Here is a 109,129-nt window from a genome sequence, read left to right as displayed (position 1 = left end):
ATTCCCCCCGAGGCAAGTAGGGTGAAGTGCCTTGCCCAAGGACACAACGTCATTTGGCACAGCGGGGAATCGATCCAGCAACCTTCTGATTACTAGCCCGACTCCCTCACCGCTCAGCCATCTGACTCCCGTGCAGCGCTTATGTCTCTATGTGCGATTAAAGGAATTTAAGCATGCTTGTTTGTCTGAATCAAATTCAGGATCTGGATTTACATCTGAATCAAAGAGATAGTAAGGAGGCGTGTGTGTGTGTGTGTGTGTGTGTGTGTGGAGGGGTTCAAGGTTCAGAGATGTGACCCTTCATGAAGGGTTGTGCCCCGTGGTGGTCTGACTTCACAAGATTATCCTGGGCCATATGGGGGGCCAGCACAAACACTGGAGTACATTTGTATTTATTTGTATTTTTGCATTCATAAAGTTCTTTGTAATACCATGTCTCGGAGCATTGTGTGGGACCAAAAGGCATCAATGATATCTGCAGATTCCATCAATCTAAATAAAAGCTGTATAAAATATACAGATACACTCACACACAACCTGCCATTCTGAAATAGTTGTGATCAGATTTGATTGTTTATTGTTCCATCTTTATGGGTTGTACCTTTATTGTTTTACAACTCACTTTTGTACCCTAACAGAAGAACATGTTGTTTTGTCCAGTTGCTGTTTACTCAGAGAAGAGCATTGTTCCTGTGCCTGCGTCAGGCCTGGACTGGGGATCTGGCAGCCTGACTCACTTGGGGCCGATATGATATTTAATATATTTACCTAAATATGTATGTAATTTAAATATTTTTTAATAAACTTAAAATTGGCCAACGACCGGTTCATAAAGCAGGGACAGTGGCCCATTGGTTCATTTTCCATACTGACACTGGGCTAGCCCAATCACATCTCTTAACCCGGTGGTTCCCACCCCTGGTCCTCAGGGCACGCCTGTCCTGCATGTTTTAGATGTTTCCCTACTTGATTCAAATGAATGGTCATAAGCAGGCTTCTGTAGAGCTAGATAACGACCCATTCTTTTGAATCAGGTGTGTTAGAGCAGGGAAACATCTAAAACATGCAGGACAGGGGTGCCCTGAGGACCAGGGTTGGAAACCACTGTCTTAACCGACTGATTGTGCTGGGCCGGTCTGAGCAAAGATGCCAGGGCTATCTTTCTGTCGCACTCCAGCCCTGGCCTGTGTGATCAAAAACAGAAGGATTGAGAAAGTTGGGATTCTGAGGAAGCACATTTATGGGGATCCCACGCAGTGTCTGCTTCTGGGGGAAAGGTGAGGAGGATGGAAGGATTCCCATAAATACGCTTTTTCAGAATCCCAACTTTCTCAAAAAGTTTGATCACGCAGGAAAGAAGCTCCGTTCATTACAAAGTTCAACTAAAAATCCAGTCACCTTGTCAGATACAAACCCCTTTGTCAAAGTTTAATTGTTTATCCAATCTGCTACATTTACATGTATTCATTTAGCAGACACTTTTATCCAAAGCGACTTCCAAGAGAGAGCTTTACAAAATGCATAGGTGTTATTGTTTATACAGTTCATCGTATTCCTGTTTTACCAGGGTTTTAGCTTCGACTGTGCAGATGTGTCATGTGTATCAAACTGGATCAATGAAGGTAGTAAAAAAGGTTCCAGAAAGGCATTCTGAATGAGGACCCATCCCATTGTCTCTCTACCAATCCACAGCTCAGCTCCAAACAGTCTCTCGCTACAGGAGCCCTATAAGCACATGCTTACCCCACTAACGAAGCTTGGGCTTGTTATGGTCCAGCCTCGCTGATGATGGTGATTAGGAGAGACAAGAGAGGTTCTTCTCAGAAGACCAGCTGGACTAACCTGTGGCCGTACAGTCAAGACCAGCAGGGAGCCTTAGAACAGGACAGGAGAAGAGGGGCCGTCTCCTGGTTTCCCCCCACTTAGTTGAAGTCACTGACTGTGAGAATTACTCTGGACAAGCTAACAGACCATTTCATAAGCACGGAATGTGTGTGCAATTAATGAGAGCTTTCTTGTCAGCGGCCAACCACTGAACTACGTGGAAGGGCTGTTCTGCCTGCCCAGCACGGCAACACTGGTGTATGTTGGGGGGGAAATTTGTTACGAGTAAGACAAGACTACTTGTGGTAAAATATTCATTATGGGCCTACAGGTCCGTCCAACACAAGCTCGATCTTGAACAGGGGTGTCAACAACAAGGCAATTCAAAGTGCTTCACATAAAACCAAAGTGCTTCACATAAAACCATTAAAAGCATCAAAACATAATGCAAAAGAAAACAAGATTTTAAAAAATTAAGAACATTCAATAAGGGTTAATAAGTTGACAGCCAGCGTTGTAGCAGCATTGTGTGTCAGCCGGAGACTAACCCTGTCAGGTCACATAACCTGCTTTCTGGATTACCCCCCTGGTGAGATCGAGAAGAATAACTGAGTTTGTGTCATACCATTGAGATGAACACTTGGGTTGGAATGTGATGTTCGCCAGGGATATATAGTATTTGTGTGTCTGCCCAAAATGTCACAAGGACTAGTAACAAGCCAGGTTTTTCCACTTCTGAAGTGCAGACTTGACTTTGGCCAAATATGGCCATGGATATCTATCTGAGTGGATATCTATCTGAATGGATATCTATCTGAGTGGATATCTATCTGAATGGATATCTTGCTTCCTTACTATTCCTAGTGACATTTTGGGCAGAAAAATGCTACACCCAAGTAGCTATAAATATTTGCCTGTATCCCTGCAAAACATCACATGCCAACCCAGGTGTTCATATCAACGGTATGACACAAACTCAGTCAATGGGTTGTGAATCTCACTAGATTTCCCAGGCAGCTGTTGACTGTACAGGCTGTAACAATGGCACAGTGTAAAGTCAGTTACAAGTACATTTGAATACTGAAGATCTGAAGGAAGAATGAAGTCAACGGTCATAGAATTCTGTTTTCTTTTTTTAAATATATATTTGTGTATAATGTAGATGACCCAATTCACATATTGATATAATCCACATATTTAGCAACAACTTTACAATTTATTTAAGGGTTACCCTTCAGTAGCAAGATAGCAATCCTCTGCAACTCCACTCCAAGGCTTCTGCCATTTGCAAACCTTGAGGTTGAGCGAAGGCAGACTTGACTCCTTGACTAGACTAGCAACACATTTTGTGAGTGAAAAAAAAAAAAAAATGCCCTCACCCCAAAAGAACCTGCAAAGCAGAGAGGGCCAGAACACGTCTTCCAATAAAAGGCCTCTGGATTCTTAAGACTCACGACCTTCAAACAAATGCCCTGAACTGGGCCGCTACGGACCCCTGTGGTGGGAAAATGTTCTGAATGGGGAGCTGGGTCTGTGAGGAAGGGATCCGGTGGGGGAGAGAAAGACTATTTTCCGGGGACTGAATTAAAGATGTGTTTGGGAGCAGGGGCTTCACTAAGCAGGAGTGATGTTTTAATTATAAGCAGTCACTGCAGACGGCTTATAGAACCTCCTCAACTGGAGGGATCCTGAAACTCACAAAGTGTGTGTGTGTGTGTGATGTGTGTATGTGTGTGTGTGTGTAAGTGTGTATGTGTTTTTGTGTATGCATGTGTGTGTTTCCTGTAAAGGGATCTATAGGGATCAACACAATATTGACTGGAGCAGCCTCTCTCTCACTCACATGGCTTATATAGACAGAGACCCTGGGAGAATGTTGGTGTCCAAAGGTTACGCAATCACCCCACCACACTGCGATGGTACAGACCTCCAGTGTGCTGCAGGGATTGTGTGTGTGCGCGTGTGTGCGCGCGTGTGTGTGTGTGTGTGTGCGTGTGTGTGTGTTTGTTGGGGTGTCTGAATGGGAGTGAGAAGGTGGGGGCTGGTTCTGTGGAGGGTGCTGTGATATGCAAGGCAGCCAGAGTCTCTACAGGCTGAGTGTTGAGTTTCCCCAGATCCCCCGCCCCTCTATGCACGCTATATAGTGAAACCTGAACACCAAGAGGCCAATAGCTGGTTAAACACCCTAACCTGAGGGCTGTCTCTCTCTTCATCACCATGAAAGGTGAGTACCTTTGGGGGGGTTGGACGGCTTGCTCTGCCAGGAATGGAAACTATCAGTCAGTCCACTACTGCTGTTGATTATTGTAATTGAAAGTTTGATTTGACTGATATTTCATGGCAATGACGTGGACTGTGATTCCTGTTTGGTCTCTGTGAAGGGTTGTTTTGAAGGCAGACATGGGAGTTTGTTAACCCAGTTTCTGTGTTTGATGTGTTTTTGTGAAGATGAATCCCTCTAGCATTGTCATGCTGTGCACCATAACGTGTGGAAATGTGGTTTAGGACTTAAGTCTCGGGGCAAACTATCACCAGTCTTTGTCACCAGTCACCAGCCTGACTTTTGCATTGGAGTATTAAAACCAGTCTGTTAATGCTGTGCTGTCAGACTCTGTTGAGATTAGATAAGGAGATAAAGATTCATCTTTAATAGAGAGGAATGTCTTTCAGAGATGGATTGACATCCTTTGTAATGCTTCTTGGGCTTGGTTAACGTACGGATGAACATCTTTCAGAGATGGATGTTTGGGGTGTTGTAATGGGCTCCTGCACATCATACCAGCAAATGATATTGAAGACATCATTAAATTCGTTTTTTTCAATTGTTTCCACGCAATTTTGAAAACCTGGTTAATTTTTTCAAAATATAATCACAATTATCCAAATACCACACTCAATTTGCATAATTCCTAGATTGTTTGCAAAATGAAATACTTCAGTCCAAACAAATAGACATATTGGTGAAAATGCTATTAGTTCTCATTCTTTAACCAACACAGTCCTCAATGATCAGACACTAATTGCCCGTTTCACACTGCTGTGAAATAAACACATTTGTAAAAAAAAAACTAATTTTAGGAAATAGCATGTGCTAGATTTTTGACCAGACATTGACCGGGTTTCCCAGATTCGTTAAGAAGCTCAGAGCTTCATAACGAATCTGGGAAACCCGGCCATTGTTATTTAAGGTATCATTTAGATGGAGAAAAAAAAAGTGACAGAAAAAAGTGACAAACCCATACCATTCTTCATGATTAGTTTGAGATATAGGGAGAATGTACACAAATAGGCCAACTATAAACTTACCAATCACTGCACAACACTGATGCTGCAGACTGAATATTTCAATTATGTATTTCAATACTTACAGTATTTCTTACAATAATCAGTTACAGTAATCAACCAACAATGAAATCAATGAAACAAATACAATCTGTAGACAATAAAAATCACTGCATGAAGTACATACACTTTGACGCGAAAGAAAAACTACAGTAAAAGCACCAAGAATACTGTAACTACTCATCATCTCTCTGGCTGGCTGGATCAGGCCAGAACACTTCATCCACATCACAGGCTATGTCTTCATTGGCAAGGCACCGTTGGATGAATCGCCTTGTGTGACAAATCCACCCCTGCCCAGAAGCTGCTTGGATATGATCACAGGCCTGCTCCATGGCCTGAATGAGGGGCAAACGGTCATAGGGCCGCAGGTCGTATACCCTCCACCGCCATGCTGAAAACAACTCTTCTATTGGATTCAGGAAGGGGGAGTATGGGGGAAGGTATAAGACTTCAAATTCAGGGTGCTCATGGAACCAATTCCGGACCAGAGCAGCCTGATGGAATGAGACATTGTCCCAAACGACAATGTACCGCATCTGGTCCACTTGGTTTCATGCTGTGACAATCTTGTGAAATCTGTCAAGTGATGAAAGTATCAGATTTGCATTATAGGGTCCCAGATTTGCATGGGGGTGGAGGACCCCATTTAGTGTAATAGCAGCGCAAAGGGTGATGTTACCCCCTCGCTGTCCTGGCACATTGGTGATTGCCCTTTGTCCAATGACATTTCTCCATCGTCCTCTTGTTTTCGCAAGGTTAAATCCAGCCTCATCCACTTGTATAAATTAATGTAGAATTTCTGCAGCATCCATTTGCAAGACTCTCTGAAACACAGTAAAATACAATAGGATGCTATTCAACATCTATTGCACAGTATTTTTTGTTCCAGAACATTATGAGCAGTGCACAATACCACACCATAGTAAGATGAACAATACATACCTCCACATACTCATTGCGCAGATGTTTCACTCTCTCTGAATTTCTGTCAAATGGTACCCAATACAGTTGCTTCATGTATATTTGATTTCTCTTGAGGATTCAACCTCATGTTGACAGAGAGACTCGTTGGATGTCATTGAAAATGTGGTCATTGATGATATTGGCTTGGATTTCACGCAGCCTGATACAATTATTGGTCGAAACCATGTTCACAATTGCGGACTCTAGCACGAGTGAACACACAGCCCCTTCCACTTTGGTGTCCTCGACCCTCAATCCTATGCAGCCTACTGTCAAATGTCACAGTAGCAAGCAGAAGTGAAGTAGTGAAGCACACATTGTGTGTAATTGTTGTGCAAATCTGTGGAGGTGTTTTGCTCATTGGAGTAGAATTTTGCAAATTGTGTGAAAAGGTTTATTTTAGTGTGTAAACAATTGAAACTGTAACTGGTTGGACCTGGACTCTGATTGTTTTTATTCTGAACCTTAAAGCAGAGCTTCTTCTGAGTTTCTGAGGAGAGGACGCAATGACAAACAGGACCAGATCTTTGACTTTGTCAAAGGAAATACAAAGAAATCTGATTGTGGAATTATTTCTTGACACGTTTTCACTTGCAGCCACCATGTGCCTGTGCCATGTGCGTATCTGAAGGACTTAAAGGAGATTTTCAACCCAAATCAATACGTTTGACTGTCACCAGTTCTGCGAAATGTTGACTTATCTTATCTCAAATTGAGTCCATGTGAGATAATGTACATAATCTAATCATCAATGTACAATATCATGCCAAAGCAGTTTAAAGTATTTTATAATGACACAGTCTTGGCATAAGTGATTTGTGATTTAATAATAACTCTAATAACTCGTGTTTCTTGATTTCTTGCTATTGACGCTTCATCAGCCTGTTTTGACATGTCAAATGCTTGAATCTTTTTCTTAGAAATGATTTGGCACTTGTACAATCCTAGAAAACTGCATAAACATGCATGGGCCAACCTTAGAGAGGCTGGTGAGGAGGACTGCTTCATGGTGGATCAGTACAACACATAAAACAGATAAAACAGTAGATTTAGCAATTTTAACGTGGAGTGTGTCAATTAGTGTTAAAAGTGTGACAGCAATGTTTGACAGGATGTAATAGCTGAGTTAAACATTAAACTGCACTTTGACCCTGGATCTATAGTCTGTCTGTCGCCAGGGACTGTTGTCAGAGTTATGGAAAACTCCTCTGTCTGTCAGGTGGAGCTGGTCTGCAGTCAGGGGTCTATGTGATGGAGCTGGTCTGCAGTCAGGGGTCTGTCAGGTGGAGCTGGTCTGCAGTCAGGGGTCTGTCAGGTGGAGCTGGTCTGCAGTCAGGGGTCTGTCAGGTGGAGCTGGTCTGCAGTCAGGGGTCTGTCAGGTGGAGCTGGTCTGTCGATTCTGTAACACCGATTGTGACTGGCTGCTAGTCAGGATGACTCAGTCATGTCCTGCCCCCACCCCCCACCCCCCACCCCCCACCCCCCACCCCCACACTCCCACCTTAGTCTCAATACCAACACCTATCTGTGAAACAGCTATTTCGGTTTCGGGGCTGTTACTATAAATTTGTCTGATGGTCTCTGCTTGGAAGCGTCTCTGTTTGAAGAGCAGTCTGTTCCCCTGGCCCAGGTGGGTCAAGCTGCCCCTGCCCCAGAGGATGTGCAACCACAGGTGGGCCGCAATCAGGCCCCCTGGAACGAGGCCCTTGGTGGGCCAAAGGTGCCGTGCCAACCAACAGCTCTGTGTGCTTTTGGATGCCTGGGCCTGCTTTCTCACAGGTACCTTCACAAACATGGGGATCTCTGGCCACTGTGTGGACATGACTCAGGAGATCTGAAGAGTGAACAGTCATCCAGGCTCACACACACATGCTCACGCACACACACAAGTTTGTTTTACTATCCTAGCGAGGACCCACAATTCACTCCCATTCAAAATGGTGTTATGTACGACACACATATATATATACCCACACAGACATGCATGAACACAGTGGGAGCACATTCCAAAGGCTTCTGTCTCAGCAGGAAGGCCATCTCGCTGTGGGCTCAGACCTGAACTCAATCAGGGAAACAGACATATTTTGGTCCCTAAAGACCAGCTAGGAATGTACTTGGTTCAGTGTGTGTGTGAGTCAGTGTATGTGTGTGCATGAATGTTAGTACTAGTGTGTGCATATGCTTGTCCCTGTGTGTATGCCTGTGCGTGTGTGTGATTGTGTGTTTTGGATCAGGCCTCTACTGCAGGTCATTAATTGGTTGGGATGGGTCTGTGGCCCGGCCAGTGTGAAGCAGGCCAATGGAGAGAGGGAGAGAGAGAGAGCGAGAGAGAGAGAGAGAGAGAGAGAGAGAGAGAGAGAGGGTGAGAGAGAGAGAGGGAGAGAGAGAGAGAGAGAGAGAGAGAGAGGGTGAGAGAGAGAGAGGGAGAGAGAGAGAGAGAGAGAGAGAGAGAGAGAGAGAGAGAGAGAGAGAGAGAGAGAGAGAGAGAGAGAAAGAGAGAGGGTGAGAGAGAGAGAGAGAGAGAGTGAGAGAGAGAGAGGAAGATGGAGAGAGGGAGAGAGGAAGATGGTGAGAGGGAGATGGAGAGAGGATGAGAGAGACAGAGAGACACAGAGAGATAGAGAGACAGAGACAGAGAGAGAGAGAGAGATGGAGAGAGAGAGAGAGAGAGAGAGAGAGAGAGGGAGATGAAGAAAGAGAGAAAAGGTGAAAGAAAGAGGGGGTGGCAGGGAGCCCATGTTAATGCAAGCTGACAGGAGTGAGCACAGTCAGTGAGCTGTCTGTTTCCTGAACACAGAGGGAGTCTCTGTTAGGCTGGCCCTAAACACGGCAGCGACTTGGCCAGGAGCTCCACCGATCCTCGCTGTGGTCACGTAACACCCAACTACGAGCAGGCCTCTCTCGACAGATCTCAGCTCTCAGATCCACACGTCCACGCCAACAGGCATGTTTGATGGCCGTCATGCGCCAGGCAAAGCCTGCCTGAGAACTGGCCGTGGTCCTGGAATTCCTCCTGGCTTCTCACCTGACGTTCAGCCAGGTTGTACCTGCGGCACATGGTGGTGGAGGTTTGCCCCACCACAGAGTCACTTTGTCTTCCGTCGCTAACTTGCCATGTTCACATGTTTCCAAAGATTTTTCAAAAGCATTCAGCGTGAATCCACCCTGGATTGCTCAAGAGTGGTATGGTGATTGTCTCCGGTGAGAAGGGGAGGGGGGAGGGGGGTCCAAGGTCAAGTTTGTTTACCGCACTGTAAAGTAGCTATTTGATAAACCATTGATGTGAGCCAGGAGATAATAAAACCGAGCAAAGACTAGGACCAAGAGAGACCACTCCTCTCTTCGCTATCTCTACCGCACACAGCTGTTGTTAATCAGAGAGGAGGAACACTGTGCTCTCCCCAACACTGTGCTGTCTCTGAGCTGTGGGCGTTAATCAGAGAGGAGGAACACTGTGCTCTCCCCAACACTGTGCTCTCCCTAACACTGTGCTCTCCCCAACACTGTGCTCTCCCCAACACTGTGCTGTCTCTGAGCAGTGGGCACAGATGGTCTCTCTGTGTCTGGTCCTTCAGGACGAGAAGGCGAGACAGAGAGCCCGCCCAAGATGGACCCTGGCTCCAACGGACACAGCCGGCCCCTGGACATCGTGCCCAGCGCCGACAGCAAGATCCAGGAGAGGGGCCAGTGGGGGAACAAGGTGGAGTTCGTTCTGTCCGTGGCGGGAGAGATCATCGGCCTGGGCAACGTGTGGCGCTTCCCGTACCTGTGCTACAAGAACGGAGGAGGTGGGTCTAGCCTGCAGTCAGGTGGAGCTCTAAAAACAAACATATGTATAACACGAGATGTGTTTTGGGCTATTTTTCCTGGTTTATTGAGTGAGGTGTGACAGGGGAGGGAGGGAGGGAGGGAGGGAGAGAGGGAGAGAGGGGAAGGGGGAGAGGGGGAGAGGGGGAGAGGGGGAGAGGGAGAGAGGGAGAGAGGGAGAGAGGGAGAGAGGGAGAGGGGGAGAGAGGGAGAGAGGGAGAGGGGGTGGGGGGAGAGGGGGAGAGGGGGAGGGAGGCGGTGGGGGGACATGCCGCAGGGACACGCAGGACCGCAGCTGGAGAGCGTCAGCCGACGCGACACGCTCTCATTCTGACTGGATGCTGACGTCTTAGTCGCGGTGGAAACACAATTTCTTTCTTGTAGGCACACAAACACACAATTGTGCTTCGAATTCAACAAGTCAACATTCACTTTGTGTCGACACCTCACCCTTTTTAAAGTGTACTCTTACACGTCTGCCAGAGTTGCCTGGGGTTTTCACACCAAAGTCTGTTTTACTGAACAGCACTGGAGCCTTTGAGTGTATTGGATTCCATGGCCATTAACATTTACAACGTTTTATTGGAATGTGAAATTCCTAAAAAGTGCAAATGTTGTGGCATAAGATTAATTGTATGGCGATAAATAACTCTAATAAAGTTTGAAGTATGTTCTCTCCAGGTAGATGCCAAGACTAGACTCGTAAAATACATACCATTTCAACCACAACCATGGCATTCAAATATTTGCAGTTGGTTTGGCTTGATAGTATAGGAAAAAATACTTTTTTTTCTATAAAACACTCTTTTGTGGAATAATGTAAGTCCCTCCCCTTTAATGAGGCATCCATAAGGTGAATCAATCTAAACAAACAGTGGGGGTGGGGTTATTCCTTGGTCAAGAGGTGAAAGGTCAAAGTATTGTTTACAGTTCGAATTAGCTGTCAGGAATCAAGCTAGAATGTAGAACGTCAAAGCTTTCGGCTGACTGGATCATGCCGTTGAAAAGAAAAATGTGTTCCAATTCAGTCAGAAAACAAACCTCTGTCCCAGCGACACTTCCTGAGCGCGTAAAGATGAAACGAAACGTGTCCTGCTGTGTGTCTCCTTCCCTCCCCAGGGGCGTTCTTCATCCCCTACCTGATCTTCCTGTTTGCCTGTGGGATCCCTGTGTTCTTCCTGGAGACGGCGCTGGGCCAGTTCACCAGCGAGGGAGGCATCACCTGTTGGAGGAAGATCAGCCCTCTGTTTGAAGGTGACGCGCATCATCCACGCAACAGAACCATGTTGTCCTAGCGTTCTCCTCCAGCACCCTCTCGTAGCTTGATAAATCGGCACCACAAGATCATCATCGGTTTTGTGAGTCGCTTTGTCTGGAGTTATGTCACGGTTGCAAAGGCAGAGTTTGTTCATTGTTCGCTAACATGGATGCCTACATGGGCTAATGATCCGATGTCTGCAAAGAATCCGAATAGAATCAAAGGATCTTTTAGCAAATCTGCCTGCTATGTCTGTATGTGAGTGAGTACATCCGTGCGTTCATGCTAGTGTGGAGTGGGGGGAGGTTGGTGTGGATGGAATGGCTGGCACGCCACCAAGACTGGCTTCCTTCCTAATATTCCTTCGCTTTCATCATTTAGCTGGGCCCCAGTTAACACCAAATGACTGCAGTCATTCATACATAAATCATGGAGAGAATTGAATGGGGAACAGCATGCAAATACCTTGGCTGGTTACGCAACATAGTTTTCAGTGCAGTATCGGTACAAGGCTTCACCTCAAGTCTTTACAAGTCTTGCCTGTCGCTTAAGCAGCTGCAATTCGCCAAGCATTTCATTTGACCTTTTACGGATTTGTTGTGACATGTTGGACTTAACATAAACACGTTATCCTTTCAGCCAGTGGCGGTCCTAGCACATTTGGCGCCCCGGGCAAGGTTTACACCCCCCCCCCCCTTACTGGACAACAACCTGGGCCCCCCCCTACGCCCACCACAACACAGAGATATGATGTGTCGCGGTTGGCACCGTCTGCTGGTAGTGCGTTTGAAACTCAAGGATAGCTGGAGGGTTTATTTAGTTTGATTCACTTGGGATATTGCCGCCCCCCTCTTCATGCCGCCCCGAGCGGCTGCCTGGTACTCCCTTGGTCAAAACCACGACTGCTTTCAGCCAGGTCTGGACTGGGACTGAAAAACGGCCCAGGACTTTGACACACAGACAGGCCCACGACCGTGTATTATTGTCTGAATTATTAATCTATCAAGCATTGCACAGTCAGTCGGTGAACAAGTTTAAGAACGTTTATTGCTTGCGGCCAGCCTACAAGGAGACAAAAACATCACACGCCATTGTGCTACAAAGTTTGTCTGCCAGCATTCATTGGCTCCTTGCATAGACCTGGCGTGCGTGTGTGCGTGCGTGTTTGAGTGTGTGTGCCTTTTGACCCCTGTAAGCTTGACCACATGATTCACCCAACACAGATAAGGCCAGACATCTTCTCCAGTAAGAGCGAGTTGGCAGCCCAGTTCTTATTGTTTACATATGCCTAGTGTTACCCAAAGTTCAGATTTGGGGGTAGGCCTCTCTCTACACACAAGGAATGCTGAACTGCAGAATTATTCTTATACAGGATAAATGTGTTACATCTTCAATTTTCCCAACAATTATATATATATATATATATATATATATATATATATGTGTTTGTTTTTTTTTTTCATTATGCCGCAACCGTTTTCATGTTGTTCGGGAAATCTCCCGACTGCTATTCTTTCAAAATGTCATTTATTTAGTGTCAGTTGTTCTCCGATGTTACAGGAGTGGGCTATGCTACCCAGGTGATCGTGGCACTGTTGAACTTCTATTACATCGTCGTGTTGGCCTGGGCCATCTTCTACCTGTCCCACTCCTTCACCTGGGATCTGCCCTGGGCCTCCTGCAACAACACCTGGAACACAGGTGAGAGGGACGCGTCCGGGAGGGGGGGGGGGCAGTGCCCCTGTGACAACCAGCTTGGACCCCCTTGTACCCCCCCTAAATGTAGAGTCTGAATAATTATAAACATGGTCTATCGTCTGTGATGTTTAATGTTTACCGGGGTCACGCATGGTGTGAGATACTCTGCGATGTGGTTTGCGATCTGTACACCATCCTTGGCCTCCATTTTGTTTTGCATTTGTTAAACTGACTAGAAAGTTCCTCCATCTCTCTCCCTAACTGTGGACTTGTTTACGCAGGAACCCACCAAAGCCCTCCCTCTAGTCTCAATATTATGCCATACAACTTTTTTTAGTTGTTGAAAGGCTCGGACATTGTTTGGGGAACCATGAAGCCTTTCAACAAAGCCTTCCACAGTCAGATCCGCACAGTTCTTAGACGAGTCTGTGGAAGAATGGTGCCCAAGCTGGTGCAGATTCCTTTACCTCAGTCACATTTCAGCTTCCATCAAAGTTGACGGAAGCGTTGTAATTCTCGTTCGTGTTTCCCCTGGAAACCTCCACAAAGCCTTGGACTTCTTGTTCAATGTCCTTTTTTTTCCTTTTTCTTCCTTTTCAAGAATCTTGTGTGGAGTTTCAGAGGAGGAATGATTCCATCAATCAGGACCAGTATGTGAACGGCACCTCTCCTGTCATCGAGTTCTGGGAGTAAGTGTTGGAAGGCCGGTCCTCCAGCCCTGGAGGGGCTGGGCGGGCAGCCCACGCCTCCTCAGACTCACTTCTTGTTTTCTTGTCAAAGGATTTGATTTCTTTATGTGCGGAAATGAAGAGATCTAGACTAGCATTTGGGGGGGGAGGGGGGGGGGGTTTACATTTGAATTTGGGGGCGATCCATTCAGGCGTTAAATGCGTAGAGACTGTGTGTTGTTTTATGGGAAAGGTAGTCATTTCAGTACATGTACCGCAGGTGTGCGTTATAAGATGTGCGTGTGTGTGTGTGTGCAGACGCAGGGTTCTCCGTATCTCGTCAGGCATCGATGAGATCGGCTCTCTGAACTGGGACCTGGTTCTGTGCCTAGCCATTGCCTGGGTCATCTGCTACTTCTGCATCTGGAAGGGAGTCAAGTCCACTGGGAAGGTGCAGCTTCAACAACCTCACAGTCTCTCTTTCTGTGTCGCTCTCACTCGTTCTCTCTCTCTCTTTGTCTTGTTCTCTCTATGCCTCTTTCTTCTCTCCCTCTCTCTTTCTCTTTCTATGCTTCTGTTTTCTCTCTCCCTCCCCCTCTCCCTCCCCCTCCCCCTCTCTCTCCCTCCCCCTCTCTCTCCCTCTCCCTCTCTCTCCCTCCCCCTCTCTCTCCCTCCCTCTCTCGGAATCTCTCTGTCCTGTGTTCTCAGTCAACACCAGCAGTACAAGGCAGTTTTACACCACTTCCACACAGTTCCATTTCAAAAACTCTAACCACTCAAACCACTCTAATCCTTAAATGAAATCCGTTATGAGGCCTGTCTGACAGAAGACTTGAAAAGCCAGTTCAGAGGCTGATGTGTTGATGGGACAGAATGACAGTGAAGGACGTCCTTGAGAAAATGTTTGCACGCGCTCCAAGGGCCTTTAATGAATGCCTAGTGTTTATTTGATGTTGCCTTTAAAAAATATATAGTTTTTTTATATATAAAAGTTGTTTATGCCTTTTTATAAATATAAGTATGTCAGGAATGGCAGGGAGAGAGAGAGAGACAGAGAGAGAGAGAAAGAGAGAGAGACAGAGAGAGAGAGAGAGAGAGAGAGAGAGAGAGACAGAGAGAGAGAGAGAGAGAGAGAGAGAGAGAGAGAGAGACAGAGAGAGAGAGAGAGAGAGAGAGAGAGAGAGAGACAGAGAGAGAGAAAGAGAGAGAGACAGAGAGAGAGAGAGAGAGAGAGAGAGAGAGAGACAGAGAGAGAGAAAGAGAGAGAGAGAGAGAGAGAGAGAGAGAGAGAGAGAGAGAGAGAGAGAGAGACAAGGGAAGACATGCAACAAATGGCCCAGGCCAGATTTGAACCCAGGCCACCCAAGGCAACTGGGGTAAGCCCTCAACCAGACAGTTTGAATAAACAATCCAAACAGTGTTTTGATTGCTTCCCCAGGTGGTGTACTTCACGGCGACGTTCCCATACGCCATGCTGGTGATCCTCCTGATCAGAGGCGTGACTCTGCCAGGGGCGTCCAGGGGGATCGAGTTCTACCTGTACCCTGACCTCAGCAGACTGAAGGACCCACAGGTATGTTCAGTGTTCACTTTACGTGCGCTCGTTCTGTACACGTCTGTCACATACAATGCTCCGAAACGAACAGCTGAACTTTTCCATCAGGTGAACTTACATTCTCCTACTGCGGTGCTTAGCCTGTCCAGCACCAAGCTCACCAGAGTCACAAACGCACGTCCGCAAAACTGGGAGTGTTCACTCTGACGGCGCTGCCTGTATGGAGTTACGAAACCCTGCCGTGCAAACGATCCTCATGCCTCCACACACTCCTCTTGGCGTATCTAGCCCTATTTTGGCTGGAAAGTTTCATTAGCTCCCCCAAATATTTATTTTTATTTTTATTTATTTGTATCTACATTTGTTAATTTATCTTCCTTGAACTCACTAGAGGACACTTTAAAAGGATATTTTCACAAATATCTTCTGGGGGAACTTGCCCTCAGACCCCCCTAGTTTTGCTGGGTCACAGGAAAAATTATAGGTTTTATCTAGGGGCTTAGCCCCTCCAAAAGTGGGAACCTAGATTGGCCCCTGAGAAGGAGGAATGCAGTCAGCACAGCTCCCAGACTCCCCCACTCCACTGCTGATGAAACAGAGAGAATGCTATTTCGCAACCACTTCTCCATTTTGGCACCCGTCGTTCAGTAACACCCGAAAACCAAAAAAAGGAGTGCCCCTCTTTAAAGCCTTGGAGGTCTGACCGGGATGAATACAAGCCTCTATGTCTGTGTGTGTGTGTGTGCGTGTGTGTGTGAGTGCTTGTGTGTAAGTGTGTGTGCAGGCAAAGACAAGTTTGCTCCGAGTTGCTTTCTTGAGAACATCTGCCTTTGTGGCTGAGACCAGTGCTTCTGTAGCTCGGCCGGCTTAATCAGAGGCTCTGATTGGCCGCCAGGAATCTGAAACGTGCCCCCGTCGCTCCTGGGCCTACTTTCACCCAATTGGGAGAACAAAGAGTGCCCTCATTGGGATTGGAACTGTGCTCTGGTGTTCGCAGGCTCGTGGAAAAGTACCACACTTGGTGAGGAAGCCCATAGAGATAGAAAAGCAGAGTGCCAGGCTGACATTGTCAGGAGGAGGGGGTGAGAGCCTGGGGGTGAGGAGGAGGAGGAGGGGGTGAGAGCCTGGGGGTGAGGAGGAGGAGGGGGTGAGAGCCTGGGGGTGAGGAGGAGGAGGAGGGGGTGAGAGCCTGGGGGTGAGGAGGAGGAGGGGGTGAGAGCCTGGGGGTGAGGAGGAGGAGGAGGGGGTGAAAGCCTGGGGGTGAGGAGGAGGAGGAGGAGGGGGTGAGAGCCTGGGGGTGAGGAGGAGGAGGGGGTGAGAGCCTGGGGGTGAGGAGGAGGAGGAGGGGGTGAGAGCCTGGGGGTGAGGAGGAGGAGGAGGGGGTGAGAGCCTGGGGGTGAGGAGGAGGAGGAGGGTGTGAGAGCCTGGGGGTGAGGAGGAGGAGGAGGGGGTGAGAGCCTGGGGGTGAGGAGGAGGAGGAGGAGGAGGGGGTGAGAGCCTGGGGGTGAGGAGGACGAGGAGGGGGTGAGAGCCTGGGGGTGAGGAGGACGAGGAGGGGGTGAGAGCCTGGGGGTGAGGAGGAGGAGGTGGGGGTGAGAGCCTGGGGGTGAGGAGGAGGAAGAGGAGGGGGTGAGAGCCTGGGGGTGAGGAGGAGGAGGTGGGGGTGAGAGCCTGGGGGTGAGGAGGAGGAGGAGGGGGTGAGAGCCTGGGGGTGAGGAGGAGGAGGAGGGGGTGAGAGCCTGGGGGTGAGGAGGAGGAGGAGGGGGTGAGAGCCTGGGGGTGAGGAGGAGGAGGAGGGGGTGAGAGCCTGGGGGTGAGGAGGAGGAGGAGGGGGTGAGAGCCTGGGGGTGAGGAGGAGGAGGAGGGGGTGAGAGCCTGGGGGTGGAGGAGGAGGAGGAGGTGAGAGCCTGGGGGTGAGGAGGAGGAGGAGGTGAGAGCCTGGGGGTGAGGAGGAGGAGGAGGAGGGGGTGAGAGCCTGGGGGTGAGGAGGAGGAGGAGGAGGGGGTGAGAGCCTGGGGGTGAGGAGGAGGAGGAGGGGGTGAGAGCCTGGGGGTGAGGAGGAGGAGGAGGAGGGGGTGAGAGCCTGGGGGTGAGGAGGAGGAGGAGGGGTTGAGAGCCTGGGGGTGAGGAGGAGGAGGAGGGGGTGAGAGCCTGGGGTGAGGAGGAGGAGGAGGGGGTGAGAGCCTGGGGGTGAGGAGGAGGAGGAGGGGGTGAGAGCCTGGGGGTGAGGAGGAGGAGGAGGTGAGAGCCTGGGGGTGAGGAGGAGGAAGAGGGGGTGAGGGCCTGGGTTTAGGACTTAAGTTGGGGGGAGGAGAGTGTTTGGACTGGCTGGGAGGTGAAGATTGGCACCGAGCAGAAATGGGGTGATGAGAGGCCAACAATGCCATGTGTGGCAGCGAGAGGAGGGCTTGACGACGGTGGGAACAGGCGCAGGCTAAAATGGCATCTTGAAAAGGGCCACAAAGGTTCAGGACTTCCCTGCACAAAGGTCAACATGGGTTCAAGACAAAGTGACCCTGGCTGGTTCCACAGCGACACCCCCTGGGGTGTGATTGTTTGAACAGTCCTTGTGAACCTTACCGGGCAAAACTAGAGAATAATGTCTACTAGCTTCATAGGTCTCACTGTAACTACCTCAGAACTGGAGGAAATACTGAAACTGTTTTTACATTGAAATCCTGATGCCGACACATTATACTTTCTCGTTTCGTGAAGGTCAACCGTTAGAAGACGTAATATCATCCAACTAAATCTAGACATGTGGGGGACCAGACCTTGGGAAGCTACTCCAGGGACTTGTGTGTTTAGTGGTGTGTGATGTGCAGTTCTGTCTCCTGTTCCCTGACGTGTCTGTGTGTGATCCTTGTCTCTGGCCAGGTGTGGATGGATGCAGGGACTCAGATCTTCTTCTCCTACGCCATCTGTCTGGGCTGCCTCACTGCACTGGGTAGCTACAACAAGTACAACAACAACTGCTACAGGTCAGAGACGAACCCCAACGGTGGTGTGTTGGAAATAAAAGATCGACCTTGGCAGCTTTTGATAACAATATGCACAGCATTTCTGATAGGATTCAGCCAAAGGAATCTTTTTGAAAGACTTCATACCGTGATAAGCATGTTGGGAGGGCGGGTTTCCATGTCGAGGGATCGACCTTGTATTTTGTCGGTCCTTACTGCTTATACATGACAATGATTAATAAATTAAGCTTGAAACTTTACATGGATCTGTCCATCTAAGGACAATACTAGCCCATGTTAGTTTACTAGTCATAGTAGCCGGTAAATTGGAGTAGGCACAATACAAATAAATTAAAATGAATAAAAAAATAAACAAAAAACAGGTAGCCTATGTAACGGAGTTAGAACCGTGAAACTCGCTCCTCAGTCCTCAGGTATGTAACAGGCCATCCGCGTTAACGAAGAGTTAGCTTTTCTTTGGCGTAGCTGGTAGTGGTCACGCTTGGCAAGTCGGAGGTTGTGCGTTCGAGCCCAGTGAGTGGCAAGCGAGCCTTGTCGAGACGGAGCGTGGCTACAGCTGTGACATGCCCGTCACCCCTATTCCAAACTCCTGGTCTTGTGTGCCTCTCCTGTGTTTCCAGGGACTTAAAGGCAGGCTAGGCAAGTTGCGTGAAGCTAGCAGTCAGGGTACCCCTTATTGATCGGTCCTGTTTAATACAGTATTGCGACACCCACAGATGTCGGAATGATTTCATATTACCGTCAAACCTTTAGATATATTGGTTGCTATCAAGACGTGACGTTACTTTTGGCAAATATGCCAAAAAGTGGTTCTCAACAACATTTCCTACCCTGCCTTTAAATGTGTCTCTCCTTTGGTTCCAGGGACTGCATCGCGCTGTGCTTCCTGAACAGCGGGACCAGTTTCGTGGCAGGCTTTGCCATCTTCTCCATCCTAGGCTTCATGTCGTTTGAGCAGAACGTTCCCATCTCAGAGGTGGCCGAGTCTGGTCAGTGATGCTTCCTTGTCTCGATACACGCTCAGCACTTCCTGTCCAGCACTTCCTGTCCAGCACTTCCTGTCTAGCACTTCCTGTCTAGCACTTCCTGTCCAGCACTTCCTGTCTAGCACTTCCTGTCCAGCACTTCCTGTCTAGCACTTCCTGTCTAGCACTTTCTGTCTAGCACTTTCTGTCCAGCACTTCCTGTCCAGCACTTCCTGTCTAGCACTTCCTGTCTAGCACTTCCTGTCCAGCACTTCCTGTCTAGCACTTTCTGTCCAGTATCACTCATGCATGCACACAAACAGGAGAACCCCCTGTACATGTCCAGCACTCCAGCACCACTAACCCACTCATCTATACCATACTGGGCCATTATCTGTTCTAGAGTGTCTGCTAATCTTTGCCAGTCCAGACGTCTAGAGTCTAAGTTGTGTGTTGTTGTAAGTCAGAGTTTTAACACTATTGGACAATTCTCTGTGATTCACAGGACCTGGTTTGGCCTTCATAGCCTACCCCCGTGCAGTGTCCATGATGCCCTTCTCCCCACTATGGGCCTGCTTCTTCTTCATCATGATCGTCCTGCTCGGCCTCGATAGCCAGGTCAGCCCGGCACGTCCCTTCCCCTGCTCACGCACACTTCCTGTGTCTGCCAATTCACGTAGCACCTCTCTTCTCTCCGTGGCCCTAGTTTGTGTGTGTGGAGAGCCTGGTGACAGCCATGGTAGACATGTATCCTTCCACCTTCCGCCGTAAGAACCGCCGGGAACTCTTCATCCTGGGTGTGGCCATCGTATCCTTCCTCATGGGCCTCATCATGTTGACTGAGGTACGCCACAGTGCCACCTAGGGGCACTCCGCAGGTCCTACACATGCATCAGGACGGTCGGAATACCTGCAGTTATGCGTGTCTTTTCTAAGTCAAATCATATTTATTTGTATAGCCATTTTTACAAGCAATGTCACATTCACAGGGCTTCACACACACCCACAGAAACCAACCAACATACTGGTTGGTAAGCTCACTTTAAGAATACACACAAGTCCTGGGAGAGATTTGTACCTGTTGCATTTACTCTAGAAGAGCCATGTGCTTGATGTCCATGGGGGACCAAGTATTAAACACGTACCTACAGCATGAATATTACGGGCTTCTTATTAACACTGTGTGGGAGATGAGCCTTCTGGGGGGAAACTGGAATCCAGTTTGTGACCTGCACAGTTTGCCTCACAGCTTGCTTGTTAACATGTGTTTCCTATGTTTATTGTGCTTTTCTCCTCAGGGTGGCATGTATGTCTTCCAGCTCTTTGACTACTACGCTGCCAGTGGAATGTGCCTGCTCTTTGTGGCTGTCTTTGAGACTGTTTGCATTGCTTGGGTTTACGGTGAGTATTTAAGTCCCAGTTGTGCAGGAACTGGTTTAGGGGGTGTCAAAATGAAACAATGGGCCTCTTTTTCTCAGATAACATTCAGGACAGTCATCCCACCACTAGCTTCCAGCAGTGGGTCGCTCCATGGAAACTTTCCAGCCTCTTGTTTTTATCCTTGATAACTAAGACATTTATTCTGTTTTGTTGTTGTTTAGTAAAATCATAAAAAAAAGTTATTGAGGGACATCATTGATGTTGTTTCATGTCCTTGAAGTGAGTCATGTGCAGAAGGTTTAAGGGTTTTCATGCAGACTACTTCCAGCTCAGTCCGTATTTGCCTAAACTGCTGTTTGCATCTTTGCTATACAGAGGTTAGGACTTACCTTGTCTCTCTATCATTTCCTGCACAAAGGCGCAGACCGATTTTATGACAATATCGAAGACATGATAGGTTACCGTCCGAGTCCTGTCATCAAATACTGCTGGATGTTTTTCACCCCGGCCACTTGCTTTGTAAGTAACATTAATTTGACATTTTCAAAGATGTAAATGCTGTTCCCAACAGCTCAACTGTTCCTGTGAGGAAACAGCGTCTCCCAGTGGTTGCTCTGAAACCCCATTAAAAAGCGATGAAATACCAGCCTACACTCACGTAAAGATTATACAACTGCTTGAGGGTTTTGCTGCTTTTAAACCCAAACAATAGCAGAGGTTCAATGCAAAAGTAAATGCAGGGCTGTACGTTTCACAAAAAAATGTTTTGAAAAACTTTTTCATGAAAGTTATTTTTAACTGCTACATCATCGGTTACTTCAACAAAAAAAAAAATGGCTGTCCTCCTACCCCCATTTGAAAACAAACCTCCGCCCCAGATTAAATGTATATGCTTTTGCAGGGAACTTTTGCCTTCTCCCTGATCAAGTACACCCCTCTGAAGTACAATAACGAGTATGAGTATCCTGGATGGGGTTACGGGCTGGGCTGGGTTCTGGCCCTGTCCTCCATGCTGTGCATCCCGCTATGGATGATCCACAAACTGTGGACTACTGAGGGCACTTTGAAAGAGGTGAGTTCCACATGGACAAGACACGTTGTGCTCCAAGCTAAAGTCTACACAGTACACACGTGCAGCACATTCACTTGCTCCTTATTTTACTACTGAGTATCAGAGACCAGCAATGCACCTAGCACGCCTAGCATCTTAACAATCATGACCACATAGTTGTCATTCTTTGATATTCAATGCAAAAATGTGAAGAAAATGAACAACGTGCTCTAGGGTTAGGGTTTCGGTAACCCTAACCCCTACACTCTAACCCCTAACCTCAAAGCCATGCCAAGGTTCTCCAAACACTGATACTGACTTCCTCTGCTGCAGCGTCTTCAAGTCCTCACCACGCCCTCTGACGACTTACCCAAAACCAAGCGGGAACAGAAGAAGCTGCTGGCCATGTTCGCTGCCGATGGAGATGGCCCCCGGCAGAGAGGAGCCCCAACCAAGGACGGCTACTTCCCCGTCAGCGAGAAGGAGTCACACTGCTAGAGGAGGCCTCTGGACGAGGCTCGATCCAGCACGCCTCGTGTGTCTGTCCCTCGACGTGGCCCAGGCCCTATCTTAGTTTGTCTCTTTAATACCTCACACAGGACCTCTCAGCTCCGGTGCTGTGGCATCTCCGCTCTCCTGGTCCTCTCGGCACAGACTACTGTATTTCTGGAACTTTCCGTTTGCTGCTTCGTGTTACACACTCGCATGAAGCTGCCGTCCTGTGACTTAGCCAGTTCCACCTTCATGCAGAAGTCAATCGCACTTCTGCACCCTTTGGGGTCTGTGAACTAGAAAAGATACATGTTTTTATTTGTTGCTAGTTGGTCCACCCATGGCAGTTGAGCCGACCTTGTCATGACTCACCCTGGGGCTGAGGCTGTTTCCTGATCACATCTGCTTTCTAAGGAAGCATTCTAGTTGTTGTTGTTTTCTTACATATCTCTGATATGAAGTTAGGCATATGGCGTAATAAGTCGCAAAAGGCTAACTGGCGTGGAGGAAAGTGTTGATGCATTTATGCACAATCCTTAAAGTTCACTTGAATTCATTCCGATTCATGAACAGAGTTGGAACTGCTTTGATATGGCCGTTTCAGCTCCTTGTTTGCCTGTAAAATATGCTTATTGTTCTTTTAGTATCTTTAGGTGTTCTGTTTATTTTAGAATGTATTGTAATTGAGCAGCATCATCTAGTGTGTTGCGGCCACATCAGTTTAGTTTAGCATAGAGGAAGATCCGAATATGGCATTAAATATATAACTGAAAACACGGGGTCACATGAATATAGGATTCACATTTCAATATATTTTTTTGTGAAGATACATTTTAAACGTGCACACTCCACTGAATTCGTATTTTTTTAACGTTTTTTTTCTTCTCTTATGTGGTTAAGATAGAACTTAATATGTAAAAGATCTACACAATCAGGAAAAAAACTTGTTCATGCCAACAAACACTATTCTCTTTTCATGTTTGTTTAATTTTATGCCTCTTTTTGTTGTACGTAAAATACATATAAATGACAACTTGTGCATCATAGACTTTTTCATCATGAAGTTGATTGTCTTTATTCAACCAGAGGATATTTGAATAAGCTGTACTACCCTGGGGTTATTATGGCTGGATTCAAATGTACTGCTTTTGATGCAAAAACTTACTTGGACTGTTATGTAATCATCGGGTTTGAGCATTTTTCTAAGTACTGTGGAATTATTACTTTCTCAAATAATGAAAAAATATTGAAGTCTTGCCCACATTGTGTGTTGTTTTGATTCAAAAGTTTAATTGTGTATATTTACAAAAAGGCCAACATTGATAAATCAAACGATGAATGTAGTTAGAACAAAGTTGTCGGAAATATTGCATTTGTGGACAAACTGTTTTTGCTGGGTGTATTGTATTGAGCCACACTGGTAACAGAGGGCGGCACGAGGCTCATATTTTAAAATGTGTAGATGTTGGACATTCATCTCAACAACGTGGTCTGGGTTGCTAGTGAACTGGGTGCGTTTTCTTGCATGTTCGCAGAGTTTGGATTCATGATTTACATTGTAGTGTAGTTTGTGGTAAGATATAACAATGTATTAAATGCATAGCCTACTATAAACATTTGCACTAACAGGGTTCATAAAACAGGGCCAAGTGGCATGTCTCAGAGATGCAAAGCTGAGTACAGTACAAATGTATTACAACTGACATTGTAAAATAAGAACATTTATATTAAAAGTTTTGAAGAAAATAAGAGTCACTTGTATGTTTAAATATTCTATGTCACTGATCATCGTCAATGTACAGTCCTACTGACGTAAATGTGTCAGACGCTTGAGAAAATGTAGAATTTTCTCATAATTTTCTTCCTCAGATGGTGTTAATTCTTACTTTACAACTTCAACTTCTCGATAATGTTGTCTGAAAAACCCTGTCAAACTTTTCAAAAGAATAGTTGCGTGCGTGGCGGAACACGCACTGGCTAAAAGTGAAAGAGAAATGTAAGATATCAAACATAACATTTATTTAAATTGAACTGAATTGCAAAATGTGAATGTGTGTGTGCGTGTTTTCTGGCGCTTTAACCCAAAGCAATATTCAAATAGTGCATAAAGTAGGCTACCTCAGAAAATCAAAGACATAATCTCTACAGTATTGCCTTGACGATAACCACTGATTTCTGCTGTGCTTTCTACATGCACTATTTGTACGTAGCTTTGGGTAAAAGCGTCAGTTCAATTAATACAATTTAGACGCGTAAGTGTTCGTGTCTGTGAATGTAATGTATTCCACTAGAGGTCACTGTAACCGTGCTGACGAAATCGTCACTGTTTACGGAAGTCGAAATGACGTGTCAAAGTCTACCAGTGCATTGTGGGATTGAAGCGAAGCTGGCAATGGTGACAGTAGCCGTGGAACCTAGCTACATCTGAAAAGAACACATTTAGACGCTGTTAAACCGCACCGCGATCTATATAGAGATAATTATGATAATTCATGAAAATAACTTATAAACCCTTTATTAAGGAGAAACATATGCCCTTGTCATTGCTTCAATTCTCCATACAGACGGGCAGGGCGAAGCAGAAAAGTGGAATATTGTGTCAATGGACGCTTGTGAGGAGGTCCACGGCGTTTTTCTTTTTTTAAAGGTGGCGAATAAGTAGGCCGGACATATTTTGGGATTGCAACTGCACTCCTTATTATTTTGATATTTTTTTTTACATTTTGGTTGAAGTCATCGTCAAAATGTCGACCAGTAGTCCCGAGGCGATAAAGAAATTGCTTGAGAACATGCAGACGGATCTGCGGTCTCTATCCATGGAATGCAAAAAGAAATTCCCTCCGGTGAAAGAGGTAGCTATCTGCCTTGCCGACTATATAACAATATTAGCTCTAGATCAGTCAATCATATACGACAATAACTAATGTGATCTATTATCCACCTCGCCACTAGTTTATATAAGCATACGAATGCTGCTGCCACATAAAGATGCGGGGCTTGGGATGTGAATTGGGAGCGTGTCGATCTTTCAGGACAGTTGTGCCTGCTGCATGACTGCAGTGCCGCTGTATGACATGGGTTCTATTGTCAAATTGGATTGTATACTAATAAGAGAGGGAAAGGATGACTCGTAATAATGACGTGTAACGTTAGTCCCATAATTGGAGCTGAACGATGCTGCATCGCAAAGACTAAGACAGCGTGACATCCAAATATCTCACCATGTGTGAGCAGCGTGGAAGAGTAGTGTTTACGTATTGTGTATAGGCTGAGTACTGTCAAAAATTGCATGACGTCTTGTATAACGGTACAGGGCAGGGTCAAATTAATATTTAATTACCAGATATTTCTTTATAAGATAGACAGTTATGCTATTCAGAAACCTTGGAAGAGTATTTGGCCTACGTTAAGTGGATGTGCATCGGGACTGTGAATTAACAGCGTTGTTGTTGTGTGTTGAGTATCGGCATTGTCTCATACATAGCTTTTGATGCATCTCATCTTTGTGACATCACAACTTGATCTGAGAACAGGAGTTTATAGGCCAAGTAATGTGACGTAGTTCTTGTCCTTAAACCCACAACAGACAAACATAACATAGCTACCAGCGTTGAACTGGGCTATTCATTGAGCACGTCACATTGGAAACTCCTTAGCTACATGACCTCACTTTGACAAAACAAAGCAAACCTGTACTTCTACCAGAACTAGGCTGTGGACTAGTCGAGTAGATGCAACAGTTTGTCGTCCACTGATCAAATAGACATTTAAATAGAACAGTCAGATTTGCCTTGATTCAATTACAGGCCCATGACAGAAACCATTACAGACTACAGTCTGTTTGAGGGTCTTAGCCAAATAAATCAGAGAATATCATAATGATCTAGATGTGGATCAGGTTGATGAAAGGGTTAGGCTATAGAGCTGAATGCCTGTCACTTCCCTTTACCTATATTTATAGTTTCCGGAGAAGAGATGGTTCTCTGTAGTCCACAGGAATGAAACGGTCTTGTCTGGGTTGCCTGTGGGCCCCAGATCAGAGTATTAGTGGGCCAGTCGTGCTGGCCAGCAGGCAATACTCTGAGGTGGTTTGTTTACCTCCAGACCAGCTCCCACAGAGACGCTCAGCTAAGATGTTGAAAGGAAATCCTCTTCTGCCCAGGGAGATTAGAGAACTCAAGTGAGCCTCCGTGCCACTGAAACGCAGATTACACCGGCACATCGGTGCCTTCCAATAAATACGAATGATTGCTGGACGTTGTAGCTTCCACACCCCGACTGTTTTATCAGGGTCTGGGGGAACGCCATGATGAAGCCCGCTAGCATCTCTTTGTCAAGCGCACTTTCAATCAGGAGGTAATTTGTCTGTGACCTAAGGCAGAGCTGGATAAGAAACACATTGAGGCCTCGGGGCATGTTCATGGTGTCGCCTGCCGTCGTTACTCTGAGATAAACCTGTCATGGTGACCGACATACGAGACGGCGTCTGATCCTGTGGGTCCATGTCTGACGGCAACACTTCCGTCAGGGTCGTCTGGGTTACGAGAGAGCAGCAGAGAGGCAGGAAACGCACTGATTTGAACGACAGCCCAGAGCCTCACCGCCCAGACCTCTCTGGTGAGCGACATGCAGCTGGTCCGTGTGTGGCCCTGGGATGGTCTGGCCCTGATTGCTTTGGTCTGGCCCTGATTGCTTTGGTCTGGGAAACAGAGAGATGCTCAGGGGCAGCCTCCTCTCAGTCTGGATGCGTGAGCGCGCTGGCGGAGGCCGGCTGTAGCTCTCGGTGCAGCTAGGGAGGAACGCTGCTTTATGAGCCCAGGAAGCTGCCTGTATGGTGAGACACACATCCACTCTGCACACGAGTCATGTAGGCCTCGTGTCGGCAGACATAACAAGCCGATCAAGAACTTTTCAAAGGCCTGACGGAACCGTATACCAAGGGGTAGGAGGGAATAAGCTCCTTGAAATTATGCGCGGCCCCATTCCAAAACCTGCAGGGTGGAATTTTCCCAGCATGTGTCTTCAGAAAGTCAGCACAACCGGGCTCATGCTGGTTGGTTGCTTAGACGAATGGGTCAGCGTTCAAACTGAACTTTATTTAAACTCAGAAGGTTACAGACTTGTTGGGACCTGATCTGACCTTGTGCTCGGCAAGGGGAACGCGTGCGACCTGTGATGAGCCTGTCTGCTGAGCTGTCAGATTCTCTCTGATGAAAGGCCTCCTACATTCTCCTACTGCCAGCAGAAGATCGTCGGGCTCCGTCCTAACCTTTTTTGGGGATAGGAAAGAGTTTTAGGGGGTGTGAGTGGGCATGAGATGGAAACACTACTGAGCTAGCAACCATGTCTCCATATCCGGGTTGGGTTTTAGGAACACATGGTTTCACTCAAGGCTGAAAATCCTGAAATGAAATCCTGCCTGCCTGCTTCTCATTAGCCGCTGTGTGTTGCGGCCCTTCGACGTGGCCGGCCGGACTGGCCTCATCTGGGATGTGACGGGGCTGACGTAGGCTTGTCTCTGACCCAGCTGGAGCTCCACCGTCATCCAAGACAGGACCGGATCGACTCACGCAAAATCTCTGTCCTGGCCATCATTTGTCACAGTCACCAACCCTGTCCTATTTTCATTTATTTACAGAGTCGTGTTTCGCTCTTAAGAATAGCCCATCTCTGACGGCATCTGTCTGTTTCTCATCTTCCTCGTCACGCGATCCATCTTTTGTCGTCTCAACCTTCTGATGTGCCAGAACACCGCGCCCTTCGCCGCTGTACAGAGAGCAGCATTCAGATATTCACGTTAGCCTGATCCTAGCTGGGGGGACAATGGCTAGTGTGTGAAAAAGGATTCAGCGGAGGACCCTAACAGGCTATTTATAACGTGGCAGTCTTACTTTTAGCTTTCTCGTCTTTGTGGTGACACTGCTGCTGGCGCTGTTGTGGGGACGGAATTATGGACAAAAGATTCCCAGTTGTGCCGCGCACACAGCCTGCATAGTGTTGCAGAGGCGGGCCAGAGAGAAACTGACAACGTAGATCAGACTTCAAGGCCTCTCAGCGTTCAGAAGTTCTGTAGTTTGAGAGGTGAATGTAGGGAGGAGGCCGAGGTGTTAAAACCAGAACTGAGAGCTTGTGGTGTCAGTAAAACCTGCTCTTCCTCCAAACCCCTCCTCATGACACAACTCCCCCCGGCTCCACCACCTCACGTGAGAGCCTGCTTAGACAAGGACACGCGTCACAATCTGCCTGTTGCCAAACTTGTTTGTGAAGACCCACTTCTGGGCTCCTGCCACTCTGGGATTCCAGGCGATGGGTCGATGGGCCCATCAAAGGGTCTCCTCACATGCTCCTGAGAGGCGGGATCTGGAGTTCATCAAACAGGCGCGGCGAGAGGTGGGTGAGGGCCTCCAGCCTCGTTCTGCTCCTGCTCTGTGGGTGAGGGCCTCCAGCCTCGTTCTGCTCCTGCTCTGTGGGTGAGGGCCTCCAGCCTCGTTCTGCTCCTGCTCTGTGGGTGAGGGCCTCCAGCCTCGTTCTGCTCCTGCTCTGTGGGTGAGGGCCTCCAGCCTCGTTCTGCTCCTGCTCTGTGGGTGAGGGCCTCCAGCCTCGTTCTGCTCCTGCTCTGTGGGTGAGGGCCTCCAGCCTCGTTCTGCTCCTGCTCTGTGGGTGAGGGCCTCCAGCCTCGTTCTGCTCCTGCTCTGTGGGTGAGGGCCTCCAGCCTCGTTCTGCTCCTGCTCTGTGGGTGAGGGCCTCCAGCCTCTAGGCTCCGCTCGGAGAGACACAGCAGCAAAGGGGACTTTAACATTTTTTGAAGATTAACTTAAGACGGCGTCCGGCCTGCCGTCTCCTCGCCGACCGCCGCCGGTAATGCCTCGTTGCCTGGTAACCGGGAGTTCAAAAGGTGCCGTATTGTGGCGTCCCCCCTCTCTCCCGCCCTGGCAGCAAGTCCTGGGGGATACGAGGGTGACATGGTGGCAGAGCCAGCAGAACCAGCTGGCTTAACAAGACAAGCAAGAGCTCCTGTCCGGAGATTCGGTTTGAACTCCAAACGTGCTCAGAAAATAGGCTTACCAATCAGTTTTTATTTATTTGTGTTTTGGAAAGCCATGAGGAAGTAACGTGGCTGTGATAGGCTGAACTGAGGGCTCTGTGTGCTTTCACGGACTAGAAGAATACAGTCACTTGTTTAAAAAGTAGGTCCAGCACAGAGATTCGCCTCCAATTGGAGCCGTTGCCTGGAATGACTACATTTCAATTTGTTACGATCACTTTTCAAACAGTAATTCAAGGGTAAATTGCTAGTTTGTGAGGTGTAAAAAGACAGCTTAAGCTCTGTTAACGTTTTCCATGGCACTCTCCCTCATAGCTGTGACTCATGTGGATACTTATGGAGCTCAATAAAGCTCTGCTGGTTTCGTGTTGCCAAATGACATGCTGTTTTCAAAGTGGTCACGAGCGGCCAGCTGTTGCCGCTGATGTTGAAATGATTGCAGAACTGGAATCAGGAAGAGAGGAGGAGTCAGGAGGAGAGGAGGAGTCAGGAGGAGAGGAGGAGTCAGGAAGAGAGGAGGAGTCAGGGAGAGAGGAGGAGTCAGGGAGAGAGGAGGAGTCAGGAAGAGAGGAGGAGTCAGGAAGAGAGGAGGAGTCAGGGAGAGAGGAGGTGTCAGGAAGAGAGGAGGAGTCAGGGAGAGAGGAGGAGTCAGGGAGAGAGGAGGAGTCAGGGAGAGAGGAGGAGTCAGGGAGAGAGGAGGAGTCAGGAAGAGAGGAGGAGTCAGGAAGAGAGGAGGAGTCAGGAAGAGAGGAGGAGTCAGGAAGAGAGGAGGAGTCAGGGAGAGAGGAGAGAGAGGGAGGAGAAACGACGTGAAAGATGAGGCCAGGAGAGGGAGAGAGAGTACGACAGGATTGGGCAGGGAAGGGGTGAGCTGTGGGAGAGAGAGGGGGGAGAGAGTGGGAGAGAAAGAGAGAGGGGGGGGAGAAGAGAGAGGGGGGGGGGAGAAAGAGAGGTGGAGAGAGAGGGGGAGAAAGAGAGAGGGGGAGGAAGAAAGAGAGCTGGAGAGAGAGGGGGAGAGAGAGAGACGGAGAGGGGGAGAGAGAAAGATGAAGAGAGGGGGGGGGGAGAGAGGTGGATAGGGAGTACGACAGGACCGGGCAGGGAGGGAGGGGGTGAGAAGTGAGAGAGAGAGGATGCCTTGACAGTCTTGCGTCTGCTGGAGAGAGAGAGAAATAAAGAAGCCTCTGTTGAACTACTCTGAACAAAGCATGGTTGTCGTCCCCCCCTCCCCCCGCTATTTCTATATTTCTTCTATTTAGTCTCTTTCTTCCTCAGCGGTCTCTCCTTCCTCACTCTCCTTCCTCTCTCCATCCCTCCCGAACCTCTCTGCGGTGCCCTGATCCTCTTTCTCTCAACAGACATGTCGGCAAGCCTTCTTTGTTAAAGTTTCAATTTCCTATTGGACTGATCACAGTGATCTCCTCTATTGGACTGATCACAGTGATCCCTCTATTGGACTGATCACAGTGATCCCTCTATTGGACTGATCACAGTGATCCCTCTATTGGACTGATCACAGTGATCCCTCTATTGGACTGATCACAGTGATCCCTCTATTGGACTGATCACAGTGGTCCCTCTATTGGACTGATCACAGTGATCTCCTCTATTGGACTGATCACATTGATCCCTCTATTGGACTGATCACAGTGATCCCTCTATTGGACTGATCACAGTGATCCCTCTATTGGACTGATCACAGTGATCCCTCTATTGGACTGATCACAGTGGTCCCTCTATTGGACTGATCACAGTGATCTCCTCTATTGGACTGATCACAGTGATCTCCTCTATTGGACTGATCACAGTGATCCCTCTATTGGACTGATCACAGTGATCCCTCTATTGGACTGATCACAGTGGTCCCTCTATTGGACTGATCACAGTGATCTCCTCTATTGGACTGATCACAGTGATCCCTCTATTGGACTGATCACAGTGATCCCTCTATTGGACTGATCACAGTGATCCTTCTATTGGACTGATCACAGTGATCCCTCTATTGGACTGATCACAGTGGTCCCTCTATTGGACTGATCACAGTGATCCCTCTATTGGACTGATCACAGTGATCCCTCTATTGGACTGATCACAGTGATCCCTCTATTGGACTGATCACAGTGATCCCTCTATTGGACTGATCACAGTGATCCCTCTATTGGACTGATCACAGTGATCCCTCTATTGGACTGATCACAGTGGTCCCTCTATTGGACTGATCACAGTGGTCCCTCTATTGGACTGATCACAGTGGTCCCTCTATTGGACTGATCACAGTGATCCCTCTATTGGACTGATCACAGTGATCTCCTCTATTGGACTGATCACAGTGATCCCTCTATTGGACTGATCACAGTGATCCCTCTATTGGACTGATCACAGTGATCCCTCTATTGGACTGATCACAGTGATCCCTCTATTGGACTGATCACAGTGATCCCTCTATTGGACTGATCACAGTGATCCCTCTATTGGACTGATCACAGTGATCCCTCTATTGGACTGATCACAGTGATCCCCTCTATTCCTCCCTCGCTCCCTCTCAGGAATGATAAGGGGGTGAAGTCTCTCTTACCGGAGGTGTTAAAACATGTTGAGAGCAGCTATCCTATGATGTTATTCTACTGAGCAGAAATGGCTCAACACAACCCAGCTCTACTGGCCTTCTGTAGTTTTCCATCAAGTGTACCTGACTACCTGGTACTTTTTGGGTCATTTCAGATTGTGTGCTCCATCGAAGCTCCAAGCGAGCTGGGACTACACCAAAAGGTGACGTGAAAACACAACAGACTACTGACTGGTCTGAGAGAATCCTGCACAAACCCGCCATTTTTAAATAGCCATGGTAGAATACCGGCCTGTCATTTAATTCACTAGACTAGACTTCTCGATTAAATATCAACCCACAAAACCAGGTGGTTGTCAGTTGAGCAGGTGCAGACGTTTGTCTGTTTCGGGAATGAAACGACCCAGCGAGAGGGTGTTGATGACGAGTCGACAACATGCTGAGGAAACAAGCGTCTGCGGTTAACGCCCAGTCGGCAGTTTGGCCGTGAGGAACAATGAGGAACGATGAATAACGGTCTCTCTCTGTCTTTGCTTCGGTTCCAGGCGGCAGAGTCGGGCATTGTGAAGATCAAGACCATCGCAGCGAGGAATACGGAAATACTTGCAGGTGAGCGGGCGAAGGGGGGGGGGGGGTGGGAGGGGGGGGGGGATCCAGGAGACTGGAGCAGGAGTGATACCTATGAGTGCATATGGTCACCTGCATCACTGATCACAGTTGTAGTTTTTGACCCTGTGTGGTTCATCTGTGGTCGGTTTGGAAGGGTTAGGGTTAGGGGATGCCTTATTTGGTGACTTTTGACTTCAGAGAGCTGTTCTTGTTCTGTGATTGAAGAGAGAACCCCTTCAGTAGGTTGGAATTATTCAGTGAGCAAACCAGCGGCCCACTCATAATTATGTTCCAGGGTTTTGATCCATGGTAATGCTGCAGCTAGGTGTGCATCAGCAGCCTGATGGATAGATCTCTGCTGGTCCTGGAAGGCCTGCTTGTTGAATGACATGAGATGATCAAATATAATGATCTGTCACTCTGAGCTCTGAGTTTGGTTCAGTATTGCATTGTGTTTCAGTATTGCATTGTGGTTCAGCATTGCATTGTGGTTCAGTATTGCATTGTGGTTCAGTATTGCATTGTGGTTCAGTATTGCATTGTGTTTCAGTATTGCATTGTGGTTCAGTATTGCATTGTGCTTCAGTATTGCATTGTGGTTCAGTATTGCATTGTGATTCAGTATTGCATTGTGGTTCAGTATTGCATTGTGATTCAGTATTGCATTGTGGTTCAGTATTGCAATGTGAATTAGCTGCCAACATTTGAGGCTTGTGTATTTCAGCATCATAACTTACTAGAGCCAATTAGTGTGTGTGTGTGTGTGTGTGTGTGTGTGCGCTTTCCGAAAGAAATGTTTTTGTGTACCAATGTTGATGCTTTAATGGTTTACTGTAACGGTGTGTGTGTCTTGTGTCTGGTGGTTGTCTTGTATCTGGTGTGTGTGTGTGTGGTGTGTGTGTGTGTGTGTGTGGACAGCTCTGAAGGAGAACAGCTCTGAGGTGGTCCAGCCCTTCCTGATGGGCTGTGGCACCAAGGAGCCCAAGATCACCCAGCTGTGTCTGGCTGCTATCCAGAGACTCATGTCCCATGAGGTGGTGTCGGAGGTGAGACTCACACACACACACACACACACACACCATACACACACCATACAGACACCATACAGACACACACTCACACACACACACACCATACACACACCATACACACACACACTCACATATCAGTCAGCCACGCACGCAGACTAAATAAACAAAGGTACAGGCAAACAAACTCGGATCACAAAGACACACACACACACATCATCCAGCGCAAACACAGTCACACACACAAACTCCCTGAAATCAATACCAGTTACTTGTCTTGAAAGTGAAGTGGTCAGACCCTCCAGCAGGTCTCTCTTCCTGGTTCCCTCCAGGACCAGGCTGCGTTGCTCATGGCTGCAGCAGGCTGCATCAAGCTGTCTGGACCATGTGGGTCTAACAGAGGCTTCACATGGGAACACTAGGAGCTGGACTGGAGCGTGTTGTCAGAACAGTTATACAGACATATGCACGCAGCTCTCTCTCCAGAATCTCATCTCTCTGTCTGCTATCAGCTACAGCTCTGAGCACTCTTCCAGACTAGAAAGAGACTGTCTCTTCCTCCTCCTGCTCCTGCTCTTCTGAATGACAGACGTAATCTCCACAGCCGACGCCAGCCTGGACGTCTGCTGAGACCTCCAGGCTGGTGTTGGCTGCAGTCTGGGTCAGAGTGAGACGTGTCTCCGAGCAGATAGCCTGCTGCTTAACACAGCCAGGAGGAGAAACCTGTGAGCTTGTGGCCCTGTTGGGTTCAGTGTCCCCAGATGATGTGTGTGTGAGTGACTGCTACACTGCCCCCTGGGTGTACAAGTCTGAAGTGTGTGTGTGTGTGTGCAGGCTGCGGCAGGAAACATCATCAACATGTTGTGGCAGTTGATGGAGAACGGTCTGGAGGAACTCAAGCTGCTGCAGACCGTCCTGGTCCTGCTCACCACCAACACTGTGGTCCACGACGAGGTCCTGTCTAAGGTACACACACAGACACCTGCTCAGCACCAACACTTGAGGGTTGACCGATATGCGTTTTTCAGGACCGATGCTGATACCGATTATTATAGATCAAGTAGACCGATAACCGATTTTTTGAACCGATATATATGTCGAGTGTAAAAATGAAAAATAATGTCAAAATTAAGAATAAGAAGACCTCTGACAAAGACTCTCTTTAAATTATTGTAACCATATCTTTAATTCTGAGAACTGTTAATAACAACATTAATATTCATAATAATAATAACATACAAAGTGCAGGGAGCATCCAGAAGCATTCTGTCAACATTTTGAAAAACGTGAAAGTACATTTTAACCACAACAAGCAACAAATGAACACATTATGAAAATAAATATATATATTGCATCGGCAAATCGGTTTTGAAAATCACCGATACCAATAACCATAAAAATGCTTAATAACAACGCCGATAATTGGCCACGCCGATAATCGTTTGACCCCTACAACACTGTGGTCCACGACGCGGTCCTGTCTAAGGTGCACACACACACCTACCTCTCCCCCCTCCCCCCAGGCCATTGTGCTGTGTTTCCGGCTCCACTTCACCAAGGACAACATCACCAACAACACAGCAGCAGCCACAGTACGGCAGGTGGTTACCGTGGTGTTTGAGAGGATGGTCGCCGAGGACGACCGCTTCAAAGGTCAGCTGACCCGCACGCCGGCCAATCAGACGCCTCGCGGCGCTCCGCATGGCCCCCTCTATCTCTCTCTTTCTTCTCTCACATATATCTTACTCCTCCCCCTCCCACCCCTCCTGCCCCTCCTCCTCCTCCAGGTGTGGCTGAGCTCCCCCCTCCCACCCAGGGTAACACCAACCGCAGGTCTGTCAGCACGCTACGGCCCAGTGCCAAGGACGCCTACATGCTGTTCCAGGTCAGTCCACCAGGGGGAGACAGACCTCTCCCTCCACCCGGTCACAGGGCTCCGGAACTACCATTATATACATCCTCCCCGTCTACCATCTCGTAGACCCAGAACGTTCCGCCAACTTCTCAGTTCCTCACTAACTAGGCACCATTCTCACTTCTTCAGAAATCAGAATTTCTGAGACCCAGATAGTGAAGAACTAACAGGATGAATCAACTAAAAAGGAAAATAGCCTTTGACAAGTCTGGCGAACCAGGACTAGTTTGCGGCTTGAACCCATAAAATCCTCAGCCCGTCCCTCGTGTTCCCTCCAGGACCTGTGCCAGCTGGTGAACGCAGACGCCCCCTACTGGCTGGTGGGGATGACGGAGATGACGCGCACCTTCGGGCTGGAGCTGCTGGAGTCGGTCCTGAACGACTTCCCCGGGGTGTTCCTGGAGGTAGAGACAGCCCACCAGACACCACCTCACTGCTGGCCTCCCAGCCTCACTGCTGGGGTGGTGTCGCCCTCACCCACACTTTACTGATGGAGAAAAAGAGACTGGGAGTTCCGGAGGAAGCGAGCGACACTCGATGCCAGATATAAATCTGTGCAGTAAACATTCCCAGCTTCTAAAATATCAGACTTTGATTTTGATCGGATTTTGATTCCACTGCTCCAGCTGAATACTGATACTAGAGATGCATCCCTTCCTCCTCTCTCTCTCCTCCTCTCTTCCCCCTCCTCTTCTCCTCCTCTCCTCTCTCTCCTCCTTTCCTCTCCTCCTCTTTCTCCTCTCCCCCTCTCCTCTCCTCCTCCTTTCCTCTCTCTCCTCCTTTCCTCTCCTCCTCTCTCTCTTCTCCTCCCCTCCTCCTCTCCTTTCCTCCTTTCCTCTCCTCCTCTCTCTCCTCCTCTCCTCCCCCTCCCCCTCCTCCTCTCCCCCCCTCTCCTCTCCTCTCCTCCTCCTATCCCCCTCCACCTCCCCCCCCTCCTCTCCTCCTCTCCTCCCCCTCCCCCTCCTCTCCCCCCCTCTCCTCTCCTCCCCCTCCACCTCTCCCCCCCTCTCCTCCCCTCCTCCTCTCTCTCCTCCTCTCTCTCCTCCTCTCCTCTCCCCCCCCCTCTCCTCTCCTCCTCCTCCACCTCTCCCCCCCTCTCCTCCTCCTCTCCTCTCCCCCCCCCCTCTCCTCCTCTCTCTCCTCCTCTCCTCTCCCCCCTCTCCTCTCCTCCTCCTCTCCTCCCCTCCTCCTCCCCCCAGCACCAGGAGTTCAGCTTCCTGCTGAAGGAGCGCGTGTGTCCCCTGGTCATCAAGCTGTTCTCCCCCAACATCAAGTTCCGTCAGGGGGCCAGCGGCCCGTCCCCGGCCCTGGTGGAGAAGCCCTACTTCCCCATCTGCATGCGGCTGCTCAGGGTGGTGTCTGTGCTCATCAAGCACTTCTACAGCCTGCTGGTGAGGGGCTGTGCTACACACACACACACACTGACATATACACACACACAGTCAGATACACACATATACATACAGGCACAGTCTCAGTAGGCTTCATGCTAATTGTGTGTATGGTCTGTGTGTGTGCGTGTGTGTATGGTCTGTGCGTGTGTGTGTATGGTCTGTGTGTGTGTGTGTGTGGCAGGTGACAGAGTGTGAGATCTTCTTGTCTCTGCTGGTGAAGTTCCTGGATGGAGAGAAGCCTCACTGGCTGAGAGCTGTGGCTGTGGAGTCAGTCCACCGGCTGTGTGTGCAGCCTCACCTGCTGCGGTGAGCACACACACACCCTGATACACACACACACACACCACATCTGATCCCTCTGTCCGCTTCACATAACCCCTGTCCCAGTGCTGCCCCCCAGTGCTTCCTGCTGTGACCGTCAGTCTCTCCCCCCAGGTCGTTCTGCCAGTCGTACGACATGAAGCAACACTCCACCAAGGTGTTCCGAGACATCGTCAACGCCCTGGGCTCCTTCATCCAGTCCCTCTTCATCACCCTCAACACAGGCAACCCTGCTGCCACCGCCAACACACCTGGTGAGGGGGGAGGAGGGACAGGAGATAGGGTGGGAGGAAAGCAAGGATCCATTGAGTTGAGAAGGAGGGATGATAGATGATTTTGTTGACCGAATCTTCTCGCTGGTAAAATGAGGATGATTTCTTTTTAGTTTTCTTGAAGCCTGTCAGACTAATGATGACCTTGAACTTCCTTCCTTCCTCTCCTTCCTTCTTCCTTCTCCACTTCTCTCCTCTGCCCCCCCCCCCCCAGGGGTGTCGGGCCCTGGGGCCCAGGGCTCGTCCCAGGGGGGGCAGGGTGCAGGGGGGGTGAGCTCCAGTCTGAGCCCCCAGGCTGCCTTTGAGTACCGGGGCATCTGGATCCCTCTGGTGACCGTCAGCGTGCAGGGCAGCGCCAAGGCTACCTAGTGAGGACACGCCTCACACACCACACGTGTCACACACACACACACCACACACACACACACACACACACACCACACACACAGATACACACACACCACCCCACACACACACACACACAGACACACCACACAGACACACACCACACACAGACACAGCACACACACACCGCACACACACACAGACACACACCACACATAGACACAGCACACACAGACACACACAGACGCACACCACACACAGACACACACAGACATACACCACACACACACACAGACACACACACCACACACACACACACACACACGACACACACAGACACACACCACACACAGACACACACCACACACACAGACACACACACACCCCACACAAACATGCACAGCGTGCAAATAGCACTGTAATGATGACAAACGGCTTGGTCATGCAGGAGCTGTTATTGGACAGATAAACCCCATGCTCCCCTCCTCCCTCCCCCCTCCCAGCCTGGAGATGCTGGACAAGGTGGAGCCCCCCTCCATCCCCGAGGGCTATGCCATGTCGGTGGCGTTCGGCGCGCTGCTGGACCTGGTGAGAGGCATCACCTCCATGATCGAGAGGGAGCTGGCCAAGGAGGAGGCAGAGCTGGCAGAGCGCAGGGAGAACCAGCCAGACCTGGAGGCCCAGCCTGCACCTGGTGAGGGGGGGGAGGCCCAGCCTGCACCTGGTGAGGGGGGGGGGGGGGAGGCCCAGCCTACACCTGGTGAGGGGGGGGGGGGAGGCCCAGCCTACACCTGGTGAGGGGGGGGGGGGAGGGCCAGCCTGCACCTGGTGAGGGGGGGGGGGGGAGGCCCAGCCTACACCTGGTGAGGGGGGGGGGGGGAGGCCCAGCCTACACCTGGTGAGGGGGGGGGGGGGAGGCCCAGCCTACACCTGGTGAGGGGGGGGGGAGGGCCAGCCTGCACCTGGTGAGGGGGGGGGGGGGGAGGCCCAGCCTGCACCTGGTGAGGGGGGGGAGGCCCAGCCTGCACCTGGTGAGGGGGGGGGGAGGGCCAGCCTGCACCTGGTGAGGGGGGGGGGGGAGGCCCAGCCTGCACCTGGTGAGGGGGGGGGAGGGGAGGCCCAGCCTGCACCTGGTGAGGGGGGGGGGGGGGGCCCAGCCTACACCTGGTGAGGGGGGGGAGGCCCAGCCTGCACCTGGTGAGGGGGGGGGGGGGAGGCCCAGCCTGCACCTGGTGAGGGGGGGGGGGGGGGGGAGGCCCAGCCTACACCTGGTGAGGGGGGGGGGGGGGAGGCCCAGCCTGCACCTGGTGAGGGGGGGGAGGAGGCCCAGCCTGTTGAGGGGGAGGGGGGGAGTGGAGAGAACAGAGGGAGGGTAGGCTGAACAGGCTGTCTGTGCTCTACTGACCCCTAGTGGTCATGCTGGGAGTCTTGAATCCAGATGTTGTATTGTGAGTGCGAGTGTTCCTTACGAGGTGTGTTTGTCTCTGTGCTCCTCCCAGGAGCTCACCTGGTGTGGGAGGAGATGGTGGGAGCGTGCTGGTGTGGTCTGCTGGCAGCCCTCTCTCTCCTGCTGGACGCCAGGTAGGGCTCCCTCATCCACACCTGCCACAGAACCACAGGAGGTGTTCAACACCTGTCACAGAACCACAGGAGGTGTTCAACACCTGTCACAGAACCACAGGAGGTGTTCGACACTTGTCACAGAACTAGAAGTGTTTAACATCTATCAGATAAAAAGTATAATGTAAAAATAATTTATATAGTATAATAATTAATACAGTAATATAGTAATAATAACAATACAACTGTAATAATAACATAGTACTACTACTATTTAGTATTAGTAATGCTAACCCTAGCCTGTGCTGCTGTTGTGTGTTAGTAATGCTAACCCTAGCCTGTGCTGCTGTTGTGTGTTAGTAATGCTAACCCTAACGCGTGCTGCTGTTGTGTGTTAGTAATGCTAACCCTAACACGTGCTGGTGTTGTGTGTTAGTAATGCTAACCCTAACGCGTGCTGCTGTTGTGTGTTAGTAATGCTAACCCTAACGCATGCTGCTGTTGTGTGTTAGTAATGCTAACCCTAACGCATGCTGCTGTTGTGTGTTAGTAATGCTAACCCTAACACGTGCTGGTGTTGTGTGTTAGTAATGCTAACCGTAACGCGTGCTGCTGTTGTGTGTTAGTAATGCTAACCCTAGCCTGTGCTGCTGTTGTGTGTTAGTAATGCTAACCCTAGCCTGTGCTGCTGTTGTGTGTTAGTAATGCTAACCCTAGCCTGTGCTGCTGTTGTGTGTTAGTAATGCTAACCCTAACGCGTGCTGCTGTTGTGTGTTAGTAATGCTAACCCTAACGCGTGCTGCTGTTGTGTGTTAGTAATGCTAACCCTAACGCGTGCTGCTGTTGTGTGTTAGTAATGCTAACCCTAACGCATGCTGCTGTTGTGTGTTAGTAATGTTAACCCTAACACGTGCTGGTGTTGTGTGTTAGTAATGCTAACCGTAACGCGTGCTGCTGTTGTGTGTTAGTAATGCTAACCCTAGCCTGTGCTGCTGTTGTGTGTTAGTAATGCTAACCCTAGCCTGTGCTGCTGTTGTGTGTTAGTAATGCTAACCCTAGCCTGTGCTGCTGTTGTGTGTTAGTAATGCTAACCCTAACGCGTGCTGCTGTTGTGTGTTAGTAATGCTAACCCTAACGCGTGCTGGTGTTGTGTGTCAGCACGGACGAGGCGGCGACAGAGAGCATCCTGAAGGCGGAGCTGAGTCTGGCGTGGCTGTGCGGCCGCCTGGGCCTGGTGACGCCCCGCGACGCCTTCATCACAGCCGTGTGCAAGGCCTCCCTGCCGCCACACTACGCCCTCACCGTTCTCTGCTGCAGCGCCGGGAACCTCTCCAACAAGGGTGGGGCTGGGGGGCAGGGGGCTGGGGGGCAGGGGGGCTGCACACACACACACACGCTCTCAGTCTCAACTTGTCAGTTTCTGAATCTCTAACTCAAGCTTTGTGTGTGTGTGTGTGTGTCTGTGTCCCTGTGTGTGTGTCTGTGTCCCTGTGTGTGTGTGTGTGTGTGTCCCTGTGTGTGTGTGTGTGTGTGTGTCCCTGTGTGTGTGTGTGTGTGTGTCCCTGTGTGTGTGTGTGTGTGTCCCTGTGTGTGTGTGTGTGTGTGTGTGTCTGTGTGTGTGTGTGTCTGTGTCCCTGTGTGTGTGTGTGTCCCTGTGTGTGTGTGTGTGTGTCCCTGTGTGTGTGTGTGTGTGTCTGTGTCCCTGTGTGTGTGTGTCCCTGTGCGTGTGTGTGTGTGTCCCTGTGCGTGTGTGTGTGTCCCTGTGTGTGTGTGTGTGTGTGTGTGTGTCCCTGTGTGTGTGTGTGTGTCCCTGTGTGTGTGTGTGTGTGTGTGTGTGTGTGTGTCTGTGTCCCTGTGTGTGTGTGTGTGTGTGTCTGTGTCCCTGTGTGTGTGTGTGTCCCTGTGCGTGTGTGTGTGTGTCCACAGCCTACTCCATCCAGGGTCACAGTGTGCAGATCATCAGCCCCTCCAGTGAGTCCCACCAGCAAGTGGTGGCAGTAGGACAGCCTCTCACTGTCCAGCCTCAGGGAACTGTGGTGGTGAGCACACACACACACACACACACACCGCTGAAATACCCACCTTTTTCACAGACGCTGTCAAAAATGTCACACATGCAGCAAGTTGATACATCACAGTATGCTTTCTCTCCCCGTGTGTGTGTGTGTGTCCCAGCTGACGGCTAAGAACATCCAGTGCATGCGCACACTGCTGAACCTGGCCCACTGCCACGGAGCTGTGCTGGGGTCGTCATGGCAGCTGGTCCTGGCCACGCTACAGGTGCACACACACTCCCCCCCCCCCTCCTCCTTCCACGTCTCGTATCAAGTCAGAATCCCGTTTGATCTGTACTGCCCCTTTTACAAGCAACGTCACACAGGGCTTCACATTCACCCATAGAACTGCCCCTCAGCCATCCTAAGAGCCTCCAGGGCTGTCGTCCTTTCCCTGCTCCTGGCCCTGTTCCTGGCCCTGTTCCTGGCCCTGCTCCTGGCCCTGCTCCTGGCCCTGCTCCTGTCCCTGTTCCTGGCCCTGTTCCTGGCCCTGCTCCTGTCCCTGTTCCTGGCCCTGTTCCTGGCCCTGTTCCTGGCCCTGCTCCTGGCCCTGCTCCTGGCCCTGTTCCTGTCCCTGTTCCTGTCCCTGTTCCTGGCCCTGTCCCTGGCCCTGTTCCTGGCCCTGTTCCTGGCCCTGCTCCTGGCCCTGTTCCTGTCCCTGTTCCTGTCCCTGTTCCTGTCCCTGTTCCTGTCCCTGTTCCTGTCCCTGTTCCTGGCCCTGGCCCTGGCCCTGGCCCTGGCCCTGTTCCTGTCCCTGCTCCTGTCCCTGTTCCTGGCCCTGTTCCTGGCCCTGTTCCTGGCCCTGTTCCTGTCCCTGCTCCTGTCCCTGGCCCTGTTCCTGGCCCTGCTCCTGTCCCTGTCCCTGGCCCTGTTCCTGGCCCTGCTCCTGTCCCTGTTCCTGTCCCTGTTCCTGGCCCTGTTCCTGGCCCTGTTCCTGTCCCTGTTCCTGGCCCTGCTCCTGGCCCTGTTCCTGGCCCTGTTCCTGGCCCTGGCCCTGTTCCTGGCCCTGTCCCTGTTCCTGGCCCTGTTCCTGGCCCTGTTCCTGTCCCTGTTCCTGTCCCTGTTCCTGGCCCTGTCCCTGGCCCTGTTCCTGGCCCTGTTCCTGGCCCTGCTTCTGGCCCTGTTCCTGGCCCTGTTCCTGGCCCTGCTTCTGGCCCTGTTCCTGTCCCTGTTCCTGTCCCTGTTCCTGTCCCTGTTCCTGTCCCTGTTCCTGGCCCTGGCCCTGTTCCTGTCCCTGCTCCTGTCCCTGTTCCTGGCCCTGTTCCTGGCCCTGTTCCTGTCCCTGCTCCTGTCCCTGTCCCTGGCCCTGTTCCTGGCCCTGCTCCTGTCCCTGTCCCTGGCCCTGTTCCTGGCCCTGCTCCTGTCCCTGTTCCTGTCCCTGTTCCTGGCCCTGTTCCTGGCCCTGTTCCTGTCCCTGTTCCTGGCCCTGTTCCTGGCCCTGTTCCTGGCCCTGTCCCTGTCCCTGTTCCTGGCCCTGCTCCTGTCCCTGCTCCTGGCCCTGTTCCTGTCCCTGTCCCTGTCCCTGTCCCTGCTCCTGGCCCTGTCCCTGTCCCTGGCCCTGTTCCTGTCCCTGTCCCTGTCCCTGTCCCTGTCCCTGTTCCTGTTCCTGTCCCTGTTCCTGGCCCTGTTCCTGTCCCTGCTCCTGTCCCTGTTCCTGGCCCTGTTCCTGTCCCTGCTCCTGGCCCTGTTCCTGTCCCTGTCCCTGTCCCTGCTCCTGGCCCTGTCCCTGTCCCTGGCCCTGTTCCTGTCCCTGTCCCTGTCCCTGTCCCTGTCCCTGCTCCTGCTCCTGGCCCTGTTCCTGTCCCTGTTCCTGTCCCTGTGTTAGCGTCAGTGTGTGACAGCTGTGTGTGCCTCCTCCCCCTGCAGCACCTGGTGTGGATCCTGGGGCTCAAACCAGGGGCCGGCGGGGCCCTGAGGCCGGGCAGGGCTGTGGAGGGGCCCAGCACGGTGAGACCTGCTCCACACACACACAGCAGGGACACACAGCACGTCACACACACCACACACACACACCACACACACAGCACGTCACACACACCTCCACCCAGCGCTGCAGACCCACACCCTTGTACTGACCCGTGTGTGTGTGTGTGTGTGTGTGTGTGTGTGTCTCTGCAGGTGCTGACCACTGCTGTGATGACAGATCTGCCTGTCATATCCAACATCTTATCCAGGCTGTTTGAGAGCTCACAGTGAGGATCCTTAGTCACACCTCCACTTCCCCTTCTTATGACTATCTATTGGTGTGTGTTACATGGTGTGTGTGTGTGTGTGTGTAGGTACCTTGATGACGTGTCCCTACATCACCTGATCAACGCTCTCTGCTCCTTGTCTCTGGAGGCCATGGAGATGGCATACGGAACTAACAAGGTAACCAATCAGAGAAGACATCAGACAGCAGACCCGGCTGGAGTGTGTGTGTGTGTGTCTGGACCTCTGAGTGTGTGTCTGGTAGCAGGAGTTCAGAGTGTGTGTGTGTGGTAGCAGGAGTTCAGAGTGTGTGTGTGTGTGGTTGCAGGAGCCGTCTCTGTTTGCAGTGGCTAAGCTGCTGGAGACGGGGCTGGTGAACATGGACCGGATAGAGATCCTGTGGAGGCCTCTCACAGGACACCTGCTGGAGGTACGAACCCTGCTTCCTGCTTCCTGTTTCCTGCCTCTGACTGGCTGGGTATCTAGACCCAGTTCTGTCCTGTCCAGAGGCATTCTGGTCTGCGCTCGTCGGTAACGCCCCCTGGACGTCTGGAATGAAGCGAGGGGTTCCAGGGTTGAGGACCCGGGGCCCTGGCCAGGTGGTGGATGGCTCTCCCAGACAGTTTACTCACTCACTGCTGTCATTATAACACTGCATCTGGCTTCAGTCTGTCCTCCACTGAATGTGGAACTAGTTTTGTGTGGTTAGTGTGTGTTAGTTGTGGTTGTGTGTGTTGTGTGATGTGTGTTAGTGAGAAACGGGGCTTTCATGTTGTGTTTCTCTCCCTCTCTTTTGCACCCGTGTGTTTTGCAGAAGGTAAGCACAATTATTCTCTTTTCTCCCCCCTTCTCTTCTTCCTCTCTCTCTCTCTCTCCCTCTCTCTGTGTCTCTGTCTCTCTCTCTCTCTCTGTGTCTCTGTCTCTCTCTCTCTCTCTCTCGTCGCGTCTTAGTCCAGCATGTTGAAGCTGAAACACTGCAATGTGTAGATTTACACACTGTATGTTTGCTTTGCAAATAAATCCAATGGACGGTACGCCTTGCGGAACAGTTTTCATCCTGTCTATGCAGCCGTGTTGCATTGCTCTGATCTGAAGCTGGATGACACGCCCCTCTCTCCAACTTGGGCCACGTTCAAGTTGGCCGACACACGGACATCACTAACACTTCTGGGTGAATTTAGCGTTGCTTCTAAGGCGGCGGCGCCAGAGGTCAGAGGCCAGCTGAGCTCCGAGGACCTAATGATCACATCCCACCTTCCTTGATCCAGCGATCACTTTCATGAAATCCCTGATTTTGCTGGGGGATCCAAATCAGTCTGACCACTCGGGTGCTGAATCACTGTGAACACGCGGTGGAAACAACATACACCCCCCTCTCTCTCTCACTGCCTCATACTCTGTCTCTGTCCCACCTTTTCTTTGGTGTGTGTTGGTCTTGTCTCTGATCTGTGAGTGTGTGTGTGTGTCTTATCTGTGTGTGTGTGTGTGTGTGTGATGTCCCTTATAGGTCTGCCAGCACCCGAACGCCAGGATGAGAGAGTGGGGTGCAGAGGCTGTGACGGCTCTCATCAAGGCTGGCCTGGCCTACAAACACGACCCCCCCCTGTCCCACAACCAGGTACAAACACGACCCCCCCTGTCCCACACCCAGGTACAAACACGACCCCCCCCTGTCCCACAACCAGGTACAAACACGACCCCCCCCTGTCCCACACCCAGGTACAAACACGACCCCTGTTGTCCCACATCCAGGTTCAAACATGTGTGTGTTCTTTCCCCAGAGGCTGCAGCTGCTGCTGCTGAACCCGCTGAAGGAGCTGTCCAATGTGCTGCACGCTGACATCCGCCACAAGCAGCTGGACAGCGTGCTGCAGATCCTGCAGAGCCAGGGGGACCGCCTGGGCCCCGGCTGGCCCCTCATCCTGGGGGTCATAGGAGCCATCCGCAACGACCAGGGGTAGGAGAGGGAGGGAGGTGACCAGGGGTAGGAGAGGGAGGGAGGTGACCAGGGGTAGGAGAGGGGGAGAGGTGACCAGGGGTAGGAGAGGGAGGGAGGTGACCAGGGGTAGGAGAGGGGGAGAGGTGACCAGGGGTAGGAGAGGGGGAGAGGTGACCAGGGGTAGGAGAGGGGGAGAGGTGACCAGGGGTAGGAGAGGGAGGGAGGTGACCAGGGGTAGGAGAGGGAGGGAGGGGTGACCAGGGCTAGGAGAGGGAGGGAGGTGACCAGGGGTAGGAGAGGGGGAGAGGTGACCAGGGGTAGGAGAGGGAGGGAGGGAGGGGGTGACCAGCGGTAGGAGAGGGGGAGAGGGAGGGAGGGGGTGACCAGGGGTAGGAGAGGGGGAGAGGGAGGGAGGGGGTGACCAGGGGTAGGAGAGGGGGAGAGGGAGGGAGGGGGTGACCAGGGGTAGGAGAGGGGGAGAGGGAGGGAGGGGGTGACCAGGGGTAGGAGAGGGGGAGAGGGAGGGAGGGGGTGACCAGGGGTAAGAAGTGTTTTTTCATCAGCTCGATCATTTACCATCAACAAACTGTAAAGCTTAGATTATTTTTACTGTTTACTCAAATGTTAAAATGTTTTTGTCAAGTCCCAGTCTGTTGGTGGCGGTGCGCCCTGTCTGACGAGAACATTTTGTCTGCCCACCAGAGAGTCGTTGATACGAACTGCCTTCCAGTGCCTGCAGTTGGTGGTAACGGACTTTCTACCCACCATGCCTTGCACGTGCCTCCAGATCGTAGTGGATGTAGCTAGCAGCTTCGGCCTGCAGAACCAGGAGCTCAACATCAGCCTCACGTCCATCGGCCTCCTGGTGAGACCTGGAGCTCGCTCTCCTCTACACCTGCTCACTCCCTGTCCGCTCCACCATCCACTCCCTGTCCGCTCCACCATCCACTCCCTGTCCGCTCCACCATCCACTCCCTGTCCGCTCCACCATCCACTCCCTGTCCGCTCCACCATCCACTCCCTGTCCGCTCCACCATCCACTCCCTGTCCGCTCCACCATCCACTCCCTGTCCGCTCCACCATCCACTCCCTGTCCACTCCACCATCCACTCCCTGTCCGCTCCACCATCCACTCCCTGTCCGCTCCACCATCCACTCCCTGTCCGCTCCACCATCCAGTCTAAGACTCAGTCTAACTCGTGAAAGCTTGACGCCAAAACAAACAGCGGTCAGCGATGACCGACCGCGTTAACCCCCCATCTGTTCCCCCACAGTGGAACATCTCGGACTACTTCTTCCAGAGGGGCGAGGCCATCACCCAGGAGCTGGAGAGGGAGGAGGCCACGCTGCAGAAGCAGGCCCAGGAGAGGGGAGAGGCCCTGAACCGGCCCTTCCACCCGGCCCCTCCCTTCGACTGCCTGTGGCTGTGTCTGTACGCCAGGCTGGGGGAGCTGTGCGTGGACCCTCGGCCCGCCGTGAGGAAGAGCGCTGGACAGACCCTGTTCTCCACCATCGCTGCTCACGGGACCCTGCTGCAGCAGCCCACCTGGCACATCGTGGTCTGGAAGGTAGAGACTCCACACCAGCACACACACACAGGGCCCTCCACCAGCACACACACACACACACACACAGGACCCTCCACCAGCACACACACACACACACACAGGACCCTCCACCAGCACACACACACACACACAGGACCCTCCACCAGCACACACACACACACACACAGGACCCTCCACCAGCACACACACACACACACAGGACCCTCCACCAGCACACACACACACACACACAGGACCCTCCACCAGCACACACACACACACAGGACCCTCCACCAGCACACACACATTTTTTATAACAAAGGATGCGGTAATTAAATATAATTTCCTTGATTAAAAATAAGACAGATTTGCCGTTTTCAAAAAGTGTGTGACCCCATGTGTAATGAACCTGTGTGACCCCATGTGTAATGAACCCTCCAGGTGCTGTTCAACCTGCTAGACCGCGTGAGAAGCTCGTCCACCTCAGCCGACAAGGAGAAGATCGAGTCTGGCGGGGGGAACATCCTCATCCACCACTCGCGGGACACGGCGGAGAAGCAGTGGGCAGAGACCTGGGTGCTCACCCTGGCAGGGGTGGCCCGCATCTTCAACACCAGGAGATACCTGCTGCAGCAGCTAGGTGGAGCTCTCTCACCAGGGCACTTGGCCTGGAGTTTAACATCGATTACGGGGGGGATTCAGGATGGAAGAGCAGCTTGGGACTCTGTCCTGGATGTTTCAGATGTTAGAGCAGCCTGGGACTCTGTCCTGGATGTTTCAGATGTTAGAGCAGCCTGGGACTCTGTCCTGGATGTTTCAGATGTTAGAGCAGCCTGGGACTCTGTCCTGGATGTTTCAGATGTCTCTCTGTTTTAACACACCCGGCGTCAGGCTTCTGCTGAGCTGGATAACAACGCATCTGTCTGAACTTGTGTTGGAACATCTAGAACATGCAGGGCAGGGGGGTTCAGAGGACCAGAGAGAGAGACTGTCCTGGAGTATCATTTAAGACTTTCATAATGGAACGTTCCATCCCTTCACACAGTTTGATTGTTCTACATCCACTGAGACTGCTTTGTGAGATTGTATTCCCTGCCCCTCTCTCCCCTCTCCTCCTGGCTGTCTCCTCACAGGAGACTTCTTCAAGGCGTGGGACGTCCTCCTGGACCACATCCAGTCTGCCGCCCTCAGCAAGAACAACGAGGTCTCCCTCGCTGCCCTCAAGAGCTTCCAGGAGATCCTCCAGATTGTCACGCCCAGTAAAGACTCCGACAAGCCCTGCGACGCCCTGGCCGTGCTGGGGGTCCTCCCGGTCCTCATCGACCCCCTCAGCGCCGCGGGCGCCGGCCGCCCCCTCGTCCGCTCCGACTCGCTGGTCGAGCGCCTCACGCGCTACAACGGCGCCGAGCTCCAGGCCCCGCCCCCAGGGGAGGAGTCGGCCCTGGAGGACTCCGTGCTGTGGTGGTCGGCGTGGAACACGTGGTACCGGACGGGCACCGACAGCACGCGGCCGCCCGGCGCGGCGGCGGCGGAGAAGCAGGCCTTCATCCCCAGCCAGCCCTTCCTCACAGCGCTGGTGCAGATCTTCCCGGCGTTGTACCAGCACATCAAGGGGGGCTTCAGCATGGAGGACCTGAGGAAGCTGGGGGTGATCCTGCACGGAGCTGTGTCAGTGCCCATCAGCAGCGACGCCTCGCCCTTCATCCTGCCCTCCTACACCGAGGCAGTGCTCACCAGCCTGCAGGAGGCCGTCCTCACCGCCCTGGACGTGCTGCAGAAGGTCAGGCAGAGATACCCAGCCCCCCCCCCCTTGTCCTGGACAGGGGGGGCAGAGATACCCCAACCTAGCACATAGTACCAGGATAGGTCTATATAAGTCTGTAGTAGGAGTAGTACTAGTACTCATAATAATAATATAATACTAATACTGCTATTATCACAATCATCGCCTGTTCTGACTGGTTAAGCACGGTCAGCAGCAGAGCTCTAGTTCTCCCTCCCTGAGGCGTGTCAGGATCTCTACGTCTGTGCCCTGCTCCAGGCGCTCGATGGATTGCGCAACAGGCCCGTTAAAAGTTTCTGTTCAGTCCCCTGGTGAGTGTCAGGAGTGAGTGAGTGTCTGTCTGTCTGTCTCTCCTGCTGCAGGCCATCTGCGTGGGCCCCGAGAACCTGCAGGTCATGTACCCCGCCATCTTTGAGCAGCTGCTCCTCTTCGTCGAGTTCTCCTGCAAACCGCCCCGGTACGGCACCATGGAGACCAAGCACGTGGCAAACGCCAAATACAACCAGGTAACCAGGACAGAAAACACACAGTGGTTTAGTTGGTCCCTCCCCCTTTCCCTCCCTCACAACATCGCAGGTCATTTCCCAGATTTGAGTCAAATACTATCTTAAAATCCACCCTCCTGTGGAGCCGTTTGAGCAACCAACGGCCTTGAAAATATCTTGAAAGACTGTGACGTGTGGATGTTCCCTGAACGCTAACTGGATCAAAGTTGTCCCTTTCTGTGGCGCCTCTGTTCGCAGTCATCCTCCCTCTGTGACGTTCATCCAGCTCTTTCTCTCCTGCTTGTTCCTCATCGGCCGCCTGTCAACGCATCAAACATTCAGCCCCCCAATCATCCCTCTACTCCGTTCTGTCAGGCAGGCAGTGAGGTAGAGGTGTCAGTCTCTCTTCAGGCTAGCGTAAACACACGCGTTAAGAGATCCAAATGAGTTTCATCCCTTCAGTTACCTTTCGCACGGCCCCATCTGTTTCTTCCGCGACACTCCTGTCGATGCGTTTGCAGAAATCATGTTTGTACGCCCCTGCTCATATCCTTCGCACGTTCTGTAAATCTGTCCAAGCTGCTGTTGATGAAGTAATCTTAGTAGCAGCTGTTTAGGCTGGGGTGACCAGACGCCCAGATTTTGTCCGGACAGTCCGGTTTTCCAGCCCTTTGTCCGGACCACTGTTGCGTGTCCTCCTTTTTGTCGTTTTGTCCTCCTTTTTGACCCTTCCTGCCCACCGTCGCAATTTACCACTTGTGTGGGCTTCAGTGCCAAATAGAAAGACCTCCTTCAAACCTACGTGGAGTTCAGAATTTCACTTTGCCCTAAGAGCAGGAAAGATCAATAGCATACCTTCAGTAAGCTCTGTGGCATTGATATAGACGTGGTTAGTAGGGGGAAAGGGGCTTTAGAGCGGCACAAGGAGAATGCTAGTTCTGCCGGGCACTCTTCCTTAACATAATTTTTTGCTCCGAACACATTTACATGTATTCATTTAGCAGACCCTTTTATCCAAAGCGACTTCCAAGAAAGAGCTTTACAAAAGTGCATAGGTCACTGATAACAACAAGATAGCCCGAGATAGTCAAACATTGCAGGTAGCCAAAACATGAAGCATACATTGTGAAAAAAACAAATAAGTGACAAAGGGAAGAACCATAAGAGCATGATCCTCAAAAAGTGCAAGAGTGTACCTGTAGAGAAGCAATCAACAGTAAAATATTTCACAGCGAGTACAATAATTTAAAATCAGTTACATCTAACCAACAAGAGCAACAAGTCTCTCAATAAGAGTCATTGTGATCCTGGAGGAAACTAGCATCAGGTCCAGCAAACCATTCCTAGTACCGTTGTACTCCCGGAACAAGTGCGTCTTGAGCCTTCTCTTGAAGGTGGAGAGACAGTCTGTGTCTCTGATGGAGGTGGGGAGTTGATTCCACCACTGGGGGGCCAGACAGGAGAAGAGCTTGTGTTGGGACCGGGCAGTCTTGAGCAGTGGGACCACCAGACGGTTGTCTGAAGAAGACCGTAGGTGACGGGTGGGGGTGTAAGGCTGCAGGAGAGACTTGATGTAGTCGGGTACAGTCCCGTTCATTGCTCGGAAGGTCAGTACCAGGGTCTTGAATCTGATACGGGTCACAACAACAGAGGACGATAAAACAACCGCTGCTGAGCTGACCAAATTATTTAATGCTGTGAAACATCACCACTCTTACAGGAGTTTAGACTGCAGTTTAGACTTACTAAAATGACTAATGTTATTGTCTTAATGTCATACTAACGGCCCCCACCCCCCTGGTCAACAACTTTTTGGGATGGTCCTCCTCTTTGGACCCAAGTGGCCTCCTGTTCAGAGTCATGCTTCTGGTCACCATCGTTTAGGCTGTCTGCGACGCTAATGAATACGATCTCTACATGCTTATGGCTTGAAACCTAAAGACTGTCAGTTTATCAGTTAGTGTCGTCGTCAGTTGGCATGCTAGCTCAGGCTAACGATTCAAGTATTCAAAACACATCAATCTGCCAGCCAATTTAGTTAGCGTGCTACTAGTTTATAGTGGCCGTAGCTAAGTCGGTTAGCCAGCAGTAGTCAAGTTGACACGATCTCAGAAAGACGTTGATCGCCTTCTCCAAACACAGCTTCAGTCAGCTAGGTTAGTTTGTGATAGGATGAGTTTATGTGTGACGACTGAGCACTCTTTTTTCTGCAGAGTCGAGATCACTTTGGTGAATCAGTTCCATACTGTTTAGGTTCTCTATACCTTAAGACTACCATGCCATAAATGCCCTCCTGTGTTGTTCCGTTTAAAGGAAACATTTTATCTGTTTACTTTAGTATGTATAAGGCTTTTTGTGACTCCCTGCTTCATTCACTCAACCACCAAGTGCTAGTTTTTGATGGTTGAAGGAATCCCGACAGGCTACTAATAAATGTGGTCAACCCTTGCCATGCAATGGCCTTGCACTTTTCCTCGGTCACCGAATAAAATCGCCAGAACGTTAGCATGCTAGTTTTAGTGTCAATAACCTGGTCAGTCAGTGAGCCAGTAGCTAAATTGTCACGGCCTCAGACAGAAGTTAATCTGCATCTTTTCTCGTTCTTTCCCTCGTTTCTTGGTACCACTCGCTGGGTCGGCTTTTTAGATCCAGCTGTTTGCACCGGTGAGTTCCCCCCTCTTCCGCTCCCCCTCTAATCGGTAACTCCCACCTCTCCTACGCTGTGCTAAACGGTGAAGCCGCTGCACCTCAGTAGAGATGAAGCATTTCACCGCATGATAGGCCCTCCTGTGTCATCTCCATCACTCACTCCCTCAGTGAACCTCCTACTCCCCCCCCCCCCCCCCCCCGCCTGCCACTAACCAGTGGTCATATGCTTCGTCTTGTGTACCCGTGGACTCCATTTTGTTTTTTGTCTTTCTTGGCGTCTTTGCCGTTCGTGTTTGCTTGTGGTGTTTTTTTTTATCCATCTTAAAGGTGCACTCTGTAGGTTTTGTGTTTCGCTCTCAGGTCTTTTTGATTTGGGAAACGAGAAATGGAGGCTTTTAGTGCATAGATGAAGACCTGGGGATGTGTTCATCCTGGCAGACCCATGCCAAGTTTTTGTTTGTTTACACAGAGTGTGCCTTTAATTGCGTTTTGGTCGTTTCAGTGGTTCTGGTTGGATGATATGTTGCAACCAGAGTTAACCCACTCTCTGTCTCTCTCTTTCACTCCCTTTCTCTCCCTCCCTCTCTCTCTCTCTGCTTACAGGCAGAATGGGTTGCCTTAAACTATGTCCCTTTCGCTGAGCGCTCCCTGGAGGCGGTCGTGGAACTGTACCACAAGACGGCATGCCACAAAGCCGTGATCAACGAGAAAGTCCTGCAGAACATCATCAAGGTACGCCCCTCGTTGACGCGTCTGTGATGATTGCCCCTTGGAGGCGTCAACACCACGCCCGCTTCCCTTTCTAAGCCAAACCAGCGACGCTTCTCACAGTAAACCTCTGAAAAGCTCTCCCCATAGACCGCGTTGGGTGGGTGACACATGCAAGTTGTTGCTCAACGCCTATAATCATCGTTCCTGTTTTCTTCTGAAAGCGGTCTCCATTACTGGAGTATGCAGCCGGTAGAACGGATAAGAGGTTTCTCTGTGGATGAGCTTCTACCAAACCCTGCTCTCTCTCTCTCTCTCTCTCTCTCTCTCTCTCTCTCTCTCTCTCTCTCTCTCTCTCTCTCTCTCTCTCTCTCTCTCTCTCTCTCTCTCTCTCTCTCTCTCTCTCTCTCTCTCTCTCTCTCTCTCTCTCTCTCTCTCTCTCTCTCTCTCTCTCTCTCTCTCTCTCTCTCTCTCTCTCTCTCTCTCTCTCTCTCTCTCTCTCTCTCTCTCTCTCTCTCTCTCTCTCTCTCTCTCTCTCTCTCTCTCTCTCTCTCTCTCTCTCTCTCTCTCTCTCTCTCTCTCTCTCTCTCTCTCTCTCTCTCTCTCTCTCTCTCTCTCTCTCTCTCTCTCTCTCTCTCTCTCTCTCTCTCTGTTTCAAGGAGGTCATGCTCGTAAAACGGCAACCTTGGGGAGACCATCTGGGGTCGTGATTTGGAAAGCCTAGTCTGTCACAAAGACAGGCTTGTTTTCACTCCTTGGCTTGTTTTTTCTGAGGTTCGGATAGAAAACAAAGCACTGATATCAACGGCTCAATAGCAACCAGTGTTTTATACATAAAGACTGATGATGCATTGTCTGCATGATTTGGGGGGTATTCTATTCAACATCAGAAATAGTTCCAGTTCAGGGCACTTTGGCTGTGACAAAGTGGACACAAGATTTATGGATCCATTTCATGAAGACTCACACTAGCTTCTTATCCATTAACTAAAGCCAATGTGCACTAGCATATATGCTTTACCACCAAAAGACAAAACAGCCTTACTGTAGCATCAGCAGGACCAGCTGATGAAGGACATAGTTCCTCTTCCTCAGAAGGTCTTGGTTGGAATCGTGGGTTAAATCCCCTCTGACATACACACAGCAACATACCTGAAAACAGCTATACGGAAGCAATCCTGCCCCTCTCAACCCGTCTCGTCACTCGTCACTTGAGATCCAATAAAGCATGAAACATGACAAAAATAAATATATTTTAAAGAACCAACCCCTCCTTCGCTGTAGACCTTACGGATGCCTCTGGGCCTGAAGTACGCGTGTCCATCGGAGAGCACCTGGAAGCTGGCCGTGTCGTCCCTGCTCAAGGTGCTGTTCGTGGGCCTGCCCGTGGCCCGCCAGCATGCTCCCTCGGGGAAGTTCGACACCATGTGGCCAGAACTCGCCAACGCCTTCGAAGACTTCCTCTTTACCAAAAGGTACTTGGAAAACTGTAGGCTTTTCATGTTTTGCCTGTTGTGTAAGGAACCATTGAGGAGTTGGTAAAGGGATTTGATAGGTGCTGATAGTGAGTTTGTGTTTTGTAATTTCAGCACACCTCCCGATAATTTGTCCATCCAGGAATTCCAGAAGAACGAAGCCATCGATGTAGAGGTACAAATCTTTGTTCACCAAACTGACAAATCTCTCAATTTGCCTCTAAACCATCCAATCACATCCATTTTGCTTCCAAGCCATCCAATCACGTCCCTTGTTCCCTGTTTTCCAGGTGGTCCAGTTGATCAGCTCTGAGATCCTGCCCTTCGCCAACTTTATCCCCAAAGACTTTGTTGGTCAGATAATGGCCATGCTCAATAAAGGTTCCATTCACTCCCAGTCCTCCTCATTCACAGGTAAACACAGGAGGTTGACTGTCAATTGGGAAGGTTGACCTTGGTGTTCTGCACACATCTGTGACACACACTGCAATACAGATCTCATACTGTGGACACTTGAGGAATTCAGATTACTTATTAGATGAATACATTGTTGTGTTATTATTTTTGTTCACCATACATTAATCGACTAGCTACTGTTATCGAGAAGTTATAGTTGTTGTGTTATACATTTTTGCATGTCATTGGCCGAATCCCATTTCTTTGTCTTCCCCTTTCCCCTTCTGGTACCCCCCTAGCCTTTGGCCCTCGAAACTGAGTAGTAGGGCTAGGGGTGAAAACATACCCCTATGAAATGAGACATCACTTGGTTACGGTTATGTCATCTAGCACGTATCGATGTCTCCAAAGCAAGTAGTGTTATGCACTGATATCAAACTGCTGCTAATGGAGTTTAGTTAAAACTGTAGACATGCATGGAGTCCATTCAAGGCTAGTCAGAGAAATTCGGGACTGTTGTGCAAATCAGCAATGTAACCTTAGCGTAGCAAACTAGAGATTTTTAAAAACGTTTCAATTAAGAACATTGTTGCACATATATATGTAGAAGACTGTGTAGAGCACAAAACAAGAATGTCGTAATTTCTTAATCAATTATTTAAGACAAATACATTTATGGAACTTTGTGGGAAAGGAAGGGTTAAGGGAAAGGGGTAAGACAAATAATTGGGATTCTCTAACCCTGTCTGATAAAGTCAAACACATATATATATATATATAAAAAGGGCATAGGTTTTAGTATACATCCTTTTGAAAACGGCAAACCTGTCTCCCTTTATTATCAAGAAAACCGCTGCAATCCTAGTTATATATTTTTTAGGGCTGTGAAATGATAAAAAATTGTAATCAAATTAATCACAGGTTTCTGTGGATTAATCATGATTAATTACATATTACTGATTTTCCGAATTTTTGTCATTAGTGTGCGTCTTTGATTTTGCGGTACCTTGATGCTAGAGTCACCCGTTGCCACTCGCGATACTTTGGTGAACCCCTCGTCCTCAACAATATCAATCGGTCTACAGCTTTTTGCAATACATTTGACAACTGTGCTAGTCACCTTGTCACAGGCAATGAGGGCCCTACGCTGTTCAGTGAGGGTGGTTTGGCGCATTCTACTCCCCTCGCCGACTAATGCATGCTTCACGTTGAGGTGGTATAGGTTACTTTAGGCTGGTATTGCTTCAGTGAAACAATAACATTCAGTCATTTAGCAGATGCTCTTATCTAGAGCGATAACGTCTTCCCGCAGAGTGTGCATATTACTTTGGTTTTATTGGATGTTCCATCTGAGTTTTTTTGGGACACATGCGTTAAACAAAAATGACGAATTTATCCTGTAGTTTAATCATAACGCGTTATTTTTCACAGCCCTAATATTTTTTAAACAATCCCACCCACATTTGAAAACCAACCGACTCCCCTGAGTTCTGCTCCTGACCCAGCCCCCTCTCCCCGGCCCACAGAGGCAGAGCTGGATGTGAGGATGAGAGAGGACTTCTCCAAGGTGTGCTTCGAGACCCTGCTGCAGTTCTCCTTCAGCAACAGGGCGCCCACGCCTCAGGAGGGCTACATCTCCCGCCTGGCTCTGTCCGTACTGCTGCGCCGGGCCCAGGACGTGCTGCAGCGCTACGTGGAGGACGAGAGGCTGAGCGGACGCTGCCCTCTCCCCAGGTGAGGCCTCCGTCACACCACACACACACACCACACACACCACACACACACACCACACACACAGCCACACACACACACACAGCCACACACACACACAGCCACACACAGCACAGCCACACACACAGCCACACACACACCACACACACACCACACACACACACCACACACACCAAGCCCCCACAAGGCAGGGGGTGTGTGTACACAGATCAGTAAATGAGCTGAAGCGTTCCCTGCTTCTGTCTCTCTTTCTCTTTCCCCCTCTTCTCTCTCTTTTCCCTGTTTGACATTTGTGTCGCTGCCTTGCTGTGTGTGTGTGTGTGTGTGTGTGTGTGTGTGTGTGTGTGTGTGTGTGTGTGTGTGTGTGTGTGTGTGTGTGTGTGTGTGTGTGTGTGTGTGTGTGTGTGTGTGTGTGTGTGTGTGTGTGTGTGTGTGTGTGTGTGTGTGTGTGTGTGTGTCTGTGTTAGTTTACCATGCAGACTTAGTGTAACAAGTCTTTCCACTATCTTCCGTAGTGGGCACTGGGTGAAGCTAGATGCTCATCTGCTCAGGTTAATACAGCATTCTGCATCCTTCAGACACCTGGCTGTTGTCAAACCCCTGTTTTGGTTTCTCCCTGTGTTCTTGCTCCATTCCTATTTGGCTGAAACCAAGCCTCTTAAAAAAAAAAAAAAAAATACATATATGTATTTCAAAGCCTTTTTTTTGTCTTGTTTTTACATGTTTTTACTTTGTGCTTACTTTTTTTGATTCCCTGAACGGTTCTTCACATCAGACAAATGGCACGTAAAACGTAGAAAGTGTTTCTCATTTTTCTTCCAGACAACAAGTGACGGAGATCATCTTTGTCTTGAAAGCTATCAGCACTTTGATGGACTCACTTAAAAAGACCCAGCCAGAGAATGGTGAGTGAGGACAGACAGACTTGTGTCAAACTTCAGAGAAGGTGAACCAACTGTAAAGAGCAGATCCACAATAACATTTGACTGTATATATTGCACCTGTCCATGTTTTGTAGTTAATAGAAGGGGATTTTGGGGGGGATTAATTTCTGTAAATATATTCTTATGCATGCCCTACTGCAAGGTGAAAGGCTATATTAGATTGAGAAATTACCAGAGAGACAGAACATAATCAGTGATTGTATTTTTGAAACGTCCTTGGAAGTTGTTTGTACTGTAAGATCATTCATTCAGACAGCAAGTCATTCTAATTAGCCTCTGGCGGTTTTACGAAGGAAATAATCTAGTTGATTGCTTTCCCCCTCCCAAATGTCTTTCCACCTCCATCCTATTCTCAACTGACCTCTATCCTTTCCTTCTCCTCCCCCTGTTCTCTCCCCCCTCCATCTCTGCTTCCTTGTGCCTGTGTGCCTGCAGTGGATGCCAACACATGGGCCCAGGTGATCGCCCTGTACCCCACCCTGGTGGAGTGCATCACGTGCTCCTCCTACGAGGTCAGCTCCGCTCTCAAGGAGGCCCTGGGGCCCTTCAAAGACTTCATGCAGCCTCCCGTCTCCCGAGTCCAGAACGGGGAGTCCTGACCAGCCCCCACATCCCTCCCCCACATCCCTCCCCCACATCCCACCCCTCCCCCTCCCCTCTTTTTATTTTATTTTATATAACTCTTGAAAAATGAATGTCGTGACCCGAACACGCCCACACCCTTTCAGGAGTGGAGGGACTTGACTCCACATGAGCCCTCATCTACCGGACAAACTCGCCGGGGCTAGGAAGGGCCCTCTTGCTCAGAACACACTGACAACTTCTCTCACATCATCGGTGTACGCTTCTAATGCCAGTTAACTCTCATACTAGCAGGCTGGACTGTGTGTTGCCAGTTACAGTATAAATAATAATTATTGCAGTGTTTTATTTGGGTTTTGTTTTGTTTTCTGAAAGGAGAGTTGATTGTACAGTGTGTGGTTAAAGTGATAATGTAATTAAGAGAAGAAAAAAAAATATTGGGCTTTATTGGGCTTGACTTGAGGACAAAGATTCTTTTTGTGACTTTTTAAGCAGTGAGGATTTCATGCAAAATCTAACTGTAACATTCCATGTCATCTTTAGCCAGTCTCAGAAGGGACGAAATTGTCTGAATAAAATAAACGGGACAGTTCTATGAACAAATCTGATTGCTGCTTGTGCCTCGGTGATGTCACGTCACTGCCGATTTTGAAAAGTACCGCATCTCAGAATCACCCCGTTCAGGAGTGAGAACATTTTCAGCTTCCCGTCAACCTGTTCCATTTCACGAGACATGCAAGTGTAGGCTACTGGAGCTTATTCAAATGTATTTTTAGATGTATTATTTACGAGTCTGTCTTGACAGTTACCGTTACTATTACAAATGCTAAATTGTTAGCTGTTAAGTTTTAGGTCAAATGAGGCGATGCACCGTGGGTCGCCTGGTACACCGGAAAATGGGGAGGAGACGTAGGGAGGTCTTCTTGGGCGGGGTTTCCCTGATATTTCACCGCCGCGGTTCATGTTGAAGAGGGAACGGATGGAATTCGGACGTGTGAGAATGTTGGCTTTGTTGGCTATCTGACGGGAATTATAATACCGGAGTGAATGAGAATCATTCAAGACAATTACCTCGTTTTCGAAATATATGTATTCTGAAACTGCATTTAACCACGTACTGGCTGAGGTAGTAGTTTGTGCTGTTGGTTGGGTTGTGACATTGCCCGCTATGGAGATGACTGCGCAAGCTACTGCCTTGCTAGTGCTGGTAAACCACTTCAAACCGAGGAGTATCGTTTTCTTTCTCGTTTAAAGGTAATGTAGTTGACTGAGCAGCGTGTGGTGTCGATACATTTTTACAAACGAAAGAAATTGTGTCATTATGTTGTTTCGACTGATCATGTGCCTCATGGTAATTGAGCTGGTAACTAATGCTTTAATAAAATTAAATTCTTGTAGAGGACAGTTATGAGTATCCTATGCATTTGTTTTGTCATTTGATTTTCATTGACCTTAATAATCATTTACTCAAAGTTTTTACACGACAAAATGCATCATTTTACTTTCGTATTCGAGTTGTAGGCTATTGAACTGGCTACCATGATCACAGAGATTAAAATGCACATTGGCCACCCTTGAAAAAAACGCTTTGTGACAGTTTCTATCATTTCAAATCAATGTTCAGATTTGCCTCAATGAAAGTATTCTGGCGATAGACTCGTAAAGCAATGTAGCTATAGGCTTCAATTGACGTTAGATTTCATCCCCGGGCAAGACATCCAATCTAACCAACATGTAGGTCATAATACTGTTGCTATGTAGAGAGCTGTGACGTGGCCATCACTGCCCACTGAAAATACTGGTTGACACGGTACTCTCGGGGTTATGTCCTCAACACGTCTCTGTTGACATACTCTGATATCCTGCATAGCACCAGTCACTACTGTAAGCAAACCATCGTAGCCTATAAACTGTTTTATTGACGACATTCTCTGGGATATGGCTCCTTTGACCTCATGGTTTGTTGACTCAATTATGTGCATCCAACCCGAGACCCCACAACACCGTTGGGTACCTGCCTAACGACACCATCCATTGTACACAGGAAATGAGTATCCTGAATGTTTTTTTTCATAGCCTGCTTGCCGCTAAGATGAATCATGGGTTTGTGAATTAACCTTATGAACCAGGTTCCTAGCTCTGCTACAGCACAGGTCTGCCCTTACATACAGTGAATCGTTTGGGCTGCGGTCCTGTGGTGGGAGTGGGTGTAGAATGGGTAATGAGTTTCAATAAGCTGCAGAAGAGTGGAGTTGACTGAATAAGATTGGATGCTACAATTGACCTTCCAACACTTACTTAAAAAAATAAACATATATATTTATAAATTCATAATTTACACGTTGGTCGGATTGGCTTTTCTTTTTTTTTACAGACTAACATTCAGTAAAGTAACAGAATAAGTAGGTTTACAGTTATGTGCAGACCAGGGGCGTTGCCAGAATAAAACACATTTGAGGTCCATTTAAAAACAAGGGGACCCCCCCCCCCCCCCCCATAAAAGGAGTACAGTGTTTCCCCTACCATTGTTTTGGAGGGTGGCGGCTCGCCCTGCCCAAACGACCTCCCGCCTCCCTTAAAGAATGACAAAAGACACCGTATAATTAGGCTGTAGATTCTGAAACACGTGAGAAAGCTGTTTTACACTACGGGCAATTTGTTTCCTCCTCATCGCTTCAACTGTTAATTTAATTTGCAAAAGTTTGGGCAACTTTGCCCTTGTTATTTACACCTGATCGCCTGCCAATGTAGTCTACACTAGATCCAATGGCCCTAAATTCAAGTGAATTTGCGAGCAGTGTTGTGCTGGAAATAGTATCAATTCCTTGCATATACTGTGCTAGCTGTGTTATGCTAGCTAGTTTAGTCTTGAATGGCACCATACTGACGTTTGCTCGTCCATAAATGCCCTAATAAACGCATGTAATAGGGTTTGTTTCTGTTGCTAAGCTACCTGTTCATGCTACGAGCTATCTCACACTGCCTTGCTCGGGCCTGTCACATCCATTGAAAATGAATGGGGGAAAAAAAATGATCAAAAATCCTTGGTGGATTCATAAATTCTTAACTCTGCACTGTACTCGTCCATGAAATTTCCCATGAACAATCCTGATCAACATGAGACTGGTCTGTGTCCTGGTCTGAACAGCAGGCAGAGTGAGTGCAGGACATGGTAAGTTATGGAGGCCACTGCCTGGTCCATCAAACCCAGGCCCTCCATTTTGTATCAACAACACTCCCACTGGAGCCAAACCCAAGATTAATCTGCTTCAGGCCGTGAAAGCTCAAAGGCAGTAAATTAAAGCCCCCTGTGGAAAATCTGCCTGTTCCAATGATTAGCACAGCTGCACTGTGGAAGACGTGGCCACACCTTCCTTCCTCCCGATAGGCAGGATAACCTGGTGGTGTGGAGCCCACAGTACTCTTGCATTCCCCAGATGCCTGCATGCTGCCGGGCGCGTGTCCGTTCACCGTCGTCCTTTGGTAGACAAGCGCCGGTGGACCCCTGGGCACCGCTTCATCTCAGCACTCCATCAGCTCCCTATTGACCGCCAGTTAGCTAGTTTCTTTATATTTTGTACATTTTCTATGAACTTGAGCTAGACCTATTAGAAAATCATAAAAGGACGTTTTAAACCCACTGACTGTTGAGTTGCAGACAGGCTGAGATTGAAAAAGTAGCCGACACACATCCTTCACTCAAGTAGACTTACAGATAGGCTACTCGTGTTTAAATAGACTCTAGTAAATGTTGAAGTACTGACTACACTTTTTCACTCAAGTTAAAGTAAAGAAGTACAGGCTCTTATGTATACTTAAGTAGTAATTACTAGGCTACTGCCTGTTTTAGTTGTCAGAAAAATAGTGAAGTACTGATAACAGAAACATCTACTGAAGAACAGTAACAAAGTATTTGTTTTTGTATTTGATACATTCATATAAAAATACACCATATACGCCTATAGACAGCAGCAAAATACACCATATAGGCCTATAGACAGCAGTACATTCGCCAGGAGTCTTTTTGACACTGACAATTTCCCTCATATAAGGCCATGATGATGATAGTGTCTCTATTCTCAGTCATGTCGACATCGCAAACTCTCATTCAAAAACGTCCCTTAAAATATGTTTATTTTATATATTTAAAATATATATATTAAACCTTTCAGAGAACAGAGAAGGCTAAAACTTTAAATTTAAGAGGTAGAAAGTACAGATATTTGTGTCAAAAGTTTTCAGAAAAATACATTGTTAAGTAAAGTACTGATACTACCGGTAGTTTTTGTACTTTGTTACATCCCATCTCTGCTACAAAGGAGCGACAGTAACGAGACCTTTTTCAACGTAGCGGTCGGATGGGTACAGCGTTTTTTCTCTCGGTGGTCGAATACACTCTCTTCCAGGAAAAAAAAGGCGTGAGCCTATATGGACACTCAAACATGCGCCATTTCAACAACAGCTAGTCTATTTAAAGTGTGCCAGTGCTGTCATCCAATCTGGACCCCCCCACACGCATGTGGAGAGCAGGAAGGTAGTTCACACGCGTGTGGAGAGCAGGAAGGTAGTGCCAGATCAGTGCTGGTCGGGCTGGAAGGGAGTGGCTGGTGCTGGGATGTACAGCCCAGATGGCTCTCTGTCTCCTGCAGAGACCCTGGGACTCAAGACTCCCACGACAGCCCTTTGAGGTCTAATGTGACGAGGACGTGTACTGTGTGTGTGTGTGTGAGAGAGCAAAAACATGTATACATCAAGAATATAAAGCTGCAGTCCTTAAACTGTAAGTGTATATCCAAAATAAGGCTATACAGTATTTGCTGCGGATGTTCTGTAAATCCCCACCGCTCATCAGTGGACTGTGTGCCTTCTCTAACACACCCTGTGTGCCTTCTCTACCTTGTTGTCCACACCCTGTCCCAGTTGGGGATTAGTGCCTCATTTCATTTGACACAGAAAGAAGGGTATTACAAAACTTTGAGCCTTTTTTCGAACCAGAATAGATATTCACGCACTCTTTCAAGATTCAGAAAGGTATGTCTGAATCATTGAGTTGCTGTCTCCAGGAATACCACTTTGGGTCATTGAAACAAGTTTTATTCAGACGAATACCCTTGCCTGGATTGTTAGCCTTATTCACACAGCCATTCCTTGTATACCTGAATGTCATGCATTATGGAACAGCATTTTTTCTCTCATCACAATTAACATGTCTGCGTCCCACCCAAGAAGAACAAGATGAGTCGTTTATCATCCAGTACTTTAATCAAATTGAAAAGCAACTCTAGTCATCTTTTTCTTTTTTACATTGCACTCAAGTTTTCAAGACGTCACGAATGTTGAACTTTATTTTTTCTGTCAGGATTACAAATGTAAAGCACATACAGTGTCACAAAGGAAATACTTATTCCAGAAGTATGTGTTGCGCTGTATTTACATGTTTTTACATTCATTTAAACCTCCACCTGCCTCTTCAACCGTCTTTTAAAGTCTCATAAAGCAACTACAGTGGTTTTCTCTAGAGGGGGGAAGAAGAACAATGTTTGAACAGAAGCATGCATCATACCAGGAACCGTTAGGAGAAACTCAGAGTTAGAAAAGAGGACGGGTAGATCAGAGCAAAAGCATCTTTTAAGGGATAGAAAGAAAACTTGATACAAAAAGAAGTATTCCTCAAGTTTCAACAAGACATGACAAGCTACTGGATCACTGGTTCTGCCATGTCTGAAGACACCTGCAGAATGCCCTTTAGTGCTATTCAGGGAAGTTCTTAGTTAGCATTACATGTATTATTATCATTAAGAAAGTGTGTTCAGTTTTACAACGTCAACTTCCAATTCTGTTCCTGACAAGAGGAGAATAACATATATTCACACCTAACAACTAAACATCCATTTCAATAAGTAATGCCCTACGTCAGTCGACTGTTAAGATGAACAAAATGTAAATACCAGATCTTGACACTAAATTCTGAGATTTAACAATTTAAGGACCAACCACTTTCTGTACAACAGCATAAAATATCTGCCACATAGCTTCCTGAGAGTTGTGACGTAACTTCAACAATCCATTAATAGTAAACATAATTTTAAAATGATGGAAAATAAACAAATTCACGTTGATTTTCAGACAAGCAAACCACACCACATACATTTCACTATCTGTTTCTCCAGTGTCAGAAGTCACTGATATTCTAGAAAAGACACACAGCCGTTTTCACTAATAATGTCAACATTGAAAATTAATTCAGTAAGATATGATGTCAATACCAACTGAATTCAAACGTCAGTTGGCATAGACATCATCATATAAATCACAGTGCACGAACATCGAATAGAAGTGCTTACATTTTCAGATTAGACTAATTTAAAAGACTGGCAAGTCTACCAGAAAATGCTGTCCATTAAATTTGTAAACAGACACACAAAGAGATAATGCACACAGGTAAAACAAGGAAAGTGGATTTTAAAATCATGAGGTAGATGGAAAACTTGATTTCATTATGATTAGACAGGAACTGTGTTGAATTGGAATGGTTCACCATTGCAGGGGCTGGATCTATTGAAGATGTAATACAGATTTGCTATCAAAATACCAAATATTTTTCAGTCATACCAGTGGGTTCTTCAGTATCAGAAACAAATAAAAACTTTTAATTACACTACCGTTCATATAAAATAAACAAATAATCTACACATTAGTTAATGTTACTTCTGAGTGCAGCTATATCATTGTTTCTCCCTCAGCACGACCACAACTGACCAAGACAATGAAAATAATGTTTTACATAAATAAATATAAGTTATTTAGTCATTTAGCAGACGCTTTTTCCAAAGCGTATCCAGAGAAAGTCAAAGGGCCAGTGGCAGCCATCTTCGCAGCGGACTGACTTCATTTCGTCCCACCGCACACAGCCAAAGGAACTAGGTAACTCTGAAATCTTAAAGCTAAGGGATGTCTACTGGCGGATTGCACTATTTAGAGATTTGTGGACGCAATGGACGGCTGACCTTGGTCAAGCAGGGCTTAGATGATCCTTAGACGATAAGGGGCTTGATCACTTACAGTATATACACTTCAAGCGGGGTCTCTATACACTGTACAATCATACAACAAAACCATATACACAATATCCCAAATGTCACCATTTTAAACATATTTACATACTTATTGTCAATAACGTTAATATCTCAATTCATATCTTCACATCCTAAACAGGTTCCCACATGCCTTCCCCCCTCCGATCACTTCCTGCTCCTTCATCAAATAACATACGAGGCTAGTAGCCGTCTAACAACTTAAAAAGGTCAGTTAGAGAGAGTGTAAGTAGAGACCCATTGGTGTACCTCTGGTTTGTTTGCTCTACAAAAGGGAAGTATACATTTGCGTCTAGATCCAAACTACCCAGCAACAATGATGACTAGCCGTTTCTGTACCATGTGGGTCCGGTGAACTAGTCTTATCTTCTGCAGTGTGCTGGTTACACTAGGTGTTCACACCTTTACTAGGGGAAACACATTAACAACCTAATTAGAGGCTATGGTCTGAAAGAGAAGGCTCTTCGTTGATCCTCGTCTTCACATTGACCGATGCTAGTCAACGTACAATCCTGGACAAAACCTCATACCGTGAACTAAGCTCCCACAGCAACTCATCATAAGTAGAAAATCCTTCACGTTGGGAGAGCAGTTAGCGTGACAAAGACACAGGTCAGGGATCAGGAGGAGGAAGGTGTCGAGGAGATCTGAACCGTGCGTCTCTCCCTGTCGCGGGTGCCAGCGGTTGCTAGGTCTGCCTGTTGCCGTGCATCAGAGGGATGATGTAGACCGAGATATCGTCTCCAGACCCCAGCCGGTCGTCTGCTATCCTCCAGCCACGGTCCCTGAGCACTCCTCGCGCCCGCATCACCAGGTCCTGGGCCGCCATGGTGTACCTGGGGGAACCAGGCTGTTAGAACTCTCACCACGCTCACATCACTGTACGAGAAAAGATGGCAGTCCCTAGAACCGGTCTTCAGCCAAACACACATGGCAGGAACCCCAGAGAACTTAAGACAAGGTCTTATCCAAAAGTTTATAAATGAGCATGATTACAACAACATAGCAATGTTTGTTGGGGGACGACGGACAAAGTTTCAGCTGTGACCTTCGACCTCAGCTGAGCCGTGAAGGGAACGTGCCTGTGAGGGTCGTCAGGGCCACAGTTGGCAAGGAAACCGGTGACGGCCTCGTTCACCTCCTGGTTGGACAGGACGTCCCACAGCCCGTCTGTCCCCACCACCAGGACATCATCTGGCCCGTGCTGGAACTGCGTCAGCGGGTACACCTTCACCTGGAGGCGCAAGGCGAGACAGGAAGTGATGGAGGGGGGACAGGAAGTGATGATTGGCGCTGGATCAAGATATACTGTACACACATTCTTCCTGGAGATTGTGATCAATACGTGTCCTGTTTAGGGAGAGGGAAGGAATCATGCCCTTTTTACAGCCCACTGTTCCTGTTTAGTCACATGAACCTTAGTACCATGGTAACACTTTGGAGTTGGGTGTAATTAGAGGTAGTTAACAGGTAATAAGGCCTTAGTCAGTCTTATTACATTATACATTATATTGATGTTAGACAACTTAAACTACAGTAACTTCACTAGTTTCTCCATGAGAAGCTTCTCACCTTACTCAGGCAGCAGAAGCTAAAACCGGTTAAATCCTGCCTCTATTATACACGCGGTCAACAGGAAGAACCTTGACCTTTAGTCAACCCTGTGAGAGATCCCTCCGAGCCAGTTTGTGAGGGAATGAACAGACGCCATCTTCCATATGTATCGAGTCTGTATTTACTGTCTCGGAGGAGCCAGGCGCTGGCTGACCACTGGAGGGAAGGAAACATGTTCAAAAGAAAGCACATACCTGCTGAACCAGGACTGAACTCTGTGGTTCTGAATTAAAGATCAAGAGAGAGAAGGAGAGCCGTCTGACTCCTGGAGGGATGAAGGGAGGGATGAAGGGAGGGATGGAGTACGTGTGCGATATGCGGTTACGAGGTTAGTACTCTTTGAAAGACGGAGACTGCGATGTGTCTGAAATGATCAAACCAGACTCCTGGTATTCACCCTCCAGTTCAGGATACAGTCCATCATTTATTTATCACAGTAATTATCATCATTGAACCATCATCCAACCAAGACTTACAGTCATTCATACAAGGAAGAATAACATGAATGGTATATAATACCAACTTCTATATAAAACAGGCAATACTTTACCTCAGGGCAGCAGGAGAGGAAGGGCTTGATGTAGATGTTGGAGTCGTGGACTTTAAGGTCGTGGTCTCCCAAGCCCCTGGTAACCCCAATCGTAGCCAGAACACGAGCCTGCGAAGAACATCACATACCCGTTTTGAAAACGATCCCTCTCTGGAGGTCAACTAACTCTCTTTGGAGGTCAACTAACTCTCTGTGTAGGTCAACTAACTCTCTTTGGAGGTCAACTAACTCTCTTTGGAGGTCAACTAACTCTCTTTGGAGGTCAACTAACTCTCTGTGTAGGTCAACTAACTCTCTGGAGGTCAACTAACTCTTTGGAGGTCAACTAACCTTCTCTGGAGGTCAGAATGCTGCTTTGTTTTGGCAACTATTAAAAATGTTTGTCTGCTCTTGTTTCCAAGGTTACTTGGTCTCAGTTCACCTCTGACTCGGAGTAGTGCTGCCTGAACTCAGTCAGTCCATGGAATGGAGATATGTTACTCGTGAAATACAATATCTACATTGAAATAACACATTTGGTTCACTACAGATGTATAAGTCATCAACATACCCATGTACACAGACTTAAAACAGGTGAGTTCTAAGTCAATGCGTGTCCTGATCAGTTTATTGCTCAACCTGTCCTAAGACCTAACCTAGTCTTGGTACATCTCAAACCGATCTGTCAGTTTCCTACATCACTTCAAGCCAAGCTGCCGTTCTCAATAGATCTACTAAATAACGGCCCTCGTTGAGCACCTCCCCAGAGATGTTCCACCACAATCAGCATGAGGACAGCCCAGGGGAATTCTCATGTGCATGGATAAACCGCATTAAAGCAAATAAACACAAGCTCTTCATTAAAAACAAAGCACATCAGAAGAGGGTGCTGCCTCTAATGTGATGGATGGGGGATTGTTCATGGCTCTGTGAAGCACAGCAAAAGCATCTCCGCTCTGCGTCTTCCAGCCCTCGGAATCCTTAACGATCTCCTCGGCTCCAGACCCCGTCTCGCTCTCATTTGCACGCTGGGAGCCCCCACTGTCTGTGCAAATCACTGCCACATCTCCAGCTGGCAGCGGGTGCAGGGCCGGGAACACAGGCTGAATGAAGATCTATGTATCATGAACATCAGAGTGAAGAGATGGCTGGAGGTAACAGCACAGCATACAGGCCGGGCAGTAGCAGCCGGTGATCAGGACACACAACAAACAAGGCAGCGAGGGAGGAGGAGAGAACGACTGTTTTAAAGTAAAGACCCTCAGGCAGGGAAGAAAAAGTAGCCTGGGATTAAATCACTAAGTGTGGCAAGCTTTGTAGTGCTCCTGCGTCCATACCAGACACAATCCCCCCGCCCCCCTCTCCCTCCCTCCCTCCCTCCCTCCCTCCCTCCCTCCCTCCCTCCCTCCCTCCCTCCCTCCCTCCCTCCCTCCCTCCCTCCCTCCCTCCCTCCCTCCCTCCCTCCCTCCCTCCCTCCCTCCCTCCCTCCCTCCCTCCCTCCCTCCCTCCCTCTTTCCTATCAATTCATCTCTCCCTTCACACGCTCACCCTTCTCCTGACTTCACTTCAAAAGCAGGACTGACGGACGGACTATTCCAGGTTTGTGACAGGAAGTGTGTGATCCCGATTCAGAGTGTGTGAACACTCTGGGGTGATATACACCGGTCCACACACACACACACACACACATACACCTCACACACCCAAGCAGCTCTAGGCTGTGTGAGAGAGCAGAGTGGATACTCATGGTGCTTCTCCTTCAAAGCGTTATAACCTCTGTATACCTGGAGCAGGAGCTACTCGTTGAGTTCACAAACCTGGCGCCCCTGGGTGAGGAACAGGAATACACCTTGGCAGCACCTTGAAAAGCCACAGTATTTCTCTAGCTCGACTGAAAGCATGATGAAGAGAGAGCAGGTCGTTACTGCAGGCGGAGCGAGTGCTCTCTCGCCCCAGGTGACGGATGGTGCCCAGAGGAGCCGTGGTCCCCGAGGCGAGGCAGACGGCGGGGGACCCAGAGCGGGCAGGCAGGCAGGCGAGCGGCCGCTGACCTTACCTTCTTCCCTTCGCCGTAGATTAGGGGAAACTTCAGGTCGTCGTCCTCGATGGTTTTATACGCCCTGCGCAGAGGAGAGAGGACTTTAATGGGGTTTTGTTTTACGGCTGGCAGAGTTACAGGCTGTGCACGCTCTGCAGCCTCAGAGCCTCCCACAGCCTCAGAGTCTCCCAGCCTCCCACAGCCTCCCACAGCCTCAGAGCCTCTTAGCCTCCCAGCCTCCCACAGCCTCAGAGCCTCTTAGCCTCCCAGCCTCCCACAGCCTCAGAGTCTCCCAGCCTCCCACAGCCTCAGAGTCTCCCAGCCTCCCACAGCCTCAGAGCCTCTTAGCCTCCCAGCCTCAGAGTCTCCCACAGCCTCAGAGCCTCTTAGCCTCCCAGCCTCAGAGTCTCCCACAGTCTCAGAGCCTCTTAGCCTCCCAGCCTCAGAGTCTCCCACAGTCTCAGAGCCTCTTAGCCTCCCAGCCTCAGAGTCTCCCACAGTCTCAGAGCCTCTTAGCCTCCCAGCCTCAGAGTCTCCCACAGCCTCAGAGCCTCTTAGCCTCCCAGCCTCAGAGTCTCCCACAGCCTCAGAGCCTCTTAGCCTCCCAGCCTCAGTCTCCCACAGCCTCCCCCCCACAGCGCCGTCGCTGCAGACCAAAAAGTGCTGGGAAGAAAGAGAGGCTGTAATATATATATATATATATATATATACACACACAGACCAGACAGATGAAAAAGGGAGACAGGGCCTTAGCATATCTTTGTTCTCTACTCCCCTCTCTGACTTGTCTTTCAGAACTCTCCCTTGTGATACGCACTTGCAAAATGCCACTGAATATGTAAGATGCTCTTGTTTGGGTGTGTGTACATCTATGTGCAGTGTGTGTGTGTGTGTGTGTGCGTTCGGCCCATATTCACCCATTCTCTGAGCGATCTCAAACTTCCCCCACTTATGAATAATTCATCATAATCATCTGACTCGGTGAACATGTGAACATTTTCCATTCAAACATTCCAAGCCTATGGTGAGTGCATGTACAGGTGATTACAGTAGTCTAGCCCCCCTTCACTGTTCAACAAGGTCCGTGCACTCAAACTGCACACAGGGCACTATTCTCCGCCGATTTGTAACAGTCTCTGCAACAGTCTTCTATACACCTTTACCAAAAACAGACACTCGAGCCACTAGCGATAAACCATCCAGAACACACCCTGAGAGGACTTACCGCCTCTCGCCTACGTCACAGCTGGCTCTGGGTCTGTGGAAACCTCCATCTGTGTATGGAAGCCAGTCCATACCTTGTCAAATGCAGTTCAGCTGTGTGGCTGTAAAGAGGATTAGCAAGGAGCGGGATGGTTTTTAGATGACTGGTTTCACTTGGGGAGACCAGATGTTTCCACCCTGGGCGTGTGGGACTGCAGCACTCAGCACTTCTCTGTCAGCGAGCAGAGCAGCTCTCTGGAAGGCTCGGCTGGAAGAGCTGGAACGCGGCCCTCCATCCAGGCAACACAGACCGCTTAGAACAAACTACAGCGGACAGTCAAACGACAGGGGACAGTCAAACTACAGCGGACAGTCAAACTACAGCGGACAGTCAAACGACAGCGGACAGTCAAACTACAATGGACAGTCAATTCCCTGTGCTTCCTCACCTCCACTTTATTATTTCAGAGTTCGTAGGCGAGAAATTCCCAGAGCCAGTAACTTGACTCTGTTTCATGGAGACGGTGCCTGTGACACTGAAGATTACATGCGTGTGACCGTGGGACTGTGATTCATTAATCCTGCTCCCGGAACAGTCACCTCGCTCCCCCTCATAACTCAATAACAAACAGTGCAGGAGGAAACAACATGGCCAAGCTACAGCGCTGTTTGACCACAACAGGAACGGTCTCACATTCATGGTTGATTTACCAACCAACGTTGTGGTCTGAGAGCAGAGGAAGGAGGGCAGGGGGGGGGAGGGAAGGCCAGAAGGGAGGGGAGTGGAGGAGGGGACGTTGGTCAGAGGAATGGAAAAGAGCAAAGGAGAGGAGGGGAGGTAAAGAGAGGAGAGGGAAGGGCAGGAGGGGGAGGGAGGGAGGGGTGGAAGAGAAGGGAAGGGGGAGGAACAGACAGGAGCGAGAGAGGGAGGGAGGTATGGACGCTCAGTATGAGCCCTTGTGAGGGCATGGAGAGATGGGCAGGGGAGAGCAGTGATCTCATCTCTTAGGAACAGAGAGTGCTGCTCTGTGCAGAGGTGACACAAGCACAAGCTTTACGTGATCAGTATCTCAATGCCAAACACACACACAGCAACACGCACACATACTAACACACACACACACAGCAACATGCACACATACTAACACACACACACACAGCAACATGCACACATACTAACACACACACACACACACACACAGCAACACGCACACATACTAACACACACACACACTAAACAGCATTAACTCTGGGGTGACATTGAACAGCTAGCGGAATGATGTCCTCGTTCAAACATAGTGGGACTCTAGATGATCAAGAAGACACATCAAATAAACGTCTGCCAAACCTCTATGGACGAACGATAACTTGGATATAGGGACTGATGCTCAGCGCAGTTCTTACAGGCTAAACGTACGTTATACTGAGCTCCCAACAGGCTCTGGAGAGGAGAGAAGTAACAAAAGTGAGGGAGTTAGTGTGTGACAGTGAAGAAGTTGGAGGAATTCCTCTCTCTCTCCTCTGCTCCTGGGATGGAGGGAGGGTAGATGGATGCTCTCTCCCCCCCCCCACCTCTCGCTCTCCCCTCCACCCCCACCTCTCGCTCTCCCCTCCACCCCCACCCCACGAGTAGCAGTATGAAAATGTGAGACACTTGCTGAAAGAAAAGAGAATCGCAACCTTGAAAGACAAGAAAATCGCTGAACACGAAGCAACCATTTAACTGAAATAGCAACGACAAACTACAAAATAGCTTGAAACTAGCTTTTACTAATTTAATTTCAAAACTGGAAGATTAAATATTTAGGAAAAGCCATGAATGGATGGTCCTAGACTTTGATCAGTGCGAAATGAAATAAATCCATCTTCACAATGTCCAAACATAACAATGTGTGCATCTTGTTTTTTCTTTTCAAGTCTTAAGCAGCAAAGGTGCTGAGGTATTAGGTTAAGAAAGCTCTGCCTTCGTTTTACAGTGACTCTACAGTGACGGATGCACTGAAACAAATATCCAGGTGCACTGAAAATTGTCTCCTCTCCCACCTACTCTCTCTCTCTTCCCCCTCCCTTCTCCATCCCACTGCCCCCTTCTTTCTCTCCCCCCTTCTTTCTCTTTTAAATTAATTAATTACTAATGAAAATGACTTATTTTAATGTGTTAATTCAAGATATATTGGCATGACATCAGTACAACAGTGCTAAAGGACAACTGATGAGTTAATGTGTATGAGCAAGCTTTGCAGTAGTTTCGCCCTAGACGGCCTCTCATATGAGAACCCTGGTCTATCATTCATCACCGCCCCCACACACTCCTCCCGGCCCGGCTCAGCTGCCCTGACTATATCACCCACCTTCCTTCTTACCTCTCCTTCTACTTTCATTCTCCCGTTTCTGCAACACATCTCTCTCCCTCCCTCTCTCCCTCTCTCCCTCCCCCTCCCCCTCCCCATCTCCCTCTCCCTCTCCCTCTCTCTCTCCATCTCCATCTCCATATCTCTCCATCTCTCCCTCTTCCTCTCTCTACTGAAAATGGGCCCTGAACACTCGTCTCTCCTGTCATTGTCTGTTGCCCCCCCCCCCCTTGTGGCTCCGTAACGCTCACACAGACATTTCTACAGAACCTGAACTGACTCACGGACGTAGTTAGATAACACACCACTGAGGCATCTGAACACATCAAAGTGTGAGTGGCTTCAGCACTCTCAGGCAGCAGCCGAGACTAAAGGAATGGTTTCGCAAATTCTTGAGTGCGTCTTTGAACATGAAAAGTCTGAACATCCCAAAAGGTTTCTGGAACCTTCCAGAGAGGCTTGTCATGAGAAGCTGGTCTCGCTGTTTGTCCAGTCTGGACTCTGTGACATACAGTTCCAGTTCTAGTCCTCCTGACTGTTGAAGCAGAGCTAAGATGGAACCTGATTAAGAATACATGACGTGTGCGAGACAGGCAGCTAATTGGACGGAGAGTTCTGGAAGCAGGAAGCAGTCAGAGTCCTGACCTACATCTACTCACACAGAACCTGCTTCAGGCAACACTGACACAGACCTGGTCAGAGACACAGCCCTGCTCAGAGACACAGCCCTGCTCAGAGACACAGCCCTGCTCAGAGACACAGTCCTGCTCAGAGACACAGCCCTGCTCAGAGACACAGCCCTGCTCACTGACACAGACCTGTTTAGAGACACAGCCCTGCTCAGAGACACAGACCTGTTTAGAGACACAGCCCTGCTCAGAGACACAGCCCTGCTCAGAGACACAGGCCTGCTCAGAGACACAGGCCTGCTCAGAGACACAGCCCTGCTCAGAGACACAGCCCTGCTCAGAGACACAGACCTGTTTAGAGACACAGCCCTGCTCAGTGACACAGCCCTGCTCAGAGACACAGCCCTGCTCAGAGACACAGCCCTGCTCAGCGACACAGACCTGTTTAGAGACACAGCCCTGCTCAGTGACACAGCCCTGTTTAGAGACACAGCCCTGCTCAGAGACACAGGCCTGCTCAGAGACACAGCCCTGCTCAGCGACACAGGCCTGCTCAGCGACACAGGCCTGCTCAGAGACACAGCCCTGCTCAGAGACACAGCCCTGCTCAGAGACACAGGCCTGCTCAGAGACACAGGCCTGCTCAGAGACACAGGCCTGCTCAGAGACACAGGCCTGCTCAGAGACACAGCCCTGCTCAGAGACACAGCCCTGCTCAGCGACACAGCCCTGCTCAGCGACACAGGCCTGCTCAGAGACACAGCCCTGCTCAGAGACACAGCCCTGCTCAGAGACACAGGCCTGCTCAGAGACACAGCCCTGCTCAGCGACACAGGCCTGCTCAGCGACACAGGCCTGCTCAGAGACACAGCCCTGCTCAGAGACACAGCCCTGCTCAGAGACACAGGCCTGCTCAGAGACACAGGCCTGCTCAGAGACACAGGCCTGCTCAGAGACACAGCCCTGCTCAGAGACACAGCCCTGCTCAGCGACACAGCCCTGCTCAGCGACACAGGCCTGCTCAGAGACACAGCCCTGCTCAGAGACACAGCCCTGCTCAGAGACACAGGCCTGCTCAGAGACACAGGCCTGCTCAGAGACACAGGCCTGCTCAGAGACACAGCCCTGCTCAGAGACACAGCCCTGCTCAGAGACACAGCCCTGCTCAGTGACACAGCCCTGCTCAGAGACACAGCCCTGCTCAGAGGCACAGCCCTGCTCAGAGACACAGGCCTGCTCAGAGACACAGCCCTGCTCAGAGACACAGCCCTGCTCAGAGACACAGCCCTGTTTAGTGACCTCCCTCACACACAGCTGTCCTTGAGGTTCCAGCCACATTCAGATCCTCCGTACAGTGCTGTGCCCCATCATTGAATTCTTATTTCAAGGTTCTGGACAAAAAGGGAGACAGAGAGACTGTTGATGATGGCAATTTCCATGCTATTGGTGCCAAGGTTATTAGTGAACCTTTGGAATGTGACGTTATGATGTGACATTGTGCCAAACAGTGGCTCATCTGATCCCAGGGCACCAGGAGAGACTGCTGGATAAACACTCAGTGTGCTAGATGGCCATGACTAGGACACACACACACCACACACCACACACCACAGAAGCAGCAGAGGAACCTCACCAGCCAGACATGGTGAAGTCTCGATACAGCATCCTCTTGCCCACTTCCTTCCTCTGCACCCTCCTGGGGAACTCCAGGTGGGTGAACTCGTTCCCCAGCAGGTGGGGCTGCATGTAGGCCTACAGGAGAGGACACGAGGGGGGGGAGAGGGAGAGGGAGAGAGTGACACGGCCGGAGGGAAAGGGAAAACAATCCCATGGTCTGCAGAGCGGGCGCAGAGCAGGGTAGCTGGAGAGAGGGTGTAACATCTTGTAAGATCTGGCAGCTGTGTGGAATCAAAGAGGGCTCAGAGTGAGTGACTCTTACCAGGAACTGAAGCCGCTGTCTCTCTGACTCTGGAGTGAACTCTGTTGACATGGCGATGACCTCTCCAGCCCGGATAATGATAGCTCTGAGGCAGCCGGGGAGACAAAACAAGGATTGTTTGTTTTGGATTGTTACGGCTGACGTGGATGTCAGGGAGGTTGGCCTGATGAGGAGGGGTGCATTTTGGATTAGACCATGTTAGTGTGTGTGTGCACTGTATGTTAGTGTGTGTGTGTACTGTATGTTAGTGTGTGTGTGCACTGTATGTTAGTGTGTGTGTGTACTGTATGTTAGTGTGTGTGTGTACTGTATGTTAGTGTGTGTGTGTACTGTATGTTAGTGTGTGTGTGTACTGTATGTTAGTGTGTGTGTACTGTATGTTAGTGTGTGTGTGTGTGTACTGTATGTTAGTGTGTGTGTGTACTGTATGTTAGTGTGTGTGTGTGTACTGTATGTTAGTGTGTGTGTGTACTGTATGTTAGTGTGTGTGTGTACTGTATGTTAGTGTGTGTGTACTGTATGTTAGTGTGTGTGTGTACTGTATGTTAGTGTGTGTGTACTGTATGTTAGTGTGTGTGTGTACTGTATGTTAGTGTGTGTGTGTACTGTATGTTAGTGTGTGTGTACTGTATGTTAGTGTGTGTGTACTGTATGTTAGTGTGTGTGTGTGTGTGTGTGTACTGTATGTTAGTGTGTGTGTACTGTATGTTAGTGTGTGTGTACTGTATGTTAGTGTGTGTGTGTACTGTATGTTAGTGTGTGTGTGTACTGTATGTTAGTGTGTGTGTGTGTGTGTGTACTGTATGTTAGTGTGTGTGTACTGTATGTTAGTGTGTGTGTGTACTGTATGTTAGTGTGTGTGTACTGTATGTTAGTGTGTGTGTGTACTGTATGTTAGTGTGTGTGTGTACTGTATGTTAGTGTGTGTGTGTGTGTGTGTGTGTGTGTACTGTATGTAAGTGTGTGTGTGTGTGTGTGTACTGTATGTTAGTGTGTGTGTGTACTGTATGTTAGTGTGTGTGTGTGTGCACTGTATGTTAGTGTGTGTGTGTGTGTACTATATGTTAGTGTGTGTGTGTACTGTATGTTAGTGTGTGTGTGCACTGTATGTTAGTGTGTGTGTGTGTGTGTACTGTATGTTAGTGTGTGTGTACTGTATGTTAGTGTGTGTGTGTGTGTGTACTCTATGTTAGTGTGTGTGTGTACTGTATGTTAGTGTGTGTGTGTGTGCACTGTATGTTAGTGTGTGTGTGTACTGTATGTTAGTGTGTGTGTGTACTGTATGTTAGTGTGTGTGTGTGTGCACTGTATGTTAGTGTGTGTGTGCACTGTATGTTAGTGTGTGTGTGTACTGTATGTTAGTGTGTGTGTGTACTGTATGTTAGTGTGTGTGTGTGTGTGCACTGTATGTTAGTGTGTGTGTGTACTGTATGTTAGTGTGTGTGTGTGTGTACTGTATGTTAGTGTGTGTGTGTGTGTGTGTGTACTGTATGTTAGTGTGTGTGTGTACTGTATGTTAGTGTGTGTGTGTGTGCACTGTATGTTAGTGTGTGTGTGCACTGTATGTTAGTGTGTGTGTGTACTGTATGTTAGTGTGTGTGTGTACTGTATGTTAGTGTGTGTGTGTGTGTGCACTGTATGTTAGTGTGTGTGTGTACTGTATGTTAGTGTGTGTGTGTGTGTACTGTATGTTAGTGTGTGTGTGTACTGTATGTTAGTGTGTGTGTGTGTGTACTGTATGTTAGTGTGTGTGTGTGTGTACTGTATGTTAGTGTGTGTGTACTGTATGTTAGTGTGTGTGTGTACTGTATGTTAGTGTGTGTGTGTGTGTACTCTATGTTAGTGTGTGTGTGTACTGTATGTTAGTGTGTGTGTGTGTGCACTGTATGTTAGTGTGTGTGTGTACTGTATGTTAGTGTGTGTGTGCACTGTATGTTAGTGTGTGTGTGTACTGTATGTTAGTGTGTGTGTGTGTGTGCACTGTATGTTAGTGTGTGTGTGTACTGTATGTTAGTGTGTGTGTGTGTGTACTGTATGTTAGTGTGTGTGTGTACTGTATGTTAGTGTGTGTGTGTGTGTACTGTATGTTAGTGTGTGTGTGTGTGTGTGTGTACTGTATGTTAGTGTGTGTGTGTACTGTATGTTAGTGTGTGTGTACTGTATGTTAGTGTGTGTGTGTACTGTATGTTAGTGTGTGTGTGTGTGTGTGTACTCTATGTTAGTGTGTGTGTGTACTGTATGTTAGTGTGTGTGTGTGTGTGCACTGTATGTTAGTGTGTGTGTGTATTGTATGTTAGTGTGTGTGTGTGTGTGTTTGTACTGTATGTTAGTGTGTGTGTGTACTGTATGTTAGTGTGTGTGTGTGTGTGTGTACTGTATGTTAGTGTGTGTGTGTGTGTGTGTGTGTGTACTGTATGTTAGTGTGTGTGTGTGTGTACTGTATGTTAGTGTGTGTGTGTGTGTACTATATGTTAGTGTGTGTGTGTACTGTATGTTAGTGTGTGTGTGTGTGTGTGTGTGTACTGTATGTTAGTGTGTTTGTGTGTGTACTGTATGTTAGTGTGTGTGTGTGTGTACTGTATGTTAGTGTGTTTGTGTGTGTGCGTGTACTGTATGCTAGTGTGTGTGTGTACTGTATGTTAGTGCGTGTGTGTGTACTGTATGTTAGTGTGTTAGTGTGTGTGTGTGTGTGTACTGTATGTTAGTGTGTGTGTGTGTACTGTATGTTAGTGTGTTAGTGTGTGTGTGTGTACTGTATGTTAGTGTGTTTGTGTGTACTGTATGTTAGTGTGTTTGTGTGTGTGTGTGTGTGTGTGTGTGTTAGTCTTACCTGCTGTCTCCAGCATTCCCTACATACAGTTTCCCCAGTAAGAACATCACCGCCAGAGCAGTACAGCCTCCAGAGATGTTGAACACCATCTTGTCTCTCTCAAGCTGCGCATCCTGCACACACACACACACACAGACACACACACACAGAAGAATACCTATGCAATTAAAGGGGGTATTTGTATTTATTATTTTGTACCTTTAGCCTGTTAAAAGCTAACTCAGTCTGCTGTTGAAAGGTAATTTCTTCTGCAGGAGCAGAGGAGCTACAACGTAAACACTTTAATGTAATATGTGATATTAAGTCAGGATGGGATGTATCACTGCAGGAGCAGTGTGGGAATAGAGCAGGATGATGAAACGCACACATGGTGTTAGAGAGGTGCTCCTTATTACAGTGGTTAATTAGGAGATTAACTTTGTGCTAATTAAACCAAGATAGGATTCAAAAATCTATAGCATAAATTATTTATTTCAATAGTTAATCTGTCACTGAATGAATCCATTTGAATCATGCAGTTCCCTAAATCATGCAGGTCTGCCACACAATGTAACATGTCTGGAATCTAAACGCTGGTTGAGGAAGAGTGTGGAAGGGATTAGAGGTATTTAACAGTGTGCACTGCATGGGAAACATGTTCTGCTCATTATAGGTGCATGTGCTGACTGATGCACAACCTCCTGTATCTACTGGGTCCCAAAACACATCGCTTCTTATTGAACACACGCACGGAGTCAGATGGCTGAGCGGTTAGGGAATCGAGCTATTATTCAGAAGGTTGCTGGTTCGATTCCTGGCAAAATGACGCTGTGTCCTTGGGCAAGGCACTTCACCCTACTTGCCACGTTCAGGTAGGTCTGTTGTGTGCTCCATGGCTGTGTGTGTGTGTGTGTGTGTATGTGTGTGTGAGGGAAATTGTGGAGGAGGGAGAGAAAGAGAAAAAGAGACAGTGAGAGAGAGAGAGAGAGAGAGAGAGAGAGAGAGAGAGAGAGAGAGAGAGAGAGAGAGAGAGAGAGAGAGAGAGAGAGAGAGAGAGAGAGAGACAATGGTGTTCTTCAACCTAGGATGAAATATGAATGCAGAGCAATGCATACATTTCTCCTGCAATCAGATGTCCGAGCCGCCAGCATCAATAATAAAAGTATCTCAATCTGTGCACACTCCCCTTTTAGAATCCCTTATCCAAGACACCAGGAGAGGTCAGGAGCCACTCTCCCTGCGGCACAGCTCTCTCGTGGGGTTAGCTTGTGGGGTTAGCTTGTGGGGTTAGCTTGTGGGGTTAGCTTGTGGGGTTAGCTAGTGAGGTTAGCTAGTGAGGTTAGCTTGTGGGGTTAGCTTGTGGGGTTAGCTAGTGAGGTTAGCTAGTGAGGCTAGCTTGTGGGGTTAGCTTGTGGGGTTAGCTTGTGGGGTTAGCTAGTGAGGTTAGCTAGTGGGGTTAGCTTGTTGGGTTAGCTTGTGGGGTTAGCTTGTAGGGTTAGCTTGTGGGGTTAGCTTGTGGGGTTAGCTTGTGGGGTTAGCTAGTGGCTTGACACCTTAGGGATCTGGAAGGAGGGGATCTCATATCTTTGTCATCCTGTTCTCAGTAGAATCAAGTGATAAGCCAGAGAGTGCGCTGGTGTGTGTGGTGTTTACACCACGTCCCGAGAGAGAGAGAGAGAGAGAGAGAGAGAGAGAGAGAGAGAGAGGGTGGGTGGAGAGAGAGAGAAAGAGAGAGAGAGAGAGAGAGAGAGAGAGAGAGAGAGACAGAGACAGAGACAGAGAGAGAGAGAGAGAGAGAGAGAGAGAGAGAGAGAGAGAGAGAGAAACAGCAAGGTTGAGCTTTAGAGAGAAATGAGACGCTAACTTGATCATGTATTACATAACAACAGGAGTGAGCTTAACATTTAGGAAAATTATAATCAGATTTTCACCCCATGGTCTAAATCCCAGTCAGTTGTTCAGAATAGAAGCTAAACTCAAGCAAAATCCAACTCTGCTCTTATATTCAACAGCACGCTAACCTTCACTCTGCACACAACGCTGTTCGTTTACAGCTTTTCTCTTTCCAACCATCTCTTTCCTTGTGTGTCACTGACTGTGTCACAGCATCCCTTTCGGTAAAGTGCTCAGGTGCATCAACAATGGTGCAATAAGGTGCCTGGATGAAGCAGATTCCGGAATCTGTTGACTTTACACCGCCATCTAGTGGAGCCGAAACAAGCAGCCCTTCCTGGGTCAGGATGGAGCATGTTTACATGACATGCCCCAGAATTCCTACCTAAAAATCTATTTCCTGTAGGCTCATTTCTTATATAAATAACTATGGTACTCTGGCAGTGTGTAAATGTGTTCTAAAATCATCTGTTTCCAAATGTATATAAAGAGGAAGACAGAACTCCCTCCAATCACAGCACATCTCACCCTGTCACACTGGCTTCCTCCAATCACAGCACATCTCACCCTGTCACACTGGCTCCCTCCAATCACAGCACATCTCCTCCTGTCACACTGGCTTCCTCCAATCACAGCACATCTCCCCCTGTCACACTGGCTCCCTCCAATCACAGCACATCTCCTCCTGTCACACTGGCTCCCTCCAATCACAGCACATCTCACCCTGTCACACTGGCTTCCTCCAATCACAGCACATCTCCCCCTGTCACACTGGCTCCCTCCAATCACAGCACATCTCCTTCTGTCACACTGGCTCCCTCCAATCAGAGCACATCTCCCCCTGTTACACTCGCTCCCTCCAATCAGAGCACATCTCCCCCTGTTACACTGGCTTCCTCCAATCAGAGCACATCTCACCCTGTCACACTGGCTCCCTCCAATCAGAACACATCTCACCCTGTCATATTGGGTAGAAGTGACCTATAAATAACTGTCTGAGAAATTTAGAATGGAACATTATATTTTGAAAAAACTGGTGCTAGCATTCCTTGCCTTCCTTACGTGACTTATAGATGACACTAGGCTTATGTAAACAAACTGACCTAGGCTGAGCATTATCATACTAGAGGTGCAATAAATAATGATATGGTCAAGCCTAAGGGTCAGAGAACACTAAGTTTCCACGCTCACTGTGGGATCGATCATATTGACAGCTGGTATGCAGAGGAGGGTACTTCTCTCCATTAAATGGTCCAACATGATAATTAGTGAACCAGACAAACTTTGTATTGCGATCAGACTTTGTCTCCTGCTGGCAAGCATTAAACTATTGTACTTTCTTTGAATCCGACAACTCTGTGCATTACTTGATAGAGAAATGATCTTAACGATAACCCCAGATTAGGATGCATGTGTCAGCATACACATTTCTATATCCATAAACATTTGTATGTATGCCGTTTAAAGAGCAGTTCCCAGTGGCACTGCTGGTAATGAACCCGTACAGCAATAAATGTTCAGAGCCTTATATAGGACGTCTAATGCATGGTTACCACATTAGGCACCGTAGCTACAGAGTGGAAATGACTGGATCTGACTAGATCTAGCAGAGTGTATTGACTGGTTCCCTCCTACCATGTCCTTGAAGGCGTTCTCGATGGCTCCGATCACCATGCTCTCGTGCTGGACCTTCTTCTCCGTAAAGAAGCGCGTCGGCGGGGGGCAGGGGGACCCGGGGGCCCCCGCGGCCCCCCTGAGGGAGGAAGCCCTGGTGAGGGCCCGGTGGGAGGTGGGGGTGAGGTGGTGGTTGGTGGGCTCCTCCCCCTGGCAGGTGGGGGGCGGGACGGACGGGTTTTGGAGGACGTCCAACACCTCCTGAAGGTGTTCCACGATGTGGTGCTGCAGGAGGCGAGAGGCCACCACTGCAGCACCTGAGCCCGCGTGGCCATCGAACATGGCCCAGTAGTGGAGCGTCAGGCCCTCGCAGTCCTGGAAGTACACACACACACACACCGTAAACCTTGTCATTCTAACCCTAGGATCCCTTGAAAAAGGGGCATCTGGAAGGGTCAGGTGGGGTCTGGGGGGGTCAGGGGGACTCACAGCGTTGTCCTTGGGGCCCAGGCCCTCTCCATTGGGCAGGGACGATCTCCTCCTGCTGGTTGGGGTCTTGTTGGGGGTGGAACTCCCCACGTGTTTCTTCTGAAGCACCAGAACCTCGCAGCACGCCTGGTCCTCGTTCAGCGGGCTCTTCCCTGCGTTGATCACCCTGCAGAACAGGCACACGCGTTACACCACATGTACAGCACGCCTGGTCCTCGTTCAGCGGGCTCTTCCCTGCGTTGATCACCCTGCAGAACAGGCACACGCGTTACACCACCTGTACAGCACGCCTGGTCCCACGCACACATTTTGAAATGTTTACAAACAAATGTTTTCAGAAATTATGACGAACAGAATATATTTTTACATTGTTTAGTCGTAGTAAATGTTTTCCATTTTGTTTTGTCAAGATTCTTGTTGTTTATCGTATGCACCTTCCTGCCATAGTAAATTCCTTGTTTGTGTAAACCTTTGATTCTGATGCTGATTCTGAGATTAATCAGAAATTCTCTCCATATTGGACGTTTCTACTGCCACAAAAAGTCAATATTCATGTGAAAAATATTGGGAAAGAAAGAGAATACGAGAGTAAGAAAGAGAGTGTTGAAAAACCAGAAAGCACCAAACGAACCCGAACCCGATGCTACAGGAAAGTGCAGAGCAGAGCATCCTCCTTGTATCAGAGGCTGAACTCGTTGGAGGCCAATCCTGTGACATTCAGAACGCAACATCCTCCCTGAATCACTCCAACCCAGGAGACAGCCATGCCATGAGCCAGCAGAGAGGTCCAGGACACCGCAGACCTGCCATCTTGGGTTACCACCTTCCTCCACTTGCTCACTTTCAGACCCTTCACAACTCTGACCTCAACAGGCATGTCTGTCTGGGAGCATTTGGAGGTTTGAGTCTTTCGGCGTGGTTGTTCATGACCATCTTCGACAAAAAGGAAACTTTGTTTTCTCAGGGACTGATTCTGAAACAAATCAAGCTAAAAGACAGAGGGTGGAAACGTTGTCAAGAGGGCCTCGCATATGTGAACTGTGTTAGAAGGCTGCACTTCTGGAGGATGTTTGACCAAAACTGCCAACCACACAACGCCTGCGTGTCAGTTCCTCCTCTCCCAGAGAGCTCGTGTTTTCTCCTCCAGTCCCCCGGCGTTGTCAAAGCCCTGGCACGGCTAGGCTAGGCCGGATGAGAGCATTTCCACCACAATTAGCAATCAGTCCTTTCCACCTCCAAAGTGCAACAGACAGACAGAGTGGTCGCTATAAATCACTGTTCTCGATGAGTGGATAATTGTTCTTCTACATCCTGCTTGTGTTCTCGTTATCTTAACGTACAAGCCCAGAAGCAGATATGGGTGTCAGGAACATCACTGCATGAGGATGTGATGCTCTACGACCCTGGAAGGGCACTGAACACTGCAATCAGGGGTCACATGATCACCATCATTATCTGCACACTTAAGTACCTACCAGACTACCAGACCTCACTCTCAGTGGAAATAGAAGGATGTGATGCTTTATCAAGTCATACCACTAGACAAAACACAACCTCAAACTTACAAGAAAGGTTTTATAGGTGAGAAATTATTTCTGACACCATGAAATGACTCACTTCCGCTAAAGATATACATCAGTTAACTTTATCCAGATAAAGCCACTGACCAAGCCAGCTGAACTGTGTGAAGTGAAACTACCTCGTTCTTTCCACAGTGAACTAGGAAAACAAACATGGCTGGACCCTGGAGCCTTGTGAGTCAGACAGAGAAGAGAAACGGGCTCAGATAGAGAACACAGGCTGCGTCATGTGATGTGCCTGCTGGCCATCTGTGTGTGTGTGTGTGTCGTACTATATCGTTGTGTGGCCTCAGTGTGTGTGTTGTACAGTACCACTTGGGTGCTCTCTTTGTGTGTGTGTGTGTGTGTGTGTGTTGTACAGTACCACTTGGGTGCTCTCTTTGTGTGTGTGTGTGCGTGTGTGTGTGTGTTGTACAGTACCACTTGGGTGCTCTCTTTGTGTGCGTGTGTGTGTGTGTTGCTCCGTAGCACTTGCGTGCCGTGTGTGTACATGACTGTTTCGTTCCTCAGACATGGAGTCAGCACAACAGCTCTCCCCCTTCCAACAGGCACATGCATCCACTCAACCATCGACCTGCTTGTATCGAGTTCATTAGTGCTGTGCTGTCAGTCAGAGGTTAGAGACTGACTCATTCCATAGAGGGAGAGGAAACGGTGGAGAAGAATAGAAACACAGAGAGCTGGTGAGAAAGAGAGAGGGGGGGTTATACATGCAGGGGAGAGAGAGAGAGAGAGAGAGAGAGAGAGAGAGAGAGAGAGAGAGAGAGAGAGAGAGAGAGGGAGGGAGAGAGAGAGGAGAGAGAGAGAGAGAGAGAGAGAGAGAGAGAGAGAGAGAGAGAGAGAGAGAGAGAGAGAGAGAGAGAGAGAGAGAGAGAGAGAGAGAGAGAGAGAGAGAGAGAGAGAGAGAGAGAGAGAGAGAGAGAGAGAGAGAGAGAGAGAGAGAGAGAGAGAGAGAGAGAGAGGGAGAGAGAGAGAGAGAGAGAGAGAGAGAGAGAGAGAGAGAGAGAGAGGGAGAGGGAGGGGAGAGAGAGAGGGAGAGAGGGGGAGAGGGAGAGAGAGAGGGAGAGAGGGGGAGGGAGGGAGGGAATCTGACAGGCAAGAAAGATCCGGACTGAGTCATGAGGCCTTGTTGACTCTGAGCACGGTAGAAAGAGCATCACCGGGCCTAGGAGAGGGAGCTCCGGAAACACGTCTGACCCTTCTCCGTTCGTCACAGCTCCGAGACTCGCAGGTCCCTCTGGTGGAAAATGTCAGCTAGGGGGCCAAGGCCAAGCCTTCCTCATGCTGTTTACTCCCAGAAGTGGATCACATCATCTCAATATGGACACGCATGCTGGCAGCCAGGGCACAGATTTCACAACAACATGGCCTGCTGGTCAAACAGCTGTTGACAAATCCCCTCGCCTGCAGGCCTGTACCGCAGAGAAACAGTGATGCATGCCAGGCACATGTTCACAGGGTTTCAATGTGTGTCGTGGGTGTTGGTTGAGGCTGTGACAATGTCTGAACTTTGCTTCCAAAGTCACAATGTTTTTGGTGAATAAAATGTCTTTGTTGAGGTGAACTTGGTTGGTGTGTAGGAAAACTGTCAGACCAGGTTAGCTGCTGTATAGGGGTGGATGAATGACAGCTGACGCGTTATGGTCCACTCAGACGAGGACCACTTGTACACTAAAAGATTTTAAAAATCTTAGAAGATTTTCAAAATGTGAGAGACCACAAACATGAGGACAAAAACAGCTTTGCTCCCACATCAGGATTTCTGATTTGGAATATTTACGATTCCCGATCGGGGCAGCTCCGAGTCCCCGACGTTCTTCCGAGCAGGTTCGGTCACTCTTAACACACCTCACACCAAGGGAACATCTGATAAGATAATCTGTAGAACCATCAAAATAATCAGGACATTACCGAGGATTGTCAGAAGGGGGGAAATCGGCCCGATTATCCTGTGGTGTGTTCCCCGCATTAGGGTGTGTTCACACTTGTACATCTTAGGGTGTGTTCACACTTGTACATCTTAGGGTGTGTTCACACTTGTACATCTTAGGGTGTGTTCACACTTGTACATCTTAGGGTGTGTTCACACTTGTACATCTTAGGGTGTGTTCACACTTGTACATCTTAGGGTGTGTTCACACTTGTACATCTTAGGGTGTGTTCACACTTGTACATCTTAGGGTGTGTTCACACTTGTACATCTTAGGGTGTGTTCACACTTGTACATCTTAGGGTGTGTTCACACTTGTACATCTTAGGGTGTGTTCACACTTGTACATCTTAGGGTGTGTTCACACTTGTACATCTTAGGGTGTGTTCACACTTGTACATCTTAGGGTGTGTTCACACTTGTACATCTTAGGGTGTGTTCACACTTGTACATCTTAGGGTGTGTTTACACTTGTACATCTTAGGGTGTGTTTACACTTTCTTCATTCGGACCAAAAAATGTAATGATACATTTAGTCCTGGTTCATTTAGCATTCACACTGGCATTTTGAACACTGAACCTAAACAAAAGGCATAAGGTTAAGGTCACAATCTGATTGGACAGCTTTGACGTTTAGATGTCTTTGGTCAATGTTGTGTTCATATATCAACCAAACCGCACCCGAGTTTGTTTGGTAACGGACCGATTGAGCCGGTCTCGGCCCTCTTGTTTGGGGCAGCATTCACAATTGTTCAAATGAACCGCACTAACAGAGAAATCTCTTGCAGTTTGTTGTAATCGAACCCAAGCTGCCAGGTGGGTTCAGCAGTGCCGTGCTCGAGTTCAAGCTGTAACACAAGAGGCAGGCAGACAGACCCTGGAACCAGTTACAAAAATTTAGTATTTTTAATTCAATAACCCATCTCATCTGAGAAATGGAAAAGCAATGGAAAGCTGAGAGGATTGATTTAATGATTAGGTAGGAAAACCATCCATCTGTTTGGATAACGGACATGCACCTCAGAAGTATAGTCTATGGAAGAAAAAAACATATTTGAATGATTTTAGGTGGATTACTCCCTGATATTTTGTGGGATTTTATATGCAAGTTTAAATTGAAATAAAAATGTTGTCTGTTAAGTCTTCTTCTAACACCAACAGTGTGCCTGTCTGTCTGTTGGAAACAGTGTAAGAATAGGGTACTTTAGGTTTACAGTGCAACAGTAAGAATAGGGTACTTCAGGTTTACAGTGCAGCAGTGCATTCAAGTCATGCAAATTAAGTAGATATTTTATTTCCGTTTCCTTCAGGTGGCATGAACATGTTTACATTTTAACGTAAATCTTTACGTTTTACACTGTTTTTTTGCTTCAACTTCTTAGATAAGTGTAAACTTCCCTCTTTATGGCATGAACCAGGTAAACAAGTTGTCCTTTCATAACAGGAAGTGCAAACTGCCAGTGCTTCCTGACAGCCAGAGGTACAGTACTTAGTCATGTGCATGGCCAACATGGAAATAAACTAAAATTGTAATCATTTGCATTTGAGTAGCTAACCCTAACCGCTGTTTTTGACTGAAGTGACAATGAAAATATTATCTCGTAAGGTAAATATTGAATAAGCTAATATTGACAGTCTATTTCGGAAAACGGAAGGATATTCCATGTTATGCATTACCCAGATCAGCAAAAATAGCAAAAAAGTAACATTAATATTTTAAGATCACATTGTATCGGTTTTTACCATAAAGACTTTAGGCCGTCTTTGCTTGTAACGTCCCCTCTATGCTTCAGTATGTAAATGCACACTTCATGTCAACAATTCAGCAAGACGTGAACTAGGCTAGGCTATATTACACCCTGATCCATCCTTGCGGTAAATGCGCACAATAGGATGCTGATGTTTACACTTGCGGTTCCAAGTAGCGCACTAAGCTAGCTAGGTATTTAAAGGGACGTTAAGCTCAAATTTCCAACGATTGGTCTATACTTACTCCGCATAACCAGTGGCCCATGGCAATCGTTCTGTCTCCTTTAAAATGAGGATTGGTCTCGCTATGTGATCCGCTGAGCATTCAATTTCATCCTGTGACAGTCCAAGGAACTCTGGTCTTGAGTAAGGGAATTTTAACGGCAAATCCGATCCGCCGAGATGGTCACCATTTGCACTACCTGCCATCATTCCTCCCATAAAATTAGCCACCGCTGATTTCACCCGTGTGAGCATGTTCTTGCAGCAGCAGCAAATGTCCAACTGTTTAATGTTTAGCGCGGTTCCCCTCACCCAAATACCCCCCTTGCACGGCGACGCGCTGAAAGCGGGCCGACTGTTTCGTAGTCTGCGCCTCTCCAATTCATTCAGTCCAAGATGAACGCGGAAATAAACTCATGATGAGCACACAGTCATGTGACCAACCAGTTGATGCTTTTAGCCTAGGTCAAAGGTAGTTTCCTGGAATGTTGTGGTTTAACCCCGTATAATGCGTATTGTGGGTAATTTTCCTTCTCGAGATCCATTCATCTAACTGTTTTTATATTGTATCTAATAGCCGTGATTCGATCAAGATAGTAGATGACCATCACAAACCTTAGTTTGCTCCGCTTCTTTGTAGCCACTCAAAGCAGTGTGAATTGTCAGCTGCTAAGTATTTTCTTGGAATGTATTACATCTAATAAATTCGGAATATAACGGCCAGATTTTCCCAGAACAACAACCCCATAAAATACTGTCTAGACAAGAAGGCTACTTTAGAAGCTGAATTAGGAATCAACTGCATATAGTCACCAATTACTGTCTGAGTGCCTTCAAAGAAAAATATATTATTCATAATATTATTACTCATTATAGTACGAAAGTTCCTCCTGTGAGAATTAATAAACTCCAGAGACGCTACAGATACGAACGGGCTCAAAATAGCTTTACATAATGAATGAGGTTTTAGAGCTCTTCTGTGACCTAATTACGGACAACTAATCTCTGCGATTCCGATCATCTTCTTGATAAGATAAGAATGTATTCACCTGTAAACCATATCTATACGCTACACTAATCAAGACACTGTCCCCACCTTGAATGTAAATGTATTAAATAAAAATGCTCCAACTTGATTGGAATGTATCATGTATTCATGTGTTCATAGATAATGCATAAATAATGGTCATTAACAGTGGCGGTTCTAGGCAAATTTAGATCATAGATTTAATTGTATTTATTTTTACGGGGGGGGGGGGGGGGGCAGTGTTTAATCAGAGGTGCACATTAAAAAACGGAAACAAATGATATTTAAACTTTAAAATCTTTAATTTGCTTTACATTAAAATCATACAAATGGCTCTAGCTCTCCCTCTTCCAGCTCCTCAGCTCTCTCAATACCTTGGGGGGCCACAGGGGGGGCCACAGGGGGGGCCACAGGGGGGGCCAGAGACATTTTAACAGGGGCACTGGCACCTGTAGGCCCCGTGTAGAACCGCCCCTGGTCATAAATAGGATCAACTCTATCTGAAAGTCTAGTTCAGGAAATAGTTAATCAGATGCATTCATGAACGATCCATTCGGGTTGAAAAACAAAGCTTCAGGGATGAAATATGATCTAAACAGGATACTTTACACAACACGTATGTTGGGATGTATCAATGTATGTGAAATTAAATAAGTAAATACCTAGAAATGATTTTAACACAATCATTTTTCATTTTGGGGGGAAAGTGAAATTACAATGCCCCCCCCCCCCCCCTTCATTATAGCTTTATAAATTCCAATTAAGTTAAATCACTGCATTCATTTTTTTTATATTGTCAAAATACATCATGTTCTTTATATTAATCATGTCAAATGGTCTGTATAAACTTATCATTGAACATAATCAATGTGTGAAATTATATACATCTGAATGTGTTTTCGGTTGAAAAAAAATGTTACAGTTTCAATTCATTTTCTACTGCTTGACCACCAGATGTCACTAGTCCATTAAAGACTGCAAAAAGGAAGTGGTGATCTCAACTGATACTAAAGCCTCGAAATGACAGTCTAGTAAACATGTAAATAGCTTTAAATTACTTTCACAGTTCTAAGTTTAACGATAATAGGTTTATTTAGACACTTTTATCCAAAGCAGGGGGATTCGAACTTGTGAGTTTTTGATCTGCAATCAAACATTTTACTACTGAGTTATACTCATCCTTACAACAAACTGTACGTTGTCTCTGTGTGCATAAGTGTGTGTGTGTGTGTGTGTGTGTGTGTGTGTGTGTGTCTCTCATCACCCCCAACATGATGCTTCAGCATAACAGGGTTCTGATGAAGAGAGTTACAGGCGTGAACAGGGAACATTCCAGTCCCATCTGTGCAGTTTCAGGCTTAAGCTTGGGATGTTCTGAGAAGCTCCACAGACCAGCAGCCGTGGCCATTTGTTATGTTTACGACCACATGCGTGACTCGTTTCTCAATCTGTCCATAGGACAAAACATTCCTCTTTTCAGGAAAGATGAGTTGCTAAAATTGTGTACAGCATTTTAATTAGTTTTTAAAAAAAATTAACTTTAAATGAAAGTATAAATTTAGGGAAAATATATACTGTATGTGTTTGATATTCTCAAGCTTTCCCTGGATTAAACCTAAAAACCTGATATCCCTTTCTAGGCTAAACTGGACTTGCACTTACTGCTTGCACTATCAATGTTTAGCCACCGTGGGGCAGTGAATAACTGTCTTTTTGCTTTTGAGCTCAGTATGAGAAACCCATGATAATATCAGTACCTATAACCTGTAGACTAGTTCAGCCTTCAGAGACCATACAGAGTGTTACACGGCATATGTATATCCCTGCATCAAATTAGTCTCACTGTATATTGAGAAAACTTGTATGAGGAACCAGAGTAAGTTTCATGCATGTAACACTTTCCTAGTCAGAGTTAGTAGGGGGTGCATTTTGTGGCAAGACACAACCACAGCAAAGTGTCATGCATGTGGCAAATGTATGTGGCATGTGGCACGTCCCTAGTCAAAGTTAGCAGGGGGTGCATTGCATTTACAGCAAATGGAAAACAAGGCCAGCCCTGCTCTCCACCCGTGTGCGTCTGCACACGGGTGCGACCGAGAGCGTCTGCTAAATGAGAATCTGTATAGGCCCAAAAAGGAATAAATACTTTCTTTGATAAACGCTGTGGACAACACCACTCTTATGGGGTGTCCCCGGTGTCTGAAACATTGAAGATGTAACCTTTTCTTCTGTATAAAATGATCCTGTGTTTAGCTTTGTCTGCAAAGAGAGGCCTACTCCCAAATGTGAACTCAGGGTAACACTAGGCTTACGTAAACAAGGGGGCCTGGGCTTGACCACTGTACTTGTGTTTACATGTTTAAGATTAGAAATACTTAATCTATAATTAGTTAACGGGACACCACCTCAGGATTTGTTTACAGGGACTGGGGAAAAATTATTGAATAATAACCTTCGTAATAATCAGTCTAAACTCAATTAGTGAATTCGATGAAAGTAGAGCAGATCAGATAACGTGAGTGATAACGCGAATATTATACACAATGATTTATTTAAGAAAATGTAATTATGATGAACAAATACCAGTTAAGTTATGGGTTAGTTTGGGGTGAAAGAGTACAGTAGGCCTAGATTCTAATGAGGGCGAGCTACACAATGGCTGTGTGGAGCGGGTGGAGAGGGTGAGGGAGAGAGGGAGAGAGGGAGAGAGGGAGAGAGGGAGAGAGGGAGAGAGGGTGAGGGAGAGAGAGGGAGAGAGGGAGAGAGGGAGAGAGGGAGAGAGGGTGAGGGAGAGAGGGAGAGAGGGAGAGAGGGAGAGAGGGAGAGAGGGAGAGAGGGAGAGAGGGAGAGAGAGAGAGGGAGGGAGGGAGAGAGGGAGAGAGAGAGAGAGGGAGAGAGGGAGAGAGGGAGAGAGGGAGAGAGGGAGAGAGGGTGAGGGAGAGAGGGAGAGAGGGAGAGAGGGAGAGAGGGAGAGAGGGAGAGAGGGAGAGAGGGAGAGAGAGAGAGGGAGGGAGGGAGAGAGGGAGAGAGAGAGAGAGGGAGAGAGGGAGAGAGGGAGAGAGGGAGAGAGGGAGAGAGGGAGAGAGGGTGAGGGAGAGAGGGAGAGAGGGAGAGAAAGGAAGAGCTTCTAGAGCACATGTGTCAAACTCCGGTCCTCGAGGGCCACTGTCCTGCATGTTTTAGATGTTTCCCTGCTCGAACACACCTGATTCAATTAAATGGGTTGTTATAACGACCATTCATTAGAATCAGGTGAGCTGGATAAGGGAAACATCTAAAACATGCAGGACAGTGGCCCTCGAGGACCGGAGTTTGACACCCCTGTTCTAGAGCAACAGTGGATGGTCAATAAATGACCAATAACAAGGGTTAGGTTAAATCATTTGTAAACTAAAATCAAACAGCAACTATTTTAATCACAACATGCCAATATGTCACAAGTAAGAAATATAGCAATTCGCAATTACTTTTGTCGGTTTGAAGAAAGGTCAAGTTGATCGTTTCGTTCTGTCCAACGAATAGAGAGCGGATTCTCTTGTCAAGGTTCCGGGCAGCTCAGTGAATGTGCACGTTGAGAGGAATAGGTTAGAAATGATGCGTTCACTTCAGTTTAATTCCTACTAACAAGCGGGGGTATTCGTACGTTGGGGGGTTATATGCTCAAAAGAACAAGGGGGGTATCCATGTGAAGGTGAACTCTTTCATTGGTCTGTTACTCCCCACCTGGGCGTCCTCCTGAGATCTGCCCAGAGGTGTGAAGTGGCTGCTTGCTTTGAGTTCAGTTATTTCAAATGTCCATGGAATGCTTAAACTTCAAAATATAACAATACAACATTCATAAATGGTTTTGTTAGTATGGCCAGGGGCGCCGTATGGGGGGGGGGGGGGGGGAGTTTGGACAATTCTAAGGGCCCCTGACTGACAGGGGCCCAAAAAATAGAAAATCTAATACAAATTATATATTATTATATTATTTGTCATTTGTTTTTTTCATGGGGCCCAAAATTCCTGGCGGTGCCTCTGAGTATGGCACAACTATATTCTATTTAAAATTAACTAACTCTACTCTTCCTGAAGGGAAGTTATCATCAAACATCAATTAAACAAGGTTGTAAGTAAATGAGAAAAACACACAATAACACATCAACTACTGTCATTAAAATAGTGTCCATGAGCCATGTCGTCTTGAGAATATGTTTGTAAATCCAGAAAAGTTAGTTCTTCCTTAGAAATCCTTTGTCTGATACTATGAGGCCGTGTGGTCTCTGTTTCTGACCCCATGCTGGGCCAGAAGCTTTGAAGCTTCTCCTGATAAAAACGGTGGAAAACCCCCTTTCTCCTTGTCAGGGGCAGGGGAAAGGTGTGATATGTTCATTTCAATTAAACATTATTTCTCCGTAAATATCTCTGGTGTCCAGTGTTCCCTTCATACACCCTCTTGCGGTACTGGTGTGGGTCAGCAGAGCTGCGTTCCCCTTTCCCGCCCCGGAGACACCATCCCTGGGGGAGGGAGCTGGAACACATACTCACGCCACGGACTCAGGAAGGACAAACCTCATAAATATCCAACGTTCTTGTGGCAATAACACTCTACATTTGGTGTTTTTCCGATTGAAACACAGCTCCATTTCTGCATGAGGACGTGTAATCTCTCAAGGATCAATCTCACACATTCTTTGTTTGAGCGATACTTGTTGCTGAAAATGTTGTTAACAATGTATTTTCACGCAGGTCATTTCAGGCTTTTGTGAACTGTGTGTGAGGGTCTTCTAATTCATATTCTACTATAATTCACAGTATAAACCATATTGGTAGCATGTATCAACAGCAGACACAGATGAAGCACAGTACTGAAGCAGTCAGTCTCTGAACAACTGTACTGTGTCAAAGGGCACTGTAGGCCTACCAGGAGAATTGCATTGGATCACTAGACTTCACATTGCTTGCTCCTATGATAATTGAACATATTTATTTTTCTCACATCAATAGAGGTTGACAGACAAACATGTTTATGTAGCGAGGTGTTTTAAGAGATTTTAATACAATGATGACATGAATTACATGAAGTTAATGTCTTGCAAAGTTTCAGATAACACTTTTGGGCAAATGGCAATGTCAGGTTGATATAATCTTTCAGTCAGGTCTACAAATAATGTTTTGTTGGCTTAATGAAGGTTATATAAAGTCTGTCAAGCAACTACATCCAAGCAACTACATCCTTGAAATCCTTTCTTCTCTAAAGTATTTATACTGACATGAACAAGCATGTGTTTTATGAATCTTATAAGTATGATTGGAGCCCCTTATAAAATGACACTCTTCACAATAAATATGTCAGCAACAACCAATGTTTGACACTACAATTGTTTAAACAAGTGAAATTAAACATTGCTACTTAAATCAAAGTAAGAATTCTCTCTTATCGCAGTGCAATTACTGTTGACAGCTTGGAACTAATCTATAATTACTGGGATCACTGTTCTCCATCCTGTTGAGAAAACAGGCAACTTGTCATTTCATTAATGATCACCCAGACTGTTGGTCGGGTTACTAAGCAACAGCAGTGCTGCAGATGAATTTTGTATTTTTTGAAAAGGTCCAATTATTTATTACAAAAATAAAATCGGGGTGCATGAAGCATGTACAGAGAAATTTGTCTCCTATTTGATATTTAGATTAACTTTTTCTGTCAGGGTGAGGTAGCCTTTTGACGCTACGGCAACTGTGTAGGCTAACAGCTCCCGTGGAACAAAGTTTGGCCTGCTTAAATAAATAGAAAAATACGGCGGCCGTGCAATTTTCTGATGGCTTCACACCCAAACAGCACACTCTCCTACTGCCTTGTTATCCAGTAGAACTACGGCAGCATGTCCTCTATCAGGTAGCCTGAGTGCGCCCTGTTGGCCTAGGTCCAGGACTTCACGTGTCCATGCATTTCCTAACTTTGTTTTGGTCCTCCCTCCGGCAAGGACGGCTGACTGTGAGAGTAGCCTATGCGGTTTCCAACTGAACCTCTGTCTCACCTTCCTGATGCTGCCTTTGATTCCTCTGATCCAACAAAGAAAAACTATCCTCAGTTATTCTGGAACCAGAACCTTCCATGCGTGATACCAGCACATCAAACACCTCTATGATTACAGTTCTGAAATGACATTTTCTTCTTCTACAGAACCTCTGTAAGAATTGCGGTGCCATTTTCAAAGCCCCGTCAGTCGCCCTTCCCAGTCACACCCCCGAGAATATTGTATCGAAGCCCCTTACGTAAAACTACTTTGATGATAGGCTTATTTCTTTATTGGGGACCTTGTTATTAGTTGCCTGCTCATCTATAGGCTACGGGTTTATGAACATATTTAGTTCTGACTGAGGCAGAATGTGGATTATCAGAAAATAAAACGGCGTTCAGCACATCAGATGTGTTGAATGCACTTTATGCCTCACCAAAAATTCTGGACCCATCTTTCTTACCAAACTAGTTCATTATTAGCCTACATCCAAGCTTTATAGGGATTATTGACCGCAATGAACGCGACAGCTACGGTAACATTGTGTGATGACGTCAAATCGGCCACTTAGACCTGTCTTGCTTTCGTAAAAAAAGACAAAAATGGCTGCAGTTGAGCGGTAGCCTATTTAAAATGCCATCGGGGTAGATGATGACCTGTTTTGATGAGACGAGCAGGGCAGAACAATAGAACAGGAAGGAGGGAGGCTGTTGTTGTAGAGTGGAAACGAACATGTTGCATTAGAGTCTTCTGGAAGTTTTCTCGTTATTAGACTCGGGGGTGGAGACGTTTCCTGAGGCTGTTGCTCATTACCACTGCTAACCGCCAACGTTGCCAAGTTAGCGACGTTGTCGCTAGGTTTAGCGACTACAGTATTCACCTTCCCTAGCGACCCCAAAAAATCTTTTTTTTTAAATCTAGAGCTAGCGTCTTCCCACTACTTTGGTAATCTCCGTTTTCGTTGTTGAGAAGCAACAAAATAACCTGTTTACCTATTTGTGAATTACGTCACGATTTTGTTTCTTTTCTAACTCTAGCGTTCCCAAAGTTTATAGAAGTAGGCCGTTAGATCTGTAATTGTACTTAGTAGGCTACATCTACAGATCTAAACTTTGACATTTATGACGCCAACGCGAAATACTTTGAGCGACTTCTGCTCCTGATGAGCCACTTGAGATTGTTTTGGCAACACTGCTAACCGCTTAACTTCCTGACTAGCCGTGCGTGTGTCTAACAGGCCCACATCCTTTGTTTGGATGGTACAGCGCTCCCAGTCCCAACGGACAGCAAGCAGTTGGTTTTCCTTGACAACAGCATTGTTAGCATTGGTATAAATATTGTCTTGACTTTATGACCAAATTGAAGTTACTTTATGAGTTTGTTTGGATCAAGATGGTCTTCCGTCCTTTGAGTGTCAGGGTGCATTGTTCAGATCCAGTAAAAACACCTGCACTGATTGTTTACCTCAGGGCAATAGGGAAGAGCAACCTTTTTCTATGGCACTGGGGAAGAGCAGATAATCTACATGAAAAAGGCTACAGTATCTCAGGATCAAAAGAGTTCTGAATTATGCACATTAATATCCCATTACTACCATCCCAGAAAAATCCAAGTCAATCTTGCATGACATTACTTGAATGTCATGACATTTATCAACCTAATCTCTGAACTTTCTGCCAGATAGAGGTGCTGTTTTGGCAAACAGCAGGATGTCACGATGCAGTTGCAGATATGCATGCTTAAGAGTTCTCTCTGAAGTTTCCGGGAAAAATAGGATTGTGTGTGTACAGTGTGCATGCATACATGTGTTGTGTGGATGTGTAACAGGCATGGCCACGCTCCGTGACAAGGTCTACGGGCCAATGTTCGCCACTCGCTGGGCTCAAACACGCCACCTCTGACTTGCCAAGTTGACCACTACCAACTATGTCAACGAAAAGCTAGCTCTTCGTTGACGCAGGTGGCTGTTATATACTTGAGGAGCGAGTTTCACCGATTCACACCCGTTACACATGCATACATGTGCTGTGTATCGCAGGGGCATAGCCACGGGTAGGCCTGGGTAGGCACAGACCTACTCAGTTTGTTCAAAGGCCTACCCAGAAATGAAAATATCTCCGAAAATGATGCACCGGGTGCACATCGCAAAGTAAATAAGAAAAAAACCCTGAAAAGATCCCTATCCATATTTTTCTAGGCTTACACAAAAATATTATCCTGGCAAAGCCCCTGGTGTGCACGTGTGTGTACTTGTATGCTTTTCAATCAGTTCTGCCTTGCTTTCTGCGGTGGCTTGGTTTAAGGTGTAGAATCATCAAACACACCAAGGTAAGAAACCTTTGTTGGTGAGGAACCCCGGGCCATCACTGTCAGCAGGCAACAGGGCACGTCTCATGTGTCTGCTCAGCTTTGAACTCACCATCTTATAGAATATATCATTACATGGCTCACCCAGACACCATCCACGTGCACCAATATAGAGCTTTTGCTTTCATGTCATCTAAAAATAATATGGTACACTGAAAATGCCTAATGATGGGTGTCCTTAGTTGTGTTTTGATTACATCAGGTTGTTGTGTAGAAACAGCCCACAAGTGCACTTCACAGTTGGGCATTTTTGCATTTGATATCAGGGCTTTTGGCCGACGGACAGTTTTAAAAAGTTGTGGATTGTGGGAACATTCCATATTACTCTGCCACTGGCCACTGACCAGACACACAACTTCTTTGCCCATGTTTGATGACTGTGAAATGTTCTTGTCTGTGAGAATGTCTGACTTCTGATCCATTAGCCAGAGCTCTGTTCCGGCAAGCCAAAATCTGTTGGCTGACAAAAGAAAAGCCCCCTTATCAGCCTTGTCGAAGCCTCACCCCTGACCTACACAGCACGGATGTGTTTAATTCCTGCTAGCCTTTCAAAGACAAGTAGCTGAGTGATTGGCATGCCAAATGAGATGCAGAGGGGGCCTGGCAGGGAACAGGAGAAGCCCCTTTCCGGGAGACCATAACTCCTGTTTTCCCCCTGGAAGCACTCCCGTCCCTGGGAACTCTGGGACGGGGCCTGTCAGATGTCCAGGTTCTGCTCCCTGAGGTTCACTGCACTATCTGATCTGGCCAAACCCTGTCTTTCTCCGCCTCATTTCACACAATCACAGTAAGTGGAATAATATCCTGTGGTATGACCTACCCTTCTCTACCACGATCGGAGCAGCATGTGGCTATAGTTGGTCTCTCTTTAGTGTGACCCAAGTCTGGAATGTATTAAGGGGTCAGTACTGTTGCATTGTTTGGCCAAAATGTGGTGTTCTGAAGTTGGAAGCCTTGAGCAACTTTCCCATATTCCTGAGATAAATGCAATGTTACCCAATGTGTCACCCCCGGCTTCCTGGATCCCTAATTCATGCTACTTTGTTTCCATAATAACAGAGACGAGACATGAATGAAAGTTTGAAAAAATGAAACTTTTGTATTTTCAGAATTGTTTAAAGTTTCAGTGACATTAATTTTTTATTGCAATATGCGAACAAGCATAGCCAGATACACAGGAAATTGTATGCAGTACAAACATCAAATAGCTGTACCCTAATTACCTGTATTTACAGAGAGGGAAAAAAGGGCTTATATACATATACACAAAGATAAATATTATATTTTGTATCAATAATTGTTTCTTTTTTAGGCCCTTTGTAAATGACACCTTGCATACATTTACAGCAAATTGATACAATATGACACAGGGCCATGTTCATGCACTTAGACCCATGCCAATGGGTTTCACAAAGTCCAGACATCAGGAAATGTTTCTGTGGTTTTGACGTGGCGTGTGTGGAATGTGTATTCTTTCAAACCATGTTTATGTGGAAGTACTGGGAGGAGTCAGAGATACAGTGTGGCCTCCACTCCTGACCCAAACCATCACACCCCCTCCCCGCTCTTACAGTTACATGCTGACCCCCCCCCCCCCTCCCCGCTCTTACAGTTACATGCTGACCCCCCCCCCCCTCCCCGCTCTTACAGTTACATGCTGACCCCCCCCCCTCCCCGCTCTTACAGTTACATGCTGACCCCCCCCCCCTCCCCGCTCTTACAGTTACATGCTGAGCCCCCCCCCCCCTGTCTCTCTCTCTCAGACATGCACGTATATACAACCATACACAGAAATTTGAGTTATTCTCAAGAGTCACATCTATTCTATTTGCAGACGCTAAAGATTATAAAGGAAGAGATGGTATTTCACTGTCAACCATCAAACGATGGGTCTGACATTGGTGAACCAATGACCATTGATTTAGGAGCTAAGAACAGGAAAACAAACTACAACTGTTAGATACCTTTGTGTCCTCCTTCTGTCAGTGTCTGGGAGACGTGTGTGGAAGAATAATGTTCAACGCACCAGCCTGGGGATCTACAGCTTCACTACTGCCTGTGTGGCTCTGTAAACAGTTCAGCTTCAGTAGTTTGTTCAGGCTGAATTTGCCCATTGGGGGCAAGTTCAACACAAACATTTGAAATTAGCATTCATGCACTATAGGCCTACAATGGGTGAATACGTTCTTGCCTGACTTATTGGTGTTTGGGTTATCATCCAATCAAACGGCACCTAAAGACAATTACTGATTAGAAAAGCCACTACGTTTTAGTTGTCTCATAGTTATCTGGAATCAGGTCTGAGTTCAGCTTGATGAATTCCAAGACTGTCACAGAAATCAACGTATAGCAGTCCACACTGGGAATGACGCAACACTGACCTGTCTCATTTGCACATTTAAACTCTTTACCAAACATTTTAATGTTTAGATTTGATGGTTTCCCAATTGAAAGTTATTAAGCATTTTGTGGCCAGCGTGCTAATACCAATAAAACGATCATCCAATAAAGTGTACTTTTATAGCATACACTCTCCACCACACAAACTTTAGCTTTTGTTTCACAAAGTGATGATTTTGTGATTTATTTTCTTCAGACTGAACAACTGCGTAATTGCTTTTGTTGGACATATCACTTCCAACATGACGTGGTACCTCTAAGTCAATTCAAGTAAATAAATAAGCTATATTATGATTCTCTGCTTCATTCCGTCTGAATGGACGGAATGGATGACTTTGGAGAGTTGTCCAGCTCTTTCCACGTTCCCGAGCTGCATGTTGGACTCCTGGTAGTCATTTTAGTCAAGAGTGTAGTCCTTCGAAGGCTGCTGTCAGAGTCCTCCTTTTTAAAGCTGTGGTGTATTATGTGACAGCAGGGGAAGCAGTGCGCGAAGTCCTGCAGAAGGTGGCCGCTAAAGATCATGTATATCCACGGGTTACAGCAGCTGTTGAGGCTCGCGAGGAGCGCGGACAGAGTCACCGCGGTGTTTTCTGAATCTGAGGAGGGGGTGGGGGGTGGGGGTGGTGGAGCAGATGACAGAGAAAATAAAATTAAACATACAGTTCTTTCTAAATCAACATTGGTTATTCCTTTAAATGCTGAAGACAGTTTACGCCTGTCTTTTAATTTCCACACACAGTTAATGTTTCGTGCGTAAAAATGCAAGATGGATGCGTCAGGGAATGGTTACATTATGCATATAAATACACCAAGAATTCTTTCAGTTTTTATAGTTTTCATTCACATTATGCCAATAGGCAATACAACATTCAGATTCAGCGAAAAGAAGAGACGTCTAGGATATCCTTGACGAAATGTCACTTTCTGAATTCACGGCATTTAGTTCACGTCAACAAATAATAGATGTTTATATTCGACACTTAATATTTATAATTAGGATTCATATTTGGTGAACCAGATGTTGTGAATTACTGTATGCTTTACGTAGGCCTATAAAAAAATGGACAAAGCAATTTTTATTTTATTTTTATCAATAAATCAATCAACCCACATGCTAATTAAAGCAACTTACCGTCCCAGAGAAAGTTTTCATCCCACACCGACCACATCTGAACGATAAAGAAGGGTGCCCAGCAGACGATGTATGCCAAAACAATCACAAAAGTCATTTTGACAGTTCTCAACTTTGCTCTGGATATATTGGTGACACTGCTCACGGAATTCTTCCCAATGAGACCATTTTTAGATGCACCAGAGACTGACTTCCTTGTCTTGTATTTGATGTTCTTCCAAATACTGTGGCAAATGAACCCGTAGCATATCATCAGAATGGCCACGGGAATAAGGAAAATGCCAACGGTTATCCAAGTGATGTACGCTCTTACGCCCCACGGCTCTATAAAGTGAGCCCAGCAGTCGTAGACTTCCGAGCCGTTCTTGATCTCGCTAAGGGAGAAAATGAAGTACTGTGGCATGCTGAGGACCAGGCTGCACATCCAGGTGCTGATAATCATGATGTGGGATCGCTGCGTTGGCTGCTGGAGGGTCTTCAGAGGGTGACAGATGGCGATGTAACGATCCAGGGTCATCATCACCATCATGTAGGTGGAAGCGAACATGCCCAGTACCTGCAGGTGCTTCACTATCCGGCAGAGGAAATCTGGCCCGTAGAAACGGTAGGTGATCTCCCAGCAAAGTTGCGGCAGAACCTGGAAAAAAGCGACGACGAGGTCTGCAAGACTCAAATGTTTTATAAAGAGGTGCATCCTCGATGTCTTTTTCTTGGTGTTGTACATGGCCAGCAAAACACTGACATTACCTATCACTGCTACTACAAAGGTGATACTCAGGACAGTTATTTCGATTTTAGCGACCTCTTCATTTCTTGCATATGGGTCGCTCCCGTTGGGGACAGTAGAATTTCCATGGATTTCCATCGTTTGTTCATCTGTGGGACTGAATAGCAGGGACTGGTTCATTCCGTTGAACAAGAGCGCATGGACAGACGCGTGCATGGCACTGCCCCGCTCTGCGCGCTCTGGCCTCGTTGCAGGGCCAGAGGAGCAATGTTGAGTGGTTCTCCGTCAAAGGCTTTACCTAACTGAGGAGGAGAAAGGTTCTCCAACGAACTCCTCGTTCTTTGAGCAGTTCCTCGGCTTTTAAAGGCGAATCAAATTACAGCCGCCACGCGCAGAGCAGTCTTAGCTAAACCAACCACACCCGAGTATTCTCCAGCAGGCAACCAGTCATAGAGCACAAAACAAGCCACGGCCTCCGTCTCTTAACATAATATTTCCATACAATAAAGAAAGGGACGTTTGTGTGTGGCTGCAGGGGCGGTTCTACACGGGGGCCTACAGGGGCCAGTGCCCCTTTAAAAATGTCCCTGGCCCCCCCTGTGGCCCCCATGAGCTGACTGATTTTATTTCATTTTTACACGTTTTTCTTCCTCTATTAGTCATCATGAATTGAGGAAGGGACATTGCAGCCTTTTTTTCCCCAGTAAATAAAAAAGTGAGAGACACATATCAAGGTATTGAGAGAGCTGAGGAGCTGGAAGAGGGATAGCCAGAGCCGTTTGTATGACATTAATGTAAAGAAAATTTTTAGTTATTAATGTTTAAATATAATTTGTTTCCGCTTTTTAATGTGCCCCTCTGATTAAACATTGCCCCCCCCCCCCCCCCTTGGTCCCCCCAGTAAAATTTATCTAGAACCACCACTGTGTGGCTGGAAGTTGATTGAAGTTGATTGATCTTCTGCTAGCGAGTAAAGTGAATTATTGGTGCATTGCCTCATTGCCTTAAAATATATATCAATTTTATTTTAAGCAGGGCTAGACTATCCAAATCAATTGATCCACTGGAACAAATACAAATGTATTTGCAGCACTGAGCACTCTGCAACACTTCAACGTGAAATTACTTTTTTTTAGGAAGCTTGAAGACGAATGCCTATCTCACTAAATTTAAGTAAATCAAGACATATTTTCTTGACAATTAGCTGTCAAACCGTTCATCTCTAAATATTTCGAATGTAGTCAAGCAAATGACCTAACAATTTCATTATAAACACCAAAATCACAGACACATTTAAAATGTAATGTAAACCAAAATATGTAATGTTACATTTGTATGAAACTGAAACAAGCCATGTCTTGCATATGCACAAACCTGCCCTCTTACATAGACTTCATGACATGTTATGTGGAATATTCAGTTCACAAAGGCAACACTCGAGTACTGATTCAGTCAGACATGGGTATGACATTGGTATTGAAACCAGAATGTTGGCTGAGAGAGCATGTGTTCAGCATTGTTATGTTTCACTGTGGTCCTTTATGTACAGCCAGGACATTGATGGACTGTTTGAAGCTGGATGTCAAAAGTCATGTTCTCAAAGTTGTTTGATGCTGGCTCTATTGGGGGTTTAAGTCATTGATTAATAAGTTTCGATTAATGTGTGATGGCAGTAGAAATGACCAAATATGGATGCACTATGCAAGATAAGTATCAACATACCAGTTTTCCCAATATTCCAGCTGTCAGGGTTATTAGAATTGTGTGTGGTTCAATTTTCACAGAATGGTCAGATACAAAGAACATTGTGGTGTTTGATACATTCTTTAGTATTTTGGTATCGAGCTGTACACCAAAAGTATCTCTCTTTACAAGCACCCCTGATGCTTGGCAGTATTGTCTGGCCTGCCTGACGACAGGCCCGGCTAGCCTCCTCTTCTCTTTTTCTCTCCCTCCATTCTGGCTCACTCTCTTTCTCTCTTTCCATTTTGCCCTTCTCTATTTTTCTCCCTCAATTCTACCTCCTTACCTTTCCTCTTCTCTGGCCTTGATTAGGTAACTCCCTGTCATGCAAATACCACGACATTACCTTTCGTGTTAGACGGTCTCTTTGTCTGATTGTCCCGATTGATGCCAGAGTGTTCTCAAAATGACCCCTAAAAATGTCAGCAGCAATGAGGAACTTGCATACTGGAAATGTTGCAACATTTTGTGGCTGTTTGGTTGTTGAATGGGTCAGGCCCATGTGGTTCTGATGAGCTGGGTGAGGCCCATGTGCCTGGGCTGCCCCCCCTCCCCAAACTCCACAGCCAAACATCTCAGGTCCATCAGACAACATCTCTTGTCAACGACGCAACCTGAAGCTTCTGTTCACACAGGAACCTCGCCCTACATTTCCTCTCGCTTAAATTGGCTTACAGGAATGGTTAAGCCTTCTGTCTAATCACTTGCCATACTTTCCGTAATCTTCCCATCAGATCCCCAGGAGAGGGGAAAAATCCGGTTGCCAGCGGTGCGCAGCCCCCAGACTGTCTCTCTGTGGGGGTCGCTGTTGTTTGGGCTGGCTTGCCGGAGGTAGGGGGTGCTTGTTTCCTTGGCTTGCCCTCCTTCACCCTGTTCACTGGCTCAGTCGTGGCTGATGCTGGAGACGAGGAGACAGCGGTCAGGCGGAGAGCTCCTGTTAAGCTCCTCCAGCCTGGTGCGACCAGGGCTGGATGGTGCTGTTATTATGCCTTGAGGCTCTTTGTGTTTCATTAGCAAAGTGACCTGTTGTGTCTGTTCCATGTCCTGCTCACAGGCTGCGTGACTTCTCGGCGGGGTTGAGGATAGACTGTCCTCACTACTTGGCACTTGGGATTATATATTGATCAGTTCCTCAGAATCGAGACAAATTTAGAGTTTGGGGTATTAGACGTTTGCTAAAGTGTTTTTATTTAGTTTCTTTCTCAGAAAAATGTGATGCAATCCAATGTCCCGAGCAAAAACATTTTTGTACTGTTGTTGAGATTATGTATGCAAGTCCTGTCAGCTTAGCTGTGCCTTTAAATATGACAAAGTTCTTATTCTATTTAGTCAGCATGACATGTTAATTTTCCATTTCTATGCAGAGTGCCAGGATGGAATGAGAAATTAGCTGTTTGAAATGTCAAAAACGAACCCATTCTTTCAGATGAAAAAAACTTTGCTCCATTCCCATTAAATGCCATTAGTTGAATAAACAATAATACAGCCAGTACATTTAGGAGTTTATTTATTTAGATGTTCTGCATTCGTAACAGACTTTGTACAAAGAACCCCCCCTGCTGAGGGGTCCTAAAGGTATCTGTGTTCACGGACCACTTGCTGGGAGTGATTCATGGGGCCTCAACATGACCTCTGACCCCGCTGAAGGACTGGAACAACAAGTAAGCGCTGCAGGCCACAAGTAGTTATAAAGGAGTTATAATTTACATTTGACTGAACTTCATATTTCCTTTTTAAAAATCAAAGTTAACTGTAAAACTAATGTCAACCACAGTGTCTGCCAAAGGCAATAACGTTTTTTCTTATGAAGTCCAAATCAAATAGGAAAATTAATTCTCTTTTTTTATGGGGTTGGTTGACAGACAGTCAGAGTTCATTCTGGCCTTGTTACCCATAAATTACAGGTTACATAAGTTTTATATACGTTTTCCATTTGCCAACAGGTGCCGTATGGATGCTTTAGCAAACAGGACATTAGATTTTATAACCATTAGTTGGTATGCCTGCTGTGTTAGCGCTTACGCAATCAATACTCCTCTGGCATAATGAAAACTTGGTCTCAGACACTCCTATTTGTAGACATCGACTTTCTTTGTATGTTTAAGACTTTTAAATGCCACTGTGGTCGTCATGGCCAGTCAACAACTTGTTATCTACAGATAGTTGCATAACAGTGTATAGGTGCTCTGTAGACCAGTATGTTAGTACTGTATATGGCATTACTGAAATGACATTGGCAAAGGCTTGATTTGTTTTAAATTGTGTCTTTTTTGTCGCTCTTGTTGTGGACAAACCAAGGTTAATTTCTCTCCACAGACAGTTCAAATCCTCTCTTAATTAACACACGTTCTGTTGTTCTTCAGGGGAATAGAAAGACGTTTTCTCCTGAAATTATGAAATATTTAGAAGAACAGTCTTGTAATTTAGTTCCTTACATGGTGCTTCCACTGAATAAGTAATTTAATTGACTTCCTAGTACGAACTGTGAGCTGTGTGGAAGAATTATGATTTCCTTTGTACCAGTGTTTTTCCGTAATCAGTAGAACTATTGTGATACTAGTTACTTACATTCTTATGCTCATGCACTCATAGCAACCTGTGATCAAGCCATCAGCTGCAGTCAGACACATTTACAAGGAATAGAAACAATTTGATCCTGAAAACTTGAGAAGACCTAAACGACGCAACAATCCACACGGTTGCCGTGGGAACATTTCAACAGGTCAACAACCTTTCTAACGAGTGTTGACTGGGATAAAAATGTCAATTGTCCCTTTTAAACTAACAAAGAAGAACATATTTGCTTTACAAACATCCTTCAGTGTGACAGCTAAACTGGGCCACTAAAAATTGAGAGCCAAGGCGATGGCCTATAAAGATTCAATGAAATGTTGAACATTTCAGAGGCCATTGCCATCGGTAACCACTGACTGTCAGTTGGTCTTGACCTGACAGTCTCACACGATCATGTGACTCCGTTCCCAACCAATACCAATACAAACACCAAATGCTTGTTCATTGTTTGATCCAGGTGATGGAAGCACCTCCCGGTGTGGCGGGAGGCTGTTTCTTGGTTTGGGGTTTACTATTTCAGTTTCAGAGAAATAGAAAGAGTCTACGAGTAGATGATATATTCAAACGATGAAGCCAAGACATAATCTCATTTTTATGTTAGATCAAAATAAACCTAATCCTCCTTTGACGTGTTATCTGAAGGGTTCTTTGATTATACACAGTCGATTAGGTGAATGTTTTTGTTGTAGAGATATGAAGCCTGTTGAATTGACAGAAACATTCAAAATATGTCATTCATCAACAATGGAAACAACTGGCAATAATCTATTTTCCAAGATCAACAACTTTCAACTATTTGATGGATGGGCTTCATGGAAAGTCTCTGAGGTGTGTGTGTGTGGTGTAAGTGTGTGTGATGCAATGCAGATTCTGGTTTAAATCAGGGGGGGGGACTCCTGGGAAACCATGTGCAATCCACAACTAATAATTCATCAGTGAAGAGACAGTAATGTCCCTGTGAGTCTGGCCTCTCCTGATCTCCCTCACATGAACTTCGACAGTGCTTCCCTGGTACTAAACATCACATGAACTGCGACAGTGCTTCCCTGGTACTAAACATCACATGAACTGCGACAGTGCTTCCCTGGTACTAAACATCACATGAACTGCGACAGTGCTTCCCTGGTACTAAACATCACATGAACTGCGACAGTGCTTCCCTGGTACTAAACATCACATGAACTGCGACAGTGCTTCCCTGGTACTAAACATCACATGAACTGCGACAGTGCTTCCCTGGTACTAAACATCACATGAACTGCGACAGTGCTTCCCTGGTACTAAACATCACATGAACTGCGACAGTGCTTCCCTGGTACTAAACATCACATGAACTGCGACAGTGCTTCCCTGGTACTAAACATCACATGAACTGCGACAGTGCTTCCCTGGTACTAAACATCACATGAACTGCGACAGTGCTTCCCTGGTACTAAACATCACATGAACTGCGACAGTGCTTCCCTGGTACTAAACATCACATGAACTGCGACAGTGCTTCCCTGGTACTAAACATCACATGAACTGCGACAGTGCTTCCCTGGTACTAAACATCACATGAACTGCGACAGTGCTTCCCTGGTACTAAACATCACATGAACTGCGACAGTGCTTCCCTGGTACTAAACATCACATGAACTGCGACAGTGCTTCCCTGGTACTAAACATCACATGAACTGCGACAGTGCTTCCCTGGTACTAAACATCACATGAACTGCGACAGTGCTTCCCTGGTACTAAACATCACATGAACTGCGACAGTGCTTCCCTGGTACTAAACATCACATGAACTGCGACAGTGCTTCCCTGGTACTAAACATCACATGAACTGCGACAGTGCTTCCCTGGTACTAAACATCACATGAACTGCGACAGTGCTTCCCTGGTACTAAACATCACATGAACTGCGACAGTGCTTCCCTGGTACTAAACATCACATGAACTGCGACAGTGCTTCCCTGGTACTAAACATCACATGAACTGCGACAGTGCTTCCCTGGTACTAAACATCACATGAACTGCGACAGTGCTTCCCTGGTACTAAACATCACATGAACTGCGACAGTGCTTCCCTGGTACTAAACATCACAGTGTGTTTACGTTGCTAACCCGTCTATCTCCTGGAGACAGACGGCCACTAACACACGGTTGGTGAAGGTCAACGATACTGCGTTCACACACAGACACAGACGCACACACACAGACGCACACACAGACGCACGCACACACACAGACGCACATACGCACACACACAGACGCACGCACGCACACACACACAGACACACAGACACGCTGCATGTTTGCATGCACAGACACACGAGGCCAGCCTTGCCAGAGACGTGCTGGAGCTGACAGGTTTGTCACTGCACAGCAAAGCTATCTGAAGTGGAGTGTGACAAGCATTAGGGCATGCGGTGCTGTATAACCAGCTGACCAATCAGGACAGGAAGGGAGAGAGGGAGAGAAATCTGTGTGTGTGAGCCTGACCTGATCCACACACACACATACAGTACCTAGACATTCCACATGAATGTTCCGTTGCACACACATGGGGGTTAGGTAGATATCCCTGTGTTTTATTAAAGCTCTACATCATTGTTCGCCAGGGGACACCAGCTCTGAAGGGGGCTGAGGCTGGTTGTCACCCAGGGGACACCAGCTCTGAAGGGGGCTGAGGCTGGTTGTCACCCAGGGGACACCAGCTCTGAAGGGGGCTGAGGCTGGTTGTCACCCAGGGGACACCAGCTCTGAGGGGGCTGAGGCTGGTTGTCATGTGTCGACCAACGGGGTCACGACTGCAGCGCCTTGCTGAGAGCTGGAGGGAAAACAGAAACAAGCTGTCTGAGTTTGGGGCCACAGAGGAGATAATGGTAACAAGGACACTCTAGCATGGCCTTTCAGCCTGTTAAAATACCCTCCCTCCCTTCGTCCCTCTGTCCCTCCCTCTCTTCCCCCCTCCATTTGTCTGTCTGTCAGTCTGTCTCCACTTCTCTCTTAGTGTGGAGTTCTTCACGCTGTTGTGAAAAGATTTTAGCGAGAGCACACAAATAATTTCTTTCTGAGTAGATCATCTCTTGAACAAGGTTTACCGAAACTGAGTTTGCACTATTCTTTTCCAGCGGCTAAGAAAAGTTAAACACAGCTAGCCACAGTCTCTACCTCAGTAGAGTCAAACACAGTGTGAATCAGGACTAAAAAATTTACAGTATATCAGCGATGTGTATACGTATATCTAGACGTACAGTAGATTTACAGTAGATGTACAGTAGATGTACAGCAGACGTACCGCAGGCGTACAGCAGACGTACAGTAGATGTACAGTAGATGTACAGTATATCTACAGTAAATGTACAGTATACCTACAGTAGATGTAGAGTAGATGTACAGTAGACGTACAGTAGATGTACAGCAGACGTACAGTAGGCGTACCGTAGATGTGTACAAGTAGAAGCCCACGGCTGGTGATCTTTTTTGTATTTTTTTTTGAAGATCTGTAGAAAACGTATGTTGTTGTTGTTCCCAACCTCTTCTAAAAAGGACCCTGACAGTTACAGCCAACTAAAGCATAACAATACACCGATCAGGTCGTTTCCAGTACTGTAGCCAGGATCTCTGGCACCCCTGTCATCCACACGGGCGCTCCTCACCTGACAGTGAGTTTTCACTTCTTATCATGTGGGTGAAAAAGCAGCCCTGGTGGAGTCTGGGGCACTGCTGCCTGCACACTCTAGTCTGCAGAGTGCTGATGGAGACTACAGAGAGCCCTTTTCTGTCTGCCCAGGACCAAGGCCAAGATTTTTAAGGATCTACAGAAAGAAAGTTTTATTATTATTATTATTATCAAGGCCTGCTGTGCTCTTTGAGCTTGAAGATGGTTGGACCACCATCAGGATTGTTCACTCACGCAAGACGTCTGAGGCCGGATCTGTCATCCAAGTGCATTCCC

The 109,129-nt window shown here is 47.7% G+C and overlaps 4 protein-coding genes across 9 annotated transcripts; 2 read left to right on the top strand and 2 right to left on the bottom strand.

The window, feature by feature from the left end:
* The first annotated feature begins 9,712 nt into the window (after positions 1-9,712).
* Positions 9,713-23,700, top strand: slc6a13 (solute carrier family 6 member 13). Its single transcript, XM_084672070.1, has 14 exons — positions 9,713-9,920; positions 11,059-11,193; positions 12,758-12,898; positions 13,497-13,584; positions 13,882-14,014; positions 15,002-15,136; positions 17,996-18,099; positions 18,964-19,088; positions 19,570-19,682; positions 19,771-19,908; positions 20,363-20,465; positions 20,863-20,963; positions 21,346-21,516; positions 21,829-23,700. The coding sequence occupies exons 1-14, from the start codon at positions 9,740-9,742 to the stop codon at positions 21,991-21,993; spliced, it is 1,833 nt and encodes a 610-aa protein (XP_084528196.1). The 5' UTR covers positions 9,713-9,739; the 3' UTR covers positions 21,994-23,700.
* A 660-nt stretch (positions 23,701-24,360) lies between these two features.
* On the top strand, positions 24,361-58,929 carry mon2 (MON2 homolog, regulator of endosome-to-Golgi trafficking). 6 transcript variants are annotated; one of them, XM_084672066.1, is made up of 35 exons: positions 24,361-24,839; positions 32,144-32,207; positions 33,126-33,253; positions 34,070-34,201; positions 34,759-34,888; positions 35,023-35,120; positions 35,429-35,554; positions 36,350-36,541; positions 36,726-36,850; positions 36,980-37,119; positions 37,352-37,505; positions 37,986-38,176; positions 38,982-39,063; positions 40,201-40,382; positions 40,969-41,081; positions 41,218-41,322; positions 42,963-43,043; positions 43,215-43,288; positions 43,376-43,466; positions 43,615-43,716; positions 44,794-44,904; positions 45,068-45,243; positions 45,928-46,090; positions 46,500-46,793; positions 47,214-47,412; positions 47,906-48,552; positions 48,918-49,061; positions 51,687-51,704; positions 52,293-52,421; positions 53,682-53,872; positions 53,987-54,047; positions 54,163-54,286; positions 55,795-56,002; positions 56,822-56,904; positions 57,379-58,929. In XM_084672066.1, the coding sequence occupies exons 1-35, from the start codon at positions 24,732-24,734 to the stop codon at positions 57,540-57,542; spliced, it is 5,130 nt and encodes a 1,709-aa protein (XP_084528192.1). In that variant the 5' UTR covers positions 24,361-24,731; the 3' UTR covers positions 57,543-58,929. The 6 variants fall into 6 exon arrangements, with proteins under 6 accessions (XP_084528192.1, XP_084528189.1, XP_084528193.1 ...); XM_084672063.1 differs by having other exon boundaries at positions 55,774-56,002; XM_084672068.1 differs by lacking the exon at positions 24,361-24,839 and adding an exon at positions 29,156-29,174 and having other exon boundaries at positions 55,774-56,002.
* Positions 58,930-62,768: 3,839 nt separating this feature from the next.
* Positions 62,769-87,617, bottom strand: ppm1h (protein phosphatase, Mg2+/Mn2+ dependent, 1H). The gene is made up of 10 exons (XM_084672069.1): positions 87,231-87,617; positions 81,728-81,893; positions 81,260-81,613; positions 77,753-77,865; positions 74,923-75,007; positions 74,617-74,735; positions 68,819-68,882; positions 66,784-66,891; positions 65,702-65,853; positions 62,769-65,455 (listed from the first exon to the last, which is right to left on the bottom strand). The coding sequence occupies exons 1-10, from the start codon at positions 87,461-87,463 to the stop codon at positions 65,308-65,310; spliced, it is 1,542 nt and encodes a 513-aa protein (XP_084528195.1). The 5' UTR covers positions 87,464-87,617; the 3' UTR covers positions 62,769-65,307.
* A 10,740-nt stretch (positions 87,618-98,357) lies between these two features.
* On the bottom strand, positions 98,358-101,187 carry avpr1aa (arginine vasopressin receptor 1Aa). The gene is made up of 2 exons (XM_084672184.1): positions 100,140-101,187; positions 98,358-99,603 (listed from the first exon to the last, which is right to left on the bottom strand). The coding sequence occupies exons 1-2, from the start codon at positions 101,080-101,082 to the stop codon at positions 99,311-99,313; spliced, it is 1,236 nt and encodes a 411-aa protein (XP_084528310.1). The 5' UTR covers positions 101,083-101,187; the 3' UTR covers positions 98,358-99,310.
* Positions 101,188-109,129: the final 7,942 nt, after the last annotated feature.

Source organism: Hypomesus nipponensis, chromosome 14 (genome assembly GCF_054491055.1).
Source record: "Hypomesus nipponensis isolate SF chromosome 14, ASM5449105v1, whole genome shotgun sequence".
Lineage (NCBI taxonomy): Eukaryota > Metazoa > Chordata > Actinopteri > Osmeriformes > Osmeridae > Hypomesus > Hypomesus nipponensis.
Note: the sequence above shows the minus strand (reverse complement) of the source record. Positions and strands in the feature narration are given on the sequence as shown.

Coding starts and splice junctions, on each gene's coding strand:
- slc6a13 (XM_084672070.1), top strand. CDS start 9,740: ATGGACCCTGGCTCCAACGGACACAGCCGGCCCCTGGACATCGTGCCC. Junction 14,015..15,001: donor GAGTCAAGTCCACTGGGAAG/GTGCAGCTTCAA, acceptor TTGCTTCCCCAG/GTGGTGTACTTCACGGCGAC. Junction 19,909..20,362: donor GCCTCATCATGTTGACTGAG/GTACGCCACAGT, acceptor TTTTCTCCTCAG/GGTGGCATGTATGTCTTCCA.
- mon2 (XM_084672063.1), top strand. CDS start 24,732: ATGTCGACCAGTAGTCCCGAGGCGATAAAGAAATTGCTTGAGAACATG. Junction 24,840..32,143: donor AATTCCCTCCGGTGAAAGAG/GTAGCTATCTGC, acceptor CTTCGGTTCCAG/GCGGCAGAGTCGGGCATTGT. Junction 32,208..33,125: donor GAATACGGAAATACTTGCAG/GTGAGCGGGCGA, acceptor GTGTGTGGACAG/CTCTGAAGGAGAACAGCTCT.
- ppm1h (XM_084672069.1), bottom strand. CDS start 87,463: ATGCTCACACGGGTGAAATCAGCGGTGGCTAATTTTATGGGAGGAATG. Junction 77,866..81,259: donor AGAACGCCTTCAAGGACATG/GTAGGAGGGAAC, acceptor GTGTGTGTGCAG/GATGCGCAGCTTGAGAGAGA. Junction 74,736..74,922: donor GACAGCGGCTTCAGTTCCTG/GTAAGAGTCACT, acceptor CCTCTCCTGTAG/GCCTACATGCAGCCCCACCT.
- avpr1aa (XM_084672184.1), bottom strand. CDS start 101,082: ATGCACGCGTCTGTCCATGCGCTCTTGTTCAACGGAATGAACCAGTCC. Junction 99,604..100,139: donor TGAAAACTTTCTCTGGGACG/GTAAGTTGCTTT, acceptor CCCCCTCCTCAG/ATTCAGAAAACACCGCGGTG.